This window comes from Schistocerca nitens, chromosome 12 (genome assembly GCF_023898315.1).
Source record: "Schistocerca nitens isolate TAMUIC-IGC-003100 chromosome 12, iqSchNite1.1, whole genome shotgun sequence".
Classification (NCBI taxonomy): domain Eukaryota; kingdom Metazoa; phylum Arthropoda; class Insecta; order Orthoptera; family Acrididae; genus Schistocerca; species Schistocerca nitens.
The window spans coordinates 136,252,732-136,390,449 of record NC_064625.1 but is presented as its reverse complement, the minus strand read 5'-3'; the positions used below and the strand labels follow the sequence as shown (position 1 = coordinate 136,390,449).

At 42.0% G+C, this 137,718-nt stretch overlaps 1 protein-coding gene across 6 annotated transcripts; it reads left to right on the top strand.

Annotated features, from left to right (window-relative positions):
* The first annotated feature begins 31,278 nt into the window (after nucleotides 1-31,278).
* On the top strand, nucleotides 31,279-133,177 carry LOC126215025 (uncharacterized). Of its 6 annotated transcripts, none has more exons than XM_049941648.1 (10): nucleotides 31,279-31,403; nucleotides 31,544-31,800; nucleotides 32,555-32,846; nucleotides 52,037-52,294; nucleotides 68,267-68,411; nucleotides 78,790-79,170; nucleotides 92,641-92,828; nucleotides 104,927-105,076; nucleotides 112,300-112,467; nucleotides 131,269-133,177. In XM_049941648.1, exons 2-9 carry the CDS (start codon nucleotides 31,545-31,547, stop codon nucleotides 112,430-112,432), a joined length of 1,803 nt encoding a protein of 600 aa, XP_049797605.1. In that variant the 5' UTR covers nucleotides 31,279-31,403; nucleotide 31,544; the 3' UTR covers nucleotides 112,433-112,467; nucleotides 131,269-133,177. The 6 variants fall into 6 exon arrangements, with proteins under 6 accessions (XP_049797605.1, XP_049797606.1, XP_049797609.1 ...); XM_049941649.1 differs by having other exon boundaries at nucleotides 31,301-31,411; nucleotides 52,040-52,294; XM_049941652.1 differs by having other exon boundaries at nucleotides 31,301-31,411; nucleotides 78,790-79,158; nucleotides 92,647-92,828.
* Nucleotides 133,178-137,718: the final 4,541 nt, after the last annotated feature.

Below are 137,718 nucleotides of genomic sequence, written 5' to 3'. Positions count from 1 at the left end.
ACTTTTTATGCAATAAAAATATTATTATAACTTTATGGTGGAATTTCATTACTTTGGTGCCGTGTACATCTGTTTATGACGACTATACTTTACGGTCTTCAAGTCCAAAACAAGCTGGAGGCATAAAAAAATGGCTCTGAGCACTATGGGACTTAACATCTGTGGTCATTAGTCCCCTGGAGGCATAATATGACAGGGTACGAGAAGAGAATTTGCTACTGAAGAAGCATATAAAGCAAATTAGTGTGTGGCACAAAATAACAATAGCACACTTAGAAACTTGAGCTGCAGGTATACAAAAAGACTAATTAAGTTTCTGATGTGTTTAGTAGTGAAAACGTAATGCATACGTGAAACAAGCTTCTATAACTCCATGCTGGTGGTAAAGCATCACTATATTCTCAGCAAATAAGGAAATTGGCCCTGATCTTACATTTTTATTTTGCTAGGTTATATAGTTACTTACGAAAATTTGATAAATTATCTCACCCACGAATACTTCACTGCAATTACTAAGAAGTTCGTTATTTATAGACAATGGCCATCTCTTTAAGGAAACTAACATGGAGAAGAGGTGCATTAGGTAAAATATAAATGTGCGCCACAAGGATTATTTTATCTGCAGAATACGTCTTTTATGTAAATCTTAATGTTTTGAGCAGACAGGTAAAGTTGAATATTTTAATATGTTATTCTACAAGTAAAACTAAAGAAAAAAGTTCATATAAACATAGGTCTGCAAATTCATAGTTACGGAGTTACGGCTAATAACAGATTTTGCCTGAAATTTAGCAACTTCGCTAATATGAAACCATCGCAAAACTTTTTGTGGTTAAAGTAAAGCACGATTTCCATTTATTTTGTTGTAATTGGTCTGGTGAATCTTATAAAGCTTGTCACAGGCGTGTATCTGCAGTAGTTCTCCAGACCATCCAGAGAAGCAAAGATTATTATACAAGTAAATTTTTTGCTTTCCATTAAGAATGTAGAAACGATTATGCCATTGTTGGCAACCATTAGTGAGTTGTTTCAGTCGTTTCCTGACCTTGAAACGAGTTAGTTTTTGTTCAGCGAAAGAACATAACAACAACAGTGTATTTAAGAGAAACAAAGTAGTAACTGCTGTAGTTCATTTAAGAAATAGGGGTGCCTTTCAAATATACGACAGAAGAATACGCCGATATGGTGTTTTTTATGACAAATGTGATGGTAATGCTACGTCTGCAGTTAACGAATGTAGCGTACGTTATCCAACTCGGAGGATTCCGAATGCACGAACCATTAGTGGAGTATTTCGAATGTTGTGGGAGACATGTTTTCTACATAGCCTTCATAATCAGTACGAGCGCTCGATACGTGAAGACGGTGATGAAAATATTCGCCTTAGCCCGGGTACCAGTACACGACGTATCTCTCAACGATTAGGCATTTCACAGTCTAATATGGCGTACACTGAAGTACAATAATCTGTATCCTTACCACAAACAAGAAGTGCATCTTTTACATCTGGGAGATCCTGCCCTTCGCTTGGAGCTGTGCCACTGCTTAAAAACTAATCGGCAGTTGCACAAATACAGGTTATTTACTGATGGTGCACAGTTTACTCGAGATGATACAAACAATTTACGTAACGAGCACATATGGTCTGAAGCAAACCAAAATGCAACAGTGCAGCGCAATTTACAGCAGCGATTTAGCATAAATGTGTGGTGTGGTATAACCAACACACACTTTATTGGGGCATTCATTTTCCCAGGACGTCTAATTGGCGAGACGTACTTACCATTCCTTCAAGAAGAAATGCCCCACTTGTTCGAAGATGTTCCACTTTCTACGCGATTGCAAACGTATTTTCAACATGACGGGGTGCCTCCACATTTCACCAACACCGTTACTGCACATTTAAATGAACATTTTCCCAGAAATAGATTGGTCATGGTGCTATACGTCTGTGGTCACCCAGATCGCCCGATTTTACGCCAATGGATTTTTGTGTACGGGGATGGATGAAAGACATAGTTTATGAGGACAAAGTCAACACACGTGAGGCTTTACTTGCTCGCATTATGAATACAGTAGACGAAATTAAGAACAACCCTGTGAAACTGAAACGTGCAACAAAATCTGTTCGTTCATGTGCAGCTAAATCCATTGAACTCGGTGGAGAATATTTGTTGAATATTTGTTGTGAATGTATTGTGAAATTGTTTGTACATTGTACAACTTCATTAACACTGAGCTTTGTTTTGTTTTCTGGTTTAACATGAATTCACGTGTGTTATGGTATTAATGAAAGCAGATTATTTGATACATTTGTACAGTTTCAGTTAACGTTATTACCATCATTTTGACTGGTTATGAATCTCGTATGCAGCTTAATTTCAGTAACATATGTGTGACAGCTTAGCATGCTTATTTCTGTCTACCCACATCTTAACTAAAGTGAGCCAACTTAGCGTGCGCATGCCATTTATAGCGGTGAGTATAGTCTGTGACCCCCAATTATCGCTGCTTGTGATTAGATACTTGTATGGAAGAGAAAAATTTATTCATTTTGAAAGTGACGTTAAAGAGTAGTGGTACGCTTTTGGTTCCTCAATCTTCATATATGCAACACATTTCTACAGAAAATCCCTCAAGGAAATAAAATTATACTAGGATGTATTAAATTTTCACAAGTATGAGATATAAAGTTTCTTTAAAAGACTACAAGGAATCTAGTACTTCCTATCTTCAAGGAGAGTGCTACGAGACTGAACACAAAATGCTCTACACATGCGGGTGCTGATCTCTTTGGAGCAGGGTTATTAAAGGCCTTAGAGCCAGTAAAAAGAATTTCCTCTGATCAGTCGAAACTAGTTACAACCAGGAGGGCGCAGAAAGCGATGTGCAGAAAGCAGTGTGTTTTCTCAGTTGTGCGCATGACGTCATGGTGGAAGCAGCTGTGCCAAACAGTACACAGTTCGAATTGTGTGTGATTGTTTTTGTTGTTTTGTGTTGTGTTTGAAGGAGTATTTTGATTGAGTTCTTTCTTCTGAGGTACTCAGTCAACAGCAGAAACATTCAGAATTCGGGAGTGTTACGGTTTTTGCTCTAATTGATATTTGATTCGGAACTGAAATAGTTAGCGATAGTGGACAGCGGGATCAACATTGTGTTCGCCAGCTCTATAGTTTATGGTTCGTCCTGTGAATTTCTTATTGGAGAATCTACAACTGAGTTAGAAAATTAATTTTTGCAATGCCAGGCTGTGCTGTTATGGGCTGTTTTTCCTACAACCGGAACACAAAGGGAGCTGACGTAATGTATCACAGTTTCCCGCAAATACGAAATATTACAAAAACTATGGTTGTCGAAATGTTGTAGGAAAGGCAGTGTAAATGTTGCGCATACACGAATATGCTCTCGGCATTTCGCAGAAACAGATTACTTAAGGAATTTACAGTCTGAATTGCTTAATTTGCCCCGAAAAAGAATGCTCAAGCCAGGTGCAGTTCCTTCGTGCAATTTGCCGTGCAATAGTGCGACTGTCAATGTGTCACCCGCAACAGAAGACAGAACCAAACGGTATAATAAACGAGAACTACATAAGAGATCTCTGAAAACTCTGGAAAAGCTGTCACCAAATAAGAAACATCATAATAAGAGCACATGTACAGAAATTAGTTTTTTTGTCAGACACAGATAAAGTTAGTTTGATGAATACAATAGCGGTATTAGAAAGAAGGAATGCTGTTCTTACAAACAAGTGTGTGCAACTTCGAGCGAGGAATAAAGATCTTCGGAATCAGCTGTCTAGAACATGTGAAGAAGAAATTAATAAGGAGATTCTTGTGTCTAAGGAAATTACTCGTGTGCTGGGAAAAATATTTTCACCCAATCAAATAAAAAAGTTTATTAAGTGACTCAAAAAGGGTTAGATGGAGTAATGAAGACATTTGTAAATCAATTACTCTCCATGCTATATCTCGGAAATGTTATAGTTTCTTGAGGAAAAAAATCGGGTATCCTCTACAGGCTGTGTCGACATTGAGGGCCTGGATAAACCGATCTTTTAGTTGCAGTCCTGGCATTTTGAAAGATGTCTTGAATATGATGAAAATGCAGGCTAAGACATTCACTGATAGGCAACGTGTTTGCGTTTTGTCCTTCGACGAAATGAACATCGACAGTAGGATTTGCTATGATCAACAAGAGGACAGGGTGTTAGGACCCCACAGTAATGTTTTAGTTCTTATGGTGCATGGACTGTTTGCAAGTTCGAAAAAACCTGTTTATTTTGATTTTGATGTTCGCATGACAGCTGCCCTCGTGAATGAAATTATTGTCGCCGTAGACAGTAATTCGTATAAGGTTGTAGCTTGTGTAGCCGACATGGGAACAAAAAACGCTTGCGTTTGGAATGAGCTCGGCGTGACGCACATAAACAGTTGTTTCCCTCATCCTAGCGACACACAGAAACGTGTGTGGGTGTTCGCTGATGTCCCACATTTGCTTAAGCTGTTACGGAATCATTTGCTGGATGAAGGTATTATTGTAGAAAATAAGGCAGTGACGAAATCCGTGTTTGAGAGACTTTTGGCTTTAGACAGTGGCGAAATGAAAATGTGGCCAAAGTTAACCCTGCAACACATCACTGTTAAGGGAAGAGACCGACAGAGAGTGCGGTTAGCAGCCGAATTGCTGTCTCACACAACTTCACAGGCCGTTCGGTATCTAATGCCAGAAGAAGGACACACTAGTGACTTCATACAGCTGGTCGACGATACTTTAGATGTCCTCAATTCAAGGATCTCCGAAAGTAAGAAACCTCTGGTATGTGAATTCGGAATTCATTTTGAAGCACAAGAACAATGTCTGCGCAAGGTCTACAACTCCTGTGAGAGGATGCACGTTTGATCATCAAGGCATTTTTTACGTTTTCAGAAAGGATTCATGAAGTGTATTCGGTCAATTTTAGGTCTATTCAGTGACTTAAGAGAATACGATGTCAAATACATACTTACTGCCAGGCTGAATCAGGACTGTCTCGAAAACTTCTTTTCTCTTGTAAGGGGCCTGGGACATTTTTTGACCGTGGTGAAAGGGTACAGTACCGCCCGACATTGAAAATAGGTACGAAATACTTCGATATTTTTGTCAGAACAACACATTTTTTTTGTAAAGTAACTCAATTTCAATTAATACAGCGAAGCCGGATACCAGTGTGGGAAAGAATGACAATTTATTTATTTAATTGATCACATGTGCACTCCCTCAAAATAAATCCCTACATCCAGTTTGGTGAGATCTGTGAAATGAATGAATGTATGGTCGTCTGCTAACCACAGATAGTGAATGGGAATATATGATCATCTTTCAGTCGATCCTTTCGCCACCTTTGGTGGGACCAAAGAGATGGAAGTTACCAGAGCTTTGAGCGTCTGAAATGTGGCTGACCAATAAGGTAGCAAGGTGCTTCTCCCACTTCGACAGAGGTGCGAGAGAACCGGAATACGGCCATGTTTCAGGACTCTGCCGCTGGACCTTCTGCTGTAAAGACCTGTTTTTTGTTGTGCTCCGTAATGAAAGAGTGGAGGCATGTTATGGATGTGGAATATTTAAGAGTAGTTAAAATTAATAATTTCTCTATCGCAGGAACTTTTGTGGGGAGAATTAAATGTCAGGCAGGTAATTTTTAAGGGGATTGTAGTAAACCAACGGTCACAATGAAACCACGTGTAGTTAGAAGTTGAGATACTTCCGTGTGCTTAATTTAAGCTGAATAACTAGCGTGTGTACGATAAGCTGAAATATTTAAGAAATAGCGTGTGTATCATAAGTTGAAATATTTAAGAAATAGCGTGTGTATCATAAGTTGAAATATTTAAGAAATATCATTCCGTGTGACGCTAAATTTAAACTCTGAGAGAGAATCAAGGTGAGTCGGCCGTCTATCCAGCAACGGCACTTGGCTTGCATTGCACAGGAAGACGTGCGTTTATCTCCAGAGTTCACAGTAGGAAAGTTGAATTACAAAGTGGGGCAGTGTCGTGTGAAACTGGGATAAATATTGATTGAAGTGGGAAAGCGGAAAGTGATGATGTTGTAACCGTTCTTTGTGTAGTATTTCATATTGTTGTGTTGTGTATGTCATGTTATTTGGGTATGTGTGTTTTGCATGGGAGTAGCAAGGTAGTTTCGAAAGATTTGTGGGTTATGCTTGTTCCTTCTGTATCGCTCGATCTGGAGGAAAGTTTTGTGAGGATGATTGTGAGAGTCGACGTGTGAGGTATAATAAAAGATCCACCATCCTATCCAGGAAGTGCTCTGTTGCGGTAAATAGATTACGAGACCATAGTATCGAGATTCACTAATGTAAAGCCATGCCCACTGGGCGGAATTTCTCATGTGATATTGTTGTAGGTTGTAGAATTTGTGTGTTTAGGAATAAATCAAATAGTGAAAAGAAAGAGATTGGTGGCCTTTTTCATTAAATTGTATGTCGTCATAATGTCCCGAATTTATATAAAAGCCGTTAAATCAAAGACAAAAAGTAAATGTGGTATTGCCAGTGCGTAGTGTACAGTCAGAGTTCTATAAATCACTGATAGTCAGATGCGTGTTACCGTTGCGTGTTATTCATACAGGAGGATAATTTGTAACTAAATAGTAAGATACGAGAATTCATGTTACTCGATAAATTAAGGAAGAATCCACTCGCTTGGCAATCCACTCATCTTGCAGGCCTGACTGCTTGATGCCACAGTATGAGTAAGGCAAGTGGGTGCCTCTCAATCCAACTCCGATAGTCGTAAAAAAACCGAATCAGGCTATTATTGTTAAGTGCAAATGCTTCTGATATTCCTCTGTCTAATGCTTCTTTTGTTGAACCTGATGAAGAAGGCACATTTGTTACTGCAGCAGTGTTCAGCAGCGTTCTTCCTGATATGTCTGAAGCACTGCCGATGGTTGAAGGGCAGAAAGAAATTGAGGGGATAGAACTGACAGAAGAAAATTATGAGAGTTCCTCAGCATCCGTGGGTTCGGACTGTAGTGTGGAGGGATTTCAGTACCTGGTCGGATATATAGCCCATCAGTGCAGGCAGTACGACAGAACATTAGCCACCCCACCGATGAGCTAACGTCGGTCCCAGGGGAAAAACTGTTTATCTGGCTGTGTACGATTTCTAAGGGAAGTTTACTTGTGCCATCAGAAACTTGGCTTGAGACAATAAGCCAATTCGAGCTGACTTTTACTCGGCTCCATGGCAGTGAAAGTTTGTCTACAGAAAGAGGCATAATTAGTAAGCTGTGTGCAGCACTTGGTGAGCGGTTCTCCAATGTACACAAAGAAATAATTAAAGTATACTCTAGCGCTCGCACGTTTATTCGTCTGTGCTGGCTTTCATCAAAAGACAGAGCAGAATATCTGAGGCAGCTAAGAGAAAAAAAGGGAGAAAATGGGATATGTCATCAAAGTAATCAATTCACTACATAGTGTAATGTTTTCCAAATAAAAGTTGTGTATATAGGTACGTACATTTTTAACAGAACAATTGGATATAGAGTGTCGTTGCATGTGATATTCTGTTTGTAAACTTCTCCCTAAGTTGTTATGGTGTTACAAATACTTTTGTATATTTGCAACACTGCTTTGCAGCTTCACTGCAGAGGAGAAATGGTGAGTAAACTTGTTTTTTTCTTTATATAATGCTAATTTAAAGTAATTATGCTCTTAATTAAATTCATTTCAATGCGATTAAATTAATAGTTTCTGATTTATTTGAGCCAAGGTTTCGAATTTCAAGTGTGTGTCGGTGTGGTTGTGATCTGATATTTTACCGATGTGTGAGGCATAAGCTGCGAAAGAATATAACTCATCAGTTTTAACTGTAATATTTTAGCAGCAGAAAAGCAGTTTAGACATCTCAATTCTGGTATAAACAAAATCTTCCACCGTGTCGTCTGCTTGTGAGTGCTTGCTTCCACACTGACGTCACTAGGCCAGCCAATGGCAGAGCAGAGCGCTTACTGCTCAATCTTATTATTTAGTAACTGGGAGAATGCCTGTGCTGAATGTATTCGAGTAGTTGCAATGGTTGCGTATATCTCGAACGAATCTAGACTGTTCGTCGTCACGTCACGGCACATCAAGTCAATTCAAGTCACATGATTTCAACTCTCATGGCTGTCCTCAACTGTTCTTTTTGCGGGAATTACGATCTTCACAAGATGCAAGGTTACAAGATAATAAAGTTGGGCAGTAAGCGCTTTGCTCTGCCATTGGCTGATATCGTAACGTTCGCGAAGAAGCAGGCGCTCACAAGCAGATGGCAGGGCATGCGCGTTTACGTTAAGTTTTTGATGAAAGATTTTGTTTATACCAGAATTTAGGTGTCTAAACTACTTTTCTGCTTCTAAAATATTACAGTTAAAACTGATAAGTTATATGCTATCGTACCTTATGCCTTACGCATCGGTGAAATATCAGATCAAAACCAAATTGACACACACTTGAAATGAGAAACGTTGGCTCAAATAAATCAGAAACTATTGATTTAATCACATTAAAATAAATTTACATAAGCGCATACCTGCTGTAAATTACGATTATATAAATAAAAAACAAGTTTAATTATCATTTCTACTCTATAGTGAAGCTGAAAAGTGGTGTTGTAAATATGCAAAAACGCTCGTAAGATCAGTCTTGTAACGCTGTGACCAAATTCGGGAGATGTTTATAAATATAGTATCACATGAACTACACCCTTTATACAATAGATCTATCAAAAATATAGGTACATATATACACAATTTTTGGTTACAAAACAGACCATGTAATGAATTTATTATTGTGTAGAAAGATGCCATTTTCTCCCTTTTTTCGATAAGTGTTCTCAGGTATTCTTGCTCTGTCTTTTATTGAAAGCCAGCACAAACGAATAAATGGGCGAGTTGTAGTGTAAATTTTAATTTTCTCTTTCTGTTTATTGGGAAATACTTCACCAATCATTGCATGTAACTTACTAATGATGCCCCTTTGTCTAGACTAATTGTCACTGCCATGTAGCTGAGCAGAAGTCAGCTCGAATTGGTTTATTGTCTCAAGCCATGTTTCTGAATGCACAAATAAACTTCCCCTAGAAATCGTGCACAACCAGCTGGCAGGGTTTTCTCCTGGGATTGACATCAGCTCTTCAGTATGTGTGGATAATGTTCTACCATACTGCCAGCACTGAAAAGCTATATTTCCGGCAAGGTACCGCATGGAATCCACCGATGCTGAGGAACTCTCATAACTTTCTACAGTCAGTTCTATCCCCTCAATTTCTTTCTGCACTTCAACCAAAGACAGTGCTTCAGACGTATTGGGAAGAATGCTACTGAACACTGTTGCAGTCACAAATGTTCCTTTTTCATCAGGTTCAACAAAAGAAGCACTAGATACAGAGATATCTAAAGAATTGGCACTTAACAATAATAGTCTTATTCTATTTTTTAAATTTACACGAGTTGGATGGTCATAAAAATGTCCCAGGCCCCTTACAAGAGAAAAGAAGTTTTCTAGACAGTCCTAATTCAGCCTGACAGGAAGTATATGTTTGACATTGTATTCTCTCAAGCCACTGAATAGACCTAAAAGTGACCGAATGCATTTAATGAATCCTTTCTGAAAAGGTAACAAATGTCTTGATGATCCAACGTGCATCCTCTCACAGGAGTTGTAGAACTTGCGCAGACATTGTTCTTGTGCTTCAAAATGAATTCCGAATCTACAGGCCAGAGGTTTCTTACTTTCCAAGGTCCTTGAATTGAGGCCATATAAGGTATCACCGACCAGCTGTATGAAGTAGCTAGTGTGTCCTTCTTCTGGCATTAGATACCAAACGGCCAGAGAAGTTGTGTGAGACAGCAATTCGGCTGCTAAACGAACTCTTTGTTGGACACTGCCCTTAATAGGATGTGTTACTGAGTTAACTTTGGGCACGTTTTCATCTCGCCACTGTCTAAAGCCAAAAGTCTCTCGAATACGGATTTTGTCACTACCTTATTTTCTACAATAATCCCTTCAGCCAGCAGATGATTCCATAACAGCTTAAGCAAATGTGGGACATCAGTGAACACCCACACACGTTTCCATATACCGCTAGGATGAGAGAAACAACTGCTTATGTGCGTCACGTCAAGCTCGCTCCAAATGGAAATGCTTTTTGCTCCCATGTCAACTACACAAGCTGCAACCATATACGAATTACTGGCTAAAGCAACAATAATTTCATTCAAGAGTACAGCTGTCATGCGAATGTCAAAATCAAAATAAACAGGTTTTTTCCAACTTGCAAACAGCCCACGCACCATAACAACTAAAACATTACTATGGGGTCCTAACACCCTGTCCTCTTGTTGATCATAGCAAATCCTGCTGTCAATGTTCATTTAGTCAAAGGACAAAACGCAGACACATTCTCCGCAAGTGAATGTTGTTGCCTGCATATTCATCATAATTAAAACATCTGTCAAAATGCCAGGACAGCAACTAAGAGTGCGGTTTATCCAGGCCCTCAACTTCGACACTGCTGGTAGAGGATACCCGATTTTTTGCCTCAGAAAATTATAACATTTCCGCGATATAGCACGCAGAGTTATCGATTTACAAATGTCCTCATTACTTCATCGAACCCTTTTTGAGTCATTTCAAAATGGTTCAAATGGCTCTGAGCACTATGGACTTAACATCTATGGTCATCAGTCCCCTAGAACTTAGAACTACTTAAACCTAACTAACCTAAGGACAGCACACAACACCCAGCCATCACGAGGCAGAGAAAATCCCTGACCCCGCCGGGAATCGAACCCGGGAACCCAGGCGTGGGAAGCGAGAACGCTACCGCACGACCACGAGATGCGGGCAGTTTTTGAGTCATTTAATAAACTTTCTATTTGATTGGGTGAAAATATTTTTCCCAACACACGAGTAAACTTCATTAGACACAACAACCCCCTTATCAATTTCTTCCTCATGCAGAAGTCGTCGTGTTCTTAAAAGGTGATTCTGAAGATCTCTATCATGCTCTCGAAGTTGCACACAGTTGTTTGTAAGTGCAGCATTCCTTCTTTCTAAAGTCGCTATAGCGTTCATCAAAGAAACTATATCTGTCCCAGAAGAAAGATTGTCATCTGCAACTGTGCCCTTATTAGGATCTTTCCTATTTGGTGACAGCTCTTGCAGAGTCTCGAGAGATCTTTTATGTAGTTCACCTGTCTTAATACCGTTTGCTTCTGTCTTCTGTTGCACGTAACACATTGACAGTCGCACTACTGTATGGAAAATTGTATGACGGAACTGCATCCGGCTTGAGCACTCTTTTTTGAGCCAAATTGAGCAATTCAGACTGTAAATGACTCATGTAATCTGCTGCTGCAAAATGGCATTCAAAATATTTACACTGTCTTTCCTACAACATTTGGACAGCCATAGTTTTTATATTGTTTCATGACACGGGAAACTGTTATACGTTATGTCAGTTCCCTTTGTGTTCTGGATGTAAGAAAAACAGCCCGTAACAGCACAGCCTAACATTGTAAAAATTAATTTTCACACTCATTTGTACATCCAGCACTGAATATTTCACAGGACGATCTATAAACCATACAGCTGGCGAAAGAATGTTGATTCTACCGTCCACTGTTTGCTAACTATTTAAGTTCCGAATCAAATCTCTACGCAATAACAGCAAAAACCGTAACACTCGCGAATCCGTTAAAAGTTTCCACTGTTGACTGTGTGCTACCGAGGGAAGGACTCAATCAAAGTACTCCACCAAATATAGTAAAAACTATTACACACAACGCGAACTAATGTACTGTTTGGCGCAGTTGCTTCCATTCTAACGTCATGCTAGCAACTGAGAAATCGTGTTACTTTCTTAGCATTAATTACAGCGCACCCCTGCACGAACACTTTAAACATTAGCGCCACCAGAGATGAACCAGAGATGAACAACGTCACAACACAACCAAAGATGACCAACGTCAGTGGCTATCGATAGTGAATATTTATCATCGCCCACTTGTAAATTCCCGGGTTCCGCGCCTCGAAAAACAGCACAATACAAGAAGGTATCACATTCGCGATTGGTGCACTCCAAGTTTGACTGAATGGCCCTAGACGCTCTCACTCTTACCACATCTGCTGCATTTAGATTACTTTTCTCATGATCGTCTTTTTATTTTAATAACGAATCCCTTCAAAACATTCAGTCACATTAACTCCAATACTTTTTTAAATACAATTTTCACGCTTTAAAAGACGAGGTTAGTTCAAATTCCGCGTGCAACGACTTTCCTGTCCTCAAAACCACAAACTGATAACATTATGTCACACATTTAGTGCAAATCACTATATTTACATCCACCTCTATAGATAGACTCTACGAACCACTTGAAGTGTGTGGCAGAGGGTACCGGCTGTCATACCAGTTATTAATAGTCTTTTCTGTTCCATTCAGGTACTGAGCATGGGAAAACTTATTGTTTAAATACCTATATCCATACTGTAATTAATCTAATATTGCCCTCATGGTTTGTATTCCTAGAGTCATCATTTACAGGCAGGTTCTTGAAACTTAGTTAGTAGACTTTCTCAGGATAGTTTCTGTCTATCTTTAAGAGTCCGCCAGTCTGAGATCAGAATATGTTCCAAGATTCTAATACAAATCGAAGTCAAGGATAACAAAGGGGCTATCATAGCTGCAAATTCGGTGTAGAATCTGATAGGGATGTCAAGTTAATTTAGCAGCAATGTGGCAGGATAGGTCTGTGCCATCAGGAAGTAACCTGTCAGTGGCACAGTTGCAAAACTTATTCTTTGCTGTTGTCAAGATTCAATTATGCTACTAGCAGAGAGAATATCAACCGATGTGTTCCTCGAGTGGGCTAGGAAATGACTACAGCAAATGTCTCAAAGACATGGCTGTTGGGGAACAGATTACCCAAAGTATACGTCAGTAAGTCTTATTCACATTACTGTAACTAGGTTTCGGGACTAGCGCATAGTTACTAATTCTTGTCAGATGCACTGTATGCAAACTAAACATCACAAATCAATAACTATCACAATTAATTGTGTTTTTTTGTCTTATGCCTACTGCAAACTAAACAGCTCGTTCATCAGACCTGATTAACATTTTATAATTCTCTCTAGTAGCTATACTGTAAATATTACGAACAAGCAAGACATCATTTTTATATTCATAGACGTAGAAAATATTTTTCTTGACACCACTGTTATTGGTGCTATCCCCATAATAAAGACCTAGCGAGGTGGCACTTTGTCAGCACACTGAACTGAAATTCTGGAAGACAACAGTTGAAATCCCTGACTGCTCAACCTGATTTACTTTTCCCATGGCTTCCCTAAATCGTTCCATGCAAATGCTTTGGTGGTTCTTTTGAAAGAGCACAGCTGATTTCCTTCCCCATTCTTGGAACAATTCGAGCTTGTGCTCCATCTCTAATGACCTCGATCTCGAAAGATTGCCAAAGAGAGGCATACAGAAGAAGAGACAACAACACAGCACCGATTGCAAAACATGAACATCCACAGGGAGCCTTCCTAATCTACAAGTGAGGAGGGGCTACTGTGTCTGAAACCATACGCAGTGACAGAAATTGTGGGTTCCAAAAACCATTGAAAATTGCGTGTAAGTGATGTTGTAACAAATGTGGGTGAAAAAACGCCGGAAATCGGCCAGCTAGAGCATGGGGACTAATAAAGATATCTCCAGGACCACACATATGGGCTAACAGCATTGAAGATACTTCGCAAATAAAAGAAGAGAAATGCATATGGCAATAAACAAACTGCCCTTCAGTTAGTTGCGTAGACGAAACATACCTCAATAAAGTATTATCTACTCGTTTGATTACAATGTATTCACTGCCAATTGTTTATCAATAAAAGTACAAAGCACATATGTTGAAGACCTTTTCAACGTGCAGTATGCTTAAGGCAGCGTAGACTCGAAATAACAGCAAGTTCACCAAGATCAGTAGTATTCTGAGATTTCTCCAACATTTTCATGTGAAATACGTCTCTAAGCTAGCACAATGTATATGAGAATAATCGAGTTGTAATGCAGTGGCAAAGATGGGCAGATCTAGAATTTGTAGAGACTTTCCATATGCTACTGATTCAGAGGGCCAAACGACTACTCTGTTGCATTATAGACCAGACTTAATTTCTGCCTGTGAAAGAATTGCTCAACAATGGGTGAATTACACCAACACCCCTGCACCCCATAGACAACACAGACTAATTATATTCCAGTCAACTGCAGGAAAACGCTCTATGCGCGCACATTTCCGCCAATAACTTAATTTCGTGCTCATCATACTATCATCCTATTATGGTGTGGGCTGCCACAGTCTACCATCATTGACACCCACTTCCTCCACTCATCTGCAGACCCACTGTGGATGTCTCATAAATTATGACACTGAATGCAGATTTATACCTAAGTTAACTGGTTTCTTAATGTCAGCTTTTCTGACTGTGTATTCTGGCATTGCTCAGAATATGAATACTTCAGATAAGTACGAATATTCTGTATGGAAACATCCAATGTTTCCATTCTTCCAACTCCACCATTGAAACAATAGTGAAAAAAAAACAATAGAAAACTCCTATCAGCTACTAAATAATAGATAGTAATAGGTAATTAAGTTTGTCGAACTCCATTGGTCATCTCACTATTATAAAATGCTACTTCTTTGACACACACAGCATTGCAGTTTCAAGGGTTTCATAGGGTTCCATTACTTGAGTTCGTTGCAGCTATTTTCAGTTACAGTAAAGAAGGAGGAAAAGCATCTGAATTTTAAATATACTTTTCTTGTGGGATTTGAATTTATGCCACAGTTGCAATGGCACACAATTGCTAATGGCATCAAGAGTGTGAACATCATCTCATTGCAGAATTAGAAGGCAGAAAGATGCAGATTTCTCACAAAGTAAATGATGAATGACAATGTGTTTCACAAGTGAAGCAAGCTTGTTGCAGCTGAAAACTTAAATGTTTCTAGTTTACCATCACTTATTACAAATTAATTTTTCAGAGTATTCTATCAAAATCACACATAAATATCTAATGAACTTAGTAGCTCCAGTCCTGGAAGTCTGACAATTATCACTGAGTTGCGAAATATTTTCCAGATGGCACTTTAGATACAACTGCTTTTTGAAAGAGGGAAGACTAGGTTTTAACTTGCTGCCAACGCTGAGATCGTTAGAGATGGAATAAAAGTTTGGGTTGTTTTGAGGATAGGGAAGGAAATCAGCTGTGCCATTGCAAGGCACTTGAAATTACGTTAAACCACTACTGAGGCAACACCAAACTACTACTGCACCTTTCTTTAATTACTCTGTTTGTCACGCCTTCTCCTCCTGTTCCAAATGATTATCTATTCCTACATTATTGTCCTTTGTGATTGCGACTGTACTACATACACCTTTCACCGCACAATTACCTTTGTATCAACTATCTTTGTGTCATTTACTTCGAGTACAAGACCAAGTGTTTGTTCTTGGAGCCCTTATTCCCCTTCATATAAATGCAAACTATTATTTTGATCAGACCAGTTATTTCTTTATGTTCCTGAAACGTCCAAAGCCTGTGTAGCCCGTGGTGTCCAAAATCATTCTTCTTGCCGCAGTTGGCAAAGTTACCATGTCCTCGGCCTGCCACTACCTCTGACTAGTCCCCTCATAATATTACTCATTCTCCATTTCTCTCCCATCTTTATGGTACATTTACATTTCGAAAAAATCGCCAGCCATACTTATTGAGCCAGCGATCAGTATCCTGAACTTTTTCCAAAAATGTCTCAAATATATTACTTCCTATGACTTTTTTAGAATCGTCTGGCAACTCTTTGAACAATTCCCAAACAGTTTCTGATTATGATTTCCTTCCCTTATTTGCTAAGTTTCTATACCATTTCTCAAATAGTGTTTCAAGAAATTTTTCCCATGCAGCTTGAGCATTCTACAGATGATGAACTCACACCACAAGCTGTCCTGTTTCTGTTCTGACCAATATTCTTGTAAGAATTGTACCTTAAATTCAACAAATTTCGTATTTGATAAATCTAAATTTAATCGCTAACATTTTGTGTCAGCAGCTACAACGTCAATCACAGTTTTAATCTTCTCTTGGTCATTCATTTCTGCTGACAAAGCAGTATTGCAATTCCTTAGGAATTCCACAGGGTACTACACTACTGGCTTTTGATGTGGATCATACTTTGCTTCATTATTTAAGCATTCTACCTTATCGATTACACACGATACACAGTCCTAGTCGTTTTGCACATACTGCTGCAATGATTCAGTTCTGCAGTGGATTATAAACTCATAGTCTCACATCAACCTAAATGCTGACCTATAGTATTTTGTATTTCATTTTTCTATTTTGAAATTTCAGCACCTGCTGCCTCTTGAATTTTTGTTTTAACTATTTTCAATGATTCTAGTACTTTCGATTCAACCATTGCTTCAATATTCTTTCCAATGCTCTGTGTCTCACTATTAGACCTTTCGTTTATATCTGTGACTGAGTTTCAACTTCCGTAGTTTTTTGTGAATGGAAACCCCTTCCTGATCAATTTTTATTATCTCTTGTCTTATTTCTCAATTCTGTTAGCTAAGTTGGCATTCAGTTCCTCCTTTCGCTTTTCTCAATTATTTCATATTACATAGAATATTACATGAAACATCCCTTTATAATTTGATCATTTTACCCAAAAGATTGCTTCCTAATTTTGTTACTGAACTAGCAAAGTTATTTCGATTGATAGCCCTAATAGTTCCAAACTTTGCATTCATATCCTGCAACAACTGCATCATTTTTTTATTAAATGATTGCTGATTGATAATGTTATCCCTCCTGTTCTCTTCTTCCCTATAACCAGAAGCTTCTGAATTGCTTTTGACATAAAAATTTTCGTACTGTTTAGGTTCTTTACTTTTACTACGCAAAAGTTAATTTGCATTCAAGCCACTTGCTTCGCTGCCTTGACCTAACGCCACTTCTTAACCCACTGCCCTAACAGCACTTAAAGCGACGGCGCCTGTTTCCTTTTCACTCAGGGTCATAAATTTCTCACCAGATCTTCCTCCTGTCAAGAAGTGCAGTGGGACTTCACATGGCTATTTGGCTTTTGGCTGGGCCAACTCGCCCACTGCCCAGCACACAAATTAATTCTTTCTGTTCTTGTGTGACGGCATTGCAGTCTCCAATTTCTCTAGTATATTATTTCTTAACTTCTGAAAATACATATTGCGTTCTTGTTTTCCAAATGCATGTACACTGATGTTAATTAAAGCAACAAACTTCTGTTTACTCATACTGCGTCTAATTCATGATATAATCATACAAACTGTCAACAGATGTCGTTACGATTGTGTTCTGCATGTAAGATGCCATTCCGTTCAACTAACAACCACACCGACAATGACGTCAGGGTACCTATCAATAGGATGGCACAGGGAAGACGCCTACAAACTCTCGGCTGTGGATGGCCATTGGAAGAATGGAAGCTGGAGAGTCGGAAACTAACGTGTCCTGATGGCTTAATGTGAATCGTTCTCTTGTTTCTCGGATGTGGCGACAGTTTATAGAGACTGAAACTATATCCCATGGACCAGGAAACGGTCGACTCCACGTGACATCAGAAAGAGTGGACCTTTATTTGGCTGCAGGGGCACAACAGTAATGCCTGAGTACTGCATTGCAACTGGAATCCCCTGGATGTACTGTATCGAGGCAAGCGGTGTACACAAGGCTTCAACAGAGTGGTCTTTGTTGTCGGAGACCCTCTGTCTGTTTACCTCTGGCGTTTCTTCACACAAGGGAACTTCTAGAGTGGAGCTGTCAACATGCCACCTGGACAGTCGAACAGTGGTCCAATGTTCTTTTCACAGATGAGTCCCGATTTGGTCTGGAGTGTGATTCTCAATGTAAAATGAAACTGGCTACTGTGAGTGAAAGGATGCCAATCTAGGCAAGCACGCTCTGCTGTTTCTTTCCACAGATTGGTCCCTCGCATCAAGATACAATTAAGCATGCACTGGACTTTGGGAGTGACTACTGCTAGTACAAGGCTGCTATGAAAAAATATGGTCGTGAAAACGATTGATAGGCTTCTGAATTTGCCAAAGCTGTGTAATGATACTGATATAGCCGGTGAGACGCTGTCGTCTGCATGCAAGCGCTGCTCAAGCATTGTACAGGGGGAGTAGACCCCACGACCGCTGGTGATTTTCTCACGTCCGTGAAAATATGAAGTTTCACCCTGGTGTCTGACCGTCTTCACAACTAACTGCTCTCTCCATAGAAACGAAAGAGCTCTAGCGACTGTACTCAGTGACTGTCGAGAAGCAAGTCGCCATCTCTCCCTTTTGCTCAAACCCTTCGGAAAAAATTCCCCCCCCCCCCCCTCGGTGTTCTAGAATAAACCTATCATGGCTCAGCAATGCCTACCATGCCACTAATGTTTTCTAGCAAGGATATCCGATCTTTCTCAACCAATCACTGCAGTGCAGTACACATTGTGTTCTCCAAAAGAACAGCATACAATGCCTGGAGGTCCTGCAGCCAAACCGCGGCGCGTTTCACAAGATGAGGAAAGCTTCCTAGTGAAAACAAGCTCCGTCCTGTCCATAAAACGATTTAGTGGGCACCCTTTTGACGGAGCGTGGAGGCATCTAAGCAACTAGACATCCAGAGAAATTCGTCATCCCGTCTAACAGGGTGGTGGTGGTGTGTTGGGGCTTATGGGCGCTCAACATCGAGGTCATCAGCGCCCTGACACACATTAAAAGGAACGAATGTGGACAGACCTAAGAAAACTAAAGCACGCACTCAAACAAAGCAGGAAAAGAAGGAAAATGCTACATAAGAAAGTAAAACCTAAGGAAAGGGGAAACATAGCAACAAGAATGTCACAGGAAATTGTTATTGGCTGGCCACTTACATAAAATATGGGCGAGCTTGTCACACAGTGAGCAAATTAAAATCCTCTCCCTAAAATCTTTGTAAAAACATTTGACAGGGCACAGAACTTTAAAACTTTAACCACATTTGTCCGAGTGTTGCCTAAAAGAGATGGCAGGTCCGCTGGCAAGTCAGCCGCGACCCGCTGGTCAGAAAATAAAACGCAATCCAATAAAACGTGGCGCACAGTGACCTGGACGCCGCAAGCACCACAAATTGGAGGGTCCTCTCGCCGCAGCAGGAAGCCGAGCGTCTTAGGGCTGTGGGTATGCTGTTCTTGTAATAAACACATTAGCAAGCCTCTAGCCTGGACCCGCACATGGAATAAGGAGACCAGGCTTCCACACCACGTCCTCTCGCTAATAAAGCGGGTAGGCCGACGACATGACGCCTGGCGCCGCCAGTTTCTAAAGAAGTGTCATTTCGCATTGAGCCACACCATTCCCACCCTCTTCCTTGGCCACTAGTGGAACAAGGGCAGCCGCCAGAATGGCGGCCTATGAACCGCTGCCCTCCCAGGCCCATGGCCCGTTTCAGTGCGTGTAAAAGGAAGGCTAGTAATGAGAAGGTGCCGAGAACTTGCCTGCTGCTGGGAGAAAGTTTTGAAGCTGTCCCTAAAGCAAATGGTCACCTCCAGGGTCCAAAAATCTGTCTCTATAGCCGAGTTTAATTCTCCTACTGCTACACAAGTCATACAAGTACTGTGAGATCAATCAGTAGCTTGCCCTAACCCCAACAGTCCATCAGATTAATATCAGCCAGGGAAAAATTTACACATATCGAAAAAACTTTCCATCACTCCGGTTGCCCAGAATTCCTGACTGTGGATATTGTATCACAGACACAGTCCCACTGACTGTTCAGAGATGTCACTAAACGCGCCCAAAGATGTGAACAACCATGCATTAGCAGCGCCTATTAGACGGAGGGGCTCTGACAGCCGATCAGTTCCAATCATTCCACCAGGGAGGAGGTACATGGCTCGTGTTGTCTGTAGTTCAACCATGTCTAGACGGTCAATACCGCGGTTCGATCGCGTCCGCATTGTTACTTTGTGCCAGACTCTCAACAAGCGAGGTGTCCAGGAGTCTTGGAGTGAACCAAAGCGATATTGTTTGGACATGGAGGAGATATAGAGAGACAGGAGCTGTCGATGACATGCCTCGGTCAGGCTGCCCAAAGGCTACTACTGTAGAGGATTTCTACCTACGGATTATGGCTCGGAGGAACCCTGACAGCAACGCCACCGTGTTGAATAATGCTTTTCCTGCAGCCACAGGACGTTGTGTTACTACTCAAACTACGCGCAATAGGCTGCATGATGCGAAACTTCACTCCCAACGTCCACGGCGAGGTCCATCTTTGCAACCACGACACCATGCAGCGAGGTACAGATGGGCCCAACAACATGCCGAATGTACTGCTCAGGATTGGCATCATGTTCTCTTCACCGATGAGTGTCGCACATGCTTTCAACCAGACAATCGCCAGAGACGTGTTTGGAGGCAACCTGGTCAGGCTGACCGGCTTAAACGCACTGTCCAGCGAGTGCAGCAAAGGGTGTTTTGGGGTGGTATTATATGGGGCCGACGTACGCCACTGGTGGTCATGAAAGGCGCAATAACGACTGTACAATACCTGAATGCCATCCTCCGACCGATAGAGCAACTATATCGGCAGCATATCGGCGAGGCATTCGTCTTCATGGACGTCAATTCGTGCCCCCATCGCGCACATCTTATGAAGGACATATCTCGACTAGAGTGGCTAGCATGTTCTCCAGACATGAATCCTATCGAACATTCCTGGGATAGCTTGAAAAGGGCTGTTTATGGACGACGTGACCCGCCAACCACTCTGAAGGATCTACCCCGAATGGCCGTTGACCAACAGTGCCTTGATGAACTTGTGGATAGTATGCCACAATGAATACAGGCATGCATAAATGCAAGAGGACGTGCTACTGAGTATTAGAGGTATAGGTGTGCACAGCAATCTGGATCACCACCTCTGAAGGTCTCGTTGCATGGTGCTACAACATGCAGAGTGTGGTTTTCATGAACAATAAACAGGGTGGAAATGATGTTTATGTTGATCTCTATTCCTATTTTCTGTACAAGTTCCGGAACTCTCGGCACCGAGGTGATGCAAAAAAAGTTTTTTGATATGTGAAGATTCACCAAAGGAGAATGAAATTGTATGATAATCACCAAAACACAATGAAAGGGATGATGCCTAATGGGTACTACCATGGCAGTGGCCTGTCCAGAAGGCACTGCCATCTTTCACAGTGTTCATACCCCAACAACACTTTACTTAACATAATAAAAGCTATTTTGTTATTGACTGCACATTTGTGCCATTGCAGATACCAGAGTTGATATAATCTATCATGGACACATGACATATCAATTTCGACAAGGCCCTGCACCAGTTCTACACCTGTAATGACACTATCGCCCCGTTTTCTATTCGTAAAATACGATGTTCAATAGTTTCGCTGTGGGTGCTCTTGAAACACAGCAGCCATTTCTGCATGCCGTTTACATCAAAATTAGAGTGTGACTTTGTAACCCAGAGACTAACAACAGGGTTTATTGATGAAGCTGCGATCATCGTGACTGGGAGTACAGTGCTCTATGTAATTGTCATTTCTTTCCTTTATTAAGATGGTGATGCGCTCACTGGTTTGTGAAAGTTTTTGGTGCATAGGCGAATAAAAAGTATATCATATTACATATGGCGAGCACGGAATGTGGCGGACAAATAGGGCTGATTGGGGTCAGGGACAAGCCCCCAGGAGGCCAGAATGCCCATCCTGAGGGATGGCAAGCTATTGTCCACCTATAAAACTTTACAGCCTTATGTCCAGTTGGCGAGTAATACAGCTTCGAAAATAGTCATCTGCCAGTTGTAGCAAGTATGGGCTACACGACACAGTCTAGGCTCACAGCGGCTCTTGATTTATTTCTCGAGTGCTGAGATGCGAGGCTAATGGTGAAGGTAGGTGAACGCGCGACAGTAGAAATAGTGTGTGACGTCAGGACTGCAGCTCTGAAGTCAGTGATGTTCTTGTTGCGATTGGCGTCCGAAGTAGACGCGCTATTTTGGTGGGATACTCTAGTTGAAGGGAAACATCGCAATTGGTCAGTAATACCTCTTAATTTTGCAATTGACAATTAGCACTGTTTTGGCTGAAAAGAATTAGGAGGTCATAAGTGAGTGCCACTGCAGGTGTTTTTCAAATCCTGTACTGATGATCTACTTGGGTGATACTTTGGCGGCTGAAAAATATCTTTAAATTCGTCACTTAATAGTGGTTCTTGGGCTTTTGTCACACAATTTGCAATCTTTCTCGACATCTCTGTGACATTCTCCCGTAAGTCAACAAACCTGTGACTACTTGTGTTGCTCTACATTTGTATGCAATACACGTACTGATATGGTAACACTGCTCTGCACTGCACTGAAATTGTAAACATCAGCATCTAAGTTGTGAATTTGGTTAATATGGGCAGTAGTTCAATAATGAAATGTGCAGTAATAGGACAATAATTATACTCAGTCATCTCACACACAGAGTGGTTTTTATCTGAATGCTTCTTGTAAAAAGTAACTTTCTTGGCACATTGTCAGAAGCACTCAGGGTGCTGTCTGTCCTATGCTAGTGATTTCTAATGTGTTCCGGGGCTCATTTTTCAGAGATGATTCTAATGTTTCAGTGTATAATACCTATTAATTTGACAGAATTTGATGTTAAACTTGTTTTTCTTTGCTGCTTTCAGCCGGTCTTGCAGTAGCTGTGTATCCATTATAAATAAACAGTTATCAAATCGGTTTCCTAAGACAGCATGTACTGTTGTTTTTACAGAATGTGACTCTACTTTAAGGTCTTTTGCGTCAGTGCTTAACTTTTATTCTGCAAGAGCATATGATGATAGCAAATGGGGGCACCTTGTTTCATGAAAGATGCAATTTGTATGTCCACAGAATTCCTTCAATGTCATGGTTAGTGAATTTATGAGTAAGAGTTTAACCTGACTGTATTTATGAACTTCAGTGCCCACAAGGGGCACCAGTGGTTACTTGATAATCACGTGGTATTACAGTCTAATATGACTAATGCTGTGAGAAAGCTTGAAGTCTTTTCCTCACATAATGAAAAGTGAATGCAAATACAGTAATCTAATCATCTTTGAAGATTACTGAACAAGATTTAAGATAAAGTACACTGATTAATAAGTTGAAAGTTTGTTTTGTTTGTGAAAGTGAAATAAAGATTTAATTTCACAAAGCACTGGAGTATTGTTTTGTTGCATATAAAATAATCATTTATGTGTATAAACCATTTGTTGCTGTAATTCCTTTTACAGATTCGTAACTGAGTGTATGCTCCCAGTGACTGTAATTTAAGCTGAAATCCTGACTGAAATATGTATTGCCGACTGTGCAAAACTGTTAAACTGACTTGGTAGTATGTAGAATGACCTAGGCATTCTTAGAAGGAGGAAAATTTCTGAGAGAGATAAAAAAAGGCTTTACTTGACATTAAATATGAACTTTCGATTTTAATATTAATGTTTAATGCTACCTAATCTCAATAAATAATTTTCAAACAATATTGTCGTGTGCCTCTGGCTAAAAGGTGCCATTGCAGTATTTACTTTCTGAAAACCGTATATTTTGGTAGTGAAATGATTGGAAGGATGTTGTGCTGTTTATACTGTTAACTATTACAGCTAATAGTTCGATTTCAATTAAAAAGATGGGCTATTTTGCCATGATTTTGGCAATGTTTAAGAAATGAAATTTCGCATCAATGAATTAAGTTCTCAACCATCTGATTATGTGTATGCCTCCACAAAAGTAAAAATCTAATTACGAACTCACATGTGATTATCAATTCAGTGGCTTGCATTAGAGAGGTTAAGTTTTGCACAGGATTTTTAGGGAAAAACCCTTGTCTTGGTCTCGACAAAGTGGAGGACTGCGATTGCCTTCTGGCTTCAGTAAATGCCTGATCTCAGCATATTTAACACCATCTCCATTTTTCTAACCTCCTTAATCTGTGGCATGAAAATAACCTCAGAATGAGGAAAATTAAATTATGGAATGCCACTGGGTTCAGTATTCGGTCCATTCTTCTTTGTAACCAACATAAATTATCTCCCAGTGAAGTTAAGTGTGAGCTCAGAAACTGTGAGGTTTCCTTTTTATACAAGCACAGTAATCAAGGGTCCAAACTCAACCTTAGCAGACATCACTGAGTAGATAGTTTAAGTTGCTTACACAACTTCACATGTAACAGTTTAAGTCTTAATCTCACAAAGACTCATGTTAAAGAGTTTCAAAGAGCAATAACGAACTTTTAGCATCAGAAGTAGGCAGTAATGCTAACAGTCTGAAAGAAATACCATGTGTAAAATTCTTTAGTGTCCTACTGGATAACAAGTTAAAGTGGAGTGTACAGATGTATAAACTAATCAAGAAGCTCAGTTCAGCATGTTATGTTTTTAGTAGGCTCTCTCTTTGTGTTGATCTAAAGACAAGAGTGTTGCCATATTTCGTATATTTTCACTCCCTGTTGACTCGTGGAATTATGTTCTGGGAATGCAGTCATAAAGTAAATAAAGTGTTTGTTCAGCAAAAGGGGGCATTAAGAAGTGGATAACTGAACAACTCGCAAAAACTTTTTTAACGGTCTCGGAATTCTTACACTCACATCCCAATCCGTTTACTCCATAACGATTTCTGATGTCGCTTAAATCAGTTTGAAATGTACTGTGATATAAATTGTCACAATACAAGAGACAAAAACAATTTTCCTTAGCACTTTGGCTTCTTCTTTAGGATTCAGACATTAATTGTATTCACTGATGGTAAGATATTCAACAAGCCCCATCTAATATAAACAGGAAATTGGGAATCCCTACCAACTGAAAACAAAATTAAAAACATATCTCATTAGACACTCTTCTACAAGTTATTCAGGGACTCAAAAATTTTGTTCATTACATGGTCAGTGCCAATATTTATTGTAACTTTGTATTAATGCACTATAAATAGGACTCAGTATATAAATAGGTGTGAAATATCATTGTAATTAAGTAAATATTAACCGAGGTACTTGCTTCAGAAAATTGTAGGAGCTGAATCATGTGACAAACACATATGGGAGCCTTTATATTTTATCAAGTAACAGCTTTTTCATGAGATGAGAAAACATTTTATTTTCCAAGCACAGATCAAAAACTGACGAGAATAAACAACTCGTAACCAAGCCGACTATGGCAAAGATAAATATCTATCAGCTGCAGCTTTCACCCGCTGTTTTTGGCGCAGTGGATAAATGACGTCGCCACATCAGCCCCCCTCCTTTTGAAACCGGGTGCACCAGGTGTGTGGGGAAACTTGCACTTGATTTTTCTACCAGCTCTCGTGAAAACATCTGGTGTAGACAATGGCTGCTCCTGTTCTGCACTTGCTGCTTCGTTGTCCTCTTCTGAAACCGAGGGCTCGGCGAGACTCTCTGCTGTTTCTTTGGCCTCCACGTTTGAGGGTGATTTTGCAGACCGAGGAAGGAGTGTACCCTCTTCGGTGTAAGCAGGTTTAAGCCGCTCAATTGAGACTGTCTCTTCTTTACCATCCTTATCGATTTTGAACCTGTGGCTTCCTCTTGTGATTACCCTGTACGGTCCAGAGTAAGGCGAAACAAGCGGCGGGTGCACCGTATCATCCCTAAGCCACACGTGGGACGTTGCTTGCAGGTCTTTATGTACAAACACTCTCCGGTCTCCATGTCTGACAGGGTTAGTGGGTTTGATGTTTCTCATTCTAACGTTGAGCTGTGTCGCGAATTGCGTGCATAGCTCAGGGGCGGACGGCTGTGTAGATGCTGGAACGATAAATTCTCCAGGAACCCTCAACTGCTCGCCATAAACCAATTCTGCGGAAGAGCAATGTAAGTCCTCCTTCACGGCCGTTCTCAATCCGAGTAGGACCAGCGGTAGTGCTTCGAGCCATGAAGTGGAACTACACATTAATGCAGCTTTGAGCGTGCGGTGTAGTCGTTCCACCATTCCATTACTAGATGGATGATAGCTTGTGGTGCGTAGGTGGTTGCACCAGCACAGTAGTAAAAGTTCATTGAAAAGTTGGCTTTCAAACTGCCTTCTGCGATCTGTTATTATGTTTTGCGGAACGCCAAACCTGGAGAACCATGAATGCAACAGTGCTTTTGCAACCGACTCCGCAGAAATGTCTTGTATTACAACTACTTCTGGCCACCTGGTAAAACGATCAATGATTTTGAGCAAATAGCATTGTTCTGAAGAGCATGATAGCGGGCTCGCAATGTCCACATGTATAAGTGAAAATCTTGCAGATGGCGTCAGGAAGTCAGCAATACGTGCAAAGACATGTCTGCTGATTTTATTACGCGGGCATGTTAGGCATGCACGCGCCCATGCACGACAATCTTTTTGTATTCCAGGCCACACTACTTTAGAGGAAACTAACTTGGCTGTAGCTCACACTCCTGGATGTGATAGGTTATGTAGTGCACTATAAATCTCGCGACGATATTGTTCTGGTATGTAAGGTCGCTCCTTTCCTTTTGCTACATCACACCAAATCCCGTCTGGAACATTTGGGACAGACACACGTCTGAGCCACAGCGCAGTTCTCTGTTCCTGTATTAGACGGCGCAAGAAAGGATCTTCTCGTTGTTTAGACACTAACTCGGTCCAACGAATTGAATTTAAACTGGCACAATTCCTAGACAGGCAATTTGCGACCAGGTTGTCTTTTCCTGAAATGTGACGCACGTCAGTTGTGAACTGTGCAATGTACTCGACTTGCTTGTACTGACGTGGTGAATTGAGCTCTGTGTCTCGTTGAAATATAGCTACTAACGGCTTGTGATCGGTAAAAATTGCAAAGTGTCTCCCTTCGACAGACGTGCGAAAATGCTTTATGGGTAAGTAAATAGCAAGCAACTCACGGTCAATAGCATTCCATTTTTGCTGCTGTCGAGTCAGGTTTTTAGAGAAAAATGCGAACGGCTGCCATCTGCCATCAACTTCTTGCTGTAGCGCTGCACCCACTGCTGTTTGGCTCGCATCAACCATGAGCGCTAAAGGAGCGCTCAATCTTGGATGTCCCAGTAGTGTTGCCTGAAAAAGACATTTCTTTAAGTCATGGAAAGCTGCTTCAGCATCTGGACTCCATGGAATTTTACGATTTCCTGTTGTATAGCATGCCTGAAAATCTGCAAAGTCCTTTGTAAGTTGTGGGAAGGGGCATCTGTTGTACTGCTTCAACCCACTCAGGCAAAGGTGACAGGCCTGCTGCTGAAACCAAATATCCCAGGAACTTAACCTCGCGTTTTCCAAACGTGCACTTTGCTTCGTTAATAATTATGCCATACTCTGTCAGACGGCGGAAAAGCTGCCGCAGATGTTCGACATGCTGATATACAGAACCAGAGAATACTAAAATGTCGTCCATATAACAAAATACGAATGGTAATTCTCGAAGCAACTCATGCATGAATCTTTGCCATGTTTGGGCAGCGTTTCTGAGGCCAAATGGCATAAAATTGTACTCAAACAAACTGAATGGTGTGATAACTGCTGTTTTTTTAATGTCAGATGGAGCCATGGGAATCTGGGAAAATGCTTTGGCGCAATCAATCACACTAAATATTTTGGCATTGCTAATCGTACTGTTAAAATCAGTCACATTGGGTACTGGGTATCGGTCGGGAATTGTGCGGGCATTGAGCGCCCTGTAGTCTCCACATACTCTCCATGAATTGTCTTTTTTACGGACCATGTGTATTGGAGATGCCCATGAACTATCAGACCTACTTACAATACCTGTTTTTAGAAGTCTGTCGAACTCAGCTCGCGCCGCGAGCAGCTTCTCTGGAGGCAGACGCCGCGGGCGGAAGGCAACGGGTTGACCTTGTGTCGTGCTGATGTGGTGTTGAGTATTGTGTTTGCATTTCCTGGTTGCGTTGACGGGTTCGGTAAGTGCTGGAAAGTCTTGAAGCAGTTTACGAAAAAGTGATTCCTCCGACAGTGCTCTGATATTGCCTACAGTATACGAATCGTTACGACTGTCGGGTGTCTTCTTGCGTGACGCACACGTGTGCGCCCCGCTTAGTTGCGGGTACGAAATCGTATCACAATATCCCGACGCGGATGACGCGGTAGAGGAGCCGGAAATCTTTGTGCGGAAAGACACGGACACATCGCACTGCACTTGAACCGACGCGGAAGACGCAGTAGGCATTATCCCTTCTGTGGGAACTGTCACCAAACGACGGTTGACCAGGTCGGGCATAAGTCGGTAGTTCCGCAAAAAGTCCGCTCCAATTATAGGACTCGGCACATCAGCAACCACAAAAGTCCATTTTGGATGTAAGTTGGAATTCAGATGTAATGCCTACTGTTTCTCACCATAGGTAGATATTCTGGAATTGTTTGCCGCAGTCAGCACATGTTGCGTTGTTGTCGTGAGTATATCACCTCTCTTTCTTGGATAAACACTGACTTCTGAACCTGTGTCAATCAGAAACTTCTCACCTGAAGAGAGGTCCAACACGAACAATCGGTGTGATTGGTTGACTGCAGATACCGTGGCGTTTTCACCTCTTTGAATCACGCTATGACTCGGGCGCCTATGTTGTTGTTGACGAACGTTAGCGCCCTTTAACGCCCGCCTTTTAAGTTTGGGTAGCTGCAGGGTTGAATACATTGACGGGCAGTGTTACCGAAGCGTCTGTGGTACCAGCACCATTGATCTGTCAAATCCTGTTGGATAGCATTTCTTCGTCTTTTCCAACTGCGACTTCGTAGCTGGTGGTGGTGTGAAGTTACTTGCACGTTGAGTTTTGCCACTTGTGCGGCCAGTTGCTGTATGGTGGGTTCGGTCGATGAGCACTGCTGTTGGGAAGTATTATTGCATGTTCCTGGCTCACTGACGTCAGATTCCATCACACTACACGTTCTTGGGCCTCTATCCTGGCTGTAGTTGAATTCGGAACACGCAGAAACTTCGGTTAAGGTGTTTGCGATGGTGTCTGCCTTTTTTGCTAAGACTTGCAATGGTAAGTCTGTTTCTGCTGCAATGACGGCACGGATGTTGGCAGGAAGTTTACGAAGCCATATTAGACGTAAAGACTCTTCAGGTAGGAGTTCGTGGCCGGCTAATGTACGTAAGGCTTTGAATACTTGTAACGAAGTCTTGTCGCCCAAATCTTCGTATGCGAAAATTTTTTGTAGTCGCAAATATGGTGACATCATATAATGCTGTATGAGAGCTTCCTTTATCACAAAGTAATTTTGTTGCGACAAGGTTTCTTCTACTTGCTCTATCACTTCTAAATTTAGATGTGAAACCACTATATTAAATTTGTCAATGTTGTTAGACACCCCACGCTCCCGAAATATGCATTCAGCCTGCGTAAACCAAAGCTGGGAGCGCGTCGGCCAGAAGGCGGAAAGCTTAACATTTCCGTGTCGCGCGTAGGTACTCCCATCTTTTGCATTAACATCTGTCGTTCCGTTTTGTGGCGAATCAAAGGGTGTGGACCGCGATCCTTGGTCGAACAGACTGTAGTCTTCAATCCTGATTCCCCTGCCCCATGCTTTTGTCTCTGAATTCATTATTCTCGTCGGTATATATATTTTCTTTATGCTTCTGCTACGATTTTTCGGGGTCACCACTATGGGAGCCTTTATATTTTATCAAGTAACAGCTTTTTCATGAGATGAGAAAACATTTTGTTTTCAAAGCACAGATCAAAAACTGACAAGAATAAACAACTCGTAACCAAGCCGACTACGGCAGAGATAAATATCTATCAGCTGCAGCTTTCACCCGCTGTTTTTGGCGCAGTGGATAAATGACGTCGCCACGCACAAATAAATTTATGTTGTAATGTACATTTTACATTGAACAGCGGAAGTCATAAATAATAGACTGGTTTCAATTCTTGACCTTTTGTCACCCTCAGAATTAAAACAAAATATCGACATGTTAATTTCTGTGCCTCAAATGGTGGTAAATGATAAGCTTAAGGTATTTATCCATCCATTCATAATTTAGTACTGTAGCGTATAACATATCAAGCACATATTAATATATTTTTGTGGGTGTATATAATATGTACAAACATTGGACAGGAATGGGGCGAGAGCAACATTCATTGCATCTTTGAGGATATATATTGATAAGAATTTAAATAGAGAAAGAATTAATTTTAAATTAAAGTATTTTGTTTATCATTTGAATATGTCCTGTGAAAATATAATTTCTGCACTAAATCATCGTTAAGGAAGAAAGTTTCTATTGGAAAAAGCGCTGAATGTGAATAATCTGTAGATCTCAGTGCTCTAAAGAGGCAGTTGACAGTTATTTTGACTTCATCATGACTGCAAGCCCTACATATGACTTTTGCTGTGAAATGGGATGCAACTAGCTGATGTCAGCTGAGTACGAGTTACGTATATGCAGTTACAATACCGGTACTAGAAGAAAAAATTACCTTCCTCTCCATTTATTAATACCTACCTGTAACTTGGAATAGGGCAACACTGAAGATAGGAAAATCGTCGATCACTTCCTAATGACAAAAAATGCTTCACAGACGGCAAAGCTAAGGATCAAGGTTATGTAAATTGTTGCTTCTCACCAACTACTTTTTAATTGTCAAGTTTTTCATTCAAAGTGTAATGTATTTGACGCAAAAGAATTACAAGTTTAATTCCGTTGTTAATCTATTTTTTTCTGTTATGTATATTCCTTCACAAGTGGAATGTATGCAATTATTTCTTGTCTTCATGGAGGTAGTTTTCGGCGTTCGTGAACATTGAATTTCGATTTAAATATTAATTAAGAAGGAATTCTATTAATTATTTTATGTATGTACTGCAGCTGTGGCTAGAGAAAATACGCTGTGATAATTCTGGACAGATTTTTCATTCAATGTGGTCAATGTTCTACTCCAGAAATTGTAACAGTAGCTTACCCTCTTCTGTTTAGTGATAACTGGTTTTAACTGTTACAACTAAAAGAATTTTTAGGAAATTCATGCTTATTAGTATTTTGAGACTCTTATCTATCCTTTATGGCTATAAAATCAGGGAAACTAAATGGTGCCCATTTGTGTAGCAGCATCATGCATCTGACGGCAGACACTGAAATCCGAGCTGCAGTTGCATCTTTGTTGAGTGTTTGTGCGCTTGTCACATCTTTGAGCACTTCTTAGAAAATTGTGGCAGTGTTTAGGGTATAATGGTTGTTTGGAATTGACGCAGCAAATAGGTTGAGGGCTTTGTCGTCGAAGGCTTTTGGGAGGTATAGAAGTAATGTTAATATAGTTAACTGCTTTCCAGCTTCTTTGAGTCATTAATTTTATATGCGTGATGAGTATTTAGCGTCTGATACAAACTGCAAGGCAGAGGAACTTTTACGGTAAATTTATTAATTTCTTACAGCATGGAAAACAAATCGAAGCCTGTCGGCATTGCCGGCCTTGGAAAAGGAGAAACTGATGGATCCCAAAACAGAGCTGTGGGAAATGGAGACAGTTCGGACCATAAAAAAGAAAGAAAGACAGACGAGCCAAAACCACAGACATCAGACGAAAGTGGCCGTAAGAGAAAAGTTAAGCTTGAAAGCAGTGAAAAAGTTCACAAAAGAAAACGAATGCTTGTTCAGCGTTTGAAGCTGAGGTCTTTAAGGAAGAAAAATGGTGAGTAGTGCGTAGTATGTGTAATGCTACCTTTGTTTGGACTGTTGTCTTGTCTGAAATTACTTACACCTGTTTAGAATTATGAAACTATACTAACAACGCTTTGAAGAATGTCGTTGTGTTATGTAGGTCTAATGCAAGCGAGTGGCTCGCTTTGGGTATATGTTTGGATGGTACAGTAATTTGCTTTCTTATTCTGTTAGTTTCTTTCGAAATAAAAAGAGACGCCACAGTTGGTGCCTCAACATTTAACAACTAACTCCTGTTACATTATATGGAAGAGATGTAAACTATCGATGAATGTTGATTTTTATCGCACTGACTTTCTCAATTACAAAAACATCACGGTAGAGCCTATTTAAAAGTGTTGCGGAGGCCACACGATGCGCCAAAAAACTTAAAATAGATCTAATACAAGTTACATTTTAAGTCAATGGAAAACTCATGTGATAAGCTGCAAATTGAAAGTATAGATAATATCAGATTTAAGTGGTTAGTTTTACCAATTTGGACAATGCAAAATGTTGACGTTTTTGGTTGCCTGTTTGTATGTTTAATCACTCCGTGCACTTGAATCTGTAGTGAAATATCTGTTAACTGGTGCCTTTTATAAGAATTAAATGATTTTTACTCCTGTGGCTTTTAATTATGTTACATTTTAATTATAGGCCCATTTTGTAGTGGTGGTATTGTGTGTGGCAAATGTCAAACTGTTTTTCAAAGCACTGTCTCAACCACTTGTTTTTATTTTCAGAAGCGGCTAGAAGAAGTGCTCAGCAGTGCGGTCCAAGTCTCACAGACTTGTCAGACGAGTTGCTGCTGGTGGTGTTGCGTTCACTGCCACCTCGTGACGTGCGCTCTCTCGGGCAAGTGTCATCACGGTTCGTTAATGTGGTTGCTGACCATACGTTGTGGGTGTCTCCAGACTTCCGTCACCAGAGAGGATTGTCTTGTGATAAGTTCTGTGAGCAGTACTTGCCATTCTTAGGCCCGTGGACAACTTCGGTGGCTACTCGAGGTCCTCTCCTGTCTCCAGAACCAGCAAGGTACTTAATGTAGATGCAACTGTTACCAGGTATAAATGAAATGTAAGCAATGTAGACAGTAGAAGAAAGACTTATTTCAGCAGACGCGAAGGTTTGCAAATTTAAAGGTACCTACATTTAGCACAATAAAATCAGGTCAATGGAAGCATCCGATTCCAGTTGTATGCTTTGACCCATGATGTGATAGTATAGTGTGTGACGCCATTACGGTGTGGAGCTTTTGAGTTGGTTCTGTTTGTAGATATCGTGTTCTTATATTTGATGGTATCCTCTGGTAGTGGAGGTTTACGTGCCAAGTTTAACTTCCTGTATTGGGTTCAGTTGAGTTTTGGTTGTCATCATACTAATGTGGTTTTGAGTTTTTTTCAGTGGGAGATTAAGATTCGTTTTTGTTTATGTGTTTGGTGTTTTTGTTAGGTCTGGTTAGTTTGGTGCTTGTTGTGCTGAAAGAAGTTTTGTAGTGCTTTTGCATTAGATGTGGATATGACAATGAAGTTCATGAGAGTATCATTACGTTCTGAGATGTGTGGTGGTATGATGTCTGTCATACAGTTTCTGCAGCTACTCAGTCTTCTTGCTGAATATGTTATGTCACGTTGGTGGGGTTGCATTGTCGTGTGTGTGTGTGTGTGTGTGTGTGTGTGTGTGTGTGTGTTTTTATCAAGTAACAGCTTTTTCATGAGATGAGAAAACATTTTATTTTCAAAGCACAGATCAAAAACTGACAAGAATAAACAACTCGTAACCAAGCCGACTATGGCAAAGATAAATATCTATCAGCTGCAGCTTTCACCCGCTGTTTTTGGCGCAGTGGATAAATGACGTCGCCACACACAAATAAATTTATGTTGTAATGTACATTTTACATTGAACAGCGGAAGTCATAAATAATGGACTGGTTTCAATTCTTGACCTTTTGTCACCCTCAGAATTAAAACAAAATATCGACATGTTAATTTCTGTGCCTCAAATGGTGGTAAATGATAAGCTTAAGGTATTTATCCATCCATTCATAATTTAGCACTGTAGCGTATAACATATCAAGCACATATTAATATATTTTTGTGGGTGTATATAATATGTACAAACATTAGACAGGAATAGGGCGAGAGCAACATTCATTACATCTTTGAGGATATATATTGATAAGAATTTAAATAGAGAAAGAATTAATTTTAAATTAAAGTATTTTGTTTATCATTTGAATATGTCCTGTGAAAATACAGGGTGATTCAAAAAGAATACAACTTTAAAAATGTGTATTTAATGAAAGAAACATAATATAACCTTCTGTTATACATCATTACAAAGAGTATTTAAAAAGGTTTGTATCACTCAAAAACAAGTTCAGAGATGTTCAATATGGCCCCCTCCAGACACACGAGCAATATCAACCCGATGCTCCAACTCGTTCCACACTCTCTGTAGCATATCAGGCGTAACAGTTTGGATAGCTGCTGTTATTTCTCGTTTCAAATCATCAATGGTGGCTGGGAGAGGTGGCCGAAACACCATATCCGTAACATACCCCCATAAGAAAAAATCGCAGGGGGTAAGATCAGGGCTTCTTGGAGGCCAGTGATGAAGTGCTCTGTCACGGCCGATCCATCGCCTCGGGTAGTTGACGTTCAGGTACCGTTACGGACAGATAAGTGCCAATGTGGTGGCGCTCCATCCTTTTTCGTAGGACTCTCCATACAGTTGATTGTGGAATTTGCAGCTCTCTGCTAGCTCTGCGAGTCGATTTTCCTGGGCTGCGAACAAATGCTTGCTGGATGCGTGCTACATTTTCATCACTCGTTATCGGCCGTCCAGTACTTTTCCCTTTGCACAAACAGCCATTCTCTGTAAACTGTTTATACCAACATTTAATACACCACCTATCAGGAGGTTTAACACCATACTTCGTTCGAAATGCACGCTGAACAACTGTCGTCGATTCACTTCTGCCGTACTCAATAACACAAAAAGCTTTCTGTTGAGCGCTTGCCATCTTAGCATCAACTGACGCTGACGCCTAGTCAACAGCGCCTCAAGCGAACAAATGTACAACTAAATGAAACTTTATAGCTCCCTTAATTCGCCGACAGATAGTGCTTAGCTCTGCCTTTTGTCATTGCAGAGTTTTAAATTCCTAAAGTTGTGGTATTCTTTTTGAATCACCCTGTATAATTTGTGCACTAAATCATCGTTAAGGAAGAAAGTTTCTATTGGAAAAAGCGCTGAATGTGAATAATCTGTAGATCTCAGTGCTCTAAAGAGGCAGTTGACAGTTATTTTGACTTCATCATGACTGCAAGCCCTACATATGACTTTTGCTGTGAAATGGGATGCAACTAGCTGATGTCAGCTGAGAACGAGTTACGTATATGCAGTTACAATACCGGTACTATGAATGGATGGATAAATACCTTAAGCTTATCATTTACCACCATTTGAGGCACAGAAATTAACATGTGGATATTTTGTTTTAATTCTGGGGGTGACAAAAGGTCAAGAATTGAAACCAGTGCATGTGCATATGTACGTAGATGGTAAGTGATTTTTGTCATGGTTTTATTGTACATTAATTGTGATGTTTTGTTTTTTGCATAGTTATTTATGGTAGGTCAGTTGTGTTGTTTTAATGTGAATGTGGCATATTTGGGTTTTTTAAGTTGTGGGGGGTCTAGGTTCCACTTTTCAGAGTTGTAGGTGTTTGTTTTTTGGTATTGGTAGCCATGTTCGAGCTGTATAGGTCAAGGGAAATGTCCAGTTCTTGTGGTTTTGTTGGTTTACCAGAATGTCATCATTTCAATTTTTTTTATGTTATTTGTTTTGGGATAGAGGGTTGTTTTTCATTTTATTGTACAAGTAGCTTGTCCTCACCCTAACCCTACAGTTGTCCTGTTAGTTTCATTTTATTTTTGGAGTGAGAAGTTATTGCTTACTTACTTACTCCGTGGCGCTACAGCCCATGTAGGGCCTTGTCTTCTCTGGTGATCACAGCCCAATCCTGATGATTTTCTGCTTGCTTCCTCCATCTCCTGACTCCAATCTTTCTCAAATCATTTTAGACATCCGCCAGCCAATGTTTCTGCGGTCTACCTTTGCCGCCCGGATTTCCCGTGTGAACCTTTTTGGCAGCTCGATCCTCTGATATTCGCACTACATGGCTCAATGGCTCAGCCATCTTAATCTGTTACACTTAATTTCAGTCACCAAGTCAGGATTTCTGTATAGTTCTTCCAATTCCTTGTTTCTCTTTATCCTCCATTGCCCCACCTCATACACAGCTCCAAAAATCTTTCTTGATATTTTCCTCTCCCATCTTCTCAAGAGCTTTTCTTCTGCTAAAGTCATTGTCCATGTTTGAGCTATACATTACCACCCGTCTTATGACTGTTCGATAGACAGTCACCTTCGATTTTCTGCTCAGTCTATGTGACTGAAGGATCTTGATCAGGGCAATCCTAGATTTTATTTCTTCTCTTATTCTGCTATCCTCCATAACCAGCACCCCCAGGTATTGGAACTTCTCACATCTCTCATAATTGCCTCTGTTCAACTTAATATATTTCTCTTCAACAACAGCATTTTTCCTGGAAGCAGAGAGATACTGTGTTTTTGTGTTGTTTACTCTAAGTCCCAACTGTTCTGCCTCCTTTTCCAGTCTGCCAAATTCTTCTTCCATTTCTTTCAAACTTCTAGACAACATACACACATCATTGGCATAAGCTAGATTTCGGTGCATACGCTTAAACAGAGCGTCACCTCGGTTAAGTCTCCACCCTTCGCATCACTCTCTCCAACACTATGTTGAAGAGTAGAGTGGATAATACATCATCCTGTCTTAACCCTTGGTAGACCTCAAATTCTTTAGAAAGTTTTCCTTCTACTGCTGGTGAGGGTCATGTGTACCAGTCTGATAAGTTTACTTGGGAATTCCATCTCCATTAAGGTGTCATATAGCTTTTTCCTTTTAACGCAATCATAGGCCTGTTTAAAGTCTACAAAAAGTTGGTGTACATCTACATTATATTCATAACAGTTTTCCATTATTTACCTTATAATGAAGATCTGGTCTATTGTTGATTTGCCCCATCGAAAACCACACTGGCAGTCTCGAGTATTTCTTCTGTAATTGGTGTAAGTCTCATAGCAGTGACTTTGGTTAATACTTTGTACACATTGCTGACTAAAGCAATAGCGCGATAATTTTCACAGTTTGCTTTGTCCTTCTTCTTATGAATTGGGAATGTAAAGGCCATGTTCCACTGGTCTGGCATCTCTTCCTGGAGCCTTATGATTCCTCTATTGTTGGTATAGGTACAAGTCTTTCAGCCTGACAAACGTTCTGCCACAGTTGGTGACCCTCTGTTTCATTTTCTTGCAGAACTACTCTTTCTGTTGTGATATTCAGCAGCTCACTGAAATATTCTGCCCATCGGTCTAGAACGTGTTCTTCTCCTCCTATAAAATTTCCTTCTTTATTTCTACAGAATACCGTATGAGGTTTTCAGTTCCTGAACTCTCTTGTGGAATTTTCTTACTTCTTGATCATTATATTCTTCTTCTAGCTCCGTAATCCGTCTCCTCTCTAATTCCTCCCTGCAGATCATTTCTGCCTCTTTCCTTTCCTCCATGAATACTTCTGTGTTAGATCTTGTTGTCCTGTTTATCATTTTCTTCCTTGCCTCATTTCTCTCTTCCACTGCCTTTTTACAGTCATCGTTCCATCTTGTCCTTCACACCCTTTCTTCTAAACTTAAGACTTCTACAGTTTCTAGTGGAGTCTTTTTAATCATACTCCACTTCCCTTCGATGCTTTCCACAGCTTTGCTTTGCTTAGCCTCATTTTTTCTGCAATTCTGTTTCAGACTTTTCAGATACTCCATTCTCTTTCAATTTGGAAACATTGTATCTTCGTGGAGCTTTTGTCTTCCCTCTGGATCTATAGACAGCTATGTGTTGTCTGTACTTCACTGTTACTATATAATGATCCGAATTGCGGTGAGCCCGCCTGCAGCTGTCAACTTCAAGGATGTCAGACACATGTCCCCTGTCGATTACCACATGGTCAATTTGATTAAAAATAGTCCCATCTGTCGAGCGCCATGTGGCTTTCCTTATGTTCTTTCTCTGGAGCCATGTACTCTTCACTACCATTGCATTGCCCATGGCAAAGTCTATAAGTCTTTGTCCAGTTTTATTCGGCGCCTCGTACAGGCTTTCATTTCCTACTGTTTCTCTAAAGGCTTCTTCTTTTCTCACTTTTGCATTGAAGTCACCCATCACCATCTTTACATCATTCCTTGGTATGCCGTGTAATTCCTGTTACAGTCGACCATAAAACTAATCTTTCACTTCACACTCCTCATTTTCTGTGGGTGCATCCACACACACTAGTGATGTTGAAGAAGCAGGCTTCATTCTCAAAGTACACATCCTTTCATTTATAGGATTAAAATTTATGATTGCTGCTTTATACTTATCGTCTAAAAGAAAGCCAGAATCACCTTCTATACCACTGTCTCCTCCACTATACATAATTGTGTAATTACCACTTCTTATGATGCCATCTCCTTTCCATATGACCTCTTGAATTGCTGCTACTCCTATATGCAGGTTGTATACGATCTGGGAAAAATCCAGGAATTTTTCCATCCCGGAAAAAACCAGGTATTGTTTAGAATTCCAGGAATTTCTCATTGGTTTAGTTTTCAGTTAAATTTTTGTGATTTTGACTGGTAAGAACCAATATTCTAACAAAGGATATTACTGTATCCCGCTACTGCAGAATAATACTGCAGCAACAAAACATGGACGAGAGAAAAGAAAAGCGAAAATAAAACTTAAGTTGCAAAGGAAATGCGCCGTATACAACAATAAAACTGCTCATACAAGCGTCTGCCAACAGCAAAGTGTGTCAAAGGCTTTAGGAAGACTATGCAATGCTTTATAACAACAAATTGCCTCTGATGAGTGTGATGTGACAACTGTTTAAATGAGATTCGTTTGAGCTGTTGCGGGCGGGCTCTTGAGCATGCGCAGTTGAGTCGCGTTGAGTAGTACGTTCTCCCACTTCTGGTTACAGAAGTGTGGCTGGGCGCCACTACTTAATATTGCCCGGTTAGGAAATATAGTAAATCTGGGGCTGATGCACGGAGCAGTCTGAGTTGAGGTGAAGAGTCTCCACGTGATCTGTATTTACGTTCAGTGATTTTGTTGTTTCCTCTTCATTTATTGCTCTCACGTTAAATGATCACAAAATGGATTTTTGTAGCCGGGAGCTATTAATTGAATTAAAATACGTTCGCATAATTACGGAAGGATAAAATATGTTATTAGTTTCAGATTTTATTTCCATCTTTCTGACAGTCAAGCATTAATCGCCTTACAGAACAGTGAAGTTAATTTTGCCGGCTTGCTAAAGAGATTTGGCTTAAAATTAATTTTTTCTGCTAAGGGAGTCAATTTATTTGAAACGAAGTGTTTAATTTCACACTATTAGTTAGTTTCAACTGTTCGCTGCATTTCAAGAGCACGCATGACATTATGCCATAATAAAAAACCAAATATGAGATAATACAGTACTGGTACTCCAAGAAAATTTACATACAAATGTCCATTTTAAGCCGAATTATGTGTTTTAGTATGGTTCACAAAATTCCGAAGCTCTTGGAGTATTGTCTGATGTCTTGTTTATAACATACGTAAGATCTTTTATGTTTTACACCAACAAACATCTGGGCTTCCTGAGTCATTGTAGCTGCGCAAGCGCGGTAACGCCTGTTATCTGGTGCTCTCTTGCAACTGCTGAAACAAACCTATTTGTAACTGGTCGCTGGAAAATATTGTGCGAATGGTGGTTTGAAAAGCGTTACATTCAAAGCAGATTTCCGTTTACGCGAGAAGAACTGTGTGCGATAATGTACGATGAATTTCTTAAATCACAAAGCGTTTGAATCTCATTTAAAAATCAACTCTTTAAGGGCAACCATTTAGAAGAATTTAGAGCCCAGATGATCAGACATTTACGTCGTTATTAAAAATTTTACTGGCACATTTGTGTGATGTATCTTAAAGTGTAACATGTGCAAAAAAGTCAACATTATACAGGGCTATTACAAATGATTGAAGCGATTTCATAAATTCACTGTAGCTCCATTCATTGACATATGGTCACGACACACTACAGATACGTAGAAAAACTCATAAAGTTTTGTTCGGCTGAAGCCGCACTTCAGGTTTCTGCCGCCAGAGCGCTCGAGAGCGCAGTGAGACAAAATGGCGACAGGAGCCGAGAAAGCGTATGTCGTGCATGAAATACACTCACATCAGTCAGTCATAACAGTGCAACGACACTTCAGGACGAAGTTCAACAAAGATCCACCAACTGCTAACTCCATTTGGCGATGGTATGTGCAGTTTAAAGCTTCTGGATGCCTCTGTAAGGGGAAATCAACGGGTCGGCCTGCAGTGAGCGAAGAAACGGTTGAACGCGTGCGGGCAAGTTTCACGCGTAGCCCGCGGAAGTCGACGAATAAAGCAAGCAGGGAGCTAAATGTACCACAGCCGACGGTTTGGAAAATCTTACGGAAAAGGCTAAAGCAGAAGCTTTACCGTTTACAATTGCTACAAGCCCTGACACACGATGACAAAGTCAAACGCTTTGAATTTTCGGCGCGGTTGCAACAGCTCATGGAAGAGGATGCGTTCAGTGCGAAACTTGTTTTCAGTGATGAAGCAACATTTTTTCTTAATGGTGAAGTGAACAGACACAATGTGTGAATCTGGGTGGTAGAGAATCCTCGCGCATTCGTGCAGCAAATTCGCAATTCACCAAAAGTTAACGTGTTTTGTGCAATCTCACGGTTTAAAGTTTACGGCCCCTTTTTCTTCTGCGATAAAAACGTTACAGGACACGTGTATCTGGACATGCTGGAAAATTGGCTCATGCCACAACTGGAGACCGACAGCGCTGACTTCATCTTTCAACAGGATGGTGCTCCACCGCACTTCCACCATGATGTTCGGCATTTCTTAAACAGGAGATTGGAAAACCGATGGATCGGTCGTGGTGGAGATCATAATCAGCAATTCATGTCATGGCCTCCACGCTCTCCCGACTTAACCCCATGCGATTTTTTTCTGTGGGGTTATGTGAAAGATTCATTGTTTAAACCTCCTCTACCAAGATACGTGCCAGAACTGCGAGCTCGCATCAACGATGCTTTCGAACTCATTGATGGGGACACGCTGCGCCGAGTGTGGGAGGAACTTGAGTATCGGCTTGATGTCTGCCGAATCACTAAAGGAGCACATATCGAACATTTGTGAATGCCTAAAAAAACTTTTTGAGTTTTTGTATGTGTGTGCAAAGCATTGTGAAAATATCTCAAGTAATAAAGTTATTGTAGAGCTGTGAAATCACTTCAATCATTTGTAATAACCCTGTAGTGGAAACTTAGCTTCTCTTCCAGCTTATTAATCTTAGAGACACAATATTATATGTGAATGCTATGTATGTTAATTTAAACCATTAACTTTTCTTATTTGTGTGTTCGCACTACTGAAGAGTGATCTTGCTATTGGCTTACTACATCACGTGTCCTATGCTGTCGTCATCTGGCGAGATCACGTGACATGAGCTATGACTGGCTTACAAAAGCGCATCGCAATCTTGATTTCAATGTTTCGGAAAGTAACATGGGGTGTTTGGTGGAATTCAAATTTATACCTTCGTAATACAAAAATATGCAGTGTACGTGTTGCTGCACATCAAAGGTCTTTCAAGAAGTGTTTTTTTTCCCCTGAGTTTTTATTTCTAATGTGCTGGGAAATTCTACTCTGGTATATAAAACCACAAACATTCAAAGGATTGATGAGGTTTACTGTGCCGAGGAAGAGTATACTGTCACTTGACACGGAAGTATATTTTTAACCGGGAAATCTGGGAATTTTTTTTCCTTGTCCATGTATACACCCTGTATATGATATTTCTCCATCTCTTGTTTGAGTCTATGTACACCTCCTGGTTTGTTCAAAGTTCTTACATTCCAAGTAGCAAAGTATGTATCATTTCTCCATTTACATTGTCTTTTCCTTGCATGGGTCGTTCATCAGTATTATCAGTCCAGGTGTTCCTATCTTTTATTTAGTATTGTAACAATGTTTTTTTTTTACATGGGGTTGTTAACCCCATGATCAACCCCAACCTGGAGGTCTTGGATTTGTATTGGGTTTACTTCGTTAGGGAGACTGGCTTCACCATGCCTCTAGAGCCCTCCCTGCCCCATGTTGTAGGAAATTGAAAATAAGGAAAAAGGATGGGCTTAGGGATAGGAGACAGGTTATCGATAGGACGTTGTGGGACACACTTCGTCTGGCTCCTTCCCTTTGGCCTGTCCAGCATGGGTGACCCTGTTGGTAGCTATGCTACCACCGGCATAGTCCTCCAGATCCAGAGCGCGCAAACCTCGCCCACAAGGACAGTGCTACATTAACACGGTGTCGCCTGAGAAGTTATTGTGCCATTTTTGTTTGTGTTTGTTGGCGTGTGTATGTAGTGACGTCATTGTCGACATTTTGTATATGCTGGAAGAACCTGTTTCTGCCATATTAATGATGTCACGGGATAAAGCGGAGGGGTGTAAATGGACGCTTCTGTAATGCCTAAAGTTCTTATGCTGGGTAAAACTGACTCTAACTCGAAGACGTGAAACAGTAATTAAATGAAACAATAAGTTCACTGTTACCAGTCACCGTTTTATTTATTTCCACGACGCGTTTCGAAGGTTTAAACCTCCATCATCGGGTGGATTTACATTAGTAAGTATTACATTTGTGTGTGTGTTGTGTTACGATTTTTGGAGGAACTTGTGGCACTGCCTAGTGGAAAAACGAGACACTATTTCAGAATATTGTTTAGGATAACTTTTGACGAAAAATTAAACTGATATCTAATGGTAAACATTAAATAAGTAAACTACAGTACCTTCAGTGATCACAGGTTCCTTTTGCTGTCGTAACACATGACATGTATACTGCCACATTTGTAAACAAATATGGCGTCTGGAATCAGCTGGGTGCAAAGTTCGTATAACAGAAGTGAAGACATAATCGCAAAGTGCAAAGAATATACATCATAACAATATTATTACAGAATAATTGCTTTAAGCATTTGGCGGTGTTTGTTTTGAGGTGTCAAATATAAGTGTGTGTACTTCAGGTGGTATATAAATCCAATTCTGACAAGTTAGAACAGCAAACATTCGTACTCGTTTATACAATCAGGTGAAATGTTAAAATGGCTTAAACTTCATACTTATTGATAACAATTAGGTGAAATGTTACAGACTATAATTACAATGATCATATTGGCTACAACAGTAAAATCATACATACATTACATTCTTTTATTGGGGTTAATAAACAGATGTGAAGTGAGGGGCTGGAGGCAGAAGGAGAGATAGAGAGAGAAAAAGTGTGTGTGTGTGTGTGTGTGTGTGTGTGTGTGTGTGTGTGAAAGGGAGAGGGGGGGGGGGAGAGGGAGAGGGAGAGTGGAAAGAGTGATTATTGAGAGGAAACATTTACATGGCAAGGAGTCTTAAGATTGCATGTTGCATATAGTAGCTGCCCAAAGGTTGGAGTAAATGCAGATAGATATACATTTGTGCCAGTAGTTGATGTACATACAGTGTTAAGCTGACAAGGGGTACAAGCTGTTGGTGTGATGAATTATCTGTGAATGAGGACAATCTCTTGTACTCTTGGCAGCTGTCAATATTTATGGTAAAGATTAGGTGTGTGTAAGTGTGTGTGTGTGTGTGTGTGTGTGTGTGTGTGTGTGCATTTTATGAGTGTAGGCAGTTGCTGAAAATGGAGATGATACTATTATAAATATTGTCATTTTTGTCATTTAAGATAGATTCTGGTTGTTTCATTTGATGTTTGTATATTTGGAGTGTTTCAAGGATGTCTAGTTTTCTGCCTTTTGGTTGGATGTGTAGGATGCTAATACTTGTGTTGTTAACATGGTGTTTTGTTTCATGCAAGTGTGTAGCTATTGCTGAAGTGTGATATTTTTTGTGTTTTAGTGCTGCCATGTGTTCCTTGAACCTAATCTCAAATGATCTGCCTGTCTGGCCTATGTAGAAGCAGTCACAGTCCGAACATTCAATTTTGTACACACCTGTGTGATGAAGTGGGTTTCGTGTGCCGATGTTGTTGGGTAACTTCTGTCCAATCTTGTTGTCCGTTGTAAAGGATATGCTTATGCCTTTCCGTTTGAAGACACTCCAAATATACAAACATCAAATGAAACAACCAGAATCTATCTTAAATGACAAAAATGACAATATTTACAATAGTATCATCTCCGTTTTCAGCAACTGCCTACACTCATAAAATGCGCGTGCGCGCGCCCACACACACACACACACACACACACACACACACACACACACTTACACACACCTAATCTTTACCATAAATATTGACAGCTGCCAAGAGTACAAGAGATTGTCCTCATTCACAGATAATTCATCACACCAACAGCTTGTACCCCTTGTCAGCTTAACACTGTATGTACATCAACTACTGGCACAAATGTATATCTATCTGCATTTACTCCAACCTTTGGGCAGCTACTATATGCAACATGCAATCTTAAGACTCCTTGCCATGTAAATGTTTCCTCTCAATAATCACTCTTTCCACTCTCCCTCTCCCTCTCCCTCCCCCCCCCCCCTCCCTCTCCCTCTCCCTTTCACTCACACACACAAACTTTTTCTCCCTCTACCTCTCCTTCTGCCTCCAGCCCCTCACTTCACATCTGTTTATTAACCCCGCCATATTTGTGACGTCATGGGTCAAAGCAGACAGGCGGGATTGGATGCTTCCGTATTTCTGTTTTTAGTTTACCTTGCAATATAGCTTCGCCATACCCCTGAAATTTATTTTGTTGCAGTAGTATTCACTTCTTTGTGCTGAACTATGTTTTAATGCAGATTGACACAGGTGAGTTTTTAATTTAGTATTAAAATTGGAAATACGGAAGCGTCCGATCCCGCCCGTCTGCTTTGACCCATGACGTCACAAATATGGCGGAAGCAAAAACAAACACACACACTTTCCACAAGAAGCCTAATGACACTAACGGGACAAGCGCGGGAAATGGGGAGTTTTGGGTGGGGGGCAAACTAAATATAAACAAATTTAGACGCCTTGCGTAGCTACAACGTGTAAGTGAAGACAGCCATGCTTGAATACCCACCCACCTCCCCAGGGGTCGTAACCCCTGCAACCCATAGAAGATAAAGATGCTTCAGTAGCTGATTAGTGTTTTTTGTCTTTTTAAAAAAAAAATCTCACGGGATAGAACGAACAGATCAGAAAGATAAATATAATAAACTAAAACAGAAATTGGAGGAAACAGATAATTAAAATAAGTAATAAGTGTTTTTAAATTAAAAAAAAAATCTCACGAGATAGAACGAACAGATCAGAAAAGTAAATAAAATAAGATAAAACAGAACTGGAGACAGCCACACTCAAACCAAACTCCGCACCGTCATGACGTCACACACGACAACACCCTTACGTCACGGGTCAAAGCCGACGCGTGGGATCGGACGCTTCTGTCGACCCTTAAAATTGGGTATGACTTTAGCCCTTGTGAACTGTAGTGCTTGTTTGCAACAAATATCGGGATGGATATGTAATGTGGTGCTACAGTCAAAATACTACTTCAAACAGTTTGTGGTAAAATTTTGCTTATGGCAGTGGTGGCACAGTGTGCTGATATGGGCAGTGACGAGTGCTGGCAATTGTGTGATGTTCATATTAACAGGAACGCCCTGTTATGAAATATTCAGGTTACAGGGATAACTAATTTACTGAGCAGACAAGGATATATACAAGAATGTGTCAACCATAGAGCAGGAACAGCATTAATTATTTACTTCGTGGTCGGTTGTTGTCTGCATAACCACACCAGACCGCCACTGGCACAAGTAAAATGTTATCTAGTTGGCCACTGGACAATTGTGTGAGAGCACCCCATGTCGTGCCTACCTGTTCAACATGCTTAATGCATGAAAAACTTTTATTCAAGATTTATTCTAAGAAATAAACAGGGAATGGACATTGGTTGAAAATATTCAGTCTGTTAATTTACTGATAGTTTGACAGCAGTTCTTTAAAAGATTGTAAAATGACTTTTTTTTCCATGTTTGAATTGCCATTGATTTGCTGTGCAAAACTTTTGGAAGGAATTTGAGCTACTTATTCACAATACAATTAATTATTATTACATTTTTTCAGTGCAGTGTTGTTAGTAAATAACACCATTTTGCTGGCATGTTTCTGCAAATCAGTAGAAGGCAAAACTGCTGTATTGTGCTAGTAAGGAAGAATTGCATACAGGTCCCCATTTCTAACTGTTAAATGAAGCAACAGACTTCATGAACTTCAAATGAATTTCTGTTGCCAATAAACTACTGGAAATAAAGAATTTTATGACTGCATAGCATTCCAGTTATTTGGTTTGAATGAAATGCTCAAGTGTACTTTAAAGTTCCTTGTAAACAAAAGTGATCCACATATAAGCTGACACCTCACTTACAGTATTCTACAACATATTTGAATGTAACAAAAGCATTATTTCACTGATAACTCTGTGTTTATGCTGGTACAAGGACTTGTCACGGTAAGATCTTTGTGTACAATGAAACTGAAAAGGTATTACCATTTAAAGGTGGTTTCCTGTGCGTGTGCTATGTAGTTTCTGCTTTCACTGGGCATCTACTGGCTTCGGGTATGAATGTTTGGCGTACCTTCTGTCAAAGGATTGCTGCTTCTGAAGAGCCTTTATCTTATCCCCACACTTATTGATCCATTGTTCGTTTCTGCTTCACTACTCTTCTAACACTTGTAGTCACAGCCGATTACTTTCCATTTTGCGCAGGGAATACCTAACTGCCTCTGACAGCAAGTCCTTCGCGTGCACTGTGTCCACTTCTTTTGTCGACATAAATTGTGCTTTCCCTTGCTGGCCCAAATCACTAGTGACTAGAAGCCTGGCCCCTAAGCCCCAAGTATGAGAGTTGTGGCCTAAACTTTGCAATGGACCATCTGTGTGCTGCATTGGTTAGTAACGTACAGCACATTTTGGCAGTGTGTTTCTGTGTCATGTTGGAAGCAGTTTTTCACAATAGGAGGATAGTAGTGGTAGCCAATGAGCATAGTGATAGGATTTACACTACCAACATGAAAATGAATGACAGTTTGGTGACAGCTGTTCCTTCACATTCTGATTCTGCCACATATTGAAGTTTTTGTTATTGTTAAATAGCACATGCACTGTTTATTTAGGCATTTTATTAAAGATTTTGTCTGAATATAGGAATTACTTGCATTTTGTGACCCTACCTCCCCTCCCTCCCCCCTCCCCATTTCTTTTTCTGCTTTTACTACTTACATCCATTTCTTTTGGGGTCAGGACAAATATTAGATTCGAGCCGTCTGTAATGTTAATGGCTGCTATGGTATCACATTTTTGCTGCATATATTCAGTTTTGTTGTTAGTTGGCATAGCTGACGAATGTGAAAGCATATGAATCTGGTTGTGGTGGGTGAATGATCTGCAGCTTAGCCCGAGGTTTAAGTTGTCAGTTTGGTTGTTAGTTACTGGAGTCAATGAATGTGAAAGAAAAAAAAGCCACCCCGTAAATGGACAGCGTGTGCGCAACGACAACAAATTGTCCTAGAACGCAAAACAGAGCTGCAGCACATCCACATAACAACCGATTTTCAAAATGGTGTCTGTGAGATACAGTGCACGTGTTCACACGTTGCATCACGGATTGCCTCACTCTTCGCATGTTCTGGCCTCCCTCCGAATAGTACCACAGGCGTCGTGAACACATCGTCGAAAGTTTTGCACATTAGAAACTGGTTTAGCATACACAGTGTTTTTCAGATGCCCACAGACATAAAAATCCAGGGAACTGGTTCAGCATACACAGTGTTTTTCAGCCTACAGACATAAAAATCCAGGGGTGTAAGTCTGGTAATCTAGCAGGCCATGCTAAAGGATTTCCACATTGTATTCAACATCTGGGGAAGATGTGCTGTTGAAACCAGTCCTTCAAATCTGGTGTAGACACAGTCCACCACCTACCTGCACGTTTGTATTTCTGAAAGGACCCACGATCACACAATCTGCCACAAAAAGTTCGAAACACTGTAATGTGGTTGTTGTCTGTGAGGGTACTTGTTTTGGTATAGGCGTGCTGCCTCTCAGCTGTTTGGCCCTGCACAGACACCATCTCTGCTTGTTCCATGAATACCGGACCATTCTGCTGCTTAAAGTATGCTGCCTCAGTCACATAGCCTGCAACATCCAAGAAAAACCCTGCATATGTTCAGAGAACTTTCATTCACTAGTGCCATCTACCGTGGCAACAATGCATTTCCAGACACATGTTCATGGGACCATTTCCCCTCCATTTTCAGTCAGGAATCTATCCCTACAGTTTGTTGGTTTTATTAATATTACCCGGTATATCTATAACAGAAACACAAAGGTGCAGCAAAAGCAGTTAATTGAAATTCAGTGTTAAATTATTTTTTAACCTATGTGGGCATTTGTCCCTGAAAAGTGATATTGTGCAAAAAAATTTTTTTTTGGCACTTTCTAGCCTGCAGTTGTTGTGGTCTTCAGTCCAGAGACTGGTTTGATGCAGCTCTCCATGCTACTCTATCCTGTGCAAGCTTCTTCGTCTCCCAGTACCTACTGCAACCGACATCCCTCTGAATCAGTTTAGTGTATTTATCTCTTGGTATCCCTCTACGATTTTTACCCTCCACGCTGACCTCCAATACTAAATTGGTGATCCCTTGATGCCTCAGTATATGCCCTACCAACCAATCCCTTCTTCTAGTCAAGTTGTGCCAAAAAATTCTCTTCTCCCCAATTCTATTCAATACTCCCTCATTAGTTATGTGACCTACCCATATAATTTTCAGCATTCTTCTGTAGCACCACATTTCGAAAGCTTCTATTCTCTTCTTGTCCAAACTATTTATCGTCCACGTTTCGCTTCCATACATGGCTACACTCCATACAAATACTTTCAGAAGCTACTTCCTGACACTTAAATCTATACTCGATGTTAACAAATTTCTCTTCTTCAGAAATGCTTTCCTTGCCATTGCTAGTCTACATTTTATATCCTCTCTACTTGGACCATTATCAGTTATTTTGCTCCCCAAATAGCAAAACTCATTTACTATTTAAGCCTCTCATTTCCTAATCTAATTCCCGCAGCATCACCCAATTTAATTCGACTACATTCCATTATCCTCATTTTGCTTTTGTTGATGTTCATCTTATATCCTCCTCTCAAGACACTGTCCATTCCATTCAACTGCTCTTGCAGGTCCTATGCTGTCTCTGACAGAATTACAATGTCATCGGTGAACCTCAAAGTTTTTATTTCTTCTCCATGGATTTTAATTCCTACTCCGAATTTTTCTTTTGTTTCCTTTACTGCTTGCTCAATATACAGATTGAATAACATTGGGGATAGGCTACAACCCTGTCTCACTCCCTCTAGTATGTTAAACCTTTTGCTGCTGAGTGTGCCGTAACAGTGTGTGCGCACACATGTATGTGGTCGGGCTGCCGTGCTGGCTATGATAGGGCGCTATGCACTGTTGTGCTGAGATTTTATCATTGCAGGCTCTTCTTCTTCTTCTTCTTTTTTTTTAAAAATCTCACCATTACGTTCTTAAATTAAAGTTGGGCTTTGAATATTCTTTATTGTTGATGCTGTATAACATTACAAAGAGGCACATTTTATAAAGTTTTTTGTGTGATGTAAAAGGTGCAACACACAGTCCCACATCATTTCATGTACAAAACACAGTCCCACATCACTTCACTTAAAACAGTAACGCTTTCTTGTTGCATTCAGTGCATCTTCTTAAAGGCCGCGTTGTTTTATTGACAATTCACCAGTGCCATGAAAGTTTCTTTCTGGAAGCCGCAATGGATTTTCTTCATCTGATCGATGGTCTCCCAGTACATTTCTTTCTCAGTACTATGTCTCTAAATGAGGATGAAATGAATTTCACTAATTGAAGTATTGTTTCTGATTCAGATGTCATAAGTAACTTTAGAATGCAGCATGTGCTTGTCGAAGAGATGAAAAAAGTTTTTCATAGTATTTCAGTGTTTTGCGAGCGCATTGTCGAGCTGTGTAGTGTGTTGCATTTGTCCACTTCCTCCATAGACTGATTGTAATGGGACACACATTTTGCTTTAAATTTTTTGGTATTAATTTGATTGTCCATTTTCCTAGCTGATTGTGTCAGCTGTAAGTCATGTCATCACCATACATATGTCTTGTCATACCACTTAAAAGCCATCACAGTGGATGTCTCACCTAGATGCCGTCTCTCCTCTTTGCAGTTTGGCTTCAAGTTTTGGTGTATCTTACCCATTTGTACTAACTATACATTGCATTGCTGTACAGTATTTGTTCTCCTTCAGATGACAGATGGACTTGTGTAATAATTGTCCACATATACTGTGTCCCCTTTTCCCAAACAAGGTTCTGAAAATGTTGTCACAGTGCTTTCAAATCAAATCATTTTATTCAGTCTTGAAGTATTTTACAATGCAACTGATGCTGTCATACAGAAATACATGAAATACAGTACATAAAACAAATACGTAGAAAATACATGGACATTTTATACAAAGAATATGAACTGGTTAAAATAGTGCCAAAAAAAGAACTACAGGACTTCTAACAATCTCACATATAAGTGTGTCATCAGTAAATAAGGTCTTCTTTACATCATGTGTGAAACTCTTGTCGTGAATAAAAAGCTTTATCTGTTAGCCTTTTCTTCGTAAAATTTTTAAAAACAAATGGTGGAACATCATATGCAATGATTTAAAAAAATAAAAATCTTCACTCATAAAGACTGGTAGCTGTTAATTCCCTTCTGAAGACCAGTTGCAGGTGTGTCTATTTTTTTTCTTAAGAATAAACATGAACAGTCACAACAGCAAGAAGCCTTTTTTATGAGGTTACCAGTTTTTGTCTGTTTTGAACCATCCTCAAACCTCACACCGTGTTGACAGATGGTGGCAGTTAGCATTCGAGGAGTGTAGCGTCTGCTCCGTTCACAGCCACCATCTACCATCGTGGTGTGAGGTCTGAACGGTCTAAAACAGACAAAAACCAGTAACCTCATAAAAAAAAGTTTCTTGCATTGTGACTGTCCATGTTCATTTTTAAGTAATAAACAACTGCTGTACTCAAAGAGAAATGCTCTAAAAAATTACGGTTTTCTTGATGTTGTGTCATGTAGGTGAAGAGATTTTCATGGGGTACATTTGTGTCGTTTTCCTTTATGCGTAGTAAACAACTGAATATAAATAATGATTGGATGATCAGTATTTTCAGCCTTTTAAATTGCACTTTGCAAGAAGTCTTATTGTCAGAAATGGGCTTTTTTCCCAAATAAAGACTCTTTGTTTCTGGTGAGTTATCACAGAGCAGTATTCCATATGTTACATGTGCACGAAAGAAGGCATGATATGAAGTAAGGAAAATATTATCACTACCACAAGTTCTAAGCTTACCCAGTAAATGACTTTTGCTAGCTTTGAGCATGTAAAATTCGTATGCGTCGCAGGTCAGTACTGAGGAGCTTTACTGCTTTATTATCTGTTTCTATATTCTGTAGACTGTAGAGAAGTCTGATTCCCAAATAGTCCTTGATGACTACTGTATGACACTTTGCCCTAGTGTAAACTACAAAGTCATACATAAACAATCATTTCTTCACCAGAATGAGGTCTTTTAGACGGAATGTACTGTTCGAAAGTAAAGTGTATCTTAAAGAATATGAAACTTTTGCAAACACAAACTTCTTGGAGTGGAGTGACTACCACCCTGAACTTCTCTGTTAAGAAACAACGCATCTTATTTTATGTAATCTTTCATGTGGAGTGGGGACTTCGTTGTTGCAAAAATTCTGCATTTGTAGTGACAATCAATATGTCACTAGACTATTTCACCAAAAACTGGAGTTTTGAGGAAAGGTTGAATTGACAGAGATTCGGAAGTTCATTTTGACCTTGAAATTTTCCTCTATTGTAGACTGTAGTGCAGTTCACCTGTCAGCAGACTACTGCCGCGTGTCGGCGACTACTTGTCGGCGGAGTTCGTCGCCAGACTGGAGGCGCGCTGCCCGAACCTGAAGGCGCTGGTACTGCGGGACCACCGCATCGACGCACGTGAGGTCTGCCCGGGCACGCTGCCGCGCCGCCTCGAGCGCCTCTCCTTCCGTCGCTGTGGCCTGGTGGGCACGCAGCCGGGCGACTCGTACTTCTCGGGCTTCCACACTGCACTCGCCCACCTGCAGGAACTGGAGCTCAACAGGTGCCACTTCCGTATTTCTGTCGAGGGGAAAACTGATAGATTGAGAGATAGTAAGGGTTCCATTGTCAATCACTATTTCGGCCTATTTGTGCCATGCCAGAGCGAGCTTGTAGTGAAGTTCATCAGTGTGATCCAGTTATTGAGAAGATAATGTTCTCATGTCAGTTGTGTGTATATATTGCACATATATAAGAAGATGGGATATTGATCACCTCTGTAAAAGAATGTTGTGCTCCGTGTAATAATTACTGTTGAATCTGTTGTCTGTGTACGTAATTTCCAGTGTGCAATTGCCTGATGTAAAATTTGAGAAATATGTTGATTTTCACCAATTAAAACTGATGTTGGAGTAGGTCCGGTGGCGTACTTACGTGTTTTGTGGAGCAATGTTGTCAGAACTTGCCAGGATATATGATTGGAACAGAAGGTGTTTTATGCAGTCAGTGGGAGAGCTGCAGGCAGACAAAGTGTTTCAAAGTAATACATTCACAAGAAAGGGTGAAACATTGCTCTAAATGAGGATTATAAATTTAATTGCTCCTTGTGTGTGTCACAGCTATTTAAGCTGTTCTAGTATCTGCAAACAAAGGATAGCGTTGCAACCCACAACATATTCAAAATAAAGCAGTGAAATAGTTCTCTGCTCTTTGTTGCTATGCAGTCAATCTGTGTGAGCACATCGAGTTAGTGGATCAGTATTTCTTAATTAAATCATGTGAGGAGGTAGGTGTATCAGTGTTCATTAATATATGTCATTGATCAATCTACCTGCCCCATTGACTTAATAACAATAAAAAAAGTTGATGTACTTAGTGAGCTTGCGCAGATAGATTGCGCGGCCATTTCACGACCACATTTGATACATTTTCGTGTGTGTCCATTTAATCCGTGAGACACCCACCAATGGCCAACAGTGTCGTGCAGAACTAAATGACTCAAATCAGTTAACTTTGTCGCATGCACTGCCATATTCACAAAATCTCTCTCAAAACACACTAATAAACCGAAAAACAGCAAACAAGACACTTATTTTAGTTTTGGCAGTAGAAATATGTTCTTTCTCTTTTCATCTCTCATGTCAAGGAATCATCGCACTGCACGTTTGAACTGATGTGCTGCCAACCTAGGAGCAATAGATAAGCACCACAGTGACTTCACTGGCCCTGATTTAGACTTCAGTCCAGTGAAAAATGATCTGATGGTGAGTGACATTCCCAAAAAATGTAAGATACTAAGGACAGCGATTGACACAATGAAAATAGCCTGTTTTATAAAAAGTGAAGATTTATGTCTTATTATAAATGTAGAGTGTTATCGTGATAGAGAAAGGACATTATCCTTGTAAGAGGAATGATGCATTGACAGACTTTGTAGTGAGCACTGCTCGGAAATGGCGCAGTAGGTTGAAATCGTGATTGTGGTGAATAAATATGTTTAACAGTAGAAAATATTGTCCGTAGTTAATATTGCGGGACTTTGGGCATGGTTAAGCAGAAAATATTTGACATAGAGTTGCTTTACTTAGCGAGGTAAAATGTGTAGCACTGTCAATAGAGGGTACAGAAGTGAGAGTGACATATTACCTAACTTTCAGAGACAAAGGGCTCAACACACATACCTTCTTACTGCCTAAACAACTGATAAATTGGATGTATGTAGGCATGTTAGCCAACAAAGTGACTGATGTTTCTCGTTGGATGGTCGGTTTGGTAAGAGCACCCGTCTGTTTTCAGTTTGTAGGTTTCTTTTCCGATTCTTATTGGAAATGAAATCTAAAAACTGAAAGACAGAGTAAATATGGACAGCCGGTGAGCTGTTGGTAAAAACACGTTTGCTTCTTTGTTAGAAGTGTTAAAAAAATCCAGCCCATCACCAAGTCTTCAGCTATAAAGACCAAAGTGTAGGACTACTTTCACAATGCTAAAACCTGCTAAATGCTTCATTTTTATATATTTGTTGCTCTATTTATTATATGATTTGCACCACCAGCATTTGTAGCCTTTCTGCTTCTAATTTTAAATTAGTTCCTTAGACTTGTAGGTGACATCTTTTATGCTGCTTACATTATAAGTACATGAGGTTTACATCAACATTGTGTTTTATTTGTTTCGCTTTACCGTGATGTATTTCCTCACACAACTATACATCACATTGTGGGTTTCTAGAATCATTTTAGGTAGTAATTGTGGGGATACAATTGCACTGAATTTGAAGTCCTTGCAACTTCTGCCAGTGGTAGGAATGGTAATATAGCTAACAGCCTCTCCTTTCAGCTTACAGTTTCTCTCAAGACAATTCTATTTTACCACATGTGGTTTGATGATGTACAGCAGCTCCAAAAAGCAGTTTCATCATCTGTTAAATAATTCTGAAACTCGTCGGTTTTCAGCTCCGTAAGTAATAGAGCGTGGGTGAATTTCTTCCTTTTCATTAGCCATTTCTCAGTCCACAGCTTACTCTTGGCTTTTTTTTGCCATGTTAAGTCTTAAACAGTCAAGGAAAATCCAACTTTTTGTGTCAGAGTAATGCCGAGCAGCGCCTCGTACAAGATAACCTCAATGAACATTAAACACTTTGCAACTAGTTATAGGAACAGGGCAGTGCTGTAGTCACCGACTGCTGTCGGTCGTGACATTTGTAGCCTAGCAGTGAAATTGGTCAATCAGTTGGTCTGCCAATAAACTGATGCACGTATAGGCCCTTTAGTAGTTCATTTCTCGGAATTGTGGGCTAGGTCACCTGGACATCGGTATTAGGACGATTCTCCTATAGTGTGATCGATGGTAGTGAAGGTTAGTGGGGGAGGAGTCAGAGATGGCATATTAGTAATAAATACAGAGCCGAATGAAAAGTATAACAAAAATGTGGGAGCTTTGTTAATAGAGATTAGGTCCAGGAGGATGTATGGATGTGAGGCTCTGACAGTGGGCGAGTTCCCACCTCCATTGTTTGAGATGACTGGTATGGTGGTGGTATGGAGAGGCTGTCAGCCAGATAGTACCTCTTTTCAGTGATTGACTTAGTAACTCATTGCCTGGGCAGAGTGAAGTTTGAGGCATTCCAGGGTGGTGGTGGTGGTGGTGGTGGTGGTGGTGGTGGTGGTGGTGGTGGTGGTGGAGGAGGGGGGGGGAGTCGGAATTGTATTTGTCAGAGGGTGTGAAGAGGACATCACCCAGGTTACTTGTTGATAGGTACGATCTGTGTGGTAGTTGTGGGCGAGGAAAGCCTAGGAGAGGATGTTGGTGTAAATGTTGAGAGATTCTGTGGTGGAGTGCACACATTTGCCATGCATCCCTACATTTACATACATACTCCATCAGCAACCATATGGTGTGTGGTGGAGGGTACCTTGTAACATAATGCTCATTTCCTTTCCTGTTCCACTCACAGATACTGAGGGGGGAAAAAGGACTGTCTGTATGCCTCCGCACGTGCCCTAATTTCTTTTATCTTCGTGGTTCTGAATTTTTTAATGTGAAAACTTAAAAACTTGCTAAATGAAACAGACGTTACTAACATTCTACATCTTTATTCTTCATGTTCACATAGTTATTTTTCAGTATAGTTGTCCTGATGACGAACACATTTCTCTCAACAAGAGACCAGTTCATTGGTATCATCACTGTAGAGTTTCACTTTGTTGATGGAACCACAACATTGCTTCTGCTTGCTTGCTTCATCACTGTCAAAGTGAAGTCCTCGAAGGTATTCTTAAAGACTTGGGAACAGATGAAAATTGGATGGGGTCAAGTCAGGATTGTCATGAGGATGATCAGTGTCAGTGAACCTGAGGTGTCGGGAGTGATCCAGATGTCACAGTAGCCATGTGGTCTGGCACTGTCGCATTCCATATGTGGATGAACTCTTCGAATTCGATACTAGATTACAGCACGCTGTTTCTCCCACACCGACATTAGTCCATTCACTGACTCCCCAGGGGGTTCACAAAGCTTTTGCATGTGCTTGGCTACCACGGGGTCCCAGATTTTGAAGCATTACTTCCTTTCCGTGCTGCATGCTTATACTTCCACTATCCCTTTCTCCCTCTGCCTCTGTATTGAATGGTTTTCTCGGTGATGACCCTGCTTGGACCTGCTTTATGATTGGCCTCAAGTTTCCTCTTCCAACTTATTCTACAACATCTCGTTAAATAAACACAGTCCTCATTGTTGGGTTTAACCTGCCACCAATTTTCAAAATTCTCCAGAAGTGCGGATTGTGCAGGGAAAGTTGCCCAGTGAGGTGTGTTCACCACCTTTGTGCCTTTCCATTTATGTACCCTTGCCTTTAATACAGAAACACAGCACAGTAGCCATCCCATAGGGGGCGGGGGGTCGTCAAGTATTTGCATGGTGGTAGCCTCCTGACCATGCAGGGATCGCACTGTTGGTGTCTGAGCTGAAAACTCCTCATGCATACAGAGGAGTATGTGCTCATCGTGACTGGGGCATGGGGACTTCCAGCAGTGGATTACTGGCCAGGTAGCCATTGCTGAAGCTGGGTGGTGCCCACGGGAAGAGCACTCATTCGGAGTGGGTGGTACCGTGGACAATCAGCCGCAAATGAAGTTACCTCTCACTGGTGGCCATACGACCCCAGCAGTCTCTATGAAAGGACAGTCCTCTTTCAATGCAGAGAGATAAGACTCTAAAATGTTCCATTCCCTGGCTCTGCCATGGGACGAATGCAGGGCTGAGCAGCAAGCAGAGCAATACTCCATGCAATACTTGGTTTGGACGAGGAGTGATGGTGAGTTCTTGGCCACAAAGCCCTTTTTCTATGTGGAGAACTTAGAAGACAAGTTTGGGGAAGTGACAGCCATCTCTAAAAAGAAAAGTGGGTCAGTTCTGTTTAAAATGACATCCCTTTCCTAGTCACAGGTATTGCTTGCTTGTAACAAGCTGGATAACACTCTAGTGACCCTCACTCCCCACAACAATCTAAATTTAGTTCAGGGCATCATTTTCCACAGAGATTTGCTCGTACAATCTGATGAGAAACTACATGCCAGCTTGGAGTGATCTGGTGTACAGTTTGTCTGTTGTGTACTTAGGGGGCCAGCGGACAGTACGGTTGCTACCAGAGCCTTCTGTGGCCTTTGAGGGTGATTAATTACCTGAAAAGGTGAAGAAGATGGTGTACCGATGCAGTCGAAAGCACCGTTCTCATTGCTCACCAGATTGCACTCGTTTTTCCAGAGAGAATAGAAAATTCAAGAATACAAGACTCCGGACAAACTCAGTTATCAAGAAGCCAAGTAAAAGTAAGAGCCGCTGCACCCTATATGTCAACTAATGCCGTGTGCTACAGCTATAATGACTTCGCCAACTTCAGCGACGGTACTCCCACCCGTTACACTTCCTAAAATGGACCCTTAGGGTTGCTCAACCGTGCCTGCCCCCATGATAATTGGGGGCTCCCCTCTTGCTGCTTCCCCCACATCCATTTTGGGATCAATGGCTTCCCACTCACCACTGATGTTGGTCTCTACTTCCCTGTCAGAGACAGATCACCCTCCAGTTGCCAGTCAGGGGCCCCTCGGGACACTTTCTTTCTAAGTTTCCACTGGTCTATAACTAGGCACCAGTCACTCGCTAAAGGAGCCAAGGACTGCTAGTCTTTACCTGAAACTGATGCAGAGAAACTCAGGCAATCGTAAAAATTCTTTAAGGAAAGGAAAGACAAGAAAAAGTCCTCCAAAGAGGAGGCCATTCTGGTGGCTGTCATGCCACCAGATCTTACCTCTTCCACTCCTGTGGCCGAGGTGTAAATTCTGGTGACACCACATGACGGAAACCGGAACTTACATATATTGACGCCGTAACCTGTCAGCCAGTGGCAACAGGTGATCCTGAGGTATAATGTGCCCCCTTGATCCCCTCATGGCCTCACTGTACATTGACAACATTATACCCCAATGGGATTGTGACATTTTTTTCACCATGTGGCTGATCTATGACATCTTTCAAGCACATCATCTACCTTCTGCATTGCCCTTCAGGAGACTTGTTTCCCAGCAATGCAGACTCCAGTTCTTCATGGATACTGGGGGTATTATAAAAATTGTGCTACCTATGACAGGGTATCTGGAAGTGTGCAGATACGTTCCAGATAATATATAGTGAACTTGTGCCTCTTAATACTCCTTCGGAGGCTGTGGCCGATCGGGTAAGGGAATTTCAGAATATTACCATCTGCAATGTTTACCTTCCTCCTGATGGTGAAGTGTCTCCGAACATACGGTGGTATTGGTCTCTCAGCTCCCCCACCTTTCATAATCTTGGCTGATGTCAGTGCACGTAACTCTTTGTGGTGTGGAACTTTAGTGACTGGCTGTGGTAAGGACCTTGAAAATTTACTGGCAGAACTTGACCTTTGCCTCTGGAATATTGGTACCCCCACACACTTCAGTGTGGCACATAGAACCTTCTCGGCCATAGACCTTTCCGTTTGCCCCCCTTGTCTTCCCCCATTCATTAACTAGAGGGTTCACGATTACCTGTTTGGTAGTGACTACTTCCCAATTATCCTGTCCCTTTTGTCATTGTCACTGCCCTGGATGCTTGCCCAGATGGCCTCCCAACATTGCTGGCAGGGATGCTTTCCCCTCTATTCGACAACTGATTTTGTGATCCCCTGTTCCTTGGGCCCGCCCTGACGGAGGACAGTACATTGGTGGTCTGCAGAAATCACGGAGGCCCTTTGAGATTGTAGGCAGTCTCACCAACACCATAAGCGGACCCATCAGTGGAGCACCTCATTGCCTTTAAGCAGCTCTGTGCCCAGGGCTGCCACCTAATAAAAAGACAGAAGTGAGAATGCTGGGAATGGTGCCACAAACCTGTTCTATGCAGGTTTGGGCTAAGATCAGACATCAGTGGACACCAGACACCTACAGGTGTACCTGGTAAAGCCTCGAATGGCACAGTCTACACTGACCCAGTTGCCATCGCCGAACATTTCGCTATGTTCTGTGCTCGAGCGTCAACGTCTGAAGACTATCAGCCTCCAGCAGCAGTTGGAGTGAAAGCGATTATCTTTTATTACGTGCTACGTGGAGCCACTAATGCCCCACACAGTGAGTGGGAATTCGTGAGTGTCTTTGCCCACTGCCCTGATACGGCTCCAGGTCCAGACCGCATCCACTACCAAATGACCAAGCACATACTGGCGGATTCACAGTGTCTTATCCTTGACACTTTAACGACATTTGGAGTGAGGGTGAGTTCCCATCGCAGTGGTAAGAAAGCATCATTGTCCCATTACTGAACCGGGTAAGCACCATGTAGAGATGGACAGTTATCACCCAGTAAATATCACTAATGTTACCTGTAAGTCACCTGAAACCACAGTGAGCCAATGGCTGTGTTGGCTGCTTGCGCCTCAGGGTCTTCTGACTCCTTCCCTGGGTGACTTACTGATAATCTTGTTTAGCTGGAATCTGCCATTCAAACAACTTTTGCCTGATTCCAACATCTTATAGCAGTCTTCTTTGACCTACAAAAGGCTTATGACACCACATGACACCACCACATCCTTGCTACCTTACATGAGGGGTGTCTCTTGATTTTCATCCAGAGCCTTGTGTTGCACCGTACTTTATGGGTTTGAGTGGTGCTTCTCACAGTACCCCCCCCCATCCAAGAGAATGGGGTCCCACATGTCTCTGTAGTTGTATCCCACTCTTTCTAGTAGTCATCAATGGTCTAGCAGCAGCTGTGGGGTCCTCATTACCACCCTCCTGATGACTTTTGCCTCTACTGTTGCTCCTCTAGTGTGGGTGGCAGTGAACATCAATTGCAAGGTGCCATACGAAAGGCACGGGCGTGGGCCCTCACCTCGTGGCTTTTGATTTTCCGCCACCAGGACTCGTGTCGTGCAACTCTGTCAACATCGTACCCTTCACCCACAACCGGAACTTTACTTTGACGACCAGTTACTCAGTGTGGTGGAGACGTATCACTCGGAAGGACTGGTCTCTGATTTTCGATTGACGTGGATTTCCCATCCTCACCAGCTTAAGCGAAAGTGCTGGCTGCACCTAAATAAACTGAGTAACCCCAGTTGTGGTGCAGATCACACTATTCTTCTGCACCTTTACAAAGCCTCAATTATGGGAGTCCGGCATACGGTTCGGCATCACTCTCGGCATTGCGGATACTGTACCTGATACACCACTGCGTGGTTTGACTTGTGACAGGAGCCTTTTGAACTAGCCTTGTGAACAGCTTACTCTTGGAGGCCGGGGGTCAGGCTGCAACAGTTATGGTACCCATATTCGCGGCTCCCCTAACCATCCAAACTACCATCTCCTGTTTCCAAACACGATAATCCATCTCCCATAACTGCAGCCCTTATTGGGGATGACAACTGCGATCCACATCTGGTCTATCCTCTCTGAACCGCAGTTGCTTCCACTTCCATGTGTCCTCTGGACCCACCCCGTACACCTCCACGTTGAATCCCTCGGCCACAGTTTTGTCTCGACCTATCGCTAGACAATATTCAAACAAATCGTATAAATGAGTTTTTAGTATGATAAGATAATTATAATACTTAACTTTGTGTTACACAGAACTGTCACAAGCAAAGGGTGACATGCGAAATAAGAAATCTCTTCAGAATAAACAATCCTAAGTCGCTGCTATACAAGTGCGTAATCCAGAGGCTGCTCTTCGACAGGGCCACGACCGGTTGTGTGCGGCGCTTATGTTCTCTTCACACAGGGACCGCTGCTGTCGCATTGTCATCCTGGAGAGGAGTTAGTCAGCAAGCAAAGCTGACCTCTTCTCACAGCCCTCTCTATAGTATTGTTCCTGACTGGCATGCCAGCACTTTACTTTATGCCGTAACAAAAACTGCTGTTGCATTTCTTACTGTATTCGTAAATGAAACAGGAAAACATTGCCTACTTTCTCGTGCCTACATTTATACCAGTCGGCTTCCAATGTAGTAATGTTACACAAATATTGCCCAGTGTGGCTACCTGCACACCAAAATGTTTCGGTGCTGTGATCTTGCTACGAGCACACGTGACCGTTGCTAACTAGTGTGCAATGAGCCTGAGTGTGGATGGTTCTTGCGTGGTGTCAGAGAGACCTGTGCTTCTGTTTTAACCTCCCACGACATATCCCTCTGTAGTCCCCAAAGAGCCGGCTGGAGTGGCCGAGCAGTTCTAGGCGCTACTGTCTGGAACTGCGCGACCGCTACGGTCTCAGGTTCGAATCCTGCCTCGGGCATGGATGTGTGTGATGTCCTTAGGTGACATCAGAATTTAAGTCCCATAGTGCTCAGAGCCATTTGAACCATTTAGTCCCCAAAGAAGGAACTATTACCAGAATGAGATTCTCACTCTGCAGCGGAGTATGCGCTGATATGAAACTTCCTGGCAGATTAAAACTGTGTGCCGGACCGAGACTCGAACTTGGGACCTTTGCCTTTCGTGGGCAAGTGCTCTACCATCTGAGCTACCCAAGCACGACTCACGCCCTGTCCTCACAGCTTTACTTCTGTCAGTATCCCGAGTTTGATTCTCGGTCCAGCACACAGTTTTAATCTGCCAGGAAGTTTCAAGGAACTATTAATTCGGATAGCTGGGTTAGTTTTTAGTACTCTTGTGTATCTGAGTGGTACTGAAATGTTTCTTCCAGAAGGTGCTACGTGAGTAAGAATTGTATCACTTTAATTTTACGCTTGCCAAATATAACTTTTGTTGAGCAGTAGATGGGCAAATAAAGCAAAGGAGTTAATATTTGCTGAATCTATTTCACAATGTATTCTTCAGTTATGTTTATCTCTTATATAAGAACAAATTTTTTCTGCCTTTTGCAACTGATTATTGTTTTTAACCAAAGACTTTGCCCGTTTGTGTTGGGCATAATCAGTGGTCCATAAAAATAGTAGAAAATTGTTCAACTATAAATGTTTTGTTTTGAAATACATAGTGTATCATGGCATCACATTTACATTATCTTATTATTACATTAATGAGAGTTAGGAATTTCTGACTAGCACTTTTATGTCTCTTGTTATTTTTGTGTTCTAGTGCTTACACTAGAGCCCATGAGCACATAAAATATTTGGATCATATAATAAAATAAGACGGTGGTGTATGTAGTTCACTAAATCTCGTAGTAACATACTGTACCTTACAAAATCATTTAATGACTAGCAAGGCACAATGAGACAAATGATTACTGCTTGTAAATAAGTCATACACATGTGCAGATTTTACATTTTCAGAATTTTTTATACTGGTATGCAGGCACAGTCTGTTGAATGTAATACGGTTTCTTGACAATGCTGTGTGTGTGTGTGTGTGTGTGTGTGTGTGTGTGTGTGTGTGTTTATATATAAAAAATAGAGGGAAACATTCCACGCGGGAAAAATATATTTAAAAACAAAGATGATGTGACTTACCATACGAAAGCGCTGACAGGTCGATAGAAACACAAACAAACACATACATACACACAAAATTCTAGCTTTCACAACCAATGGTTGCTTCGTCAGGGAAGAGGGAAGGAGAGGGAAAGACGAAAGGATGTGGGTTTTAAGGGAGAGGGTAAGGAGTCATTCCAATCCCGGGAGCGGAAAGACTTACCTTAGGGGGAAAAAAGGACAGGTATACACTCGCACGTGCGCGCGCGCGCGCGCGCGCACACACACACACACACACACACACACACACACACACACATACACAGACAGACACATCCGCACATACACAGACACAAGCAGACATTTGTAAAGGCAAAGAGTTTGGGCAGAGATGTCAGTCGAGGCGGAAGTACAGAGGCAAAGATGTTGTTGAAAGACAGGTGAGGTATGAGCGGCAGCAACTTGAAATTAGAAATTAGCGGAGGTTGAGGCCTGGCGGTTGAGAAGAGAGGATATACTGAAGGGAAAGTTCCCATCTCCGGAGTTCTGACAGGTTGGTGTTAGTGGGAAGTATCCAGATAACCCAGACGGTGTAACACTGTGCCAAGATGTGCTGGCCGTGCACCGAGGCATGTTTAGCCACAGGGTGATCCTCATTACCTACAAACACTGTCTGCCTGTGTCCATTCATGCGAATGGACAGTTTGTTGCTGGTCATTCCCACACAGAATCCATCACAGTGTAGGCAGGTCAGTTGGTAAATCACGTGGGTGCTTTCACACGTGGCTCTGCCTTTGATCGTGTACACCTTCCGGGTTACAGGACTGGAGTAGGTGGTGGTGGGAGGGTGCATGGGACAGGTTTTACACCGGGGCAGTTACAAGGGTAGGAGCCAGAGGGTAAGGAAGGTGGTTTGGGAATTTCATAGGGATGAACTAAGAGGTTACGAAGGTTAGGTGGATGGCGGAAAGACACTCTTGGTGGAGTGGGGAGGATTTCATGAAGGATGGATCTCATTTCAGGGCAGGATTTGAGGAAGTCGTATCCCTGCTGGAGAGCCACATTCAGTCTGGTCCAGTTGCGGAAAGTATCCTGTCACAATTGGGGCACTTTTGTGGTTCTTCTGTGGGAGGTTCTGGGTTTGAGGGGATGAGGAAGTGGCTCTGGTTATTTGCTTCTGTACCAGGTCGGGAGAGTAGCTGCGGGATGTGAAAGCTGTTTTCAGGTTGTTGGTGTAATGGTTCAGGGATTCCGGACTGGAGCAGATTAGTTTGCCACAAAGACCTAGGCTGTAGGGAAGGGCCCGGTAGATGTGGAATGGGTGGCAGCTGTCATAATGGAGGTACTGTTGCTTGTTGGTGGGTGTGATGTGGACGGACGTGTGAAGCTGGCCATTGGACAGATGGAGGTCGTCAAGGAAAGTGGCATGGGATTTGGAGTATGACCAGGTGAATCTGATGGAACCAAAGGAGTTGAGGTTGGAGAGGAAATTCTGGAGTTCTTCTTCACTGTGAGTCCAGATCATGAAGATGTCATCAATAAATCTGTACCAAACTTTGGGTTGGCAGGCCTGGGTAACCAAGAAGGCTTACTCTAAGCGACCCATGAATAGGTTGGCGTACGAGGGGGCCATCCTGGTACCCATGGCTGTTCCCTTTAATTGTTGGCATGTCTGGCCTTCAAAAGTGAAGAACTTGTGGGTCAGGATGAAGCTGGCTAAGGTAATGAGGAAAGAGGTCTTAGGTAGGGTGACAGGTGATTGGCGTGAAAGGAAGTGCTCCATCGCAGCGAGGCCCTGGACGTGCGGAATATTTGTGTATAAGGAAGTGGCATCAATGGTTACAAGGATGGTTTCGGGGGGTAATAGATTGGGTAAGGATTCCAGGCATTCGAGAAAGTGGTTGGTGTCTTTGATGAAGGATGGGAGACTGCATGTAATGGGTTGAAGGTGTTGATCTACGTAGGCAGAGATACGTTCTGTGGGGGCTTGGTAACCAGCTACAATGGGGCGGCCGGGATGATTGGGTTTGTGAATTTTAGGAAGAAGGTGGAAGGTAGGGGTGCGGGGTGTCGGTGGGGTCAGGAGGTTGATGGAATCAGGTGAAAGGTTTTGTAGGGAGCGTAAGGTTCTGAGGATTCCTTGAAGCTCCGCCTGGACATCAGGAATGGGATTACCTTGGCAAGCTTTGTATGTGGTGGTGTCTGAAAGCTGACGCAGTCCCTCAGCCACATACTCCCGACGATCAAGTACCACGATCGTGGAACCCTTGTCCGCCGGAAGAATGACGATGGATTGGTCAGCCTTCAGATCACGGATAGCCTGGGATTCAGCAGTGGTGATGTTGGGAGTAGGATTAAGGTTTTTTTAAGAAGGATTGAGAAGCAAGGCTGGAAGTCAGAAATTCCTGGAAGGTTTGGAGAGGGTGATTTTGAGGAAGAGGAGGTGGGTCCCGCTGTGACGGAGGACGTAACTGTTCCAGGCAGGGTTCAATTTGGATAGTGTCTTGGGGAGTTGGATCATTAGGAGTAGGATTAGGATCATTTTTCTTCGTGGCAAAGTGATATTTCCAGCAGAGAGTAAGAGTGTAGGACAGTAAATCTTTGACGAGGGCTGTTTGGTTGAATCTGGGAGTGGGGCTGAAGGTGAGGCCTTTGGATAGGAGAGAGGTTTGGAGGAAAGGTTAACTACTGAATTGGGGTGTTGTGGTTCCAGATTGCGTTGATTGGAATTTTGAGGTTTTGGAGGGAGTGGAGCTGGAAGTGGGAAATTGAGTAGGTGGGAGAGACTGGGTTTGTGTGCAATGAGAGGAGGTTGAGGTTTGCTGGAAAGGTTGTGAAGGGTGAGTGAGTTGCCTTTCGGGAGGTGGGAAACCAGGAGATTGGATAATTTTTTGAGGTGGAGGGTGGCATGCTGTTCTAATTTGCGGTTGGCCTGTAGGAGGATGCTTTGAACAGCCGGTGTGGATGCGGGAGAGGAAAGGTTGAGGATTTTATTAAGGATAGGAGTTGATGGGTGTGTTCATTGGCTGAGTTGATGTGTAGGTGAAGGATTAGGTGGGTGAGGGCAATGGATTGTTCAGTTTGGAACTGGTATAGGGACTGATGGAAAGAAGGGTTGCAGCCAGAGATGGGAACTTTAAGTGTGAGGCCTTTGGGGGTAATGCCAAATGTCAGACAAGCCTGAGAAAATAAAACATGGGAGCGTAATCTGGCTAGGATGAAGGCATGTTTGCGGAGGGAATGTAAATAAAACTTAATGGGGTCGTTATGGGGGTGTTGTGAGGGTGACATGGTATTAGAAGGTGGAAAGTGTAACATGAGGCTGAAATGAAAATGAAAAAAATATATATATGGGGAGAGATAAAGGTGAACTAGAAAGCAACTGGAGATCTGGTGTGAAAAAAGGTGAAAATGTGTTGGTTAAAGCTGGGCTGTGTTGATCCTGTGGTGAACTTGGATTGGTAGACAACGATGTGCATAAAGGTTAGGTGGTTGTGTTGCCGCCAAAACACGTTAAAGGGTGGAGAAATTTGGGAAAATTTCAAAAAAACTATGTGTAAATGTATTAAAAGGAGTGGTTTTGTGGTGGAAGATTATGAGAATGAGGCTAACAATTATCTGACGAAGAAATAATGACGTTAAAACCTGTGGGAAGTGGCTAAAAATGATCAATGATGTGTGAAAAAACAGAAATGGAAATAAAGCGAAAGTTATTAGAACTAGCTGAAATGGTTGTTTAATAGGTGAAGGGAACTGTTTGTGAACTAGAAACGGTGGATTTTATAGCGGTGATAGTGTTGAAAGCAGAAAAAAATTTTTTTTGGTTATGGTTTGGAAGTGGGTTACGTATTATTGAGTATATATAGGCGGGATAAAATTGTAAAGTAGATTACGGTAAAAAGGAGGTGAAAACACAGTGAACCTACTGGCAAAAACAGAAAGAGAAAGTAAGACGACAGAAAAGATTTCGAAATGCAACAGTGACAATAACAAACGTGATTATTGGGTTCAAATTAATGATATGAATATAATAGAGGGAAATATTCCACACGGGAAAAATATATTTAAAAACAAAGATGATGAGACTTACCATACGAAAGCGTTGGCAGGTCGATAGACACACAAACACATACATACACACAAAATTCTAGCTTTCGCAACCAATGGTTGCTTCGTCAGGAAAGAGGGAAGGAGAGGGAAAGACGAAAGGATGTGGGTTTTAAGGGAGAGGGTAAGGAGTCATTCCAATCCCGGGAGCGGAAAGACTTACCTTAGGGGGAATAAAGGACAGATATACACTCGCGCGCGTGCACACACACACACACACACACACACACACACACACACATCCATCTGCACATACACAGACACAAGCAGACATTTGTAAAGGCAAAGAGTTTGGGCAGAGATGTCAGTCGAGGCGGAAGTACAGAGGCAAAGATGTTGTTGAAAGACAGGTTAAGTATGAGCGGCGGCAACTTGAAATTAGAAATTAGCGGAGGTTGAGGCCTGGCGGATAATCTGAACCATTACACCAACAACCTGAAAACAGCTTTCACATCAATGCACCCTCCCACCACCACCTACTCCAGTACTGTAACCCGGAAGGTGTACACGATCAAAGGCAGAGCCACGTGTGAAAGCACCCACGTGATTTACCAACTGACCTGCCTACACTGTGAAGCTTTCTATGTGGGAATGACCAGCAACAAACTGTCCATTCGCATGAATGGACACAGGCAGACAGTGTTTGTTGGTAATGAGGATCACCCTGTGGCTAAACATGTCTTGGTGCACGGCCAGCACATCTTGGCACAGTGTTACACCGTCCGGGTTATCTGGATACTTCCCACTAACACCAACCTGTCAGAACTCCGGAGATGGGAACTTGCCCTTCAGTGTATCCTCTCTTCTCGTTATCCGCCAGGCCTCAACCTCCGGTATTTTCTAATTTCAAGTTGCCGCCGCTCATACCTCACCTGTCTTTCAACATCATCTTTGCCTCTGTACTTCTGCCTCGACTGACATCTCTGCCCAAACTCTTTGCCTTTACAAACGTCTGCTTGTGTCTGTGTATGTGCGGATGGATGTGTGTGTGTGTGTGTGTGTGTGTGTGTGTGTGTGGGTGTGTGTACCTGTCCTTTTTTCCCCCTAAGGTAAGTCTTTCCGCTCCCGGGATTGGAATGACTCCTTACCCTCTCCCTCTCCCTTAAAACCCACATCCTTTCGTCTTTCCCTCTCCTTCCCCCTTTCCCGATGAAGCAACCGTTGGTTGCGAAAGCTTGAATTTTGTGTGTATGTTTGTATTTGTTTGTGTGTCTATCGACCTGCCAGCGCTTTTGTTTGGTAAGTCTCATCATCTTTGTTTTTAGATATATTTTTCCCACGTGGAATGTTTCCCTCTAGAGAGAGAGAGAGAGAGAGAGAGAGAGAGAGAAAGTAAGTGTGTGTGTGTGTGTGTGTGTGTGTGTGTGTGTGTGTGTGTGTGTGTCGTAGTAGTAGTAGTAGTAGTACAATGTCAGAAATGGGAATCAGCAGCGTCTGCATGTGCGCATTTAGTTTGTGACTGGTTTCTGTTTGTGCTTGGTACAGGTGCCCATGGTTCTACTCACACTCACTGATGGCACTGAGCAAGTGCGCTCACTTGAAGGTACTCCGCATCACACAGTGTCCCGGCATCGTCGACTCACTCCCGTACATCAGCCTCTCCTGCCGGTTTGGCTTCAAGAGCTTGGAGGTTTGTGCTTACTTTGTGCAACTTTTTGTCTGTCACACCTATTGAGGTGTCTTGAAGTGCGTTTAACTTGATGTGAATATTTGGGAGGTTTTTTTGTCAGTGAAACGGGAAGTATTAATCAGTCAGTTTGAGGAGACTGTTGGCACGATGGCTGACAGGATTAGCTATTTCTGAGAAGTCTGAAGGCAGTGCGTCACTTTGTGCCGATATTCACTGGTTACTGTCACAACTGAATTTAGTTTTCCATACTCTGCTCAGAGACAATATTACTAGAATATATCAATAAATTTCAATTGTTTCAAACTTAACATTTCTGTAATTTTTAAAAATTTTAACTATTAAGTCTGCTTTTATTTATGAGTATGTTGACACAATTGACAAGTGTGTCACCTGCTCTCTGAAGTTGACAGGCTGCCTGGGCCGAGGAAGCTGCCGGTACTGACTGCAGCCGTTACAGCAATACAGCTACTTCTGTCAGCATCAGACTTGTTTATTAATACCAAAATACAAAAAAAATTATTACAAACTTTGCAAATTGAGATGTTTTTTATGCTCACATAAATAGTTGTCCCACTGGGAACAGATTTCGAGCACAGGTTGAATTTAAAATGAAGATTGTTGTAAAAAAGTAATTTAGTCATATTCATTACTTATTATTTTTGTCCGTTGCTGAACCAGATCGGCACCGACAGCAGCTGCTGTGCACGATCTGATAACTGAGGAACCCTCGACTGCTGCCTGCATTTCAATATCAAGATACAAGCAAAGCGTTTCTTTGTGATCGAAGTCAGGATCGGGACCCACAGGAAGGCGGGACAAGGTGTCCGCATTGGCATGTTTAAACATAGATCGAAAATGGATTTCATAATTGTAGTGAGACAACAACAGTACCCAGCTTTGTAGATGGTGTGCTGCTTTGTAAAGCAAGGAATGTGAGGGTTAAACAAGGAAACCAGCAGTTTATGGGCAGTAATAAGGTGAAACTTGGAGCCGTATAAAAAACATGAAATTTCTGTTAAGCATAGACTATGGCAAGATCCTCTTTTTCCACCTCAGAGTAACAATGCTGGGCTGGAGTGAGAGATTGAAGTGGAAGCAATAGTTGCCAAGACTCTTCATCCGTGGGAATCTGCAGATATATTTCAGACAAATAAATTTTAGAAAAGTACTGGCCACTTGATATTTTCCTGAGAGGCTATGTATCCACGATCAACTGTGTGTTGCCAGTAGTACTGAAGTCGCCGCAGAGGCAGAGTTTCTCAGACGGCTTCTGAACTACAACCAGTGGAGATTACCATACGCGTGCCATAACAGGTTGCATCACCCTAGAGATTGAAATATGTCCAATTTTGCTTTCACTTGACCTCTCAGGGTGACAGAAATAGGACACGCACATAAAAATGAGGCCGAGCTTTGGATTTTAAAGAAATATGAGCAAAAACAATTCATAGCACACCCTATACCTTCTGAAAACAAGTCTGACAACTCCCCACACAGTATTTCCAACTGAGAATACGGTGCCTGATCGGACACAAGGTAAACTGTGTCGGTGACAGAAAATCCAGATGCCTGAAATGCATCCCTCCAAAAAAAGTTTTCAACACTGGCATCAGCAACCACCAAAAATAGAATGGAACGAACCACTGACTTGCACGGGGCAGATGCCGTAAATTGTCCCAACAGCTCAATCTTCTGTTTGTTACAATTGACCAGCTCCCACGGGACTGGTGTCAATGGCGGCAAGCCTAAACTCACATCAGTTTGAGAATGCCATAACGTCACTGCGGCACCTGTGGACAGAGCACTTGCACCCAAACTGCCAGATGTCACTCAGATCTGTACAAATGTTGTATGTCTATAAAGTATCAACCAAAATTCCAATCTAGTGCGTTCTGTGTGCTGTCGTCCAGCAGAATGGATGCAAATGTTAATAAAAAGTAACACCAGAATTACCAGAACACAGGAAAAGTGTGTTTTTGAAGATGTGCATGTTGCTGCTGTGGGTAAGTTGGTAGAGCGTTAGGTTGTTGTACCAAAAGTCCTGGGTTCATATCTGAATTAAGACTTTTTTTAACTGCTTACACATGGAACTGTTATATCTTTCTCTTCTTCATTGGCACTACATCCCAAGATGGTACTTAGCCTCTTCGACAATTTTCCACCATTTCTTTCTGGATTTCACGGTAGACCTCCAGTTATGTCAACCAACTCGTGCAGTGTCTTCTCCAACCTTGATCGTCCTCTTGCTCTTGTTGCTGCAGCAGGCTTTCCTTGCAGGATCTCTCTCATCAAGTTGTATTACTTGTCCAACCCATCTCAATCTACACAACTTTATGAACTTGACCACATCATCCTCCTTACAGCAGTCACAAAGCTCGGCATTCCTTCGCCTCCGCCAACTCCCATTTTCATACACAGGTCCAAAGATTCTACTCAGTGTATTTCTTTTGTGATCTCAGTCTACTTTCACCCTGCTCTGTAACTCTCCATGTTTCTGAACCATACATAAGTACTGGGCATATCGGAGTGTTATAGAGTCGGCACTTGGTCACTCTTGATAGAAGCTTGGGTTTAAAAAGTCACAGCACTCCAAAACAACATCAATTAAAAGCACTATGCAGGCCATAATTTCAGCCAGTGCCGCCATTTGTTTCTATCTTTGCGCCAAGATACGTGAAACATTCCACTCGTGCGAAAGTCGTTCTGTTATGGGTTGCTGTGTGCTGTAAAGGTTGATTTGTTCCATTATACAGGGTGATCCCTTGATCGTGACCGGGCCAAATATCTCACAAAATAAGCATCATACGAAAAAACTACAAAAACGAAACTTGTCTAGCTTGAAGGGGGAATTTAGATTGCGCTATGGTTGGCCCGCTAGGTGGCGCTGCCATAGGTCAAACGGATATCAACTGTGTTTTTAAAAATAGGAACCCCCATTTTTTATTACATATTAGTGTAATATGTAAAGAAATATGAATGTTTTAGTTGGACCACTTTTTTCGCTTCATGATAGATGGCACTATAATAGTCGCAAACGTATAAGTGGTATCATGCAACATTCCGCCAGTGCAGACGGTATTTGCTTCGTGTTACATTACCCGTGTTAAAATGGACCATTTACGAATTATGGAAAAGGTCGATATCATGTTGATGTATGGCTGTTGTGATCAAAATGCCCAACGGGCATGTGCTATGTATGCTGCTCGGTATTCTGGATGACATCATCCAAATGTCCGGACCATTCACCGGGTAGTTACATTATTTAAGGAAACAGGAAGTGTTCAACCATGTGTGAATCGTCAATCATGACCTGCAACAAATAATGATGCCCAAGTAGGTGTTTTAGCTGCTGTCGTGGCTAAACCGCACATCAGTAGCAGACAAATTGCGCGAGACTCGGGAATCTCGAAAACATCAGTGTTGAGAATGTTGCATCAACATCGATTGCACCAGTACCATATTTCGATGCACCAGGAATTGCACGGCAATGACTTTGAACGTCGTGTACAGTTCTGCCACGGGGCACAAGAGAAATTACGGGACGATGACAGATTTTTTGCACGTGTTCTATTTAGCGACGAAGCGTCATTCACCAACAGCGGTAACGTAAACTGGCATAATATGCACTATTGCGCAATGGAAAATCCACAATGGCTGCGACAAGTGGAGCATAAGCGACGTTGGCGGGTTAATGTATGGTGTGGCATTATGGGAGGAAGGAGAATTGGCCCCCATTTTATCAATGGCAATCCAAATGGTGCAATGTACGCTGAATTCCTACGTAATGTTCTACCGATGTTACTACAAGATGTTTCACTGCATGACGGAAAGGGGATGTACTTCCAGCATGTGTGCGGTTGAAGTGGTATTGAATAGCATATTTCATGACAGGTGGATTGGTCATCGAAGCACCATACCATGGCCCGCACGTTCACCAGATCTGACGTCCCCGGATTTCTTTCTGTGGGGAAAGTTGAAGGATATTAGCTATCATGATTCACCGACAACGCCTGACATGTGTCAGCGCATTGTCAATGCATGTGCGAACACTATGGAAGGCAAACTACTCCTTGGGGAGAGGTATGTTGTTACACGTATTGCCAAATGCATTGAGGTTGACGGACGTCATTTTGAGCATTTATTGCATTAATGTGGTATTTACAGGTAATCACGCTGTAACAGCATGCGTTCCCAGAAATGATAAGTTCACAAAGGTACATTTATCACATTGGAACAACCGAAATAAAATGTTCAAACGTGCCTATGTTCTGTATTTTAATTTAAAAAAACCTACCTGTTACCAGCTGTTCGTCTAAATTGTGAGGCATATGTTTGTGACTATTACAGCGCCATATATCAGAAAGTGAAAAAAGTCGTCCAACTAAAACTTTCATATTTCTTTACGTACTACACGAATATGTAATAAAAAATGGGGGTTCCTATTTAAAAAAGCACAGTTGATATCCGTTTGACCTATGGCAGCATCATCTAGCGGGCCAACCATAGCGCCATCTGGTTTCTCCCTTCAAGCTAGACAAGTTTCGTTCTTTGTAGTTTTTTCATTTGACGTGTATTTTGAGAGATATTTGGCCCGGTCACGATCAATGGACCACCCAGTATATGTACTTAGTCTTCTCTTCATTAATTTTCTTGACCCATCTTCTCCTCCCTCAGTTTTTGAGCTGAGAAGGCTCTTTGTAGATCTCTAAATGTTCTCATTCGGTCCAAATCATCTGCATATCCCATCAGTTGTACGGACTTATAGTAGATAGTACCTCTTGTCTGGATACCTGATCCTTGCACCACTTTTTCCAAGTGCCTAATTGAAGAGTAGGCAGGAAAGCTCACCCCTTGTCTTAGCCCAGTTTGTGTGGAAGAGTGGGGTGATAGCATATACTGCACTCACACAGTACACGGGGGGTGCCTTAGGGTGACTTCTGTCAAATGCACTAACTCCTCAGGCACTCAAAATTTCTGTATTGCCTCATAAAGTTAGGCCAAATTTATTGTGCCATATGAAGATTTGAAATCAATAAAAACATGGTCTTTTCTACTGTTTGTGGGAGAGTAAATATCTGATTCACAGTTGACTTTCCTGGTCTGAACCACACTGATAACTTCCAATAATGTTTTCTGCTGTGGGTGAGAGTCTACTGCAAACACGATATTTGACAATACTTAAAATGCAATATTTAGGAGTGTTATGCCTCTGTATTTGCTGCATTTAAATATATCTCCTTTCTTGTGCATCAAACACACTCTGTCATTCCATTCATCTGGCAACTCTTCCTTTTCCCAGATACGGCACAAAAGCTTGTATACTCTGCTATTTAACTCGACTTATCCAGCTTTCAATAGTCTTTATATTATGTTACCAGTCCCTGGTGCTTTGTTCTTCAGTTGGTTGTCTACTTGTCCTTGAGAGAGAGAGAGAGAGAGAGAGAGAGAGAGAGAGAGAGAGAGAGTGGTGGGGGGGGGGGGTAGGAAGGGGGGTGACTATGGCCTCCTAATCTTCTTCAGGGTGGATTAGGATCTCTTCAATAGGGGGCTCTGGAGCATCCAACAGTTCACTAAAATATTGTATCCTCTTGATCGTCAGTTAGTAATTCCCCATTTTTCCTTTTACATATATTAATATATGCAGCTTAAATGTTCTTCTTTCACCATTAATTTTCTGATAGAATTTTCTGACATCATTTGATTTTTCAATTGTCTCCAATTCTTCAGTCTGCTTTCTTCCCTCTCACTTTTCTTCTTCCAAAGCAGTTTCTTCTCTTCTCTCCTTTTATCTTAATAATTTCTTACCACTAAATGTGTAAAAGATTTCTGAAGCATTTTCCTATAAGCCAAATTTTTTCATGTCTTATTCTTCTACAATCTTCATCAAACCAGGAATTCCGTGGTCATTTTCCTTCTTTCCCTAGCACTTTTTCTGCTGCCTTAGTGACTGTGTCCCTGCAAGCACTCTTTTCCTGATCCAGACTATCACTTACACAGGGTGTGTATAGTGTAATATTCTAAACAACCTTCTCAGAGTATGTTTCAGCAAGCTATTCATTAGTTAGCTTTGATGCCACATACTTTCTTTGAGATCTTCCTTTCCAACTTTCCTCGCATTAGATACTAGAGCTCTTAGTTTTGCAGTTACGAGGTAGTGGTCTGACTCCACATTAAGTCCTCTGTAGGTATGTACGCCTGCCATGATTATTTCGGCTGTAGGTATGCTGATCAGTGGTAACAATGTAGCTTTATGGGTCCTTTTGTGTGGGAACATTGTGCTGCCTACAACCATGTTATGTGATAGTGCAAACTGAACAACTCTGTGTCCGTTATCGTTTGTTTATTCGTGGAGGCTATGCTTACCTTTTGCTGGATGGTAATGATCTTCTTTCCCAATCTGTACATTGAGGTCTCCAATAATTATTTTAACATCTTGCGCTGGACATTCGTCATAGGCCCTGCCGAGCCTCTCGTGGACGGTGTCTAGTTAATCCACCCACTATAAGTTTAAATTCTTGTCTCGCTATGAACTCTGTACCAAATTCGTGGTTGCTCTCTCGACCGTGGAACTACTATATGGTAGATCTTTTTGTGACATGTAAAAAGATTTCGTGGAGTTTGTAGAAATGTTGTCTTGGCAGTCTGCTTTCACTTTATTTCTTTGAACGTAGTAAGTATGTATAGAATACATTTGTAGTTTTACAGAACATACCACCAGAACAGAAAAATAAAGAAAGAATTGCATCACATGTGCAGAAGTAGCAGTAGTAGTAAAGAAAATAATAAGATTAATAATACATATATAAAGTTCAAAAATCAATGCAAATAAAACCCACATGCATATGCACGCATGCACAGTGTTACTCATTCATTGCCCATCCATCCTGTAGATTGCAGAATGAAAACCTGTGTCCGAAACAGAACTGTGTTGAAGTTTCAGAGGGTATGGGTTCGTCAATGAGTTTAGCCATTATCCACCTGTGATGGTGAGAGCTGCACACTGAAGATCCAAAGAAACAGATACACCTGCCTAATATTGTGTAGGGCCCCCGCGAGCTTGCAGAAGTACGACAACACGACGTGACACGGACCCAACTAATATCTTAAGAAGTGCTGAAGGGAATTAACACCATAGCTGTCCATAAATCCATGAGAGTATGAGGGGGTGGAGATCTCTTCTGAAGAGCATGTTGCATGCATCCCAGATTTGCTCAATAATGTTCACGACTGGGGAGTTTGGTGGCCAGCGGAAGTGTTCAAACTCTGTAGCAATTCTGGACGTGTGGGGTGTCGCATTGTCCTGCTGGAAGTGCCTAATGCACAATGGACATGAATGGATGCAAGTGATCAGACAGAATACTTAAGTACGTGTTATCTGTCAGTCATATCTAGACATATATGGGATCCCATATCGCTTCACTTGCACACACCCCACAGCATTACAGAGCCTCCACCTGCTCGAACAGTCCCCTGCTGACACACAGGATCCATGGATTTGTGAGGTTGTCTCCATACCTGTACATGTCCATCTCGATACAATTTGATATGAGACTCGTCTGACCAGGCGACATGTTTCCAGTTATCAACAGTCGAATGTCAGTGTTGACAGGTCCAGGTGAGGCGTAAAGGTTTGTCGCACAGTCGACAAGGGTACACGAGTGGGCCTTTGGTTCCGAAAGCATATATTGCTGATATTTCGTTGAATGGTTCGCACACTGACACTGAACCCTCTGCCAGACACTTAAGTGTGATGTGCAGAGTAGCCACGTAGTAGATGTAGGCAGATTCGATCTGATTCAGCCTCACCTTTGCGGGTCTGTTAAGTGGCAGATTAACACACTCGGCTATCTGCACAGGTATGTGGCATTTGAGCAGCTAAATGAGGCAGATGTAGGCAGTGGAGGGAATACGAGGTGATTGAGGAACCTGTTACGGCAAACACTGAGGTTCATAAATCTGGTGGTCTGTCATTCGAGCATATTCCACTATATTAATGCTTTGACTATCTGGGAAATGAGACCCTTTCATCAGGAAGATAATGAATGGAGAGCAGAAACAGAAAAATTGGCTAAATATTTCCCAAAAGTTAACTGAAAGAAAGGCTAAGGTCCCGATTTCGAGTCTCTATCTGCCACACAGTTTTAATCCTCCAGGAAGTTTCAGAGTGATACGAATTAGTTTAGTTTAAGTGTAGTTTTGTAAATAAATTGTCTATTTCTGCAATTAACATGTCTGGAGTGCAATGGATTTTAAAATGTGACATGTAGCGTGTTTTGTAAATCCAGTAAATAGCAGTTTTCGATTGTCTGGATTTTGCTGTGCTATCTGTTCAATTTGATTCCGTAGAAATGTTGGCATACTGACCCTATGACTCATCTTAGAAGAAAGATTAAGGAAAGACAAACCCACGTTTCTAGCATTTGTAGACTTAGAGAAAGCTTTTGACAATGTTGACTGGAATACTCTCTTTCAAATTCTGAAGGTGGCAGGGGTAAAATACAGGGAGCGAAAGGCTATTTACAATTTCTATAGAAACCAGATGGCATTTATATGAGTCGAGGGGCATGAAAGGGAAGCAGTGGTTGGGAAGGGAGTGAGACAGGGTTGTAGCCTCTCCCCGATGCTATTCAGTCTGTATATTGAGCAAGCAGTAAAGGAAACAAAAGAAAAATTTGGAGTAGGTATTAAAATCCATGGAGAAGAAATAAAAACATTAAGGTTTGTTGATGACATTGTAATTCTGTCAGAGGCAGCAAAGGATTTGGAAGAGCAGTTGAACAGAATGGACAGTGTCTTGAAAGGAGGGTATAAGATGAACATCAACAAAAGCAAAACGAGGATAATGGAATGTAGTCGAATTAAGTTGGGTGATGCTGAGGGAATTAGATTAGGAAATGAGACACCTAAAGAAGTGAAGGAGTTTTGCTATTTGGGGAGCAAAATAATTGACGATTGTCGAAGTAGAGAAGATATAAAATGTAGACTGGCAATGGCAAGGAAAACGTTTCTGAAGAAGAGAAATTTGTTAACATCGAGTATAGATTTGTGTCAGGAAGTCGTTTCTGAAAGTACTTATATGGAGTGTAGCCTTGTATGGAAGTGAAACGTGGACGATAAATAGTTTAGACAAGAAGAGAATAAAAGCTTTCGAAATGTGGTGTTACAGAAGAATGCTTATGATTAGATGGATAGATGAAATAACTAATGAGGAGGTATTGAATAGAATTGGAGAGAAGAGAAATTTGTGGCACACCTTAACTAGAGGAAGGGATCGGTTGGTAGGGCATATTCTGAGACATCAAGGGATCACCAATTTAGTACTGGAGGGCAGCGTGGAGGGTAAAAATCGTAGAGGGAGACCAAGAGATGAATACACTAAGCAGATTCAGAAGGATGTAGGTTGCAGTAGTTACTGGGAGATGAAGAAGCTCGCAGAGGATAGAGTAGCATGGAGAGCTGCAGCAAACCAGTCTCAGGACTGAAGACAACAACGAGACTCATCTGACCAGGCGACATGTTTCAAGTTATCAACAGTCCAATGTCAGTGTTGAAGGACCCAGGTGAAGCGTAAAGCTTTGTGTTGCACAGTCATCAAGGGTACAAGAGTGGGCCTTTTGCTCCGAAAACCTATATCCCTGATGTTTTGTTGAATGGTTCGCACACTGACACTGAACCCTCTGCCAGACACTTACGTGTGATGTAAGTGTGATGTGCAGAGTAGCCACTTAATAGATGTAGATGTAGGCCGATTAGATTTGATTCACCCTCTCCTTTGCCTTAACACTGTAGGCTATCTGCACAGGTATGTGGCATTTGTGCAGCTAAATGTGCCAGATATAGGCAGGGGAGAGAATAAGAGGTGATTGAGGAACCTGTTACAGCACACACTGAGGTACTTAAATCTGGTGGTCTGTCGTTAGAGGATGTTCCACTATATTAATGCTTTGACTATCTGGAAAATCAGGAAAATAATAAATGAAGAGCAAAAACAGAAAAACTGGATAAATATTTCCCAAAAGTTAACTGAAAGAAAGCCAAAGGTCCCGAGTTTGAGTCTCAATCCGGCACACGGTTTTAATCTGCCAGGAAGTTTCATACTGATACGAATTAGTTTGGTTTAAGTGTAGTTTTGTAAATAAATTGTCTATTTCTGGCAAGTAATGTGTCTGGAGTGCAGTGGATTTTAAAATGTGAAATGTAGCGTGTTTTGTAAATATAGTAAATAGCAGTTTTTGATTGTCTGGATTTTGCTCTGCTATTTGTTCGGTGTCAGGTTCTCGTTAACTCGGATACTCCAGAACTCGCTGTAGTGCAGATTTAAAATGGTCCTTTTCCCTCGGGTGTCCCGTATTTTAATATTTGTTCACGGGTGTGGCAGGTGCTGGACTTGAGGCAGACACCGGTGGGGGATCCGGAGGTGATGTGCTTCAGCCAACTGCAGCGGCTGGAGGAGCTCCTGCTGGAGCGGCCGGGTGCCGTCGCGTCCGCCATCGCCGACAGCTCGGACTCTTCGGACGGCAGTGACGCCGAGCTGTTGCCCTGCACCGCGGGCGCTTCCGCGGCCGGGCGCTGGCCCGTGCCGCGCTGCCGCTGCGGCGAGGCACCGCCCGAGTGGGGTGGCGGCAGCGGGGGCGGGCGGCCCTGCTACGGCGGCGCCAACTGCGGCTGCTGGGGCACCGGGGGGCGCTGCAGCCCGCCGCCCGACGACGACCACCACCAGCACGCCCACAGCAGCTGGCACCACGAGGTCGGGCACACGGTAACGCCGTAGTCATGTCGTCTCGCGGTTCCCCTGCTCTCTAGTGGGTTGCCTTTTCTGCGATTACCCCTGTCTGATCCGCGTTGAGTTAAGAGTGACTCTGCTGGGGCACTCCCGCACGTTATTCCTGTACGGTGTATTTGCAGTGAGTTTTCCAACTGCCAGTGGAGTTGTGGGGAGCAGAGGGAGCGAGACGGACTGCTGTGTTGACCACGGGGTGAGGAGACTTTCCGGGGAGGGGGGAATGAGCTGTGCCTACCTCTCTCCCGGATTGCGGGCAAAAAGTTGAACATGTACGTAAAAATTCCTAAAGTTTGCTTCGTAATCAGAACTGAAATCATTTTATGCAGTGACACCTTTAATAAAGATTGTAACTTTACAACTAAGAACATTCATCACCAGGAGAAGGAAAGTGTAAAGCAGAGATAAGTGCAAAGCAGCCATGCAGCAGATGATACTGTAAATACACTCGTGCTCATAAATTAAGGATAATTACAGAATGTGGTGCCACACGACGTGACCTCACACAAAACTGGCACTAAGAACATAGGCACATAGGGAACACACACGGCACGGATCTGTAAGTCTACGGTATTGGTGATAAGTTGAGAAAACCGTCCCAAACACGTGCTACACAACGCCACTGTTTCCTCCGCATGTACCCCGACATCAATATGGGATATCATCACCATGCACACGTACACAGGCTGCACAATGGGTTGGCATACTCTGGATCAGGTGGTCGAGCAGCTGCTGGGCTATAGCCTCCCATTTTTGCACCAGTGCCTGTCGGAGCCCCTGAAGTGTCCTAGAGGTTTGAAGACGTGCAGCGATACGTCGACTGAGAGTATCCCAGACGTGCTCTATGGGGTTTAGGTCTGTAGAACAGCCAGGCCACTCCATTCGCCTGACATCTCCTGTTTCAAGGCACTCCTCCACAATGACTGCTCGCTGGGGCCGTGCGTTATCATCCATCAAGAGGAAGGTGGGATCCACTGCACCCCTGAGAGGGCGGACATACTGGTGCAAAATGACACCCGGATGCACCTGACGTGTTACAGTTCATCTGTCAAAGACATCAGGGGTGTACGTGCACCAATCGTAATGCCACCCCACACCATTAAACCACGACCTCCATACAGGTCCCTGTCAAGGACATTAAGGGGTTGGTATCTGGTTCCTGGTTCACGCTAGAGGAAAACCCGGCGAGAATCACTGTTCAGACTACACCTGGACTCGTCCATGAAGATAACATGGGATCACTGTTCCAACGACCATGTACTTGAGACCAGGCTTTACAGGTTCTTCTGTGACCAGGGGTCAGAGGAATGCACCTTGCAGGTTTCCGGGCGAATAAACCATTTCCGTTCAGTCGTCTGTCTGGAGACAACTGTCCCAGTGGCTGCGGTAAGGTCCCGAGCAAGGCTACCTGCAGTAGTTTGTGGCCATCTACGTGCACTGATGGTGATATATCGGTCTTCTTGTAGTGTTGTACACTGTGAATGTCCCGTACTGTAGCGCCTGGACACGTTTCCTGTCTGCTGGAATTGTTACCATAATCTTGAGATCATACTTTGTGGCACGCAGAGGGCCCGTGCTACGACCTGCTGTGTTTGACCAGCCCCCAGTCGCCCTAGTATTCTACCCCTCAACGTCATCAATATGTGTTCTTTGAGCCATTTTCAACACACAGTCACCATTAGCACGTCTGAAAACGTCTGCACACTTACTCTCTGCACGGTACTCTGACATGCACCAACACACCTCTGCGTATGTGGACTGCTGCCAGCACCACCGTGCGGCGACTGCAGGTCAGATGCATGGCATGGTCATACCCCGAGGTGATTTAAACCATCAGACCGCCCACCATAGCATTGTTTCATCATGTATCAGCATTATCCTTAATTTATGAGGATGAGTGTAGTAACAGTATAAGGAAAAACATAGATTCCTACTCACCATAAAGATGACAAATTGAGTTGCAGGCAGGCAAATGAAAAGACCATTACACATTTAGCTTTTGATCAACATATTCTTTAGAAAATGAAACACACAAAAGCAAGCACAGTTCATACGCATCATGACCACCTCCTTCAGGTCTGACTGGAATCCATTTTGGAATGTAATGCGGCTGCTGTTGTTTGGGCATTGTAATGAGGTAGACTATATGGGCCACAGGTTTTTGTGGTTGCCTTTACTTTACTCTGTTTACTGTTTGACTGGACTGTGTTGCTGTATCTGAAGACAGCAGACTGTTCTTGAAGATGCCAAGCCTGTGCCAGCTGGAAATCCATCACTAGTCACCACAAAATAAATTCACATGCTGCTGCTTTATTGCACACGTATTTTACCTCTTATGTATTCGTTCCATGTTAGATTTTACTGTAGCATACAACTTTAATGAAGCTCACAATCAATATCTGCATTTGTAATTTAGCTCTGTCCTCTGTGTCTCTCCTTTGACAAGTGACTTCACGACCATTGTCTCGCACGTGGAGATTCTGTGGTTCACAGTGAATCTCTGCAGTGGGACGGCGTTTTCACGTAATAACTGCACCTACGAATGAGTGTCTCCGTGTGTAGGAATCCAGATGCCCGTCACCCCTGCCTTGCAGATATGCTGCATCCATTTTCACTCTCGTTACATGCTTCCTGCATAATATGTGACACAAAACAAACACTTACTGAAATAACAAAACAAAAATGCTTGCTCAAGGTTATGACTATCATTTTTCAGACAGAGAGACAAATTTCTTTGAAGTGGTATGTCACTCCTGAAATTGTTGAATAGCAGCAGTCTGGAGGGGCCAGGTAAGGGGAAGGGACAGCAGGGCACAGGTGGGGGAGAGGAGAATGCTGTTCGGTGGAGCATGCCGGGATTAGATGGAGGACGACAGAGTGCCACTAGGTGCAGTATCTGTGCTTTGGGGAAGGGAGGAGGTGGGGTGGGAAACGGGAAATGGAAAAGGAGAGGAGCAGTGAATGGGAGGGGGGGGGGGGAGGGTGTGTGTGGTGTGATGAGGGAATGTGCCACATTCTACCAACATCCCCCCCTCCCTCCCCCCCCCTTGTGTTTACTTACTTACTTGCTTGCTTACACGCGTGTGTGCGTGCATTCGTGTGTGCGTGCATTCGTGTGTTCTGGGAGCTGTCAGCCATGTAATTTTGCTCTGTTGTGGTGATAGGTTGTGAAAGACCATCCTCATGAGCATACTTACCGTGCCAAGTATATCTCATTTTTCTTTTACCTTCGCTTCATCTCTAATTTTCACATCTCAAGCGGAGCTGCTAGAGACTGAATTGGCTGTCTTTAGCTGCCGGGTTTATCCGTATGAAGTGGTCCAGTGATGGTTGCTTGACCAATTTTAAATATTTTAATTTTTTATGTGTGATTGCCCTATATTTGAGAAGTTCAAAACAGTTTTTTTAAAATAATTTATCTGTCACCTTTACTGGATGGCAGCCATTTTTATTTGTAGGTGCGCGACGATTATTCAGTCTGGAGACATTAGCGAAAATTTGAATATCTCTGCACTGGGTTAAGTTACAACATTGCAAATGACATGATTGTTTTTAGAAAAGTGTCCTCTACAACATTGTCTATGACACAAAATATCCAAATTCAAAAATAACCAGTCTAAATTAACTCCAAAGTTTGGTATCCAAATTTTCATAAATCCACTTTTTAAGCCTAAAAATAACAAACAAGGAGTGATTTATGAGTGTCTATTTTTTTCCTATAGTTAGATATCATACACTACTTGCCTCATATAGAGCAAAAACACTTGCAAATGTTTCCTTAAATTTTAATGAATTTTTGAAATTTGGAAAATTTTCATTTTTTGTAAAGTTTGAAGTTAGTTATCTCAGGTGAGACTAAATATAAAAATATGACTTGTGCACAGTTTGTACACCTATATGATAGCAACATACTGTAAAAATTTCAACATTGATATCTGACTGAACACTTCATCATAATCAAATTTCGTTCCTCAAAAATCTTTCTGCACTTAGGAGAAAAGGTAGTAGGCACTTGGAAGCTAGATCCGGACTATAGGGTGGGGGCAGGGAGAAGGGGTCAATCTCCTAGAAGGCACGTTTCTTTACTGTGGCCTTGGCAGTTGCCTACAGGTGCACTGGTGATTGTCATGGAGAAAACAAACACCACGTGAAACCTTCCTCACCTCTTTAGTCTGATGGAGTTGCACAATTCGTGCAGAAGTGAAGCATTGTATTGTGCTCAATATTCTTTTTATTGAAATCAGCTAAGAAAATTCCTCTGGAATCCCCTAAGAGTATTGCACGACTCTCGTGGACTTTTGCTTTTCCTGGTGAAACTTCACCTGGTTTACGCCATTTGAGAGATCCTCTTTTGGACGGCCATTTGAGAGATCCTCTTTTGGACGGAGGATCGTAATAGAGAACTATAGTTTTGTCCCCTGTAACAATGGTTTCTAGTACTTATTTCAGGTTGCCATGACACAGCTCCAAAAGTTTGGTGCAACAAGTTGTGTGCTGCTCCTTCTGCATTGCAGACAGAAGTCCGGGCATCCATCTTGCACTGGCCTTTTCTATTTGCAAATGATCGTGCATGACGCAGAAAACAGTTGTTTTAGATATCCTAATTCATGTTCTTGTTATTCTCCCCCTGATTTTCCATTGTATATTTTTATTCATGCACAATGTAGGCTTTTCTCTCTGCAAGTATTGTAAAATCTTAGTGCCCAAAGTAAAACAACAAAATGGATTACGGAAAAAACCCATCATTGTAACATGAGTGATGTTATCTACTAACACCATAGTTCTCTACATATCCACAGTCGGTTGATCATTCGTGTCATTGACCCACTCGTGATGTGATCGGTAGCAGAGTTACTCATAGGTGTGACACGTGTCACGTAAAACAGGCCTTTGACAAAGTTTTGTGGGACACTAGTGTAACACAGAAGTCAGACTGAAACAGTTTCAAAGATTGTCTGCCACACACGAATATCCTGAATAATGGGTCACTGGTAAGTCACGGGTGTGACACAGTGAGACTATTGACGGTAATCACCCTCTTTATAGTAGGGGTCTCAGTCAGATTGTTATCTACAACAACCAATTTCCATATTGTGCATGATCATTTGCACACAAAAACAGGTCAGTGCAAGATGGGTACCTAGACTTCTCCCTGCAATGCAGAAGGAGCAAAGGGGGGGGGGGGGAGGGGGAGAGAGTCACAATCGATCACTGAGGTGTGATGCGGGAGCTTTATTGGGATGCAATTTTCACAAGTGCTTTTGCAACAGTTCTGGCCATTTTCTTCACATTGCTTCACGCAAACAGCGCATAACTTCCAGGTGGTATTCCTTATTGACTGTATGGCCATAAGGCAGGAACTCAGACTGCACTATCCCATTGTAATTGAAGTAAACAGTGAGAAGAACCTTTGCATGTGATAGAACTTGTCAAATTTCTTTGTGTTCAGCTTTTCAGGCAGATACCACTGGGATGATTGTGCCTCGGTTTCGACGTCATATAATATATATATATCTCCTGAATCCCTCTTTCCTGATGAGGCAACCGTTGGTTGCGAAAGCTAGAATTTTGTGTGTATGTTTGTGTGTCTATCGACGTGCCAGCGCTTTCGTTTGGTAAGTCACATCATCTTTAGGGAAACATTCCACGTGGAAAAAATATATCTAAAAAGAAAGATGATGAGACTTACCAAACAAAAGCGCTGGCAGGTCGATAGACACACAAACAAACACAAATATACACACAAAATTCAAGCTTTCGCAACAAACTGTTGCCTCATCAGGAAAGAGGGAAGGAGAGGGAAAGACGAAAGGATGTGGGTTTTAAGGGAGAGGGTAAGGAGTCATTCCAATCCCGGGAGCGGAAAGACTTACCTTAGGGGGAAAAAAGGACAGGTATACACTCGCGCACACACACACACATCCATCCACACATACAGACACAAGCAGACATATTTAAATATGTCTGCTTGTGTCTGTATGTGTGGATGGATATGTGTGTGTATGACTCCTTACCCTCTCCCTTAAAACCCACATCCTTTCGTCTTTCCCTCTCCTTCCCTCTTTCCTGATGAGGCAACAGTTTGTTGCGAAAGCTTGAATTTTGTGTGTATATTTGTGTTTGTTTGTGTGTCTATCGACCTGCCAGCGCTTTTGTTTGGTAAGTCTCATCATCTTTCTTATATCCAGAGCCACTTCCTCATCCTCTCAAATATGTCTGCTTGTGTCTGTATATGTATGGATGGATGGATGTGTGTGTGTGTGTGTGTGTGTGTGTGTGTGTGTGTGTGTGTGTGTGTGTGTGTGTGTGCGCGCGCGCGCGCGAATGTATACCCGTCCTTTTTTCCCCCTAAGGTAAGTCTTTCCGGTCCCGGGACTGGAATGACTCCTTACCCTCTCCCTTAAAACCCACATCCTTTAGTCTTTCCCTCTCCTTCCCTCTTTCCTGATGAGGCAACAGTTTGTTGCGAAAGCTTGAATTTTGTGTGTATGTTTGTGTTCGTTTGTGAGTCTGTCGACCTGCCAGCACTTTCATTTGGTAAGTCACATCATCTTTGTTTTTAGATATATTTTTCCTACGTGGAATGTTTCCCTCTGGTGATGTGACTTACCGAACGTAAGCACTGGCAGGTCGATAGACACACACACAAAATTCAAGCTTTCGCAACAAACTGTTGCCTCATCAGGAAAGAGGGAAGGAGAGGGAAAGACGAAAGGATGTGGGTTTTAAGGGAGAAGGTAAGGAGTCATTCCAATCCCGGGAGCGGAAAGACTTACCTTAGGGGGAAAAAAGGACGGGTATACACTCGCGCGCACACACACACGCATATCCATCCACACATATACAGACACAAGCAGACATCTCACAAGCAGACATATTTAAAGACAAAGAGTTTGGGCAGAGATGTCAGTCGAGGCAGAAGTGCAGAGGCAAAGATGTTGTTGAATGACAGGTGAGGTATGAGCGGCGGCAACTTGAAATTAGCGGAGATTGAGGCCTGGTGGATAACGAGAAGAGAGGATATATTGAAGAGCAAGATCCCATCTCCGGAGCTCGGATAGGTTGGTGTTAGTGGGAAGTATCCAGATAACCCGGACGGTGTAACACTGCGCCAACATGTGCTGGCCGTGCACCAAGGCATGTTTAGCCACAGGGTGATCCTCATTACCAACAAACACTGTCTGCCTGTGTCCATTCATGCGAATGGACAGTTTGTTGCTGGTCATTCCCACATAGAAAGCTTCACAGTGTAGGCAGGTCAGTTGGTAGATCACGTGGGTGCTTTCACACGTGGCTCTGCCTTTGATCGTGTACACCTTCCGGGTTACAGGACTGGAGTAGGTGGTGGTGGGAGGGTGCATGGGACAGGTTTTACACCGGGGGCGGTTACAAGGGTAGGAGCCAGAGGGTAGGGAAGGTGGTTTGGGGATTTCATAGGGATGAACTAAGAGGTTACGAAGGTTAGGTGGACGGCGGAAAGACACTCTTGGTGGAGTGGGGAGGATTTAATGAAGGATGGATCTCATTTCAGGGCAGGATTTGAGGAAGTCGTATCCCTGCTGGAGAGCCACATTCAGAATCTGATCCAGTCCCGGAAAGTATCCTGTCACAAGTGGGGCACTTTTGTGGTTCTTCTGTGGGAGGTTCTGGGTTTGAGAGGATGAGGAAGTGGCTCTGGTTATTTGCTTCTGTACCAGGTCGGGAGGGTAGTTGCGGGATGCGAAAGCTGTTGTCAGGTTGTTGGTGTAATGCTTCAGGGATTCCGGACTGGAGCAGATTCGTTTGCCACGAAGACCTAGGCTGTAGGGAAGGGACCATTTGATGTGGAATGGGTGGCAGCTGTCGTAATGGAGGTACTGTTGCTTGTTGGTGGGTTTGATGTGGACGGACGTGTGAAGCTGGCCATTGGACAGGTGGAGGTCAACATCAAGGAAAGTGGCATGGGATTTGGAGTAGGACCTGGTGAATCTGATGGAACCAAAGGAGTTGAGGTTGGAGAGGAAATTCTGGAGTTCTTCTTCACTGTGAGTCCAGATCATGAAGATGTCATCAATAAATCTGTACCAAACTTTGGGTTGGCAGGCCTGGGTAACCAAGAAGGCTTCCTCTAAGCGACCCATGAATAGGTTGGCGTACGAAGGGGCCATCCTGGTTACCTTAGCCAGCTTCATCCTGACCCACAACTTCTTCACTTTTGAAGACCAGACATACCAACAATTAAAGGGAACAGCCATGGGTAACAGGATGGCCCCCTCGTACGCCAACCTGTTCATGGGTCGCTTAGAGGAAGCCTTCTTGGTTACCCAGGCCTGCCAACCCAAAGTTTGGTACAGATTTATTGATGGCATCTTCATGATCTGGACTCACAGTGAAGAAGAACTCCAGAATTTCCTCTCCAACCTCAACTCCTTTGGTTCCATCAGATTCACCTGGTCCTACTCCAAATCCCATGCCACTTTCCTTGATGTTGACCTCCACCTGTCCAATGGCCAGCTTCACACGTCCGTCCACATCACACCCACCAACAAGCAACAGTACCTCCATTACGACAGCTGCCACCCATTCCACATCAAACGGTCCCTTCCCTACAGCCTAGGTCTTCGTGGCAAACGAATCTGCTCCAGTCCGGAATCCCTGAAGCATTACACCAACAACCTGACAACAGCTTTCGCATCCCGCAACTACCCTCCCGACCTGGTACAGAAGCAAATAACCAGAGCCACTTCCTCATCCTCTCAAACCCAGAACCTCCCACAGAAGAACCACAAAAGTGCCCCACTTGTGACAGGATTCTTTCCGGGACTGGATCAGATTCTGAATGTGGCTCTCCAGCAGGGATACGACTTCCTCAAATCCTGCCCTGAAATGAGATCCATCCTTCATTAAATCCTCCCCACTCCACCAAGAGTGTCTTTCCGCCGTCCACCTAACCTTCGTAACCTCTTAGTTCATCCCTATGAAATCCCCAAACCACCTTCCCTACCCTCTGGCTCCTACCCTTGTAACCGTCCCCGGTGTAAAACCTGTCCCATGCACCCTCCCACCACCACCACCTACTCCAGTCCTGTAACCCGGAAGGTGTACACGATCAAAGGCAGAGCCACGTGTGAAAGCACCCACGTGATCTACCAACTGACCTGCCTACATTGTGATGCATTCTATGTGGGAATGACCAGCAACAAACTGTCCATTCGCATGAATGGACACAGGCAGACAGTGTTTGTTGGTAATGAGGATCACCCTGTGGCTAAACATGCCTTGGTGCACGGCCAGCACATCTTGGCGCAGTGTTACACCGTCCGGGTTATCTGGATACTTCCCACTAACACCAACTTATCTGAGCTCCGGAGATGGGAACTTGCTCTTCAATATATCCTCTCTTCTCGTTATCCACCAGGCCTCAATCTCCGCTAATTTCAAGTTGCCGCCGCTCATACCTCACCTGTCATTCAACAACATCTTTGCCTCTGCACTTCTGCCTCGACTGACATCTCTGCCCAAACTCTTTGTCTTTAAATATGTCTGCTTGTGAGATGTCTGCTTGTGTATGTATATGTGTGGATGGATATGTGTGTGTGTGTGTGTGTGTGTGTGTGTGTGTGTGTGTGTGTGTGTGTGTGCGAGTGTATACCCGTCCTTTTTTCCCCCTAAGGTAAGTCTTTCCGCTCCTGGGATTGGAATGACTCCTTACCTTCTCCCTTAAAACCCACATCCTTTCGTCTTTCCCTCTCCTTCCCTCTTTCCTGATGAGGCAACAGTTTGTTGCGAAAGCTTGAATTTTGTGTGTATGTTTGTGTTCGTTTGTGCGTCTGTCGACCTGCCAGCACTTTCATTTGGTAAGTCACATCATCTTTGTTTTTAGATATATTTTTCCTATGTGGAATGTTTCCCTCTATTATAACTATATAAAAAACTTTTTTTTTTCCAGAGTCCTTAGAAATTCTGGATCATTATCGACTTCATTCACCAATTCTAGAACAATGTCTGCATGATGATTTTTTTGGTCAAAATTCAACCATTTTGGAACAAACTTTGCTGCTAGACATTTCATGCCAAAAACAACTGAAAAAACAGCTTGATGTGAGTCAAAGGATATGCAGACATCACCAGCAACCTGCCTGCTGCTGATTCGGCAATTTTCCAGAACCATTTTCTTTATTCCTCCCACATCAGCAATCAATGTGCTTGAAACATTTACATCGCTCGTAAACTCTTGTCTTGCACATATTAGAGTCATTAAAAGCTACAATCGACATTTTGAATGCGGTGCTGCATTTATTCCACATTTCAGGCAAAATTTAATGCATATTCTTTGCTAGAACCTTTTCATAAGTAAAAATTCACTGAGCCCTCAAAAATGTGTAAACCCTTTAGACTGTCAACAATAAAGTAAATATTCAAAACAGCTGAAAATACAAACATACATCTGGAATTTGTACCGACAAGATTCAAAAAAGTTTTGAAAATCGGGTGACGAAGCCCACGAAATAAAAAGAAAATTCAAGTTACTTCATCACACCTCGTATATAGAAATTCTTCCATGGAATAGAATGATCTTAGGTAAGATTTAAAATATTCTGTGCACCTGTCAGACATATTATTGTATTGGGCAAATGATCAAAGATTTTTGTTGCTGCATATTGAACTCCTGAGTCAGACACCTTTAATAAAGGGTAATGAGGTCATTTTTCCCTCTAGTATTGTAGGTATGTACCTCACTGTTCTTCTCAAGCTCCTTGAAGTGGTGCCTATTTGACATCTGAGGTTGAAAACCACATATTATTCGTAGTACTCGTTTTTGTGCAATCAATACATTCTTTCGAAGTGGTGAGTTACCACAGAAAATTATTTCACAAGACATTATTGAGTGGAAATATGCAAAATATTTCAGGAGGTTGATTTTTTTTACTTCCAAGACTAGCAGTTAAACATTGGACAAAAGTAGCTAAATTTATTTGCTTAATGAGTTCAAGTTGTCATCAATATATATACCCTAAAATTTGGAGCATGCTGCCCAATTTACTGACTCTTGTTCTTGTACATCATCAGTTGTTGATATAACTCTATTTGTTGTACAGAACTGTTTTTTTTTTTTTTTTTTTTTTTTCCAAAAACTGGGGATGTCCATTTTCAGACAACCATTTAATATTGAAACTTCCTGGCAGATTAAAGCTGTCTGTTGTACTGAGACTCGAACTCTGGATGTGAAAGTCAAAGGTCCCGGGTCCGGGTCCCAGTCCTGCACACATTTATGATGTGCCGGAAGGTATACATAACTAGTTGTTAGCTATATTTTGTCACTGACACTTTCAGAATTTGAAAGAATATTTGAGCAGACAACATCAAAAGTGATATAAAATTAGGATTTTGATTCTTCAGTTTATCTTTGTACATAAGTTACACGGACTGGGCTGCATCGCATGTTCCTACATTTCTTCCTAATGCAGATGGACCTTCCTGAGGCTGAACTCTGTGTTTTTCCGTTCGTCTACAAATAATTTGTAAGTATTTTGTAGCCATGACCTATTAAACTGATGGGTCTGTAATACCCACCCCCCCCCCCCCCACCCCCCCAAAAAAAAAAATGGAACAAAATTGCGGTGGGCGGAGCTAGTGTAGTATGCATTTCTGCCGTAGGCTTGTGTAGCGCAACTCATTGCCAGTTCAGTGCCACCTGTGTTGTCGACCTGGCTTGTTCTTTTCATCTGCAGTGCTTGTTTTTGCTAGCGCTCTTTTGTTCTTGTTCAGTTTTTTATAATGGCAGATTTAAGTGAACAGTGTGCATCTATGAATTTTTGTTTTCTACTCGGTAAAAATATTGCCGAAACTCTTTTAAATGTTGAAAACAGCTTATCAAGATGACGTTAGGGGGGAAAAAGTATGAGTGATTTGCTTGATTTAAAAATGGCGACATGTCGACTGGTGACAAACCTTGTTCTGGACACCCATCAGCAGACCGAATCGATGAAAATATTGAAAAAGTAAGAGAGCTTGTGGTCACAGACCATCGACAGACAATTGATGAATTATCTGAGGTTAGTGGGTTGTCTTGAAGCTCAGTTTCATGGAAGATTTGGGAATGAAAACGGTTGCTGCCAGGTATGTTTCTCAGGTTCTGACTGACAATCAAAAGAACATTTAGTTAAAAATATGTCGTGCTTTGAAACAGCAGCTTCAAACTGATCTAGATTTTCTGCCGTAGATCATTACTGGTGATAAGTCATTGTGCTATGTTCATGACCCAGAAACACAGTCAAGCAAATGGAAGACGTTGTCGTCACCCTGTCCGAAATATTGCTGAGTCAAACATCAAAACAATGCTGATTTTGTGTGTGTGTGTGTGTGTGTGTGTGTGTGTGTGTGTGTGTGTTTTTGGCAAAGGCATTGTTCATCCAGAGTTTGTTCCTTCAGGTCAGAAAACAATCAAACCTTTTAGCTGAAAGTTTTGAGAAGCTCGTGCAACAGTGTTCATCAAAAAAAGACACGATTTGAGGCAGACGGAAGACTGGTTCTTCCACCACGACAACACACTAGCACACCTCTGTTAGACAGTTTTTGGCTAAAAATGGCATGGATCCGCTGCCCCATGCACCTTATTTGCAGATAAGCCTGATCTGGCTCTGTGCGAGTTTTTCTCATTTCTGAAAGTTTTGAGAAGCTCGTGCAACAGTGTTCATCAAAAAAAGACACGATTTGAGGCAGACGGAAGACTGGTTCTTCCACCACGACAACACACTAGCACACCTCTGTTAGACAGTTTTTGGCTAAAAATGGCATGGATCCGCTGCCCCATGCACCTTATTTGCAGATAAGCCTGATCTGGCTCTGTGCGAGTTTTTCTCATTTCCACACATGAAAAGGGGCATGAAAGGACACCGATTGGACAACATTGAAAAATTTAAGGAAAAAACTAATGGAGGAGCTGTCAGCCATATCTAAATATGAGTACAAAAAATGTTTCAAACAGTGGAAGTATCGATGGGACAAATGTGTTGTAATGGAGAGTATTTTGAAGAGGTTAAACAGTAGAGGGTAAACAGTTTGAAAATATGTAGCTTTTAAACAGTAATAAGTCTTTTTTTCTTTTTTTCCCCCTCCTCATCCCCCAATATTCACACCCGTCAGCAGCTGCCTTTTTTGCTAGTAGCCTATACTTAAACAGTTTTTAAATTTTTTATTTTATTTTTTTACATATCTCTACCCATACTATGGGATTCCGGATTCCTTTTTCTCCAAGTGAACTATAAACACCAAAGCAAGAAGTGAAAGCTTTTTCTTTTATGTAATTTGTGTGTGTGTGTGTGTGTGTGTGTGTGAGAGAGAGAGAGAGAGAGAGAGAGAGAGAGAGAGAGAGAGAGAGAGGTGGGTGGGGGAGGGAGTGGTGGGAGAGGCTTTCCTCCCTCTTCTAGCAGCTCATTTACCGCATCAGGTATTCATTGCCATTGACAGTTGCAGGGTCGTCATCCAGGAGTCAACTGCGTGGACTGGTCACCCAGCTTGATGGAGTCGGTATCTGACACAGGGATCTGCTCCCTGGGGAAGGGCACACGCTCCGCTCCGGGCGTGGTAGTCGTGCGCATGGTCGGCATCGCCCTGACGGAGCACAACCCGCGCCTCAGGAAGCTTGTCGTGCGCGGGTCAGTATTGTGTGTAGAACAATGCCGTACCTCTGCTGTGAGTCCTTGCTTACTAAAATTGTGTCCTGCCAGCAAGTTTCACATAGATGGTTTTATATCATTTACGGTGTTTGCTTATTTTTACTGAACAGGCACCAGTTACAGTGTATAACAAACTTTGTTCCCGTTTCTGATATTATTGCCGCAGCCTGCATTGTAGCAATCCTTGTTTGAGATAAAGTGCTGCCCAATATGGTGATATGAGGTGTGTTCAAAAAATAATGGGAATCTCAGTTTTTTGTAAACATTTTTATTTCTTCGTCTACTACAATTATATACATACACCAGTGCTTTTTTTTCAATCCCCAAAACACTTCTGGAACTCTTTACCTTCGGCATAACTTTTAATGCTATCAGTAATGCCGTTTTAATGTCATGGTTTATGCTTGTAGAACAGAGGACGTTTAATATTTCCTTTATTTTTGTGAAAAGAAGAGTCACACGGCCCATGCCTGGTGAGTAGGTGAGATGGGGGTCTGACTACAGTGCTGTTTTTGGCCAAATATTTGTGAATGAGCAACAAAGTGTGAGCAGATGCAGTATAGTAGCACAAAAGCGTTTAATTATTTAACCGTAAATAAGTTTTTTGCAACAATTTTTTCTTAAAGCAAGTTGGTTTGAATTAGGATTCTAATACACCATTTTATTACCCACTCTTTTGGCAACAAAACCTATTTTTTTAACATAATCTCCATTTCAATGCAACTGGCTTATTACACTTTACTGGGAGGGCCCATATGCCTACACAGTTCAACTCTATTGGTCGACGTTGGAGTCGACGTCTTGCTGCATCGGTAACTTCTCCATCATCCGTGTACTGCTTCCTGCTGAGTGCATTCTTCATTGGACCAAACAGATGAAAGTTGAAAGGTGAGAGATTCATTCTTTAGGATGGATGAGTGATGACAGTCCAATGAAGTTAACTGAGCTCCCTCAGGTGCACAGACTTCTATGAGGCCTCGCATTGTCATGGAGTTTTCTTGAGCATAGCATGATACATTTCAGCATTGTTTGCAACACCATGAGGGATTGATTGATTGATTTTTAACAGGGAAGCTAAAACAGCTTAGGTCCGACCCGCCACTGCCCTCACCGAAACTAGGTTTATTTTGCGGTATCGCTCCCTGTATATCTAGTAAAGCCAACCAGTGCCCTTAAATAGTGCAAGGAGTCCCTCTACCAGTTTTTTGCTAGATAAAATTTCTTCAGGTCTAGTTGTCCCCAAAATCCTGTATGTTTTACTCTCCAGTGCCATGCATTCGAAGATTAGGTGTGATGCAATTTCTTCACCCTCATCACAGATCCTACATTTAGGGTCCTCTACCGTTATACCCATTGTGTGCAAGTATTTTTTGAAATTCCCATGGCCTGTCGTCAGTCCAGTCATGAGTTTAATCTCTTTCCTGTTCAATCCCAGGATTACAGAGCTTCTTTTAAAACATGGCTTGGGCATCATTACCTTACCATGTTTTTGTTTATGGACCTTGGTCCAATATCCTACGTGCTGTTTCCTAAGCCAGTTCCGTACTTCTAGTTTGATGATAGCCTTGGTGATTGTCAGGACAGGTTCCAGTCCAATAAATGGAGTTGTTGCCCCCATCCTAGCCAATGTATCGGCTTGTTCATTGCCGCAGATCCCTGAGTGGCCAGGGACCCACACTAGGCTTACACTATTGCTTCCCCCTAGCTCTACCAGAGCCCTGTGGCAATCTGCAACAATCTTAGATCTTGTTGCAGGAGCTGCCAATGATTTCAGGGCTGCCTGGCTGTCTGAATAGATGTAGATGTTACGGTCATTGTAGCACCTATGCATATTCTCCTCCACACATGCCCTGATTGCAGTAATTTCAGCTTGGAACCCCGAGGTCCGTTTCCCTAGAGATATGATGCTCTCTAGTCTTGGCTGAACCCTGTACACCTCTGCCCCAACGCCTACCGTGAGGGAGGACATTAAACCTCTCAAGAGTCCCAGAAGACTTTACCGGCTGAGCGTGCGGCTTTGAATTTTTTCTTCAGGTGAGATGTGGTGTAAGGTCAATTTACGGATTGCCATTTTGTTTCTGCTTCAAAGTGATGAACCCACGTTTCATCACATGCGAGAAGATTGTCACAGTGAGCCTCGTAACATGCAAACAATGAAGTACAGATGGTGCTATGTTGCTCATTATAGCCTTCCGCCAGGCATCGGTGGACTCAACAGGCACCCACCTTTGAGTACCGCAACTGGTGGTAGTGTGTGTCAGCACTACCAAGAGAGACATCTAGAATGAGATTTTCACTCTGCAGCGGAGTGTGCGCTGATATGAAACTTCCTGGCAGATTAAAACTGTGTGCCCGACCGAGACTCGAACTCGGGACCTTTGCCTTTCGCGGGCAAGTGCTCTACCATCCGAGCTACCGAAGCATGACTCACGCCCGGTACTCACAGCTTTACTTCTGCCAGTATCTCGTCTCCTACCTTCCAAACTTTACAGAAGCTCTCCTGCGAACCTTGCAGGACTAGCACTCCTGAAAGAAAGGATATTGCGGAGACATGGCTTAGCCACAGCCTGGGGGAGGTTTCCAGAATGAGATTTTCACTCTGCAGCGGAGTGTGCGCTGATATGAAACTTCCTGGCAGATCTGCCAGGAAATTTCAGAGACATTTAGTTGTGCAGCAAGGGCTCAGATTGTGATCTGTCGATCACCTCAGATGAGTGTCCTGACATTCAAACACTGCAGGAGTCACAGCTGTGCGTGGCCGGTTGGCGTGCAGAAGATGATACGGGTTTTTCGCAACCTTGTTGTGATGCTGACAGATGTCTCGCCCAACAACCTCACTGTACTTTTGTTAACTCCCAGGTTTCTGTAGACATTTTGCAAGTGCCTGAATTTGAGGTGTGTTTTTTAAGTAAGGTCCATTTTGTTGTAGGAACTAGTAGTTCGTGCGCATACCGCAACGAGCGCGTGAGCTGTGTACCGGCATGCCTCGGCAACAACTGTGCTCAGTTTCAGCTCTGTAGCTAACCTGTACGGTTCTGTTCTGTGCTTTCAAAATGTTTGACTACCAACTTGCTGCCACACTTGAGGTTTGCTCAGTGATACAGTTTGTGTCAGCAAGGAACCTGTCTCCTGCAGAAATTCATCTACAGAATTGTGAAGTGTACAGTGATACTGTTATGAGTGAAAGCAAAGTGCGTAAGTGGGTATGAGAATTCAAAGATGGCCGTGATAACGTCCATGATGAGGACCTCTGGTTACCCTTCTTTGATTAGACGATTTGGTGGCTTTAGTTGAAGTGGGGATTCGTGACAACAGGCACTTCGCAATAACAGGTCTCTCAAACGAATGTCTTGGCGTGTCGAGATCAGTGCTTTGCAACATTGTTTCTGCACACATAAAATTTAGGAACTGTGCTCCCACTAGGTCCTGAAACTCCTAACAGAAGACCACTAAAACCCAAGGTTTGAGTGAGCGATGAAGTTCTTGACTCATTATCATGAAGAAGGTGACGGCTTCTTGAGTCAGAATGTAACTGGAGACGGAACATGGGTTTCACATATCACGCTCGAAGTGAAGCAATAGAGCATGGAATGGAGACTCACACACTCGCTTGTAAAGGTGAAGGCCAAACAGACTCTGTCCCAGCGCAAAATCATGGCATCGGTGTTTTGGGATAGGTATGGTGTTTTGTTGGTCGACTTCATACAACGAGGAACCACTATCAATGCAGAAGCATACTGCCAAACTCTGAGAAAGCTACGTAGAGCAATTAAAAACAAACGACGCAGCATGCTGACAAAGGGAATTGTTCTTCTCCGATACAATGCAAGACCTCACACTGCAGGCCAGACATGCGATTTATCGGACAGTTTTGACTGGGAGTATTAGACCACCCTCCCTGCAGTTCTGATCTTGCTCTGAGCAATTACCATCTGTTACCTCACATCAAACAACACCTCAGTGGCAACCGTTACAATGGCGACAACATGAAAACGGCAATGAACTCTTGGTAATCGGAGCAGACGGCAAGTTTTTATGAAGGGGGTATTTTAAAATTGGTACAGAGGTAGGATACGTGTTTGAACAAACTTGGCAACTGTGTCAAAAAATAGTGTATTTTCTGAAAGTAAATTTACTTTTTTGAAATAACCTTATGTTGTGTACTTCTGTTCAAATGGACCTTATTTAAAAAACACGCCTCGTATTTGCGGTGCTCTGGTTTTGTGCTAGATGAAATGCAGTGACAACTGTGATTGGATTGCACCTCCATTACAGATTCCATTCTGATGGCTATGTACAGCACCACCACTTATCGGAACTTCATGAAATTACAGGGGCTGGAAATGTTCCACATTGTCCCATAAAAAACTGAAATTGGCTGAGAATAAACGGTGTTGTATTACGTATTGACAGTTCCTCACAATACTCTTCACAGATAATTCGACCTTCATTCAACAGCTCATGGTGTACTGTGCTGATAAAATTTAAAAATACAATAAGGGTAATGGGTCATTCCACATAAAGTGGACCAAATGAGATGAACCCGGCAGGACCATTTCCGAATCCCATGAAATTTTTTTAGTAGGTTCCACAATGTGTCGCACAGATATAAAAAAAAGTCAGCTCGATATCTCCTTTGATTACATTTCTACACCCTCTCATAAATAGGTGTCCCAAATATGCATGACCTGTATGCGTGCTAAAGTCCAACTTTGGATAATCTTTATGAAAGGACTCTTGTCCCGGAAGTGCCTGGTATTGTATAGTTAAACAATGGTTCACTTCACAAGGAATGACCCTAACCTTCACATTGAATTTGCCAAGCTTTTTTGGGTCTCAGTAATCCACAATGCGACGAATAGGACAGTGGAGTCTTAGTTTCGATGTAGAATCCTTAAACCTGTGTTTCATTGTGTATTCTGACACATTTCAATATTTCTGCATCGTTTGCTCACTTCAAATGTGACTCGTGAGCAACTTGCATTCACTGATGTTTTTGTTAGAGATTCAGCAGTATTACTGTCACAAGCTTCATACCTAAAAAATCCGGAAAAAGAATTCGCGGCACGAGCAACATCTCAGGTTGTACTTTGGCAATCGTTGATTTTACCAGTTGATGATGCTTTGGGGTGTTTGGTGTGCTCGTCATCTTAAACCTCTTCGTGGCCTCCTTCAAAATGCTTATACCCATCTTAAATTATTCTTTTACTTTTACCACGCTAACTAAAAGCAATATTTAACATTTCTAAAGGTTCACTGCACTTTATTACATTCTTACAGGGAGATGTAATAATGGGTCACTGATTTATTTCTATAAAAAAAATCACCAGTTCTACCAATACACATGTAACCTTTTTGCAGCTGACATCATACTAAGTATTGGATATCACTAACACTGTAAAGATACTTCCCTGATATGTTTACTGACTCAATAAAGAAAAAACTTAGAACAACTATTTCAATCAAAGTTGGTATATAAAAGACTTGGCTGGAAAAGTCAAACAATGGAAATTACATGTCGGAATATCAACAATGTAGGAAAAGATAGATTGCTACTTACTGTAGAGATGACGCATTATGTTGCAGACATGCACAACTAAGGCACTTACACATACACTTTCGGCCACAGCCTTCATCAGAAAAAGAAAGATAAACACACACCATTCATTCACACAAGCAAACATGTCATGTGTACATGACTGCCAACTCTGGCAGTTCAGACCAGAATACAACTATTGTGTGGAATGGAAGCAGCAGTCTGGAAGGGGTGGGGAAGGGAAGGGATAGCAGGTACAGGAAGGGCGGGGGGGGGGGGGGGGGGGCTGGAGAAGTGCACCATCTGGCAGAGCAAAAACTGTTGGGTGCTAGGTGTGGGGACAATATGTTACCATAGGTTGAGTCCGGGATAATTATAGGAGTGGAAAATGTGTTGTAATGGTAATTCCTATCTGCACCATTCAGGAAAGCTGGTGGTGGAAGGGAAGAGTTTCCAATTCCTCTGTCCTATCACCTCCTCCCCATTCTCATCTCCTACCCTCTTCATTTGCCACCTTCTGCCAACACGCCTGCCTGTCTTTCCCAACTCCTCTCCTTTCTCACTCCATTTCCCCCACCTCCTGACACTCCGCCTGCTAGCATTCTAGTCCCTACACGTTCTGCAGATGGCACTTCTCTCCCTCCCCCCCCCCTCCCCCCCACTCATACACTACGATCCGTTCACCTTCCCTGCCCCTCCCAGATAGCTGTTTCCATTCCACACGGCAGTTGCATTTTGGTGTCAGCTGCTGCCAGAGTTGGTGGTCGTGTGTGTGTGTGGGGTGTACTTGCACGTGTGAGTGAATGGAGAGTGTTTCTCTTTCTTTTTCTTATGAAGGTTCAGGCTGAAACCTTATGTGCAAGTGTCTTAATTGTGGCTGTATACCACTTAACATGTCATCTTTACGGTGAGTAGCAATCTGTCTTTTCCTACATTGTTATCTGGATAAATAATCTGTCGGGTTAATATGCCCCTATAATGGAGCCGGCAGAAGAAAAGACTGACAGTTGTTCGGGCTTGCACAGTTGCTTTGTGTGTCTACCTCAACCGATCGCATAATGTGATGTTTCTGTGGCTAAGCCTCAGTGTTGTCACTGCTCTGTAGATGACAGTCATTTTTTCGTTTTTGCCTGCAGCTCTGTTTCACAGTTGAGAGCTGGCAACAGCATTGTCAACTGTGAAGGACCTTCTTTCCCCAGCTGTGCTAAAACACCATTTGACTGCGCAGTGACTCATGAGAAAGCTCTCGAGGCCCTTGATATTGCTCGAGGCAGGTGGTTGGCACTCTGGTACCCCTCCCACAGGTATTTTTATGTTGCTTACTCAAAACTGGGTTTTTAAAAATGCGCTAATCACTCTGTTAACCCTACAAAAAGCTACATAATGTCCAATGAACTTGACTTGTAAAGTGGCAACTCATCTTGTGTTCATCTGGTGTCTAGATGAGAGCCAATGTGAACATGAATAAGCATAGGAAATGTAAAAGTCAGTTATAAATTTCAATCTTTAGATTGAAAATATGTGTAGTTAAACAATCGTCTTGTGACTGTATTCCAGTGGAAAATCCAGGATGGAATGCAACAGACCGAGCGAGGTGGCGCAGTGGTTAGACACTGGACTCGTATTCGGGAGGACGACGGTTCAATCCCGCGTCCGGCCATCCTGATTTAGGTTTTCCGTGATTTCCCTAAATCGCTCCAGGCAAATGCCGGGATGGTTCCTTTCAAAGGGCACGGCCGACTTCCTTCCCTGTCCTTCCCTAATCCGATGAGACCGATGACCTCGCTGTCTGGTCTCCTTCCCCGAAACAACCAACCATGGAATGCAACAATATTATGAAAAGGATAGTTGCCACTAACCATACAGCAGAAATGCTGAGTTGCAGATAGGCACAACAAAAAGACTGTCACAGATAAAGCTCTCTGCCATTAAGGCCTTCATCAACAATAGACCACTCGCACACAAACGCAACCTCGTGCAACTGAAACCACACTGCCACAGTGCTGTATGGTGAGTGGCAACTATCCTTTTCTTAATATTGTTGCAGTCCATCCTGTATTTTCCAATGTTAGAAATGGAAGATGATTGTTTAACTATGGACTGAAAAAGGAGAGGAGTTGGGAAAGACAGGCAGGCGTGTTGGCAGAAGGTGGCAAATGAAGAGGGTAGGAGATGAGAATGGGGAGGAGGTGATAGGACAGAGGAAGTGGAAACTCTTCCCTTCCACCACTAGCTTTCCTGAATGGTGCAGATAGGAATTACCATTACAACACATTTTCCACTCCCATAACTATCCCGGACTCAACCTATGGTAACATACTGTCCCCACACCTAGCACCCAACAGTTTCCACTCTGCCAGACAGTCCACCTCTCCAGCACCCCCCCCCCCCCCCCTTCCCACCCTTCCTGTACCTGCTATCCCTTCCCTTCCCCACCCCTTCCAGACTGCTGCTTCCATTCCACACAATAGTTGTATTCTGGTCTGAACTGCCAGAGTTGGTAGTCATGTACAAATGACATGTTTGCTTGTGTGAATGAATGGTGTGTTTATCTTTCTTTTTCTGATGAAGGCAGTGCCTGAAAGTGTATGTGCAAGTGCCTTAGTTGTGCATGTCTGCAACATTATATACTAACTTTCCTTGAAATGGTTGTTCTAAGTTTTTTCTTTATTGAGTCGGTGAACATGTCTGGGAAGTATCTGTACAGGGTTAGCGATATCCAATACTTAGTATGTTGTCAGCTGCAAAATGGTTACATGTGTTTTGGTAGTACTGATGATTTTTTTTATAGAAATAAATCAGTGACCCATTATTACATCTCTCTGTAAGAATGTAATAAAGTGCAGTGAACCTTTAGACATGTTTATTGCTTTTAGTTAGTGTGGTAAAAGTAAAAGGAATTATTTAAGATGGGTATAAGCATTTTGAAGAAGGCCAAAAAGAGGTTTAAGATGACGAGCACACCAAATGCCCCAAAGCATCATCAACTGGTAAAATCGACAAAATTTTGAAAGAAATTAGTGTGAACAATTGCCAAAGCACAATCTGAGATGTTGCTCTTGCCGTGAATTCTTTTTTTCAGAATTTTTAGGTATGAAACTTGTGACAGTAATACTGCTGAATCTCTAACAAAAACACCAGTGAATGCAAGTTGCTCACAAGTCGCCTTTTAAGTGAACAATGATGCAGAAATATTGAAATGTGTCAGAATATAAGATGAAACACAGGTTTAATGATTCTAAATCGAAACTAAGGCTCCATTGTCCTATTCGTCGCATTGTGGATTACTGAGACCCAAAAAACCTTGGCAAATTCAATGTGAAGGTTAGGGTCATTTCTTGTGAAGTGGACCATTGTTGAACTATACAAAATCAGGCGCTTCTGAGACAAGAATCCTTTCATAAAGATTATCCAAAGTTCGCACTTTAGCATGCATGCAGGTCTTGCATATTTGGAACACCTATTTACGGGAGGTTGTAGAAATGGAATGAAAGGAGATATCGAGCTGAAACTTTCTTTGTATCCGTGCGACACATTGTGGAACCTACTCAAAACATTTGACGGGATTCAGAAATGGTCCAGCTGGAACCATTTCATTTGGTCCACTTTGATGTGGAATGACCCCATTACCCTTATTGCAGTATTGCCATCTGTGAAATTTTTCCTGTACTCTTTTAATGTTGACACTTTTGTTTTCACTGAAGGTTGTTTCATTGCTTCTGTATGTGACCTGACGGTGACCATTTCTTTTTTGATTTCCTCACATATTTCCTGCAGCGACTCTGCTTTAGCTTCTGTGCACTTGTTATTCATTTCATTCCTTAGTCACTGAAAAGGATGTATTCCTGTCCTTCTGTGAGCATTTTTGTACTTCCTTCATTTGTGGGTCAGTTGAATTATTTATTCTGTTGGCCTGTGTTTCCTAGTTACCATCCTTTGCACCTATATTTATCTCCCCAACTTCTGTGAATGCCTTTTTTTAGATATGTCCATTCCTGTTCAACTGAACTGCCTTCTGTGGTGTTTAGTTTCTACAGCTTTGGAGCACTTCCAGTGCGTGTCATCATCCCTCAGAGCTACAGTATCCCAATACTTACCACATTGGTTGTTCCGTAGCATTTCTTGAACTTCAGCTTACTCTTCATCCTTATTAAGTTGTGATATAAATCTGTATTGGCTCTGAGTATGGGTACGCCTTAGAATCTCCCATCTTGCCATTATGTAATGAATCTCCAATCTTCCCATATCTCCTGGCCATTTCCAGGTTACTCTTTTTGTGATGTTTGAGCAGTGTATTTGCTACTACTAGCTTACATTTGTAGCTCAATTAGGCTCTCTCTTCTCTCATTTTTCTTACAGATCCAATGTTACCCTGTAACTATTTCTTGCACGCCCTTCCCTAGTACCACATGCCAGTCTCCCATCTCCATTTACATACGGAATTACCCATTCAGTCTCCTCATATACTTTCTCTACATCTGCTTCTGTGTGTGATATTGGCATGTATACTAGCACATTTCCCTTTTAAAGTTTCCTAGATTCCCTACCACATTCAAACTTCCGACATTTGACACTTCGACTCGTAGAGTATTACCCTTCCACTGTTAAAGGCTGCATTTCTCTTTGCTTTTTTTGGAAACACACTAACACTCCCACAATTTTACTCAGCTCATACTGGTATAAGGTATATTACACAATGCTTCTGAATTTTGTTCATTTTTTACTCCATAATTGTTTTGTGTGCCTGATCTTGGTCTCGATATTGATATTGGTCTCTGTTACTCCATACAGACTTTTCTAATTTCAGAATAATTGAAACTGCTAAATTCCAAAAATGGTTGTTGTTTATGCCAAACAAAAAATGCAATTACAGAACCTTCACACAATTGTAAAGTGAGAAAACTGTGCAGATTAGTTAATGTTTTCACTCGAGATAAAATTAAAATTGTTAAACCTCTTTGTGGAAACAGACATGTTTCTCTGATTTTGGTGTCAGAGTGATCTACTCTCTCGCCTCCAGGAAGGAACTGTTAGTTCCAAAACCTAGATGGTGTGCCACTTTCATATGTGCTATTGGTAGTGCTATACAGTTCATCTGAAGGTGAGAACTGGCTACCATTTCTGTCTCATAGTTTATTAGTTTTCGCAATTGAATTTGAGCATCAATTAACTCTCTTCGTCAGGGAGATGAGATGTTCATAGGTTGTGTTTACAGTCATTTAAATCTAAGGTCAGTTCATTGACCACATTTATATTTAAAGACAGCACTATCAAAACCCCAATTGAAAATATGCTTACACATTACTTCTCGGTTCTGAATATTTAGGTCTCTTATGTTCCACAAGATGATTGTGAACACTAAACATCACCATTTCTAAGATTGCTCGGGGATAAGTAGTGAAGTGAAATTTAGATTCTTCCTCTACATGTAAAATAACTGATATTGTCACAGTGATGAGTGTTTCCTTATAAAACAGTGTGTTAAGTAGATCAGTCTATTTTATTTTGTTACACTTATTCAATATAAATGTAAATTGTGATAGTAATTCCCTCTCATGACAGCTCTATGAATGATGATTCGATACAGTGGCTCCTAGGCCTATCTCTGGTCACTTACAAGCCAGCGGCACAGAAATGAGTTTTTCTCATTTTGAAAGCAGATAGTCATACTGAGAAAAGGATGAAAGTATTAGTTTTTTCGTAGCTTACTGCCACAAAGTAATAAAATTTTTGTCGCATATGTGTTCAAAAGAATTAGTCTGCCCTCGAAACAGTAACAAAATGTAAACATTGTGACTTGTGATAAATAATGGAATTACATTTTTCCTTGAGACATAAGTCTCAACTCTATCTTTGATAATGATAGAAACTCAAGAAATGAATTCCAATTTGTGTCACGGCTTGGACTTCAACCCAAGTCTCCTGCATACTAGGCAGATTTGCTAACCATCACGTCACCTTAGCGATACAGCTAACACAGCAGCGTCCAGTGCCCTCCGTAGCACAAACTTCAATTCATTTCTTCAGCTTCTGTCATTATCGAAGATAAAATTGAGACTCTTATGTCTCAAGGAAAAATGTAATTCTGTGACATCCATAGATCATTTATGCCTGAGGCACAGACAGGGTTTTCCCATTACATACAAAGCTGGGGTGCTATTCCAGTGCCAGAGAGCTTCGGTAGTACTGACGATTTAAGAAGGGGGGAAAAGAGCCAAAGGCGTGAATTGATGTTTGTTAGGGAGGACATTGGACTAGTATAGTCTATGCAGCTTTTGTTACACATACTGCTATGGTAATGTAAGTCCCAGCAGTAGCACAAATTTATTTCTCCATCTTCTGTTATTATCATAATAAATAAATAAATAAATATGCACAGCAATAACAAGGTATACGAAAATCATAAAACATTGATTACATTGAAGCGTTTGCTTAGTCTCCTGGTATGGGAACAGTTTATAACAATTCTCTCTCTCACTTAGACAGTGGTTTATTGAAAGACCGAGTCTGGCAGTTATTTTACCCCCGTCCTCTGCTGCAGGTTCTCATACGTGACTGATGCAAGTGTGCGCTACCTGGCCCTGGTGAACACACTGCGCCACCTGGACCTCGCGGGCTGCGGAGTGACACGCCGTGGTCTTGAGGCGTTTGCTGCTCTCCGCCCTGACGTCGAAGTCGTGGGACTGCAACGGTAGTCACACTTCATTTCTTTTGTGTGTGTGTGTGTGTGTGTGTGTGTGAGAGAGAGAGAGAGAGAGAGAGAGAGAGAGAGAGATTGTGTGTGATTTTAGTTAATGTTAGTTATTGTCGCTACACAGCAGTTGAAGCGTTTATGGCTGATATCATCCAAACTTCTGGTTGTGTCATAACTGAAGAGTGGAAAACAGTTTGAATGTCAAACAGAAATAAAAATAGTGTGCAAAGTTTGTCAGTTTCGATTGTGATGTTCGGAATCCTGTTTTGGAGCAAGCTTTCCTCAGCACACTGCTGTAGATGTATTATTCTCATAAGGCATCCGTATCTGTTTCCAGAGTATAATTGTGGAGTTGTTATGTATCATCTTAAACTGTGTTTTACGCAATAAGGATTGCTGCGTTAATAGTGTAAATATGGTGTTTTAATGTGAATTGATCTGACAGGGTAAAACATGAGGCTGAATCAGGAACTAATGACTGTTTACGTTTCATAAATCCCATAAAATATTTCATTAACAAAAATGTTGCATACAGACACTTGCTTTTCTCTCTTTACGTAATCGTTTGCATTACTTAAGAACTTGTCATACATCTATGAGCTAGAAATTCGCCCATCACAGTTAGTTACCAGCAGTCTGTTTATCCAGGTGCTTACTGCATTCCTTACCTCAGCATCACTTCATGAATATTTTACATCCGGGGGACTCTGAGCTCTGTGGAATTCGCTTGTAGCGATGCCTGGACTGTGGTGTGCTCTATTCGGGGATCCTCTGGATCGGCACTGTGTGTGTGTGTGTGTGTGTGTGTGTGTGTGTGTGTGTGTGTGTGTGTGTGTGTGTGTGTGTCCACTGTCCAACATTTCACACATTTTCCAAATGTTTCTTTTGTTCATTACTATTGAAAGTTCAGTGTGTATAATGGTTTTTGTTTTGGTTTCACTGACTGATATAACATCTTAATGGTAATTTATATTGCATCTTAGTGGCAGCTGACCAACATTTGAATGTTCTATCTGAGTAAAATACTTCCAAACTTGAATGGAAACTAGATCCGGTATAGAAACTGAACTTGTAATACTATATGTTTAGCAGCTGAGCACAACAGAACATTCACTCCCAACCACAGAGAAAGTACCGTATTTACTCAAATCTAAGCCGCACATTTTTCCGGTTTTTGTAATCCAAAAAACTGCCTGTGGCTTAGAATAGAGTGCAAAGTAAGCGGAAGTTCTGAAAAAGGTTGGTAGGTGCCGCCACAACTAACTTCTGCCGTCGAATATATGTAGCGCTACACAGGCGTGCTTTGCAGGCACAAAGATAAATACTGGCACCAAAACCTCTGCGCCAGCAAATAAATTAAAAGAAAAGATAGAAGAATGTAAACATTATGCCGTGTATTCTTTCGTGTTTGCTGCTATCTCATTTAAATCCTGTCTGCCTAATAAACTATGAAACTAGAGTGAGACAACAGCAAATACGGAAGAATATAAATATCATGTCATGTTTGTATTCGTATTATTCTTATGCTGAATAGTGATAGTGTCAGAAATGAAGCACGTCAACTGACTAGATTTTTAAATCTAAGATGACTAATTTCTGTGCGGTATGTAATGTACTAAGGAGGCATCTGCAAAGAGTTTCAAACGGAGAAAAATTTTCCCTAAACTCGCATTCAGAACGTCTTCTATCATACGCAGTATATTATTTGGTTCTTGTTATCATTATCAAAGAAAGCAGCAGTGTAAGTAACTACAAATAGCAGTCTCTTGCCATTGTTTCGCTTATGAGACAATTCCTCTCTTTTTTTTATTGTAAGCGGTGGTAGTGCGCACAAAAGTGAGCCATGCCGCGAGTGGCTACAGGTCGTAAACACTCATTATCAGAATGCGACAAACAATGCATGACGCAGTACAATAATGCATTTTCAGCTTAGTGACGTAAACACCTATAACAAAGAACGGCACTTATCAGATCAAAGCACAATAAGCAATCGATTCAAACCAGACGAAGCGCATGAAAAAGAAAGGATACCCTTTAAATACGGACAGAGCGCCTGACACATAGCAATGGCTACTTGGTATATCTTAACTGTTAAGCTTACAACTCGAACCAAACTACTGTAGTTGTATCTTCATCCATTCGACCTGAATTGTCTCTCGCGTTACAATGTACCAACTTTGTTTCGATTTGGAGGCGTGGTCTAAAACTTTTCTCTCCCCTTGAATTTCGAGTCTCAAATTCCAGATGCGGCTTAGATTCAGGAAAATTTTTTTTTTCCTCGATTTCGAGTCTCATTTTTCAGGTGCGGCTTAGATTCGAGTAAATACGGTAGTTAATTAAGACCCGTCAGAAGTGATTAGGGATGTGTCGTGAACTTCAATTGAATTATTCCACCATTCTTTAACAAGGAGGGTGGGGGGGGGGGTAGGTATTAGAAACTGGGTTACGTTCTTGACTCTCTCCTCTTTCTTCTTCATTTGTTCTGTACCTGTACTGACACCAGAGTGGAATGAAAACGTCATTTACCACTACCAGTAATCTCACTAGTTGAACATTCTTCACTGGAAAAGTAGGCTGAAAAAATAGCAGTTGCATGCATTTTTCTTTTTTCCTCCTTCCCCCTCTCTACGTCTCTCCTTTTCCCCTAACTATCCCTCCCCCTCTCCGCCCCAGCCTCCTCCTTACCTCCATCCAGTCGCCACTCCCATCATGCACTGGTGCTGCTGCTTACAGTGTGGTTTCACTTTTTGTACCTGGGATTCACAGTCATGTAGAACTTTATAAAAGACATCATTTTACGCCAGTGACTGTAACACTTTCTTTATTTCATGATTGCAATTTCGGCCTTAGGCCATTATCAAGTGCAGCTTTTTAGCTCGTTTTGCTGCCGTGGAGGTAGCTTTAATTTTCACGTTGATATATTTTGGAAAAACTTCATTACTCTTGCACTGTTAAAATTTATGTATAAACTTTACGTAAAGTTTGTTAAACTTTATGTATATATCCTTTCGTCCAGGAGTGCTAGTCTTGCAAGTGTTACACATGAGCTTCTGTGAGGTTTGGAAAGTAGGAGATGATGTACTGGTGAAAGTGAAGCTCGGTCAGAAGAGCACTTGCCAACAAAAGGCGAAGATGCCAAGTTCAAAGCTCGCTCAAGAACTCGGTATTACGCTGCCAGGAAGATTGCATAAAATGTTGATTTCTGCCCCGTATAATGTTAATTTCTGACCACCTGTTCCTGATCTCAAAATACTCAGTTTAGGATTCTCTACTGTCTATGTAATTTTGACCTAAATGCAGAATGAGATTTTCACTCTGCAGCGGAGTGTGCGCTGATATGAAACTTCCTGGCAGATTAAAACTGTGTGCCCGACCGAGACTCGAACTCGGGACCTTTGCCTTTTGTGGGCAAGTGCTCTACCATCTGAGCTACCGAAGCACGACTCACGCCTGGTACTCACAGCTTTACTTCTGCCAGTATCTCGTCTCCTACCTTCCAAACTTTACAGAAGCTCTCCTGCGAAACTTGCAGAACTAGCACTCTTGAAAGAAAGGATATCCTTTCAGGAGTGCTAGTTCTGCAAGGTTCGCAGGAGAGCTTCTGTAAAGTTTGGAAGGTAGGAGACGAGATACTGGCAGAAGTAAAGCTGTGAGTACCGGGTGTGAGCCGTGCTTCGGTAGCTCAGATGGTAGAGCACTTGCCCACGAAAGGCAAAGGTCCCGAGTTAGAGTATCGGTCGGGCACACAGTTTTAATCTGCCAGGAAGTTTCTTGACCTAAATGGTTTGGGATAGTATGTGTAAAATATTGACAGGTAACTAAAGGTCACTTTTGGCTGTGATAATTAGTACAACTGTGTACCGATTAAAAGTACAAACTGTGATACCTTGGGTTCACTCTGTTGTCTTGTCAGTCGTTACACTCCCTCTTATTTATCTTCAACTCTTACACCAGTATCTGAATGTCACAGAAAAAAATACTCATTGTCAACAAAGTAACATCCTCTCTATACCACTACATAACACAGCCACCTGTTTCACAAACCCAACATCGGAACACTCTTCCTCAAAATATCAGGGAAATTAAATTGTTTCCAAACTTCAAAAGGCACCTCATGGTCTAACTTTTATCACAGTAGAAATCTCTTCCACACACTAGGCTGCAGCTGACTCTTGTCAGTAGCTTCTTCCCCTCCCCTTCGTATACAGAGCCCTCTATTGAAAGTCAGTGCACTCTTAACAGCTGCTGTCTCTGTTATTTCAATCATCTCCATTATTAATTAATCTTCCCAATCTGATTAGTAATGCAGCTTCAGATGTGCTAAACTAATCAGTATTATTCTTATTTTTAATGTTCTTTATTGTTGTTATTATTTCATTCCTTTCTCAGACGTTATGTCTGGTTAAAAATGGAAAGTGACGTGGACCTTGGTCAAGCGTGACTTCCTTTTAACTGGACGCTATATGTTACATTGCATTTAGGAACTTTGGGTAATTGAACATGTATCAATAATTACAGATTTCTGTAGTTGTATATATAAGTTTGGATGTAGCTGTATTGCGTTGATGTACTGGTGGATATTGTGTGGTATGACTCCTGTAGTTGATAGTATAATCGGTATAATGTCAACTTTATCCTGATGCCACATGTCCTTGACTTCCTCAGCCAGTTGGATGTATTTTTCAATTTTTTCTCCTGTCTTCTGTATACAGGGTGTTACAAAAAGGTATGTCCAAACTTTCAGGAAACATTCCTCACACACAAAGAAAGAAAATATGTTATGTGGACATGTGTCCGGAAACGCTTACTTTCCATGTTAGAACTCATTTTATTACTTCTCTTCAAATCACATTAATCATGGAATGGAAACACACAGCAACAGAACGTACCAGCGTGACTTCAAACACTTTGTTACAGGAAATGTTCAAAATGTCCTCCGTTAGCGAGGATACATGCATCCACCCTCCCTCGCATGGAATCCCGGATGCGCTGATGCAGCCCTGGAGAATGGCGTATTGTATCACAGCCGTCCACAATAGGAGCATGAAGAGTTTCTATGTTTGGTACCGGGGTTGCGTAGACAAGAGCTTTCAAATGCCACCATAAATGAGTCAAGAGGGTTGAGGTCAGGAGAGCGTGGAGGCCATGGAATTGGTCCACCTCTACCAATCCATCGGCCACCGAATCTGTTGTCGAGAAGCGTACGAATACTTCGACTGCAATGTGCAGGAGCTCCATCGGGCATGAACCACATGTTGTGTCGTACTTGTAAAGGCACATGTTCTAGCAGCACAGGTAGAGTATCCCTTACGAAATCATGATAACGTGCTCCATTGAGCGTAGGTGGAAGAACATGGGGCCCAATCGAGACATCACCAACAATGCCTGCCCAAACGTTCACAGAAAATCTGTGTCGATGACGTGATTGCACAATTGCGTGCAGATTCTCGTCAGCCTACACATGTTGATTGTGAAAATTTACAATTTGATCACGTTGGAATGAAGTCTCATCCGTAAAGAGAACATTTGCACTGAAATGAGGATTGACACATTGTCGGGTGAACCATTCGCAGAAGTGTACCCGTGGAGGCCAATCAGCTGCTGATAGTGCCTGCACATGCTGTACACGGTACGGAAACAACTGGTTCTCCCGTAGCACTCTCCATACAGTGACGTGGTCAACATTACCTTGTACAGCAGCAACTTCTCTGACGCTGACATTAGGGTTATCGTCAACTGCACGAAGAATTGCCTCGTCCATTGCAGGTGTCCTCGTCGTTCTAGGTCTTCCCCAGTCGCGAGTCATAGGCTGGAATGTTTCGTGCTCCCTAAGATGCCGATCAGTTGCTTCGAACGTCTTCCTGTCGTTACACCTTCGTTCTGGAAATCTGTCTCGATACAAAAGTACCGCGCCATGGCTATTGCCCCGTGCTAATCCATACATCAAATGGGCATCTGCCAACTCCGCATTTGTAAACATTGCACTGACTGCAAAACCACGTTCGTGCTGAACACTAACCTGTTGATGCTACGTACTGCTGTGCTTGATTCTAGTACTGTAGAGCAATGAGTCGCATGTCAACACAAGCACCGAAGTCAACATTACCTTCCTTCAATTGGGCCAACTGGCGGTGAATCGAGGAAGTACAGTACGTACTGATGAAACTGAAATGAGCTCTGACATGGAAATTAAGCGTTTCCAGACACATGTCCACATAACATCTTTTCTTTATTTGTGTGTGAGGAATGTTTACTGAAAGTTTGGCCATACGTTTTTGTAACACCCTGCATTTGTTGTATTGGGTATGGATATTTCGATTAGTTGTGTTAATTTCTTCTTCTTATTGGTGAGTATGATGTCAGGTTTGTTATGTGTTGTTGTTTTATCTGTTATAATGGTTCTGTTCCAGTATAATTTGTATTCATCGTTCTCCAGTACATTTTGTGGTGCATACTTGTATGTGGGAACGTGTTGTTTTATTAGTTTATGTTGTATGGCAAGTTGTTGATGTATTATTTTTGCTACATTGTCATGTGTTCTGGGGTATTCTGTATTTGCTAGTATTGTACATACGCTTGTGATGTGATCTACTGTTTCTATTTGTTGTTTGCAAAGTCTGCATTTATCTGTTGTGGTATTGGGATCTTTAATATTATTATTATTATTATTATTATTAATGACAATTCTGTACTATTGATTGTTAATGCTTGTGTTGGTGATTGTAATTATTCTCATAATAATTACTTAGGTTTACATAAATGAACCAGAGGTCTATTTAGAAATTGAGTTTTGTAATATGTTTTGGAATGTGCTGTTCCTAGTCTGATGCGCAAGAGAATGTTAAGGCCCGAATGCAGCCATACTAAGTAAACAAAAAAAATGTTCAAATGTGTGTGAAATCTCATGGGACTTAACTGCTAAGGTCATCAGTCCCTAAGCTTACACACTACTTAACCTCACACTACTTAACCTAAATTATCCTAAGGACAGACACACACCCCCATGCCCTAGGGAGGACTCGAACCTCCGCCGGGACCACTAAGTAAACAAAAGTGATACATTCATTTCCTGGTAATATACATCTGAACTGGGAAAGGTCTCTGCCAGTGTGGATATATTGTCCACAGAAAATAGTATGTGAAGTGTTCTGAGATTTTAATGCATCTCGGAGAGATCAGAAACAAAATGAAATTATCAATATGCCTGGTTTGGTTTACAGGAAGAGAACAGAATGGGAGGAGTACAGGGACCGGATCGAAGGGTCCCTGGCGGACAAGGCGGCGAGGGACGCGGCGATACCCGAGAATGCGAGGAGTGCCGGCCACTCGAAGACGTCACAGAGGACGGGCTGAGAATCGGCGCAGGAGCAGCAGGAGGAGGAAGGGCGGTGAGTAGTGTGGCCTAGGCATCGGGACCCGTACAGGGTTGCGGAATGGGAAACACACTCCGGTAAGGACGTGGCTTAGAAATATCGTACGTGTGCTGTGTGCCAGTTCAAACTGCCGTGCCGTGTGGGGACTGTGTACTGAGTGAGGCAGTCCTAACCTGTAACAGCTATATTGGTATTGCTGAAGGATTGGTCTGTGAAGTGGGGATGATGTGATTGTCTGTTTTTTTTTAACTTTTTACAATTTGCTTAAATAATGTTAAGAGGGCAGCAGACCAAACAGCTGCTATTGTTGCTTTCACCTGTAAAACCACCAATTTTCATTAATGTCTTGTAAAGTACTGTTTGTGGAAGTTATCGCTTTACCTCATTTCTTCTTGATAACAGCAGCTCCAGAGTCTTTTTCTGTGGCCTTCCTCTTACTGGATAAATAAATTTCTTCTGACTGCGTCGTATCAATAAGGCATATTATCTCTGTGATATAAAATTTTTGTAGAGGGGATTGTAATGGACTTTGGATTTTCCTCCTCCTGAATAAAACCCCACTCAAGGCTTGTAATAAATGCTGTATTAAGATAAAAGTTTACACTTTTTTTGCTCGACACAAAAGACAGACTGCCTCCATGAAACATCGTACTGTGGAGATGTCCAAAACAAGAGAAGAGATTAATAAAAGAAAACTGTTAAGAAATGAACAGTAGGAAATTTGGAATTACTGAGATAACGTAGATTCAGTGCCACATGTAGTATAATCTTCCTATAAATCATGAGAAAGAGAGAGACAATCAATTTAACAAATTTCCGGTCTTTCAGGTATCTCAGTTTCGGTACAGTACAACTGCCCCCTTACTGTATACTGCCACTGTCCAGACTTTACTAGAAGACAGTATACAGTTCTGGTGCAATTTTCTGGTTGTTTAGGGTTTGTTTGTTTGCTGCTCAGAGTAGACATTACGTTACAATTTCTGTACTAGGTCCTTGACCTGTAGGGGGCAATGCTCTTCATTGTTTGGCCAGACTTAATAATTTTTTATGTTTTAACTTTTTTAGTTTTCCTTCACATGTCAACTCTTTTCTTCCTATTGATTTTACAAAATTCTTTTATACAATAATATTATTTGCAGTACGTAATATAATTTTTCTGATATCTATGCCCTCCTTAGTTCAGTTGATAGTTTCTTACATATTGTTCCTGCAGTGGGTGTATTGAGTGTTTAAATCCATTCTCCACTTTGCATTGTTAACACACAACCGTCACAGAGTACTTTAGCCAGACAGTATGTCTGCACAGCATAGTGACCTTGTGTATTGTTCAACTAAATGAAAAATAGTCTTTCAAGAGGAGCAGAACTTAGTAAACAAGTTTTATCTTTAAGGGTAATCTTTTTTATTTGTTTTTTACATTTGGATATCTGTTAAAGGTAACTAAACTATTGTCATTATCTTTTAAATACTGCATTATTTCTAGATGTATTATAGTATTGGCAGTATTACTCACTACAGAAGAATCAGAGTAATTTTATTATATATATGTCTGCTTGTGCCTGTATATGTGTGGATGGATATGTGTGGATGGATGTATGTATGTATGTGTGTGTGTGTGTGTGTGTGTGTGTGTGTGTGTGTGTGTGTGTGTGAGGGCGTGCGCGAGTGTATACCTGTCCCTTTTTTCCCCTAAGGTCAGTTTTTCCGGTCCTGGGATTGGAATGACTCCTTACCCTCTCCCTTAAAACCCACATCCTTTAGTCTTTCCCTCTTTCCTGACGAAGCAACCGTGGGTTGCGAAAGCCTGAAGTTTGTGTGTATGTTTTTATTGTGTCTATCTACCAGCACTTTCTCGTTTGGTAAGTTGCATCTTTTTTAATATATTTTTTCTGTGTGGAATGAATCTTTGGGAAACATTCCTCGTGGGAAAAAATATCTAAAAACAAAGATGATGTGACTTACCAAACGAATGCGCTGGCAGGTTGATAGACACACAAACGGTGTATATGCGGATAAATTGTGTGTGTGTGTGTGTGTGTGTGTGTGTGTGTGTGTGTGTGCGCGCGCGCGCGTGTGTGCGTGTGCGCGCGCGCGCGCGCGTGTGTGCGTGTGCGCGCGCGCGCGCGCGTGTGTGCGTGTGCGCGCGCGCGCGCGCGTGTGTGCGTGTGCGCGCGCGCGCGCGCGTGTGTGCGTGTGCGCGCGCGCGCGCGCGCGCGTGTGTGCGTGTGCGCGCGCGCGCGCGCGCGCGTGTGTGCGTGTGCGCGCGCGCGCGCGCGCTCGTGTGTGCGTGTGCGCGCGCGCGCGCGCGCGCGCGTGTGTGCGTGTGCGCGCGCGCGCGCGCGCGCGCGTGTGTGCGTGTGCGCGCGCGCGCGCGCGCGCGCGTGTGTGCGTGTGCGCGCGCGCGCGCGCGCGCGCGTGTGTGCGTGTGCGCGCGCGCGCGCGTGTGTGCGTGTGCGCGCGCGCGCGCGTGTATACCTGTCCTTTTTTCCCCCCTAAGGTAAGTCTTTCCGCTCCCGGGATTGGAATGACTCCGTACCCTCTCCCTTAAAACCCACATCCTTTAGTCTTTCCGTCTCCTTCCCTCTTTCCTGATGAAGCAACCGTGGGTTGCGAAAGCTTGAAATTTGTGTGTGTGTTTGTGTTTGTTATTGTCTCTATCAACATACCAACGCTTTCGTTTGGTTAGTTACAGCATCTTTGTTTTTAGATATACTTTTCCCACGTGGAATGTTTCCCTCTAATATATATATTTTCAGAGTGTTGCAAGCTCTTCCCTTGTTCTCGTTCCCCTGTATTTCTGGGGGACGGGGCGGGCAACACCAGTTCTTTAACGTATTCTCGGCTAGCTTTCGATACCCATTTTGATTTGAGAAAAAGGATAAGGTGTGGATGCCAATATGCCATCCCTTGCTTTTGGTTCCTCTAATTTGTAGATTCTTTCAAAACGCCTATTAACCCTTTCACGGCTACAAGGGCTGAGTGTCCTGGCTGCCCGGCTGACTGTTGGGAGGAAACACAGTGTGCGCTTGGCCGGCGGGCGGTGGACTGAACCCTGTAGTCGCTGTAGGCTACGGCCACTGCAGGCTTCCCTCACATTCCGGTGCGCACAGAACGACTGTTCAGTGATATTCTTCCTAAAAACAGTATAACCTGTATGGTCACAGTGGTTATAGTTTCTGATAACCACGAAAGAGAGCTTCAAAACTAACCAACACTTTCAGTTAGCTTACTTATTGTGGGCTGATAAACAGTTTGTTTAGAAAAATGATGGGAACTTTTTTTATTAGTAATTCCTGTAACTTGGGACTTAGACTGTCAATATGTCTCCAACATATTAAAATATCATTGACATCAAAAGAATGTGTTTGAAGATACATGGTTTTAAAGTGAGTTGCGCATAGCAAAAACGCCGAAATCTCTGACAATTCTTGCTACTATCTTAAATAAAAAATAATTACAGAAATTTAAAGCCACATTGTCTCATGTATCCAGACTTGGCGATAAACAAAGAATATATCTGGATAACACATTTTGAGATAGGCCCATGGCTTCATTTGTAATTAAAGTCTAGAGTCGATTCTCCACAGTAAGAAATCGGGTAGTAAACGTCTACTTTCTTCTTGCTCGCTGTTTTCTTTTTTAGCTTGCACGTTCAGTACGGTTTACTTTAGTGGTTTCCCATTCTCATTTTTGACGCTGGCTTTGGACTGCCACTGGCTGTGTTAAAAACCATTTTTTTTATTTAATTTTTTATTTTTATATTTTATTTTCCTTTACTTGAAATGTACACAGTTATTAAAACATCCTAAAATTTCTTTAGTGTGTGATATTTTTCGAAACATGTCACCATGCAGAGAGCCACATCACACTTTTTACATCTTATGAATGAGCAGTACATACTAAAGTGTCTCTGGGGAATCCCTTTTTCTCCATTACTACGAGGAACCTTGGATGATATCCCTCTTTGTTCTGCAGTTGGAAAGGGCTCTCTCCTTTGGTTGTCTGTGGGATCGAACTTTTACACGTCTGACTATGAAATTTATCAAGCAACTGACAGATTATTTTCAAGTGGTATTTCCCTAGTGGTACCTTCTGTTGCTTTTGTATTACAAAAATAGTTTTTGCATTAAGCACACACAAGTCAGTCAAATGAAAGAACACTTTCTTGTACCACTTCATTGTCTTTCGGATTCACTTTTCAGAAGATAACAGCATATCTGTCTTATCAACTGCACCCATTGGCTTATTATAGCTGACAACACAGGTAGGTTTCAATTTGTTTTGGCCCGTTTTATGTTCTTTTTTCTTTGACTCCACAAACTCTTGTCCATTTACGGTTAAAAGCATCCAGACTTCTTTCTTGGCCATCCATTTTAGTGCCATTAACGTTCTACAGGATTTGATCTGTATTTCTACATTTTTCAGGTTGTCTGCCAACGGTGGTAAATGTCTCATGTTTTTGAGTGCTGTTACGCCGGTGTTCATACATTTATCATAGAGCCACAGGAATAATTCAGAGCTTGAATACCATTTGTCTAAATAAATGGTACGACCTTTGTTGAGGTATGGCAATAACAACCTCACAACAACATCGCCTGATTTTTCCCAAATCAGCATTTCCGGATTCTATTTCTGTGGTGGCACCAGTGTAGGCAGTATAATCCAAAATATAATTGGTTTGTACGTCACAAAGGATGAAAATTTCACTGCCAAAACGGCTATGTTTATTTGGTATGTACTGCTTACATTGGAGCCTTTCCATGAAAAGTAACAGACTTTCGTCAGTCACTAGGTTTTCAAAGGATACTACTACCTCGTGGAATTTATTTTTTTCTGTGATCTATGATGAGATGTATTTTTAGAAGAAGATCTTGAGATGCAGTGGAATTATCACTGAAGTGCAATAAATGCAGGATCAATTTGTACCGGTTCCTGGGTCTTATGTTAGAAAATATTGGTGTTTGAAGCAAAGAATCTGTCGACCAATATTCATTCACTAACTTTTTACTTCTAGGCATAAGCAGAGAACACACTAGAAACAATAAAATTCTGCTGGCTCTATATGCTTCCAGTGAGTTAACCTCCTGGATACTGTCATTTCTTTTTCATTAATAAATTTATAATAATTATTGATCTGTGTACAGATGGCATAAACAAATTCCCTGGACATGAAGTAATAAGAAAAATCTAAATGACTTGCTGACTCTTCGAAATCTGCTTTTAACCTGCTAAATATGTTCACAAAATGGTGTTGTTTCATCACTGGATGATTCTCTGTCCAGTCATACTTTCTTCTTCCTGATGAAGTTTCACTTACTTCATCTTCTTTTCTGTCTTCAGAGGAAGAATCTTCTGTTTGTGACATCGAGGATTCAGCAATACGCTCAGATGCATCCAACACTTCGTCAGGAGAAATCCAAGAAGTAGCTCTACAATCTTCGTCGCTGCTATTCATAAGAATATCCACGATTTCCTTGTCTGATGTATTGTGTCCCAATGTGGCAAAGCCTACACACGCAAACTCTGTCGTCTCACCAGAAGCCAAAAGAAGACTGGCCGAATGTACGACTTGTAAGCAGAAAGGGCCAGGGGAGGTGAAAACTAAAGCCCTTTCCTACTTTACAAAGAAGACAAGATAATGACTCTGTTGTCAGAAATGTGGACAACAGCGAGTAGCCAATCTGTTGTGTACATTTACGTGCTCCCGAGCTTGGGCATATATGAATGCCATTAGCCATCTTGACTTTCCCCCTGCCGGGCATACATGAATGCCCGTAGCCGTCTGGACTTTCACCTGCCGGGCATACATCTACGCCCATAGCCATTTCGCCTTTTTACCTGCCAGGCATCAATGTATGCCCATAGCTGCGAAACGGTTTAGCTTTCTTTCAATAACTTCTACCAGCACACCACAGTTCGTAGGTCTATCCATTTGCAAGCTGCTTAGCACACATTGCATTCTTATTACTTCTGGCAGAAGGCATCTATAGTATGTGCTGGTACCTTTGTCACCTTCTGCACTTTCTTTTGATATGGCATTGCAAGTTGTATGTAATTTGATTTTACATTAAGGGTTAATTTCCTAACTTAGTACACTTGTTAAATGACCCGTAGGCAACTACAGCCAGTCACTGTTTACAGACTGTTCCGAAATACCATTAAGTGACAATCATTATTACTGTCAATACCTTATGGGGCTTGCCAGGTAGGCAGACCTCGTAATAGGGTCATAGAGTTACACATTTCTGACCAACACTTTCTATTTGTATCTCTAATATTATTCTACATATTTATATAGTTTTGTAACTGCAGTTGTGTTATGAGTTATTTTGCCTTAGTGTGTCCCTGATTCATCTTGTTTCTGTATCACTATATAATGTTTCATTTTTTCTATCATCGTACTGTCACTTAGTGTCATGGTTATGTTTGGTGCAGGTCTATATAGTGTCACTTCTGTGTATTCTTTTTGTAACATTCTTGATATAGTGTCTGTTGTTCTGTTCCGGTCGTCTCCCCATTGGTCTGGATTCCTGATGGAATTGTATATGTTGTGTTTCATTCTTTTGTCTTCTACCCTGTGTATGGGAGTCTGGGACTGTTGTTGTTATGTAATAAGTAAGTTCAATTTTTTAGTTTGGCAAATTGGTGGATGAGCCTCTCATATTGCAAGGAAATTGCCACAATCCAAAGAGGAGGTATTTGTACATTAAAGACAATTTGGACATTTGTGACATTATTTGTGCACATGTTAATGAGTTGGCAAAAAAATAAATGTTCTGTAACATCAACAGAGTTTTATTACAAGGGCTGCAGTGCGCACAAAAATTGGCAGTAAAATCGTTGGTCACTCTAGAAACAGATGGGGGGAAATACAGCACAAAGTTGTCGACCTTTTTGACAGATGGTCATCTGAAAGGAAATGTAGAATACTTAAAAAAAATATTGTCAACTCTGTGGAAACTACTTCCTGTTATAAAACAGAAGATTCATTTTCTGTGAGACTCGCATTCGGGAGGATGACGGTTCGATCCTGTCTCCAGCCATCCTGATTTAGGTTTTCCGTGATTTCCCTAAATCTTTTCAGGCAAATGCCGGGATGGTTCCTTTGAAAGGGCACGGCCGATTTCCTTCCCAATCGTTCCCTAACCCGAGCTTGCGCTCCGTCTCTAATGACCTCGTTGTCGGCGGGACGTTAAACACTAACCACCACCATTTTCTGTGAGAAGAAGATGTTCTGCACAGGACACGGTGCACTTTCATTGGTAGAGAACTGGAAGTATACGAGCTTCCTGGCAGGGAGAACTGATGTAACTAACATGTGCAGATGCTTCACACACTTAAGGAAATTAAGAAACAAAGGCAGAAAGTTTTTCTTACATTGATGAAATGTGAATGGGTGTACAATATATGTGCAAACTGACATACAGGCATTGCAATATTTATTTGAAATGTACACCAATTATTAAATTAAATTAAACAATGTTGTGCCTGACAAAAATACACTCGCTGGTATAATGGTGGGTTCTTTAGTTTGCTATGGGAGGAGACGGAGTGGATACCGTAAGTTGTAAAATATTAGTTCACTTTATTACAACATAGATCAGAAGAATTACTTAACTTTGTACAATTCATTTCCACAGCGATGCCACGAGTATTTACAACTGTCTCTGAACATTACTGTATCGCTTGATACAGAGAAAAGAGAGTTTCTCCATCAGACTACACTTAACAATAACTTTCACTGATAGTTGTGAGTTCTACCTAAGACACTGAGTTTACAGTTTGAAGACAATGCTCTCGTCTTACTCAGTGATGGCAAATGGCGATGAGCTGCCCCATGCTCGGTGGTAAATAGATGAGCAGATGCAGCTTGCAGTGACTATCGTACCTTGTGGTTTCATTGCAAGGTAACAATCTTGCTTTGGCACCTCACTCTCTGAATGAGACACATTCCTCCCCTCCAAACCTCAACACCATTGCCATGTAAGGCTGTGGCTCCCAGCGGTGGAATGCGGGCAGACTGGATGCAGATGGGGAGACGGGGGGTGTAACTTTAACCAATGGCAGCTCTCTGACTGCACCCTGATATCCACTTTGTGAGTGACGGGGAACAACGGCTGAGAAACTGGTCACAGGGTGCACACCCGTGCCCTGAGACCAGTCGCCGTGGTTGGGCACACGGCAAGCGTATCTTCTGTGGTGGAGCAGTGATCGTCTGTGGGCGGCGTGTCCACACACGTCAGTTCATTGGCAGCGGTGCCAGGACATTGACATCTGTGGACACCACTGTGGACGGTGTGGGCTGCAATTGGCAGAAAGCCAGAGACAACTGCTTGCAGGGACCACAGTGGCATACCAGGGTTTCTGGGTAAAAACTCTGTGGCAGAATCTGTGCCGTACTTGGAAGCACACCATAGCTGGTTCTGGTGCAGCCCAGTGGAACCTTGTAAAATGTAAGAAGAAATTACAGTGGCTTTTGTAATAACACTGTGCTCACTGTTTCTCTCCAAAAAGTTTGTAAAATATTTCATCTTGTGGCTGAAACTTTCTCACCTTGCAGAACGAATTGTTTCCGTAGTGGCCACAGGAAATGTAACAGGGTGCAGTGACTACGACTGTGTAATACGAGAGTGGTTTGAAAAGTTCTCGGAACAAAATAAAAAAAAAAGTACTTACAGCACTGAAACTTTTTTAATTTTTCAATGTAGTCTCTTTCTAGATTAGTGCACTTGGTCCAATGATGTTTCAGTGCCTTGATCCCATCTCGAAAATGAGTTTCCTCCAGGCTTGCAAAAAAGTTGGCAACTCCAGCTATCAGTTCTTCGTTTGAAGTGAATCTTCATCCACCGAGAAAAATTTTCAGTTTTGGGAAGAGATGAAAGTCTGATGGAGCCATATCAGGTGAATAAGACAGTTGTGGTAACAATTCATACCTTAGTTCGTGTAATTTTTCCATGGCGGTGGCACATGTGTGTGGATGCGCATTGTCGTGATGGAAGATGACTTTCTTTCTTGCTAAACATGGCCTTTTTTTGAGTATCTATTGTTGCAATTTGTCCAAGTGGTTAGCATAGTATTCTCCAGTTATTATTTGTCCAGTGTGGAGATAATCTACAAACAGAATCCCCTTCGCATCCCAGTACACTGGTGCCATGACCTTTCCTGCCGAACAAATTCTTTGCTTTCTGCGGTGGCTGAGAATCAGCATGTTTCCACTGATTTTACTGTTGTTTTGTCTCTGAGGTATAGTAGTGCACCAAAGTTTCATCTGGGGTCACAAACTGGCGCAAAAAATCTTGTTCGTTTCTCCTAAAATGGGCCAAACATTGTTCCAATATGTCCATTATCGTGCGTTTTTGATCCAGCATCAAGAGTTGCGGCATCCATCTTGCAGATAATTTTTTCATTTCTAATTCTTCAGTTAAAATGTGATATAACCTTTCAGACGACATCGGGCTAGTGTGAACAATTTCTCGCACTTTCAATCGGCGATCCTCCGTGACCATTGTGTGCACTTTTGCCATGATTTCTGGAGTAGTGACACATCTTGGCTGAACACTGTGCGGAACATCACCTCAGCTCTCCTGACAAAATTTAAATTCATTTGTCCACTTGACAGCAGTTGAATATGAAGGAGTCCCCCAGTATTTCTGGAAATTGGCATGAATGTCTATTGGCTTTCATACCTTTCTTTACGAAGTACTTAATCACTGCTCGAATCTCGATCTTTTTCCGTCTTCGCAGATCACTATGTGGGAACAACAACACAGGCACATCACAACCACAGCTCTCTACCAAGAGCACTGATGTGGCATGTGTTTACAGACAACAGTCCAATGAATATCACGTGAAAAACTCATTGCGATAGCGCTGACCAACTTCTCAAACTCCCTCGTAATTCTACCAGTGACATCCCGCCACATGGCATGGAGGGACAAAAAAAGGCTTGCTCCTGTATATGTGGGAGGAACAGAGGTTCTCCATGTGTCATTTGAATGCTAGAATAAACTGTTCAGCTTCACTATTAGACTGGGGGTGTAAAGATGTAGTAGCCACATGGTGGATGGAATTGGCAACACAAAACTGAATTGACTACCATGAATGGTGGTCCACTGTCTGAGACAGTGATCTCAGGAAGACCTTCAAGACATAAATTAGAAGATAAAGTCAAAGTCCTACTTTCAGTAGTGGTAGATGTCCGGGGGACAACTAAAGGAAGTTTACTGTGTGCTTCTACCACCACCCACCATGGCAGAGACCCGCAAAATCAATATGGATGTGTTGCCACAGTTTGGATGGACCTGGCGACTCATAAAAGCATTGTGGCGGAGCTGATTGATGTTCCGCAAAAACCTTTTCTCAATCTGAGCATCCATGTCCTGCCAAATACAATGATTTCTGGTTAGTTGTTTCTTGCAAACTATGCCCCAATGACCTTGATGTGATAAGGACAAATCCACTCTCTCAGGGAGAGAGGAATCACAACACGTGCATCGTCATTCTCTTTATGCAACAGCTAAACACTTGACCATTCAGGTAGTGCGTGATGTTGCAAAAATAGTGATGTACTGCTGAGTGGAGAATTTCTATCAAAGTACGTGGCCACCCATGGTACATGTATTGCAAAATGCCGAAGAGCTGGGTCGGGAGCAGTTTCTGCGGCAAAACACCAAAAACCGAGAAAAAAATTTTGAAGATTTTCAAATTCTTGCAATTAGATTTAAAAATGATACAAAGCATTAGAGCCCAATTAAAGCTGATAGAGGCCTATGATCTCTAATGAAATAGAACTTCCAGCTGTCCAAATATTCGTGGGATATGGTAACACCAAAGGTCATGGCGAGCACCTCTTTCTCGAGCTGACTCTGTTTTAAATTGCACTGTGTTTTGTTAACAGTTTTTGAGGCAAAAGTAATAGGTCTATCAGAAAAACAAATTCTGTGCCAGAGCACAGCTCCAGTCCCATAATAATGCATCCACAGCTAACACAACAGGCTTAGCTGGTCAAAAAAATCAAATAAAGATGATTTAATAATGTGTCCTTTTAATTGCCGAAATGCATCCTGAAAGTCTTGGTACCTCACAAAAAGAACATTTTTCCAATGCTGCCGATTCGGTGGAGTAGCAAATTGTGCAGTGGTTTTAATGAATTTGATATAGTAGGTAAGCTTCCCAATGAGACCTTGGAGCTCCTTAATGCTACAGTGCACTTTGCACAAGCGTATCTTTTATTGCAGACAATTGCAAAGTAGCAGGATGAATTCCCTGTGCATTTATTATGTGTCCTACATAGTAACATTTTTTTGGAAGGAGTAGTACTTTTCCATATTGCACTTTAAACCATCCACAGAAAGAAATTGAAATAAGCAGTCTAAATTTGCCAAATGTTTAGCAGGCGTACAACCGATGGCTAGAGTATTGTGCAAATACGAGAGTAATCCCAAACGTAAGGTCTCCTATTTTTTTTTTATAAGTACATAGACCTGTTTATTCCTACAATGGTTTACATTAGTTTACAGCTTGAACATTTAGCTATTTTTCGACATAATCACCATTTCTGTCGATGCACTTTTGTAGACGCTGTGGTAGTTTTTGTATGCCCATGTCATACCAGCTCGCCGCCATGCTGTTCAGAAAGTTATGAACCTCTTCTTTCACCGCGTCATCAGAGCTGAATCACTTTCCGGCCAAATGTTCTTTTAACCTAGGGAACAGGTGATAGTCACTGGGTGCCAAGTCAGGACTATAGGCTGGGTGGGTGATTATGTTCCACCGAAACTGTTGCTGGAGGGCAACGGTTTGCCGAGCGATGTGTGGGCGAGCGTTGTCATGGAGAATGTGTACGCCCTTGCTCAACATTCCTCTTCTTTGGTTCTGAATTGCTGCCCGTTTGAGTTTTTTCAGAGTCTCACAGTAAATGTCAGCATTAGCGATTCAGCTCCAATGATGAGGTGAAAGAAGAGGTTCATAACTTTCTGAAGAGCATGGCGGCGAGCTGGTATGACATGGGCATACAAAAACTGCCACAGTGTCTACAAAAATGAATTGACGGAAATGGTGATTATGTTGAAAAATATCTAAATGCTCAAGTTGTAATCTGATATAAACCGTTGTAGAAATAAACAGGTCTATGTACTTACATAAAAAAAATAGGAGACCTTACTTTTGGGATTAACCTCATAATTTTTACAAGAAGGGGCTTTCGCTGTTAGTGGTTCCAGGCGCTGATGATAAATAGCAGGAGCTGAAATCCTTCTGAACGGTAATGGCTTAAAAATCATTAGCCCGTACTAAAAGTTGGTCAAACATTCAGAAACATTAGTGTGACACACTGAAACACTGATTTGTAACATCAAACAAGTCTAACCGAATATGTTTGCTCTGTTTCTAGAACTGAGTACATGAAACGATATTCATTTTGTAGTTCCAGGAGAAGTTGCTGGCAAACTGCACATGTCAAGCACTGGAATTTTGTGTGCATTATAGGCAGATACAACAGAAGTAGGCAGCTGTAGCTGTCCACTCTTAAGGGACAGAAAGCATGTCGTCCTGTCTATGTACTGCAACAGAAGAGTTCTGCGATGTGAAAGTGAAGCAATTGCCTGTCCTGGCTTTTATGACATTTCTGTTTCAGAATGCACTTGTCGCTAGCTATGCTGTGGCTGTGTGCTCACAAAGCATCTGCATTGCCTTGTAAACGAACTATTGGAATGTGACCTTGCTTTCCACATTAGAAATATTTTGCATCACGATAAGAACAAGCGTTCTGGTCATCATTTGAAAAGTACAGAGGATGAGACTTCCCCACTGTATTCGATAGTACATGTTGTGTACCGTGAAACTGAAAGTTTTTGCCACAGTGTTTACTGTTTGTCTGAGCACTATTTTTATTCACTTTAATACTAGGATTAACATTTGGGAGTTTGTCTTGCACACTTCGAACAACAGAAATGTAATGAGGCCTAAAATCAACCTCTGTTGAGCCTACAGTAGTTTAAGATTCCACAATAGACAGAACTGTTTTCAGATCAGGATTTGACAACTTGAGAATGACAGTGTGAATATGTGTCTGACACATTCTGCCTGATTGCATCATGTAACATGTATGGGGAACTGGAATTCAATAGCTGGAGAAGGAATAGAAGGGAAAGTAGTAGATGAATATGAAATGGGGGTAAGGAATGAAAGAGGAAGCCACTTGGTAGAATTTTGCACAGAGCATAACTTAATCACAGCTAACACTTGGTTCAGGAATCATGAAAGAAAGTTGTGTACATGGAAGAAGCCTGGAGACACTGGAAGGTTTCAGATAGATTATATAATGGTAAGACAGAGATTTAGGAACCAGGTTTTAAATTGTAAGACATTTCCAGGGGCAGATGTGGACTCTGACCACAATGTATTGGTCGTGAACTGTAGACGAAAACTGGAAACGGCAAAAAGGTGGGGATTTAAGGAGATGGGATCTTGATAAACTGAAAGAAGCAGAGGTTGTAGAGAGTTTGAGAGAGCATTAGGTAATGATTGTTGTCAAGAACAGTACTAGAAGAATGGGTAGCTTTGAGAGATGAAATAGTGAAGGTAGCAGAGGATCAAGTAGGTAAAAAGACAAGGGCTAGTAGAAATACTTGGCTAACAGAAGAGATATTGACTTTAATTGATGAAAGGAGAAAATATAAAAATGCAGTAAATGAAGCAGGCAAAAAGTAATGCAAACGTCGCAAGAATGAGATTGACAGGAAGTACAGAATGGCTAAGCAGGGATGGCTAGAAGACAAATACAAGGATGTAGAGGCATATATCACTAAGGTAGACATTGCCTACAGGGAAATTAGAGAGAACCACATGTATGAATATCAAGAGCTCAGATGGAAACCAGTTCTAAGCAAAGAAGGGAAAGCAGAAAGGTGGAAGGAGTATATAAAGGGTCTGTAAAAGAGCGATGTACTTGAGGACAATACTGTGGAAATGGAAGAGGACATAGGTGAAGATGAAATGGGAGGTATGATACTGTGTGAAGGATTTAACAGAGCACTGAAAGACCTGAGTCGAAACAAGGCCCCAGGATTAGACAGCATTCCATTAGAACTACTGATAGCCTTGGGAGAGCCAGCTCTGACAAAACTCTACCATCTGGTGAGCAAGATTTATGAGACAAGCGAAATACCCTCAGACTTAAAGAAGAATATAATAATTCCAATCCCAAAGAAAGCAGGTGTTGACAGAAATTACTGAACTATCAGTTTAATAAGTCATGGCTGCAAAATACTGACAGGAATTCCTTATAGACAAATCAAAAAACTATTAGAAGACAACCGTGGGGAAGATAAGTTTGGATTCCGTAGAAATGTTGGAACACGTGAGGCAATACTGACCCTATGACTTATCTTAGAAGAAAGATTAAGGAAAGACAAACCTGTGTTTCTAGCATTTGTGGACTTAGAAAAAGTCTTTCACAGTGTTGAGTATAATGCAAGCCTTTGACAGTGTTGAGTGGAATACTCTCTTTCAAATTCTGAAGGTGGCAGGGGTAAAATACAGGGAGCGAAAGGCAATTTACAATTTGTACAGAAACCAGATGGTAGTTAAGAGTCGAGGGGCATGAAAGGGAAGCAGTGGTTGGGAAGGGAGTGAGACAGGGTTGTTGCCTATCCCCGATGTTATTCAATCTGTATATTGAGCAAGCAGTAAAGGAAACAAAAGAAAAGTTCGGAGTAGGTATTAAAATCCATGGAGAAGACATAAAAACTTTGAGGTTTGCTGATGACATTGCAATTCTGTCAGAGACAGCATAGGACCTGCAAGAGCAGCTGAACGGAATGGACAGTGTCTTCAGAGGAGGATATAAGATGAACATCAACAGAAGCAAAATGAGGATAATGGAATGTAGTCGAATTAAATCGGATGATGCTGCGGGAATTAGATTAGGAAATGAGACGCTTAAAGTAGTAGATAAAATTTTGCTATTTAGGGAGCAAAATAACTGATGATGGTCAAAGTAGAGAGGATAGAAAATGTAGACTGGTAATGGCAAGAAAAGTGTTTCTGAAGAAGAGGAATTTGTTAACATGAGTATAGAATTAAGTGCTAGGAAGTTTTTTCTAAAAGTACACACATCAAAAAAGTTATGCATCACCTTTGTTCCGAGAGGTATGGAACCTGTACAGAAAATTGGAATAGAGATCAACATAAACATGATTTCCGCCCTTTTTTTATTGCTAATGAAAAATAAACATTGCATGTTGTACCACCATACAGCGAGACCTTCAGAGGTGGTGATACAGATTGCTCTACACATAGACACCTCTAGTACCCAGTAGCATGTCCTCTTGCATTGATACTTACCCGTATTCATCGTGGCATACTAGCCACAAGTTCATCAAAGCACTGTTGGTCCAGATTGTCCCACTCCTCGACGGCGATTCGGCTTAGATCCCTCACAGTGGTTGGTGGGTCATGTCGTCCATAAACAGCCCTTTTCAATCCATCCCAGGCATGTTCGATAGGGTTCATGTCTGGAGAACATGCTGGCCATTCTGGTCATGCAGTGTCGTTATCCTGAAGGAAGTCATTCACAAAATTTGCCTGTTGGGGGCGTGAATTTGTTGTCCATGAAGACGAATGCCTCCCCAATATGCTGCCGATATGGGTGCACTATTGGTCGGAGGATGGCATTCACGTATTGTACAGCTGTTACAGCGCCTTCCATGACCACCAGTGGCATATGTCTGCCCCCACATAATGCCACCCCAAAACAGCAGGCAACCTCTCCTTGCTGCATTTGCTGGACATTGTGTACAAGGCGTTCAACCTGCCTGGGTTGCCTCAAAACACGTCTCTGACGATTGTCTAGTTGAAGGCATGTGCGACACTCATTGGTGAAGAGAATGTGATGTCAGTCCTGAGCGGTCCATTCGGCATATTGTGGGCCCACGCTGCACGGTGTTGTGGTTGCAAAGGTGGACCTCGCCATGGATGTCGGGAATAAAGTTGTGCATCATATAGCCTATTGCGCACAGTTTGAGTCATAACGCAATGTCCTGTGGCTGTGCGAAAAGTATTAAACACGGTGGCATTGCTGTCAGGGTTTCTCCGAGCAATAATGCATAGGTAGCGGTCATCGACTGTGGTAGTAGCCCTTGGGCGGCCTGAGAAAGGCATGTCATCAACAGTTCCTATCTGTGTCTTCTCCATGTCCGAATAACATCGTTCCAAGACATCTGGAGACCTCCCTTGTTGAGAGCCCTTCCTGGCACAAAATAACAATGCGGACACGATCGAACTGCAGTATTTACCATCTAGGCATGGTTGAAGGACAGACAACACGGGCCGTGTACCTCCTTTCTAGTGGAATGACTGGAACCGAGTGACAGCTGTGAACAGTCAAAGGGACTGTGTCTCTGATACAGTATCCACGTCAGTTCTGTGAATCGGGCTGATGCAAAACATTTTTTGATGTGTGTATTTGTATGGAGTGTAGCCAACACACATTCACACAACCAAGCAGACTGTGTGCGCTCGCTTGCTCGCTTGCTCACCATCTCTGGCAGGTTGGTTGGGGGCATCAGTGTGGAAGGATCATGGAAGGGGAAGGTATAGGATGCTATGGGTGGGGGAGAGAAGAGCACTGTCTGGAGGAGTGTTCAGGGACTAGACTGCCAACAGGTGCAGTGTCAGGATGCTGTGGTGAAGGGAGGGGGGAGGGGGGGGAGGGAGAGTGAAAAAGGAGAGGAATGGGGAAGGGGAAAGATGGGCAGTTACATTGGCAGAGTGAGGCACCCAAAGATGATGGGGGGTGAAAATTGTTGGGCGGAGGGTATGGAGACAGTAGGTTAAAGTAGGTTCCCCACCCTGTCAGGTTGTTGCTTCCATTCTGGTCTCAGCTGCTGTAGATCGCAGTTGTGTGTGTAAAGTGTACTAGCTTGCTTGTGTGAACGAATGTGTGGGTGCGTTCATTTCTTTGACAATGCCTGTGGCTGAAAGCTAGTGCTAAAGCTAAACCTTTTCTTGTGCCTGTCTGCAACTTAATGTGTCATCTTCATGGTAAGTAGCAATCTATCTTTTCCTTTCATTGTTGATATTCCAGCCTGAAGTTTCCATTGTTTGTTTTTAACTATTTTTGTTCATACTTAATAGCATTTACTCTTTAATAATGTGATTTGAAAGATGCAATCCTACACTGTATTTTGTAAACTGCTAACACATTTATTGGAAAATAAAATACACAGTTACCTTTCTGTCCATGCACAATGTGTTGCCCCCTTCTAAACACACACTACAGTTGGGCCAGTGTGAACTCATTGCTGGGCAGCCTCACTGTGATGGAGCTGTTTCTCACATTCCCACCTCCAGTTTGCCAACAGACCATATGTAGCTGATGTACAAGGTGCATTCAAGTTCTAAGACCTCCGATTTTTTTCTAATTAACTACTCACCCGAAATCGATGAAACTGGCATTACTTCTCGACGTAATTGCCCTGCAGACGTACACATTTTTCACAACGCTGACGCCATGATTCCATGGCAGCGGCGAAGGCTTCTTTAGGAGTCTGTTTTGACCACTGGAAAATCGCTGAGGCAATAGCAGCATGGCTGGTGAATGTGCGGCCATGGAGAGTGTCTTTCGTTGTTGGAAAAAGCCAAAAGTCACTAGGAGCCAGGTCATGTGAGTAGGGAGCATGAGGAATCACTTCAAAGTTGTTATCACGAAGAAACTGTTGCGTAACATTAGCTCGATGTGCGGGTGCGTTGTCTTGGTGAAACAGCACACGCGCAGCCCTTCCCAGAAGTTTTTGTTGCAGTGCAGGAAGGAATTTGTTCTTCAAAACATTTTCGTAGGATTCACCTGTTACCGTAGTGCCCTTTGGGTAAGGATTACGCCCTCGCTGTCCCAGAACATGGACACCATCATTTTTTGAGCACTGGCGGTTACCCGAAATTTTTTTGTTGGCGGTGAATCTGTGTGCTTCCATTGAGCTGACTGGCGCTTTGTTTCTGGATTGAAAAATGGCATCCACGTCTCTCATCCATTGTCACAACCGACGAAAAGAAAGTCCCATTCGTGCTGTCGTTGCACGTCAACATTGCTTGACAACATTGCTTGGCAACATGCCACACGGGCAGCCGTGTGGTCGTCCGTCAGCATTCGTGGCAACCACCTGGATGACACTTTTCGCATTTTCAGGTCGTCATGCAGGATTGTGTGCACAGAACCCACAGAAATGCCAACTCTGGAGGCGATCTGTTCAACAGTCATTCGGCGATCCCCCAAAACAATTCTCTCCACTTTCTCGATCGTGTCGTCAGACCGGCTTGTGCGAGCCCGAGGTTGTTTCGGTTTGTTGTCACACGATGTTCTGCCTTCATTAAACTGTCGCACCCACGAACGCACTTTTGACACATCCATAACTCCATCACCACATGTCTCCTTCAACTGTTGATGAATTTCATTTCGTTTCACACCACGCAAATTCAGAAAACGAATGATTGCACGCTGTTCAAGTAAGGAAAATGTCGCCATTTTAAGTATTTAAAACAGGTCTCATTCTCGCCGCTGGCGGTAAAATTCCATCTGCCATACGGTGCTGCCATCTCTGGGACATATTGACAATGAACGGGGCCTCATTTTAAAACAATGTGCATGTTTCTGTCTCTTTCCAGTCCGGAGGAAAAAAATCGGAGGCGTTAGAACTTGAATGCACCTCGTACTGAAGGAGTATGCCATCCAAATGATGTCAAAGTGCAGGGAGCAGCAAATGCAACTGCCAGCAGACTGAGGGGTGTGAGTGAAAACGAAATCTGTTTCTCGTGTTGCAGCTGATATACTGTGCCGCTCCTGCTGCTTCTCAGAGGACTGCTTCGTTTGCTGTACACCAGTATTACTTGCGGTGGACCACATAGCGGCTGACTGGGCCAGAATACTCCCAGATGTGTGTATTCAGTGCTTTTTCTCTTTTTTTCAAATTAGTGCAGCACATTTTCGCTTTATAGCACTTTGTATTTCCTGTGTAAACCGTCATCTCAAAGGACTGTCTGTTTGACAAACCTTTACAAGTTGGATGTCAACAGCACACTTGAAACTTGTGCCACAAAAATATTTAGTGAAGAACATATGGCTAGTTGTTTTATGTTTACATTATACTAACAGATGTTTTACATACACAGTGTTAAATGTTTTTTGTGCACACGCTCGTGTGTGTGTGTGTGTGTGTGTGTGTGTGTGTGTGTGTGTGTGTGTGTCAGAAATTTCATAACTGATTAATGTTGTCTGCAAGGAAAAATGTGTGAAAACTTTAGTGTAGACCTTTTCTGGAAAAGGAATTGTATTCAGATAAATTATGCTTCGTAGTCCTTCTGCAGTGTACTGTGAATGTGTCTTTCATTTTGTTAAATGAGGAACTTCATGTGGTTACAGAATATGGGACATTGTAACTCTTCTGATATTTATTCTCAATCGCAGGTTGTGTGAAAGACTGTTTGAAATTTTGAGAGTGATTGGAGAATATTCGTAAGAAAGATAGATGTTACTGATGGTTTTTATGGAGGGAACTAAGAACAGAGGTACCCACTAAGAATATAATTGATCCTATAGTCACCGGACATGATGCAGGTAGTGTTGTGACATTATTTATAACAATGACAGCCACTGAGGTATTTGCAGGTAAACAAATGATCAGAGATTTGTCATCGATCACCTTAAGAAGTTGTGGCAGTGATAGCCTTCCCGACTTCGTATCACGAACAGTCTCACTTACAGGTAAATTACGTTTGGGGGAATAATAAAACAGTGGCCTCGACATGGGATTGAACGGTGGGAGTGCTAAGATTCTAGCATTCTGATTTGAAGAATTTAATTAATGCATTAGAAGATGCAGATGTCAGAAGAAAATGACAAAGAGCTGCACCATGAATTCTGATCTGAGCAATGGAAAGGACAGTTTCATTGCTTTCAAACAGGAGTTAATGAATTAAACTGTGAATTTTGCAATCGTCATAAATGTTCTATGTGTGGAAACAAGATTTAATGAATTAAACTATGAATTTTGCAATCATCATAAATATTCTGTGTGTCATTTCTTAAGGGCAAGAATATTGCATGATAAATACTTTAGTTTGTAGTGTAGCCAATGAACTTACTTAGATGTCTGTAAGCCCTATCTATGTGATGTGTTAGTAGTGGCCTCTCTGTGTTAAAACTCGTAGGTTTCTGTACAAAGCCAAAGATGTAACACCACCATGTTGTGCAAAAATAACTAGCTCAGAAGTATAGCTTTGTATTACCTGTGAACACCTTTTCGGATGGCTTTTATTTTTGCCCATATGTTGTATGAGATATGTACGTTTTCATACTTTATGCTGATGACACTGATTTCTGTTATATGCCAGCTGTTATCGTATTGATCATTCAAAGATTCCTAAAGTGTGACTGAGTTTATCGTTGATTATACATTCAGATATTGGAATGTATATTTTTTTCATTTATGTGACAAATATTTAATTTGTTGAAAATTGTATAAGAAAATGTATCTCTTCACATGTTAAATGTCGAGAATAGTAAGTACACGTATTTTCTAAGCTAAATATCAACAATTTAAAGTAGTAGCATCAATCTGAATGTAATTTTATTAAGTACAAATCCTTTGTAACAAAGATTGTCGATACAGAACCAAACTAATTGTTCAGCTTGTAACTATATAAATGAATAAAAAGATCCCTTTGCCAAGTACAGTCATCATCTCTCTAGATATAACAAATTTGTGATTGATTCTAATATAGGCTTATTTAAGAAAGATGATGCAAATGTAAAACTGACTTCAACGTCATTGCAATGACATAATTGTATATAATGATAGGTGAACTTTACATATTCTTTGTCTGTAAGCTTTATGCCTGTTTGTGTAGTTCATGAACTCGTTGCACCAAAACACTATAGTTTTTGGTTACTAAATAGCTGCTCTGTGCCTCAATAGGGAGTATCGTGGTTGAATTGACACGTGTGTGCGTTGTTGCAACTGATTAGAGAAACACAGTGTAATGAATGACCACAAAGTGGGAACGTATGATCACATTAGCTGCAACAGTGCCAGCTGCTGGTTCTCTCTGCAACCCAAGACATGTGAAATGAGATAGTCACAAATTGAATGTGCCCCAACAGACTACATGACGTATTCTATGAAAACATGTCTAGTAGGACAAAGAAACTGGAATGCAAGAAAAAGTTGCAACTGGCAGATAACCTGAATTTAGCTTCAGGAGACAAAATCGTGAGCCGTTGTCCAAAAGTTTCAAAGATTTGAATTCTACGCACAAATTTTTTACACGGAAATACTGCTAGGTGTAAGTTCTTGAATCAGTATGGCAAGCAGCTGTGAGTAGAGTTGTTTAGTCAGTTACTGGTTAATAGATTTTCATTTTTGTGTCTCTGTCACTTTGCCTTTTACAACAGCTGACTTGAGAGAATAGCATGTCTGTGTAAAGCTTTGTTTTAAACTTGGAAAAACTGCTGCAGAAAAGTGTCAAATGTTGAAGCAAGCTTTTGCATACAACACTTTGTCAGACACAACCTTACAACTAGTATAAAAAATTCAAAAATTGGTGAACATTGACTGGTTGCTACAATCATTTTGAAAGACCTGTAACAGTGCTACCTCATCAAAATATATTAAAAATTGTTAGTTTAACAAATTATAGAGCTAGTGAATGTAATGGTACAACACCATATTTTTAACACCACATACCAGTGATGGATGCTAGAATGTTAAAGATAAAACAGCAATACACAGGTTTGGTTGTGAGATATGTTTGTCTCGGGTTTCATTAAAGGAGATAATAGGATACTAAAACCCCTCAGTTTTCACTTTAATGTTAAAGGCAAAAACTATACACTGCAGTCAGTTAGTTATTACAGATTCTTTGTGCAAATTTCATAACAAATACCGAACCCACATGCCAACAGCTCGGATGATGACAGCCAACCAGGCCAGATCCTTTGATCTCTATGGCACTGACAAATTTAATGTTTAACAGCTACTGCTTCCCATTCTTTCTTACAGTGTCAGTTACACACAGACAATTTCAAAACTGACTTCTTGCGATAACCATTTAATATTTTCATCTAAAGTCATTACAATCATTGAATTTTATGAACATTGTTTTTTACTAACACAACTACATGGTTTTCCAGTGTAAAAGAATGTAAAGAAATGAAATAGACCATGTGTACAGCCTGCAGCCAGTAAAATCAAATACGCTGCTGTGAAGTACTTAGGCAAAGCATCTGATGAAATTGTGCGTATATTCTGGAAAAAGGGGTTGCAATTGCCTGCAGAGCAGAAGATAATACAAAAACATTAGTTCTTTGTAACTTTCCAGTTGAGACTAATAAATATGGAAAATCTGGGGTCCACTAAATATTATGCCGCGACTTCAAAAACAGTTATATCGGATATACAGGCAGGTCCTTTGACTTGAGATTTAAACCAACAATAAAAAAGATTTAGATACTGAAAATGAGGGATGTTATAGTGGTATCATTGACAAAAAACTACAAATTTTAGACAACTTGAAAAAGGTAAACAATTACACACACTAACTGACAAAGCAAATGAAACACAGAGAAGAGACCACCAGATGACAATGTAACTTCATGCACAAACACATCATCGGCATGTATGTAAGTGGTTTAGAGTTGCAGTTCTTTGTGACAGCTTGAACACCTGCTAGACTGCATTAGGGTTGTTCGTGTTCAGTGGTGTTACTAGGCCAGGTATATAAGGTGAACGGCATCAGATCTTGAGTGACCACTCTGAAGGACTCTGAGATACTGTTTACTCATTCAGACAGTGTTATAGGCACCTACTGGGCTTTAAAATGGGTCTCATAGTGAGTCTCCATTTGGCTGGCTGGCTTAATTGTGCAATATCCAGATTGGTGGGTCATTCAGAAGTGACAGTGGCCCGATATCGGGTTGTATGGGAACGTGAGGGCAGTTACGCTAATTGTCAAGGTTCCGGCCATCCGCGTCTCACCGTCAGAAGGAAGTGTCGCTGTATTGTGCACCAAACACATTGTAGGTCCTGCACATCTGCGGCTGCCATCTGAAAATGTGGACTTGTTTTTACTCCCAACAGCAGTCTGTCACACCACTCCATCAGAGACTAGCATCAGGTGGACTGCCCCATGAGTGGGCTGCTGTGAACACATGGCTGCATTTGGAGTGGTGCCATGACTGGGAAATGTGTACTGTCAAACCGTGTTGCCTCATTGAGTGATGAACCACAGTTCTGCATTACCCCAGATGACCATTGTCGGCAAGCATTGTAGCAGCTTCAGGAGAGGTCTCATTCTTCCAGTCTTGATGTGGGGAGCTGTCGGGTATGTAGTTGAGTGGTCAGTGTTGAGCTGCCATTTACAAACCTCCCTCGTGCTTCCCCCCCCCCCCCCCCTCCCCCTCCCCGCCCCCGCTGTTCTCTGTATTCAAATTCGTGTCTGTGTTGAGATGTAACGTCAGGTTGCAACAGTGAGGTGTAAGAAACGGACCTATAATGACAGGTGGTTTCACACTACTACTCTGTTAGCAGCTGAAAGGAAGTGACTTTCGAATGGGAACCGCAAATGTTTGATGACAAGGCGACAAGTCAACCGAATCTTCCACAGGAAAAAAAGTCTGGTGTGTTATACATGGCATTAGTGACAGTACGTATGTCATAGGAATCTCTTACCTACGCACCCAATCTGTACACCTGGTGAGGGAGTAAGATAGGCCTCCTTGTCCAGTTTAGGTGTTCATATGAATGTGAATGTGAGCACTCTCAAGGAAATGATGAAAACATAGTAGTTTGTCACATAAGCTGCAACAAATGAAAGCAAAAGTTTCACAATCACACAGTTTCTCCGTGCTCTGTCAAAATATACGTTTTGAACATTTCCAAAGTTGCGTTCCGTTTGGAAGTTTTGACTCTTAAATTCCTTTCTTACAACATAGTTCACACCCCCGTTTTCATTTCTGTGAGACTTGTACATGATACCTCACCTCATCTCCCTATTCATCACGTTTACTTGTGACAGTAATGTATTCATTACACACGACATATTCTACACGGAAGCACCAAAGAAACTGCAAGAAAATAGCAATGCATATTCAAATACAGAGGTGTGTAAACAGGCAGAATACGGCTCTGCTGTTGGCAACGCCTATATAAGATAAGAAGTGTCTGGCACAGTTGTTAGATCGGTTACTGCTGCTACAATGGCAGGTTATCAAGATTTAGGTGAGTTTGAACGTGGTGTTGTAGTCAGCGCATGAGTGCTGGGATACAGCATATTCGAGGTTGCGATAAAGTGGGGATTTTCCCATACAACCAATTCAAGAGTGTACCGTGAAAATCAGGAATCCGGTAAAACGTAAAATCTTTACCATCACTGCAGCCAGAGATGGATCTAGCAAGAATGGGACCAATGATGACTGAAGAGAATTGTTCAAGGTGATAGAACTGCAACCCTTCCGCAAATTGCTGCAGATTTCAATGCAGGGCCATCAACAAGTGTCAGTGTGTGAACCATTCAACAAAACGTCATCGATATGGGCTTTCGGAGCCGAAGGCCCACTCGTGTACTCTTGATGACTGCACGACACAAAGCTTTGCACCTTGCCAGGGTCTGTCAACACCGGCATTGGACTGTTGATGACTGGAAACGTTGCCTAGTCGGACGATTCTCTTTTCACATTGTATAGAGAGGATGGACATGTACAGGTTTGGAGACAACCTCATGAATCCATGGACCCTGCATATCAGCAGGTGATTGTTCAAGCTGCTGGAGCCTCTGTAATGGTTTGGGGCATGTGCAGTTGGAGTCATATGTGATACGTCTAGATACGACTGTAACAGGTGACACATACGTAAGCAACCTGTCTGATCACCTGCATTCATTCATGTCCACTGTGCATTCCAACAGACTTGAGCAATTCCGGTACCCACACTCCCAGAATTGCTACAGAGTGGGTCCAGGAACACACTTCCGAGCTTAAACACTTCCCTGGCCACCAAACTCCCCAGACATGAACATTATTGAGCATATCTGGGATGCTTTGCAATATGCTGTTCAGAAGAGATCTCCACACCACATATGCTTTCGGACGTATGGAATGCCCTGCAGGGTTGTGGTGACATTTCCCTCCAGCACTATTTCAGACATTATTCGAGTCCAGGCCACGTTGGTTTGTAGTACTTCTGTGTGCTCCCGGTTTCTTTGGCTCTTTAGTGTATA

Coding starts and splice junctions, on each gene's coding strand:
- LOC126215025 (XM_049941648.1), top strand. CDS start 31,545: ATGGAAAACAAATCGAAGCCTGTCGGCATTGCCGGCCTTGGAAAAGGA. Junction 31,801..32,554: donor GTCTTTAAGGAAGAAAAATG/GTGAGTAGTGCG, acceptor TTTTATTTTCAG/AAGCGGCTAGAAGAAGTGCT. Junction 52,295..68,266: donor CAGGAACTGGAGCTCAACAG/GTGCCACTTCCG, acceptor TGCTTGGTACAG/GTGCCCATGGTTCTACTCAC.